The sequence below is a fragment of the Heterodontus francisci genome, unplaced genomic scaffold (genome assembly GCF_036365525.1).
Source record: "Heterodontus francisci isolate sHetFra1 unplaced genomic scaffold, sHetFra1.hap1 HAP1_SCAFFOLD_58, whole genome shotgun sequence".
Classification (NCBI taxonomy): domain Eukaryota; kingdom Metazoa; phylum Chordata; class Chondrichthyes; order Heterodontiformes; family Heterodontidae; genus Heterodontus; species Heterodontus francisci.
In genome coordinates this window covers 4474828-4619006 of record NW_027142006.1, presented here as the reverse complement: position 1 = coordinate 4619006, position 144179 = coordinate 4474828, and the positions used below count along the sequence as shown (strand labels likewise).

General features: G+C 45.9%; 1 protein-coding gene and 5 non-coding genes across 6 annotated transcripts; 4 read left to right on the top strand and 2 right to left on the bottom strand.

The window, feature by feature from the left end:
* Positions 1 to 16219: 16219 nt before the first annotated feature.
* trnat-cgu (transfer RNA threonine (anticodon CGU)) lies at positions 16220 to 16291 on the top strand. Its single transcript has one exon. It is a non-coding gene; the product is annotated as a tRNA-Thr (tRNA).
* An 11978-nt stretch (positions 16292 to 28269) lies between these two features.
* On the top strand, positions 28270 to 89218 carry LOC137365869 (histone H2B 1/2-like). Its single transcript, XM_068028112.1, has 2 exons — positions 28270 to 28383; positions 88850 to 89218. The coding sequence occupies exons 1-2, from the start codon at positions 28270 to 28272 to the stop codon at positions 89216 to 89218; spliced, it is 483 nt and encodes a 160-aa protein (XP_067884213.1).
* Positions 48015 to 48103, top strand: trnar-ucg (transfer RNA arginine (anticodon UCG)). Its single transcript is given in 2 exon segments — positions 48015 to 48051; positions 48068 to 48103. It is a non-coding gene; the product is annotated as a tRNA-Arg (tRNA).
* On the top strand, positions 58636 to 58707 carry trnam-cau (transfer RNA methionine (anticodon CAU)). The gene has a single exon. It is a non-coding gene; the product is annotated as a tRNA-Met (tRNA).
* Positions 73295 to 73368, bottom strand: trnat-agu (transfer RNA threonine (anticodon AGU)). The gene has a single exon. It is a non-coding gene; the product is annotated as a tRNA-Thr (tRNA).
* Positions 89219 to 137732: 48514 nt separating the features above from the next.
* On the bottom strand, positions 137733 to 137815 carry trnal-uag (transfer RNA leucine (anticodon UAG)). The gene has a single exon. It is a non-coding gene; the product is annotated as a tRNA-Leu (tRNA).
* Between the last annotated feature and the right edge of the window lie 6364 nt (positions 137816 to 144179).

Genomic DNA, 144179 nt, shown 5'->3' with positions numbered 1-144179 from the left:
TAGTAAGCTTAATAAAATATACAATAAAATAAACAATTGAATAAAATAATTAAGTAGTTAATTGAAACACGTTAAGGATGACAGGACAGGTGATGTGTCACAGCTGCAGCATGTGGGAGCTCCTGGATGCCAGTGTGATCCAGGGCAAACACATCTGCAGCAAGTGTAGTATCTGTTCTTATCAGTGCTTATTTGATTGAGAAGAGACCATGCTCATTGCCTATTGATCCTGGGGGAACTTTGAGTAAAATGGCTATAACCATTTTCGAGTTTCGGGCCAGGGAGTGCGCAACACTGTTCGGGTGGTCGTGAAGGACAAGGAAGGAGATGCACCGGTCGATCGCACCTTCTTCGTCACGAAATTTCTCTTCGATTGCTGCGGATTTCAAGCGACGGACGTCTTCTGCCTGCAGGATTTCCCCAGCAGTGGATACTTCGACGTGACGTTCCGGAACGTGGCGGGATGCATCAAGTTTCTGAAGGCGTTCAAAGTGAAAGGGGACCGGGCGCCACTGTCGTTCCTCACAGCGGAGCAGCTCTTCACGCTTCCGTCACAACGGTACCGGGTGGTGACGATTCACCTCTGCAACCCCCATGTTCCGGTGGTGGATGTACTCACCTTTCTCGCCAGGTACGTCGAGGTGGCCGGCAGCAGCACTGATGTCAAGGACCCCTTTGGGATCTGGACCAGCAAGCGGCAGGTCAAGGTGACCTTGAAGGTAGATCCCAGTGGAGCCATCATCCACCCTCCCTCCAGCTTCGCTATCGGGGGAAGTCGAGGCTTCTTGGTCTACGCTGGGCAGCCCAGAGTTTGCCGCACCTGTGGCAAATCTGGTCACATGGCAGCCAAATGCAGCACGGTTGTTTGCAAGAACTTCAAGGAGGAAGGCCATCAGACCAAGGACTGTAAGCAGACTAAGTGTTGCAACTTGTGCGGTGCGGCAGGCCATCTCTACAAGACCTGCCCCAAACGTTGCCTCAGCTATGCTCAGGCGGCAAGGTCCAAGGAAAGGCCGGGAGAAGGTTCGACGAAGGCGTCCGCTGTTCGAAAGGAGACCAGAAACCTTCTCCGCAGCGAGGAACTTCAACCTGAGAAGGAAGGGGAGGCAGCTGAAACCAACGACCCAGCACCTATCCAGCGCCCGGAAACCCCTCCTCCACAGACAGAATCAATGGAGGAGGAGGCAGCAGATGGGCAAACAGGTCAGTGGCAAGTGGTCCAGAGGAAAACCACAAAGAAAAAACATCCCAAAGCCACCACCCAAACCAGTGGCAAGAGGAGGCTCTCTGCTGAATCAGACTGCAACAACTCCTCTTCACTGGACGGGGAAATGCTGGAGCGACAGCCCCTTCAAAAGAGGCGGCAGAACTCCGAGATGGATGATAGAGCATCCCAGCCCCCGGGCACTGAAAGCTGTGATGGGCCCGGCGTGCCCCAACCCCAATGCCCCACACGTAACGACGTGGCCAACGCATCTCAGCTCCGGGACACCGGGAGCAAAGACACGTCTGGCGCACCTGAGCTCCTGGAGACCGGGAGCTGTGATGTTTTCGAGGAGGAACAGATGGAAGCAGCTGAGGACAACCCAATCCTCTCTGCCTACAAGACCCCCCCCCCCCCGATGTCACCCGAGCGGCACAAACGCTGCATGAAAAATCAGGAGGGGTTTCTGAGCCCAACCAACGTGAAACTGCTTGCGCATACGATGGGTATGCAGGAACATGCCGAAGGGGAAGGACTGGGACTAGCGAGGACAAATGGTATGGGAAGCAACAACTAATTTTTAGTAAAAAATGGGTATACGAATTGCTTCCATTAATGTGCGTAGCATTAAATCTACTACGCGATGTGTTTCAACCTTGGATTACCTTGCCAAGGTCAAAGCTGACCTACTGTTTCTGCAGGAGTGTGGAATACCACACCTCAGCACCTACAGGCAGTGGTCGCGATGGTGGCCCCATGGGCCATCGATCTGGTCGGGGGGTAATGACTGCCGTTCCTCCGGCCTGGGTATTCTGCTGCGGGGAGGTAACTTCACCATCTCCGAAGTTAAGGAGGTGGTGGGCGGCCGCCTCCTCGTAGCAGACGTGATGTACAACAACGCTCCGCTCCGGTTGATCAACGTGTACGCCCCGGTACAACGCAGCGAGCGGCTGACCGTCTTCCAGCAGCTCCCACTGCTGCTGGCGACGTCCAGGCCTGTCATCCTAGGCGGTGACTTCAACTGCATCATCGATGCGGCTGGACGATCCGGCAGTGACGACAGCAAACTGGACGCTACGTCCAGATTCCTAATCGAAACAGTTAAAGATGCCAAACTGCACGACGTCTTCAGCAAACCTGCAGACGGAGCGCAGCGCAGATACACATGGTCAAGATCGGACGGCTCTGCCCGTTCCAGGATTGACTTCCTGTTTGTGTCCCGTGCTGTCACGGTTCGGATCCACCGACGTCAAGCCGGTGTTCTTCTCCGACCACTGCCTCTTACTGGCCGACGGTCACTTGCAGGACGACCAGCGGGTTGGCAGAGGGACGTGGAAGCTCAATGCGACACTGCTGACCCCAGAGAACGTTGAGGAACTCAAAAGGGATTACAATGGTTGGAGGACCGTGAAACCCCTCTTTGAGTCTCCAGTTCACTGGTGGGAAGCGATTAAGGAGAACATCAAGAGGTTCTTCATCCACAAAGGTGTTCAGAAGGCGAGAGAGAGACAGAGGGAAGTGTCCCGACTCCAGAAAATTATGCAATATCTACTCCGGTTGCAGTCAATGGGGGTCGAGGTCAAGGAGGACCTCCAAGAGGTGAAGAGCCAGCAGGCCTCTATCTTTGCCAAGGAGGCCTCCAAGATCATCTTCCGGTCCAGAGTCCGTTCCATCGAGCAGGATGAGACGTGCTCGCGTTACTTCTTCCAAAAGGTACACAGAGAGAGCTCTGTTATCAGCAGCCTGAAGGAGGAAGATGGCTCGGTAACGTCTTCGCAGTCCGATTTACTAAGGATCAGCAAATCCTTTTATGCTGGGCTGTATGACGCGAAGCCCACAGACAGCAGAGCCTCCCAGTCCTTCCTGTCATCTATCACAGAGGTCTTAGATGACAGCAGGAGGGAGAGACTGGACAAGCCGCTAACTCTGGACGAGCTGACAAAGGCCGTCGAGTCTTTCGAGACGAGTAAAACTCCCGGGAGCGACGGCTTACCGGTCGAGTTGTACTCAGCCCTGTGGGACTGGGTCGGCCCGGGCCTGCTGGAAGTATACGAGAGTATGCTCCTGGCCGGCAGCATGTCAGAATCCATGAGAAAAGGCATCATCACCCTCATTTACAAGCAGAAGGGGGAGAGGGCAGAAATCAGAAATTGGCGGCCCATCTCACTGCTTAATGTTGATTACAAGATTCTGTCCAAAGTCATAGCCAGTCGAGTCAAGTCTGCTCTGGAGTTGGTGATTCACCCCGATCAGACCTGTACTGTACCCGGCAGGAAGATCTCTGATAGTCTCCCGCTCCTCAAGGATACGATCGCCTACGTACGGGACAGGAGGGTGGACACCTGCCTCATCAGCCTGGACCAGGAGAAGGCTTTTGACAGGATATCGCACACCGACATGATGGACGTGCTTTCCAAAAAGGGGTTTGGGGAGAGAATCTGCAATTGGATCCAACTGCTCCACACAAACATCAGTAGCGCAGTCTCAATCAACGGGTGGGAATCTGAAAGTTTCCCGATCAAATCTGGAGTCAGACAGGGCTGCCCTCTGTCCCCGGTCTTGTTTGCTGGCTGTATTGAACCCTTTGCTGAGTATATTAGGAAGGATGCGAGCATAAGAGGGGTGACAATCCCAGGCAGCGGAGGCACTCAGGTCAAAACCTCCCTGTACATGGATGACGTCGCCGTTTTCAGCTCGGATCCGCTGTCCGTGCGCAGACTGATGAGTATCTGCGACCAGTTCGAACTGGCCTCGGGAGCCAAAGTAAACCACGGCAAGAGCGAGGCCATGTTCTTTGGCAACTGGGCTGACCGATCCTTTGTCCCCTTCACCGTCAGGTCAGACTACCTGAAGGTGCTGGGGATATGGTTCGGAAGGGCCGGGGCGTGCACCAAAACATGGGAGGAGCGAGTAGCCAAGGTACGACAAAAGTTGGGCATGTGGGGGCAGCGATCTCTCTCCATTGTGGGTAAGAACCTGGTCATCGGGTGCGAGGCGCTCACGTTGTTGCTCTACGTGGCGCAGGTCTGGCCCATACCCCACTCCTGCGCCGTGGCAGTCACCCGAGCCATTTTCCACTTCATCTGGGGATCTAAAATGGACCGGGTCCGGAGGGACACGATGTTCAAATCTCTGGACAAGGGCGGGAAAAATGTACCGAACGTGGCCCTCATCCTGATGACCACCTTCGTGTGCGGCTGCATCAAGCTGTGTGTAGATCCCCAGTACGCAAACTCCAAGTGTCACTACGTGCTGAGGTTCTATCTGTCCCCGGTGTTGCGAAGGATGGGCCCGGTCACATTGCCGCGGAACGCTCCATGCTGTTGGGCGGTGCCGTACCACCTATCCTTCGTGGAGCAGTTTCTGCGGGAAAACATCTTTGACCACCGGTCCATCAGGCAGTGGTCTGCACGGAATGTCCTCAAGGCCCGACGGGAAAAGGAAACGGTGGATCATGTCGGATGGTTCCCCGAACAGACCGTCAAAGTCATTTGGTGGAATGCCTCATCACCAGAACTTTCAAACAAGCACCAAGACGTAGCTTGGCTGGTGGTGAGAAGGGCCCTCCCCGTCAGATCCTTCACGCACACCCGAAGTCTCGCCCCCTCCGCACAGTGCCCCCGCATTGGCTGTGGTGGGGAAGAGACGGTCGCCCACCTCCTCCTGGAATGTGCCTTTGCAAAGCAGGTGTGGAAAGAGATGCAGTGGTTTTTGTCAAGGTTCATCCCAAGCAGCTCTGTAACACAGGAGTCTGTGCTCGACGGGCTGTTCCCAGGGACGCACACCGAGACAAACATCAACTGCTGCTGGAGGACTATCAATTCGGTGAAAGACGCCCTTTGGTCTGCCCGAAACTTGCTGGTCTTCCAGCGCAAAGAGTTGTCCACCACCGAATGTTGCAGACTGGCACATTCCAAGGTCCAGGACTACGTGCTGAGGGACGCACTAAAGCTTGGGGCAGCCGCAGCAAAGGCTCAATGGGGAAAGACCACAGTGTAAGGTTCCCCCACCAAGCTGGACTGAGGGGCTGGATCCATGGGAAACCCCTCGAACTGTATCGTTAATATTCTCAATTGCTGTAAATGTAAAACTGTAATTGACATGACAATTGTGAAACGGAAGGGTTGGGAAGAAACTCATGACAGTATTGAAGGAAACTGATCTCCCTTGAAATGTTTGTATTTTTGATGCTGTTTTAAACTGTTTGGCAATGTAATTGTTACAGGTTTTTATGAATAAAGTATATTTTGGAAATAAAAAAAAAGTTTGCGGCTCAAAGTGTGAGAAAAAAGGAATGTAGTGGTAGTAGGGGACAGTATAGTAAGGTGGATTGACACTGTTCTCTGCAGCAAAGAGCAAGAGTCCAGACGGCTGTGTTGCCTGCCGGTGCCAGGATTCAGGACGTCTGCTCAGGGCTGGAGAGAAACATACAATGGGAGGGGGAGGATCCAGTCGTCGTGGTCCATGTCGGAACCAATGACATAGGCAGGACAAGGTTAGAGGTTCTGCAAAGTCAGTATGAGGAACTAGGCAGCAAATTAAGTAGCAGAACCTCAAAGTTAATCATCTCTGGATTATTACCTGATCCATGTGCAAATTGGCATAGGACAAATAAGATTAGAGAAATTAATGCGTGGCTCAAAGACTGGTGTGGTAGTAGTGGGTTCTGGTTCGTGGGACATTGGCACCAGTACTGGGGAAAGTGGTGGCTGTCCCGTTGGGATGGTCTACACCTGAACCGTGCTGGTGCCGGTGTTCTAGCGAGCCACATAACGAGGGAAGTAGAGACAGTTTTCAACTGAATAGTGGGGGCAAGGGATCAAATTTGGGAAGATATGGTGAATCAAGGAGGAGAGACAAGGCAAGAGAGAAAGGTATAAATATGGGAAATGATAAACAGACTGTGACAGGAAGGGACAGAGCAGACAAATCTAAGAGTAAATCAACAGATAAGGCTAGAGGTAACAAAAATAATAAAAGGACAAAACAAAATGCTCTGTATCTGAATGCATGGAGCATTCGAAACAAAACAGATGAACTGAGAGCACAAATAGAATAAATAAGTGCGATCTGATCGTCATTACAGAGATCTGGCTGCAGGGCGTCATCGATTGGGATGTGAATATTGGAGGTTCCATGGCATTTAGGAAGGACATTAAGCTTGGAAAAGGTGGTGGGGTAACTCTGTTAATTAATGATGGTATTAGCGCAATAGAGAGGGATGACTTAAGTTCAGGAGATCACGATGTAGAAGCAGTTTGAGTTGAGATGAGAAATAATACAGGCAAGAAGTCACTTGTGGGAGTGGTGTACAGGCCACCTAACATTAACCACACTGCAGGATGGGGTATAAAAAAAGAAACAATGGCAGCTTGTCAGAAAGGTACAGCAATAATTATGGTGGATTTTGATATCCATATAGACAGGAAAATTCTGATGGGCAGAGATAGCCTAGATGAGGAGTCCACAGAATGTTTTTGGGATAATTTCTTGGAAAAATAAGTTCTGGAGCCAACCTGAGAGCAGGCTATACTAGACCTGACATTGTGCAATGAGATAGGATTAATTAATGACCTCATAGTTAAGGTGCCCCTAGGTAGTAGCGATCATAACATGATTGAATTTTACATTCAGTTTGAGGGAGAGAAGAGTGGGTCCCAGACTAGTATTTTAAACTTAAATAAGGGCAATTATAAGGGCATGAAAGCAGAGCTAGCTAAAGTGAACTGGCAAATTAGGTTAAGGGATAGGTCAATCGAGATGCAGTGGCAGACATTTAAGGAAAATTTCAGAATACACAGAATAGATACATTTCAACGAGAAAGAAAAATTCCAAAGGTGGGACTCACCATCCATGTTTAATGAAAACAGTTAAAGATACTATCAAACTTAAAGAAAATGCCTACAATTGTGCAAAGGTGGGAGGCAGGTCAGAAGATTGGACAGAATATAAAAAACAGCAAAGAATGACTAAAAGATTGATAAGGAAGGTAAAATTAGAGTACGAGAGAAAGCTAGCAAGAAATATAAAGACAACTAGTAAGAGTTTGGATAGATATTTTAAAAAGAAAAGAGTTAACAAGGTGAGTGTTGGTCCTATGGAAAGTGTGTCTGGGGAATTAATAATGGATAATTAAGAGATGGCAGATGAATTGAACAGATACTTTGGATTGGTCTTCACTATTGAGGATACAAATAACATCCCAGTATTAGCTGCAAGTCAGGAAATGGAAGGGAGGGAGGAACTCAAGAAAATTACAGTCACCAGGGAAGTGGTACTAAACAAATTGTTGGAGCTGCGGGCTGACAAGTCGCCAGGTCCTGAAGTGGCTAGTGAGATAGTTGATGCGCTGGTTTAATTTTCCAAAATTCCCTCGCTTCGGGAAGGTTCTGTTAGATTGGAAAGTAGCGAATGTAATTCATTTATTCAAAAAGGGAGGGAGACAGAAAGCAGGAAACGACAGGCCGGTTAGCTTAACATCTGTCTTAGGGAAAATGTTAGGAGCGATTACTGAAGATGTTATAGCAGGGCATTTAGAAAACATTAAGGTAACCAGGCAGAGTCAACATGGTTTTGTGAAAGGGAAATCATGTTTAACCAATTTATTGGAGTTCTTTGAGGGAGTTACATGTGCTGTGGATAAAGGGGAACCGGTGGATGTATTGTACTTCGATTTCCAGAAGGATAAGGTGACATATCAAAGGTTATTGCAGAAAATAAAAGCTCATGGTGTCAGGGGTAACATATTGGCATGGATAGAAGATTGGCTAGCGAACAGGAAACAGAGAGTCAGCATAAATGGGTCATTTTCTGGTTGGCAAGAAGTAACGAGTGGTCCACAGGGATCTGTGCTGGGGCCTCAACCTTCTACGATTCTCGAAATGACTTTGATGAAGCGACCAAAAGTATGGTTGCTAAATTTGCTGATGACAAAGATAGGTCCGAAAGTAGGTTGTGAAGAGGACATCAGGGGGCTACAATGGGATATAGATAGGTTAAGTGACTGGGCAAAGACCTGGCAAATGGAGTATAATGTGGGAAAGTGGGAAATTGTCCACTTTGGCAGGAATAATAAAAAAGCATATTATCTAAATGGTGAGAGATTGCAGAGATCTGAGATGCAGAGGGATCTGGGTGTCCTACTGCACGAATCGCAAAAGGTTAGTCTGCAGATACAGCACGTAATTAGGAAAGCTAATAGAATGTTATCATTTATCGCCAGGGGAATTGAATACAATAGTAGGGAGGTTATGCTTCAGCTATATAGGGCATTGGTGAGACCTCTTCTGCAATACTGAGTACAGTACTGGTCTCCTTATTTCTGGAAGGATGTAAATACATTGGAGGTAGTACAGAGAAGGTTTACTAGACTAATACATGGAATGGGTGGGCTGTCTTACGAGGAAAGATTGGACAGGCTAGGTTCGTATCCACTAGAGTTTAGAAGAGAAAGAGGCGACATGATTGAAACATACAAGATCCTGAGGGGTTTTGACAGGGTGGATGTGGAAAGTATGTTTCCCCTTGTGGGAGAATCTGGAGCTAGGGGTCACTGTTTAAAAATAAGGGGTCACCCATTTAAGACAGAGATGAGGAGCAATTTTCCCCCTCAGAGGGTCGTGAGTCCTTGGAATTTTCTTCCTCAAAAAGCGGTGGAAGCAGAGTCTTTGAATATTTTTAAGGGAGAGATGGATGGATTCTTTATCTGCAAGGGGGTGAAAGGTTATCGGAGGTAGATGGAAATGTGGAGTAATCAGTTCAGCCATGAGCTTATTGAATGGTGAAGCAGGCTCGAAGGGACGAGTGGCCCACTCCTGCTCCTAATTCGTATGTTCATATGTAAAGACAATGTAGAGTGGTCTGTACTGTTCACAGTACTTCTCCTGTAACTGCCGAAGTGAGACAATCATGTCGACTGTCGATCTACCAGCTCTGAACCTGCACTGAGACTCAGGATAGATGTGTGATGCCAGGGTCTGCAATCTGGTCAGAGCAATGCGAGCAAAGACCTTCCCCACGATACCGAGCAAGGAGATGCCTCGCTATTTGCTGCAGTCACTGCGATTCCCCCTTATTGTTGTACAAGGTGACAATGTTTGCATCACGCATGTTTTGAGGTGCAGATCTTTCCTTCCAACAGAGACACAGAAGTTCATGGAGATGCTGCAGTGGAGCCGCTTTTCCACTTTTGATGATTCCAGGTGGAATACCGTCATTTCCCGGGGCTTTACCACTGGCAAGATGGTCAATGGCTTTGTTGAGCTCCACTATGGTGGGGTCACTGTCCAGCTCTTCCATGACAGGGAAGTCTGGAATGGCACTGAGAGCCACTTCAATGACAATATTCTCCGTTATGTAGAGTTTAAGGTAATGCTCCACTCACCTTTCCATCTGCTTGTTAACAGATGATTCCACTTTGACACCGCACTGAGACCTTGAGCATTGTTGTCTGAAAGAGCCTGATCGAGGATGTTGAGGAACTCCTGGGTCCTTTCTGGATCAGTGGTTCGTCAAGTGTTGATCTGAGGACGACGTTCTTCTTGGATGGATGAGGCTTCCTTGGCTGAAGCCTGACCTTGTTACACACCAGGGAGTGCTCAGTGTCACAGTCAGCGCTGTGATAGCTGTGAGTGATGAGGACACTGCTGAGGGTGGTATGTCTGGTGATGATAAGGTCTAGCTGGTGCCAGTGGTGTGATCTCAGATGTCTCCAGGACACCCTGTGGCACAGCTTGACCTGGAAGTAGCTGTTCATCACACAGAATCCATGGTGACAGCATAGCTCCAGCAACCTCTGTCCATTTTCATTCATCTTGCCAATCCCCTGGTGCTCTATGCTCGTTGGCCAAGCTGTAGTCAGTACCCAAGCTTGCGTTGAAGTCTCCTAGAATGTACAGTCCCTCAGTGCTGGGAATTCTACTGATGGCAGTATCAAGTGTCACATAGAATTGATCCTTGACATCTGGGGTGGAGGTGAGTGTCGGGACATAGATGCACATGAGATTAACTGGGCCCACGCTTGTTGACAAGTGAAGAGTAAGAAGTCTCTCTGAGCCTACTGTGGGTTGTTCATTCATCTCAAGTGGCGTGTTTTTTACTGTGAAAACCACTCCATGCTCACGAGTTGCCTCTTGGGCTTTCCCCTGCCAGAAGAAGGTGTAGTGTTTCTCTTTGAGGGATCCACTTTGAACGAGTCTAGTTTCTTGCAGCTCAGCAATGTCCACATTGAGCCTTGTGAGTTCCTCGTCGATCACAGCTGTCTTGTGTGTGTCATCAACCTGCAGAAGGGTGTCAGTAAGGCCAGGACACATGGTCCTTACATTCCAGCTTGTGATGCAAAGGACTGGTGTCTTCTTTGTTGAGCTTGTTTTTCTTGGTGCATTGATTATCGATCCGCCTGTTGAGAGATGACTCTCTAAGCTCCAAGCACCCATTTAAGCAAGCAGGTCGTGGCTTCACAGCACCTAACTGACTGGGGGCTGCCCAGCTTGGAGTGGGTGGCAGCTATCCAATGAGATGCGATGATCTCTTCAACTGTCAGAAGTAACCCCTGGTGCTCATACTCTGCACCAATTGAGTGAGAGCTTATAATCGGTAACCGTTTCTTCCCGTGTTGTGCTAATGTTTAAGCACAAATAGTGTCCTCTACACGGCACATTAGTACTGAACACAAAATGGCTCCTTTGGTCATGTGTTAATTATAAAATGGCTTTCTTGACCTTGTTAGTTATTACAATGGATACATTATAAAAATGGTCAAATTAAACTAAGATCGAACTACCCAAGCTTACCTGCATCCTCCAGTCCTCTGGCAACATTCCCATATTTAAGGAGGATTGAAAGATTGTGGTTCGAGTCTCTGATATTTCCACCCTTACTTCCCTCAGCAACCCAGGATGCAGCCCATTCAAACTGGGTGACTTTTCTACTGTGAGTGCTGCCAACCTTGTAATTGTCTCCTCTTTATCTATTTTCATCCTGTCCAATTTCTTCACTTCCTCCTCCTTTACTGTGACATTTGCAGCATCCGCTTATTTTTGATACTTAATTAGTGCCTCAGCCACACCCTCTGCCTCCATAGGATCTCCTAATTGACCCACCCTTTCATTGACTGTCCATATGTTGGTAAAAGACTTCAGTGTTCCCAGTTATGTGACCTGCTAATCTTTTCTCATACATTCTCTTGCTGATCTCATTTCCTTTTTCAGGCTCTCCTCTGTACTTTCTGTATTCTGCTTGTTTCTCTACTGCATATGAATCCTCACATGATTTCGATATGAATGATTTTTGAACTATTTTGTTGAAGGATTGAGTTTTGTAAATTTCTCCCTAGCTCCCCTCATGGTCAGGCAGAAAGTTTAACTGCTGTGTTTTCAAACAGCAACAGCTTTTTTTGAAAAGCCATTGGGACAGGATTCCGGGTTTTAATCCAGTCACAAATCTGGTTCTGATGTCTTGTGGCTCCAGCTGTCACATGACCTGTCAGAGGATGACCTCATCATTGGCCCAGTCATGGAGCTGTGGGTTGATGTTTAAATTGTTGCAAAATAATATTCCAGAAGGACAATCAAAATGAATCGATATATAAAAGGTAGATTTTGTGAATTTGTGCTCCCAGTGGAAATCCCTGCAGAGTCTGCTGGTTTTCTTATCCCCAATTCCCCACAGGAAGCTCTGTGTCGAAATCTGTTATCATTATATCAATATTATACAGAATCATTTCATGGGAGACCCCAGTGTGAATTGTAGACAGGTGGTTCAGTTTTAACTTTCACATTAACACAGAAGCAAAATACTGCAGATGCTGGAAATCTGAAATAAAAACAGAAAATGCTGGAAATACTCAGCAGGTCTGGCAGCATCTGTGGAGAGAGAAACAGAGTTAACGTTTGTGGTCTGTGACCTTTCATCAGAACTGGGCTGAAATTGTCTGAGGGCCAAGTGGCCTCTTTCTGTGCCTTAAACTTTCTATGAGTCTAAGATTCTATGAGATTGTGGAATCAATTTCAGGGTCGATGACATTGCACTCTGTAAGGATAGGAAGATGGAGATTATTAAGTACAGTGCAAGAATATAGATGCGTTTACATTATTTTAATCAAAATTGATTCAAACTTTGTGTTCACGAATCCTATCTTTTGATCACAATGACACTGATAACAATGGAAAATGCAAGACTTGCATTTCACGACCACAGGACATTGCAAAGCCTTTTACAGCCAATGAAGGACTTTCCAAGTGTAGTCACTGTAGTCATGTAGGAAACATGGTGGCCAATGTGCGCACAGCAAGCTCCCAGAAACAACAACGTGATAAAAACGAGATAATCTGTTTTGAAGTGATGTTGATTCAGGGTTAAACAATGACCAGCATCCCAGAAATAATTCCCCTTCTATTCTCTGAAATAGTGCCATGGTACCTTTAACATCCACGTGAGAGGGCAGAGGGATCCTCAGTTTTCTGTCTCACCTGAAAAACAGCATTTCTGATAGTGCAGCACTGCCTCAGTACTGTACTGGAGTGTCAGCCATTTTTAAAGGGCTGTTAGTCCTTTTGGAAAATATTTAAAGGAAGATTAAATTAAATGAAATAAATACATTGCTTTTGCCTCTCTCCCATCCCCCCAATAACAGTTAAATTAATTATTTGCCCTTCCCTCCCAAAACCTACCTTTACCATCTGACCTTCCGCCCAAAACTGCACAAACTGTAAACTATAACCCTTCCCACCATCCCCTACACCCATGACATTAATTTGACTCCGTCCCCCCACCCCCACACTGAGAAACTTACCTTCTCCCCCCTCCCCACCAGTGTTGCACCTCATTTGCCCGGGTGGGGCTCCGAAGGCACGGCAGTGCCGGCCACTGGGCTGAAGATCTCAGCGGAACATCAGGAAGTGATGGGATAATAATTAATGCAGGTTTGTGGTCCCGTTGCCGAGCGGTGGAGGTCCCCCACAAGGCCTCGCCGTCGCCGGCAATATCGAGCCAGGCCCTGCCGGCGTTGAGGTCCGTGGCGGGTCTCATCCGGGGCCATCTTCAGGCGGCCCCCACCCCACCCCACCACAGATCTCGACGTTGAGGGCTCTATAGAATCCAGCCCATTGTTTCTGTCAATCTCAACTCCACAAGGATTTGCCTGTTAATTGTAGAAAAATTAAAGCTCTATAACCTTTTGATAAAAGGGTTCAAATCCATTTCCAAACAAATGATAGTTCTCATTGTATCTAGAACATGTTTTCTTACATACAAACATACCAATTAGGAGCAGGAGTAGACCACTCGGCCCCTCGAGCCTGCTCCACCATTCAATAAGATCATGGCTGATCTGATTGCAACCTCAACTCCACATTCCCACCTGCCCCCGATAACCTTTCACCCCCTTGTTTATCAAGAATCTATCTACCTCTATCTTAAAATATTTCAGAATTTCTGTCGTCCAGCAACTCTCACTTTATTTCCTGGATTTCACCTAAAAAATGTATTTCCACACTTTGGATATCCTGTACTTCATTAATGTTTTTGCTCTCTGGGGATTTCCCTTTAATTCTATTCAGTGCTGGTATTTTACTGCCACACACTGACTGAAAGTGTCCCATCTTTCTGCAGGAAAAACACTCAGCTTCTTTGGCGAGGCAGTTTTCCCACTTGTGTCTCTCTCGGCCACACCTACTGCAATTGGTTGCAGCTACCACTAGATGCTCTTCCCGTCTTTCTTGTCTTTTACCACTAATTTTTCCTTTTGCTTTCTTAACAAATTCAATTGAGTCTGCAACTCTCGAGATCAGACTCTCCCTGTCCCCTCGGACAACGGATTGGTTAAACTTTCTAACCTCTGTTTGTCTGCTCAATTGAAACTCTTTCGTTAATGTGAGATCAGCCCTGGACTGTAGATGATCTGAAAGGGTGTTGTATAATACCCCGAACACAATCCTGTCACGATTCAGCTCTTCTCTTATGTTGCCGTATTCACAAACATCCGTGAGTTTGGACAAGTCATTGATAAATGAATGAATACTCTCCCCTTTCTGTTTTGTACGCTTATTAAATTCAAAGTGATTCCTGACAATGCAGCAGCCAGCCGACGTCATCAGAGCGCTCCAAGCTCGCACATGCACAAACAGTCTCCTGCGCTCTGAGATGCTGCGCATGCTCAGCCTACGTCTTCCAGGACGAAGTGGCGCATGCGCGGGAAAACTCTCTCCCCCCTTTCAGCCACTAACTCCAGGCCGCTCGCTGCCCGCTCCTCGCTACCCTGCTCCCCCGCCCTCCGGCCGCTTGCTACCCCCCCACCCTCGCACTGCCCTCTCTCCGTCCACTCACGCCCCGCTTCCCCCCCACGTCCCTCCGGACACTAGCTCTAAGCCATGCTGCTTCCCTCCTCTCGGCCTCTCGCTCCAACATTCGATCATTCTTCACCGCACCACCGATAAAGCAAGGCGAGCCTCGAGAGGTGATGGGGCAATGTTGGAGCGAGTGGCCGAGAGGAGGGAAGCGGCAGAGCCCATGGCCTGGAGTGTGAGCGGCCAGAGAGCAGGATGGGGGTGGTGGTGGGTGAAGCGGGGAGTGAGCAGTCAGAGAGTGGGATGGGGGGAAGCGGGGAATGATCGTCCGGAGAATGGGATGGCAGTGTTTCGCGGGGATTTGAGGAAAAAATGTTTCAATTCGAGGGTGGTTGGAATCTGGAACACACTGCCTGAAGGAGTGGTGGAGGCAGGAACCCTCACAACATTTAAGAAGTATCTAGATGAGCACTCAAAACGCCACAGAATACAAGGCTACGGCCACGTGCTGGAAAATGGAATTAGAATAGATAGGTACTTGATGGCCGGCACGGACATGATGACCGAAGGGCCTGTTTCTGTGCTGTATAACTCTATGACTCTATGAAACCTCACTGAATTACAGAGGGTGTGCAGCACTGTCAGAGGTGCTGTCCTTCTGATGAGACTTCAAACAGCGCAACGTTCTCCGAGTATCAACCAAAACATGTCCATTGTGTAGATATGTGCCATATTTGCTTATGAAACGACAGTCACTGCTCCGAAAATAATTCACTTTAGGTGAATTAAGATGACTTGGTACCATATAACTGGCGAATGCACAAGAAGGAGCGGGGGACTGTTGGGGGTGGGACGGAGGCGGCGATGGCAACCTTTGAGGGGATTTTTGGGTCGAAGTTGTTTTCTGTGATAAATTGAGTAGCTCCATCCTTAATCCTGGCAGCTGCCTGAATGTCACAGACAGTGACGTTTCAGTGGAAGAGGCTGCATTTGCGCAAATGCAGCGTTTTAACTTTGGCTCCACGATGACATTTTTTTCCTCAATTAAAATAGGTCTTCAGTGCCTTAATAACTTCTTCACATGTTGCCTTCTGTTCTTCATGAGGATGTTGCCTGCACACTCCCTTCATTGCAGACAATAGTGTACTGACCTGCTCCATGTCTGGCTTCTGCACGCGACCCGATGCAGTACGATACCTTGCAAACCTCTGGAACCAACTCGGCCACTCGTCGGCTTGGTTCAGTGCAGTGACCTTTTCAAAGGTACAGGCAAAGATTTCTCCATCTATTTTTTGGTTTACTGTGGCCCCCATATAATATTCTGATATCTGTCAAGGCGTAGTACAGAATTTATAAGAATCTGACGGTTAAAATAACCTGTGTTTACTCTACACATCTTGCATTGAAGGTTTCATCGACAACTCTCCATGAGGTGCCGTGCAGATTATATTACATCACTTCCTGTGATGATGCACATAGTCTATTTATATAATCTGCCCAGTAACAACCCAATGTCCACTCTTATATTATTGTACAGATGTGAGAAAAGCTGAGGATGGGAATGGAACGTCTCAATGAAGATTTCATGATGCTGATGATGTAAATGAGGCTGATCTGTTACCCATTCCACAATCCCTCTTTATTTCTGTGCATGTTTCTCGATGCTGTTTCAACCAAATTGAAAAAGAATCACAAATCCTCCTCTGGAGCCTCAGGTGTTGGTTAACAAAAGGCATGGTGGCCAAGTGGTAAGGTGTCAGTCTCGTAGACTGAAGGTCACGGGTTCAATCCCCGTTTGTGCCTTTTGATTAGTTTCTCACTTTAAATGTGATGTTTCCACAAAAGATGTGCGTTGCATTTGTTTTGGCCATCTGGAAATCAGTGTCATGTTGCACTTTATCCTGGACACGGGGAAGAACGTGAGGAGTAGCCACATGGTTCCTCCAGCCTTCTCTGCCATTGATAGAGTGAAAATATCTGAGGACCAAGCACTGAACCTTATTACTGTGTATATGCCGGATATTGAACAGAGCTATTCTATTAATCCCACATCCCACACTCCTGTCCTTTCCCCCATTGCCCTGTTAGATTTTCCATGTCAGGTATATATCCAATTCCATTCAGAGTTAACATTGAATCTGCTTCCACTGACCTTTCAGGATTGCATTCCAGACCAGAACAACACACTGCTGAAAAAACAATCTCCTCATCACAACTCGAATTCTTTTGTCAATTACTTTAAATGTGTTTCCTCTGGTTACTGACCATTCTGTCACTGGCAACACTTTCTCCTTCTTCACTCTATCAAAACTCTTCAGGATTTGCATTTCCTGCTGCCTTTGCTGATATAACAAGGCTGAGCACACATCACTAAATGGAATATGATTGGCTCTGAATCACATTTATCCTTCCTGTCAATCTGATGTGGACCTTGTATTTTCCCGGAACCAAACAACCTGAGCAACAAGTGTGGGTTCCAGTGATTCCCACCGCTCTGAGAGAGAGAGGATGTGATAATGAGCCAGATAGAAGAAAGGAGTGAGATAGAGAGTAAAATAGCCCTGGTCTTTCTACTAACCCCCGGCCCCCTACTTAAAATGGCATCATTTTCTCCTGCCTCTCCACATTCTAATCCATTGATTAATGCAATCCTTTCATCTGTTACATAGAACATAGAACAGTACAGCACAGTGCAGGCCCGTCGGCCCACGATGTTGTGCCGAACCTTTAACCTACTCTAAGATCAAACTACCTACATACGCTTCATTCAACTATCATCCATGTACCTATCCAAGAGTCGCTTAAATGGCCCTAATGTATCTGCTTCTACTACCACCGCTGGCAGTGCATTCCACGCACCCACCACTCTCTGTGTAAAGAACCTACCTCTGACATCTCCCCGAAACCTTCCTCCATCACCTTAAAATTATGCCCCCTGGTGATAGCCCTTTCCGCCCTGGGAAAAAGTCTCTGGCTATCCACTCTAGTTATGCCTTTCATCATCTTGTATCCCTCTATCAAGTCACCTCTCATCCTTCTTCGTTCCAATGAGAAAAGCCCTAGCACCCTCAACCTTTCTTCGTAAAACATACCCTCCAGTCCAGGCAGCATCCTGGTAAATCTCCTCTGCACCCTCTCTAAAGCTTCCACATCCTTCCTATAATGAGGCGACCAGAACTGAACACAATATTCCAAGTGTGGTCTAACCAGGGCTTTATAGAGCTGCAGCATAACCTCGCGGCTCTTAAACTCAATCCCCCTGTTAATGAAAGCCAACACACCATATGCCTTCTTAACAACCCTATCAACTTGGGTGGCAACTTTGGGCAATCTATGGACATGGACCCCAAGATCCCTCTGTTCCTCCACACTACCAGGCATCCTGTCTTTAAGCCTGTATTCTGCATTCAAATTCGACCTTCCAAAATGAATCACTTCACACTTTTCCAGGTTCGACTCCATCTGTCCCTTTAATTCCTGTTTCCTAATCCATTGATGTTTCACAATGTACTGAACTGTCCCAATCCATTGATATAACTCAGTCTATAGAATTTCCCAATCCACTGATATTTTCCAGTCCATTGACTTTCCCAATCCATTAATGGTTCCTGACCATTGACATTCCCAATCCATTTATATTGCCTGTGATTTCAAAGCAACTGTGGAATACAAATAGTATTAGTATTATCAGATACATCGAGACGAGGTGCAATAGCTAAGTGGACAGATGTCAGGTTTATCAAGAAAAAAGCACTGGCTCGATATTTGTCCAGTCGATCACTGGATCTGAACTCTCAACCTACTGTTTTTCTGTGGGTCTGCTGACTTGTAGATGTGAAGAACCATTGGATGTTTCTCAATCCTCTGACTTTTCTCATTCTTGTGCCATATTTGTTCCTTTGGGTTCACCAGTGAAGAAAATTATTCCCTATTACATTTGGTGAAGACTTTAATAACCTCACATCCTTGTGTCTCACCATCTCAGGTCAAACTCCCTACAGAAACTTTAAACATTTAACTATTCTGCTGGAAACATTTTCAAGGGCGCAGCCATTCCTTCATTACGCTTCCTTCTTTGACATGTGATTGACAAATATGTGTGTAATGGAGAGAGAGAGAGTGAAAAAAAAGAGAGAGAGAGAGTGCAACAGAAAGTTAGAGGACCAGCTAAAGACAGATAGAGAGAGAGAGGCAGAGAGAGGTAAAGCGATAGACAGAGAGAGAGAGAGAGAGAGAGAGAAGGAGAGAGAGTCATTGAGTCCTGGAGTCACTACAGTACAGTAAGTCATTTTGCCCATCAAGCCCATGTAAATCAATCCATTCAGTCCCATTCCCCCGCTCTATCCCCATCGCCCTGGAAGTTATCTAAACCTGTCATATTTATTATAGTCTTGTACATGTCTATCAAATCTCCCCTCAATCTCCTTTGCTCCAAGGAGAACAACCCCAGCTTCTCCAAGCTAACCTTACAGCTAAAATCCCTCATGTCTGGAACCATTCTGATAAATCTTCTCCACCCTCTCAAGGACACTCACATCCCTCCAAACGTGTGTTGACTAGAACTGGATGCAATTCTCTGGTTGTGGCCCAACTAGAGATTTATACAGGTTCAGCATAACTTCCCTACTTTTGTACTCAGTACCTCTATTTATGAAGCCCAAGATCCCATATGCTTTGCTAACTACTTTCTCAATGTGTCCTGCCACCGTCAAAGAACTATGCATATGAATCCCCAGGATTTTATTCCTAAAAATATGCTTTCTTCATATAAATCTGTAAAAAATGCATTATACAACAGTTCAAAACAGCACCAAGTTGACATTCCAAAAAGTGCAAAGGAAATCAGTTTTCTTCAATACAGGAGTGAATTGCCTCACAACCCTTCCACTCCATTTTACCTGACATGGACATTTTACAGCAAACCCATATCTGGTGCATACAACACGAGGGGTTTCCAATGGGTCCAACTGCCCAGTTCACTATGGCGGGGGGACCTTACACAGTGGTCTTTCCCCATTGAGCCTTTGCAGTGGCTACCCCAAGCTTTAGTGCGTCCCTCAGCACGTAGTCCTGGACCTTGGAATGTGCCTGTCTGCAAAACTCGGTCGTGAACAACTCTTTGCGCTGGAAGACCAGCAAGTTTAGGGCAGACCAAAGAGTGTCTATCACCGAATTGATGGTCCTCCAGCAGCAGTTAATGTTTATCTCGGTGTGCATCCCTGGGAACAGCCCGGAGAGCACAGACTCCTGTGTTACAGAGCTGCTTGGGATGAACCTCGCCAAAAACCACTGCATCTCTTTCCACACCTGCTTTGCAAAGACACACTCCAGAAGGAGGTGGGCAACTGACTCTTCCCCACCACAGCCACCTCGAGGGACGCGTGTGGAGGGGGCGAGACTTCGGGCATGCAGGAAGGATCTGACAGGAAGGGCTCTTCTTACCACCAGCCAAGCTACATCTTGGTGCTTGTTTGAAAGTTCTGGTGATGAGGCATTCTGCCAAATGACTTTGGCAGTCTGCTCGGGGAACCATCCGACCCGATCCACCATCTCCTTTTCCCGTAGGGCCTTGAGGACATTCCGTGCAGACCACTGCCTGATGGATTGGTGGTCAAAGGTGTTTTCCCGCAGAAACATTCCCACGAAGGATAGCTGGTACGGTATGGTCCAACTGGATGAAGCGATCCGCGGCAATGTGACCAGACCCATCCTTCGCAACACCTCAGCACATAGTGACACTTGGTGTTTGTGTACTGGGGCTCCACACACAGCTTGGTGCAGCTGCACACGAAGGTGGTCATCATGATGAGGGCGACGTTGGGTACATTTTTCCCGCCCTTGTCCAGAGGTTTAAACATCGTGTCCCTCCCGCCCTGGTCCATTTTAGATCACCAGATGATGCAGTTGAAGTCACCGCCTAGGATGACCAGCCTGGACGTCGCCAGCAGCAGTGGGAGCTGCTGGAAGACGGTCAGCCGCTCGCTGCGTTGTCCCGGGGCGTACACGTTGATCAACCTGAGCGGAGCGTTGTTGTACATCACGTCTGCTACGAGGAGGCGGCCGCCCACCACCTCCTTAACTTCGGAGATGGTGAAGTTACCGCCCCGCAGCAGAATACCCAGGCCGGAGGAACGGCAGTCATTACCCCCCGACCAGATCGATGGCCCGTGGGACCACCATCGCGACCACTGCCTGTAGCTGCTGAGGTGTGGTATTCCACACTTCTGCAGAAACAGTAGGTCAGCTTTGACCTTGGCAAGGTAATCCAAGGTTGAAACACATCGCGTAGTAGATTTAATGCTACGCACATTAATGGAAGCAATTCTTACACCCATTTTTTACTAAAAATTAGTTGTTGCTTCCCATACCATTTGTCCTCGCCTCCTTGATGAAGGGTCACTGACCCGAAACGTTAACTCTGCTTCTCTTTCCACAGATGCTGCCAGACCTGCTGAGTGGTTCCAGCATTTCTTGTTTTTATTTCAGATTTCCAGCATCCGCAGTATTTTGCTTTTATCTCGCTGTCTCTTGCTGGTTTGCTCAGTACCTTTCTCTGTCTGTTCATTTCTGAGTCATGATAATATCTTCCTGGTTTTCTGTGTGTCTTTCTCTGCCTGCCTCATTGTCGGTGCTGTTACTCAGTGTCCTTGTGTCATTGTGCAGTGAGGGCGAGTCCGTCAGCACGTGTGTTGCTGAGTCCGGGATTCTTGAGAAATCCGACTCCAATCCTATTTTTATAAAAACATTGGGGAATGAACATATTTCACTAACGGGCAGCTGAAATTGAAAACAGCAGTTAGCAGAGTGGTGCAGTGGAAGCGTGCTGGGCCCATAACCCAGAGATCAATGGATCGAAACCATTCTCTGCTATTTATGTTTGGTAATAATACAAACAGTTCACTTTCAAAACATCAGGTATTTACCTAAAATAACAAGATGCTTCCAAAGGCACTCGATTGCAATCAGCTTCTTCTTTCCAGTGAACACATCAATCAGTAACAAATCACTTTTGCTCACACGAACACAAGCTGCAAACACGGACCAGCCGAGTCTCTCCCACTTTGTCAACCCCTTCCTGCAGAGCCTCCTCTCCACCACCAGATGGTGATGTTGGCCACAATAAAAGCAGGACAAATGGTCACAGTGAGGAGACGGTCAGTAACAGAAAACAAAACAATAACAGGGAAAACCTTTACACAAACAACAGGGTACATCATTACACAACAGAAAACATAATTACACAACAGGAAATACCTTTAGATAACAGGGAGAACACAATCATACAAATGCCTTGTTTCTCCATCTCAGTCTCGTTGCCTCTCTCTCTGTCCCTCACTTTTGCTTCCTCACAGTCTATTCTTGGTTTTCTGTGTGTCTTTCTCTCTGTCCCGTTGTCGATGGTGTTACTCAGCGTCCTTGTAACATTGTGTAGCCAGGCTGAGCCTCCCAACACCTGTGTTGCTGTAATACAAACAGAAAATGCTGGAAATGCTCAGCAGGTCTGGCAGCATCTGTGCAGAGAGAAACAGTTAACAGTTCAGGTCTGTTTCCTTAGCTCACATTAACTTTGTTCTCTCTCCACAGATGCTGCCAGACCTGCTGATTATTTCAAACATTTCCTGTTTATGTTTCAGATTTCCAGCATCTGCAGTATTTTGCTTTTGTACGTGTGTTGCTATGTCTGGGACTGTTTGAGTGCAATGCTTTTGCTTTGTAAACAGCGTTGAAACAAACATTTATCTCGTTAACACACAGCACTAATACACAGCTGGATATAAACAGCAGCCTGCAGCAGAGGGTGCAGTGGAAGTTTATTAACACAAATAATTCACCAGCACGACATTTACTGCTGCCCACAATCACACCACGCTTCATCTGAACACGTTTTACTCTTTATTTACATCAACTTCTTCGTTCCAGTAAACACTTCAATTTGGAACACAGCTTCCAAATCACCTTTATTCACAAACCCGAACACACACCAGCCCAGACTTTCCCCTTTCTGTCAACCCATTCCAGCATCACTGCCTCTCCACTAACAGTTGCTGCTAGAATCATACAATCATAGAATGGCTACAGCACAGAAGGAGGCCATTCAGCCTGTCGAACCCGTGCTGGCTCTCTGTTAGAGCAACTCACCTCATTTCACTCCCTAGTCAGTTCAATTTTGGAGGTGGGAAAATTTCTCGAAAGAATAATTCGGGACAAAATTAATAATCCCATGGACAAATGTGGGTTAATTCAAGAAAGCCAGCATGGATATCTTAAGGGAAAATCATGTTTAACTGTCCTGCTGTAGTTTTTTGATGAGGTAACAGAGAGGGATGATGAGGGCAATGCTGTTGATGTGGTGTACATGGACTTTCAAAAGGTCTGGCAGCATCTGAAAGGTCACTGACCTGAAACGTTAACTTTGCTTCTCTCTGTACAGATGCTGCCTGACCTGCTGAGTATTTCCAGCATTTCTTGTTTTCATTATGGCACAGAGTTCCCTTTTCAAACTTACAGAATTAACCACAATAATGTACTCTGAGATTCAAGTTAAATATCAGCCCAATATTTACACACATTATGAGTTTATAAGTTTCAGTATTAATTCCCATAGTGCATCCTGACATATACATTAGATATAACATAACATAAGAACAGAAGAAATAGGAGCAGGAGTAGGCCATTCGGCCCCTCAAGCCTGCCCTGCCATTCAGTAAGATCATGGCTGATCTGCCCCAGACCTCAACTCCTCTTTCATGCCAGCTCTTCATGGACCTCAACTCTCCAATATTTCAAAAATCTATTTACATCCTCTTTAAATACTTTCAGTGATTTAGCCTCCAATACTGTCTGGGGTAGAGAATTCCAGACATTCACTACCCTCTGAGAGAAGAAATTCCTTTGCATCTCAGTTTTAAATGAGTGTCCCCTTATTCTGTAACTATGTCGCCTAGTTTGAGATTCCCCCACTAGTGGAAACATTTTCTCAACATCTACCCTGTTAATAAAAACAAGAAATGTTGGAAATACTCAGCAGGTCTGGCAGCATCTGTGAAGAGAGAAGCAGAGTTAATGTTTCAGGTCAGAGACCCTTCTTCACCCTGTTAAGCCCCCTCAGAATCTTGAACGTTTCAAAAAGATCACCCCTCATTCTTCTAAACACGAATGAATAACCTGTTTCGCCGTTCTTCATAAGTCAACCCCTTCATCTCAGGAATCAGCTGAGTGAATCGCTTTTGAACTCCTCCAATGCCAGTACATCCTTTCTTAAGTCGAAATCTCAAGTGTGATATCAGATTGAGAGAATCTGAAAGATAGCATAACCTGAGATACAAACTGAGATTTCAGTTTAAAACTCCCCCGGATTGTGAAACTAAAAGATACAATAGCAATTTAATTTGTATAGACTGTGCTTTGGATCACATTCCAGCCCTCATACAGTATCAGACTGGAAGATACTGTAGCAATTCCATTAGTGCAGACTCAGCTCTACATTACAGAGCAGGGAACATATTTAAACAACCCGGAACACTTTTACACAAGACGGATCATATTTACACAACTGAGAAGATCTTTACCCAACAGGGAACCATTTTACACAATAACAGAGAACATCTTCACACAACAGCGAATACAGTAACACAACAGAGAACATATTACACAGCAGGAAACATCTTTACACAACAGAGAACACAATTACATAAATCATCAGTCTTTCGTTGTCTCTTGCTGGTTTGCTCAGTACCTTTCTCTGTCTGTTCCCTTCTGGGTCCTGATAATCTCTTTCTGGTTTTCTGTGTGTCTTTCTCTGTCTGTTCCCTTCTGGGTCCTGATAATCTCTTCCTGGTTTTCTGTGTGTCTTTCTCTGTCTGTTCCTTTCTGGGTCCTGATAATATCTTCCTGGTTTTCTGTGTGTCTTTCTCTGCCTGCCTCATTGTCGGTGCTGTTACTCAGTGTCCTTGTGTCATTGTGCAGTGAGGGTGAGTCCGTCAGCACGTGTGTTGCTGAGTCCGGGATTCTTGAGAAATCCGACTCCAATCCTATTTTTATAAAAACATTGGAGAAATGAACATATTTCACTAACAGGCAGCTAAAATTTGACCCAACAGTTAGCAGAGTGGCGCAGCGGAAGCGTGCTGGGCCCGTAACACAGAGGTCGATGGATCGAAACCATTTTCTGCCATTTATGTTTGGTAGGAACACAAACCATTCACATTCAAAATATCAAGTGTTTCCCCATAATAACAAGATGTGCTCGATTGCAATCAGCTTTTTCCTTTGAGTGAACACATCAATCAGTAACAAATCACTTTTGCTCACACGAACACAAACTGCAAACACGGACCAGCCGAGTCTTTCCCACTTTGTCAACCCTTTCTGGCAGAGTCTCCTCTCCACCACCAGATGGTGATTTTGGCCACAATAAAACCAAGACAAATGGTCACAGTGAGGAGACGGTCAGCAACAGAAAATAAAACAATAACAGGGAAAACCTTTACACAACAACAGGGTACATCTTTACACAACAGAAAACATATTTACACAACAAGAAATACCTTTAGACAACAGGGAGAGCACAATCATACAAATGCCTTGTTTCTCCATCTCAGTTTCGTTGTCTGTCTCTCTCTCTCCGTTCCTCACTTTTGCTTCCTCACAGTCTATTCGTTTTCTGTGTGTTTTCCTCTCTGTCTCGTTGTCGATGGTGTCACTCAGCGTCCTTGTAACATTGCGTAGCCAGGCTGAGCCTCCCAACACCTGTGTTATAGAACATAGAACAGTACAGCACAGTACAGGCCCTTCGGCCCACGATGATGTGACGAAACTTTAACCTACTCTAAGATCCAGGGACCCGGGTTTGATTCCGGGTACTGCCTGTGTGGAGTTTGCAAGTTCTCCCTGTGTCTGCGTGGGTTTTCTCCGGGTGCTCCGGTTTCCTCCCACAAGCCAAAAGACTTGCAGGTTGATAGGTAAATTGGCCATTATAAATTGTCACTAGTATAGGTAGGTGGTAGGGAAATATAGGGACAGGTGGGGATGTTTGGTAGGAATATGGGATTAGTGTAGGATTAGTATAAATGGGTGGTTGATGTTCGGCACAGACTCGGTGGGCCGAAGGGCCTGTTTCAGTGCTGTATCTCTAATCTAAGATCAAAACTACCTACATACCCTTAATTCTACTATCATCCATGTACCTATCCAAGAGACGCTTAAATGTCCCTAATGTATCTGCTTCTACTACCACCGCTGGCAGTGCATTCCGTGCACCCACCACTCTCTTGTGTGAAGAACCTACCTCTGACATCTCCCCGAAACCTTCCTCCATCACCTTAAAATTATGCCCCCTGGTGATAGCCCTTTCCACCCTGGGAAAATGTCTCTGGCTATCCACTCTATCTATGCCTCTCATCATCTTGTACCCCTCTATCAAGTTACCTCTCATCCTTCTTCGTTCCAATGAGAAAAGTCCCAGCTCCCTCAATATTTTTTCATAAGACATGCCCTCCAGTCCAGGCAGCATCCTGATAAATCTCCTCTGCACCCTCTCTAAAGCTTCCACATCCTTCCTATAATGAGACGACCAGAACTGAACACAATACTCCAAGTGTGGTCTAACCAGGGCTTGATAGAGCTGCAGCATAACCTCGCGGCTCTTAAACTCAATCCCCCTGTTAATGAAAGCCAACACACCATACGCCTTCTTAACAACCCTATCAACTTGGGTGGCAACTTTGAGCGATCTATGGACATGGGCCCCAAGATCCCTCTGTTCCTCCACACGACCAAGAATCCTGTCTTTTCGCCTGTATTCTGCATTCAAATTCAACCCTCCAAAATGAATCACTTCACACTTTTCCAGGTTGAACTCCATCTGCCACTTCTCAGCCCAGCTCTGCATCCTGCCAATGTCCTGTTGCAACAGACAACAGCCTTCCACACTATCCACAACTCCAGCAACCTTCGTGTCATCGGCAAACTTGCTAACCCAGACTTCCACTTCCTCATCCAAGTCATTTCTAAAAATCACAAAGAGCAGAGGTCCCAGAACAGATCCCTGTGGAACACCACTGGTCACCGAGCTCCAGGCTGAATACTTTCCATCTACTACCACCCTCTGTCTTCTATGGGCCAGCCAATTCTGTATCCAGACAGTCAACTTTCCCTGCATCCCATGCCTCCTTACTTTCTGAATGAGCCTACCATGGGGAACCTTATCAAACGCCTTGCTGAAATCCATATACACCACATCCACTGCTCTTCCTTCATCAATGTGTTTTGTCACATCTTCAAAGAATGTAATAAGGCTTGTGAGGCATGACCTGCCCCTCACAAAGCCATGCTGACTGTCTCTAATCAAACTATGCTTTTCTAACTAATCATAAATCCTGTCTCTCAGAATCCTCTCCAATAATTTGCCCACTACCTACGTAAGACTGACTGGTCTATAATTCCCAGGGTTATCCCTATTCCCTTTCTTGAACAAGGGAATAACATTTGCCACCCTCCAATCATGTGGTACTACTCCAGTGGACAGTGAGGACGCAAAGATCATCGCCAAAGGCGCGGCAATCTCTTCCCTCGCTTCCCTTAATATCCTTGGGTATATCCCGTCTGGCCCCAGGGACTTATCTGTCCTCATGTCTTTCAAAATTTCCAGCACATCCTCCCTCTTAACATCAACCTGTTCGAGCATATCAGCCTGTTACACGCTGTCCTCACAAACGACCAGGTCCCTCTCACTAGTGAATACTGAAGCAAAGTATTCATTTAGGACCTCCCCTACCTCCTCCGACTCCAGGCACAAGTTCCCTCCACTATCCTTGATCGGCCCTACCCTCACTCTGGCCATCCTCTGGTTCCTCACAGAAGTGTAGAACGCATTGGGATTTTCCTTAATCCTACCCGCCAAGACTTTTTCATGTCCCCTTCTACCTCTCCTAAGTCCATTCTTCAGTTCCTTCCTGGCTACCTTGTAACCCTCTAGAGCCCTGTCTGATCCTTGCTTCCTCAACCTTAAGTAAGCTTCCTTCTTCCTCTTGACTAGCTGTTCCACATTTCTTGTCATCCAATGTTCCTTCACCCTACCATCCCTTCCTTGCCTCATCGGGACAAACCTATCCAGCAGTCGCAGCAAGTGCTCCCTAAACAACCTCCACATTTCTGTCGTGCATTTCCCTGAGAACATCTGTTCCCAATTTATGCACCCCAGTTCCTGCCTAATAGCATTATAATTCCCCCTCCCCCAATTAAATATTTTCCCATCCCGTCTGCTCCTGTCCCTCTCCATGACGATAGTAAAGGTCAGGGAGTTGTGATCACTATCACCGAAATGCTCTCCCACCGAGAGATCTGCCACCTGGCCTTGTTCGTTGCCAAGCACCAAATCCAACATAGCTTCCCCTCCAGTCAGCCTATCTACACAAACAGGTCAGTGGCAAGTGGTCCAGAGGAAAACCACAAAGAAAAAACATCCCAAAGCCACCACCCAAACCAGTGGCAAGAGGAGGCTCTCTTCTGAATCAGACTGCAACAACTCCTCTTCACTGGACGGGGAAATGCTGGAACGACAGCCCCTTCAAAAGAGGCGGCAGAACTCCGAGATGGATGGTAAAGCATCCCAGCCCCCAGGCACTGGAAGCTGTGATGGGCCCGGCGTGGCCCAACCCCAATGCCCCACACGTAACGACGTGGCCAACGCATCTCAGCTCCGGGACATCGGGAGCAAAGACACGTCTGGCGCACCTGAGCTCCGGGAGACCGGGAGCTGTGATGTTTTCGAGGAGGAACAGATGGAAGCAGCTGAGGACAACCCAATGCTCTCTGGCTACAAGAGACCCCCGATGTCACCCGAGCGGAACAAACCCTGCATGAAAAATCAGGAGCGGTTTCTGAGCCCAATCAACGTGAAACTGCTTGAGCACACGATGGGTATGCAGGAACATCCCGAAGGACTGGGACTAGCGAGGACAAATGGTATGGGAAGCAACAACTAATTTTTAGTAAAAAATGGGTGTAATTGCTTCCATTAATGTGCGTAGCATTAAATCTACTACGCGATGTATTTCAACCTTGGATTACCTTGCCAAGGTCAAAGCTGACCTACTGTTTCTGCAGGAGTGTGGAATACCACATATCAGCACCTACAGGCAGTGGTCGCGATGGTGGTCCCACGGGCCATCGATCTGGTCGGGGGGTAATGACTGCCGTTCCTCCGGCCTGGGTATTCTGCTGCGGGGAGGTAACTTCACCATCTCCGAAGTTAAGGAGGTGGTGGGCGGCCGCCTCCTCGTAGCAGACGTGATCTACAACAACGCTCCGCTCCGGTTGATCAAAGTGTACGCCCCGGTACAACGCAGCGAGCGGCTGACCGTCTTCCAGCAGCTCCCACTGCTGCTGGCGACGTCCAGGCCGGTCATCCTGGGCGGTGACTTCAACTGCATCATCGATGCGGCTGGACGATCCGGCAGTGACGACAGCAAACTGGACGCTACGTCCAGATTCCTAATAGAAACAGTTAAAGATGCCAAACTGCACGACGTCCTCAGCAAACCTGCAGACAGAGCGCAGCGCAGATACACATGGTCAAGATCGGACGGGTCTGCCCGTTCCAGGATTGACTTCCTGTTTGTGTCTCGTGCTGTCACGGTCGGATCCACCGACGTCAAGCCGGTGTTCTTCTCCGACCACTGCCTCTTACTGGCTGACTGTCACTTACAGGACGTCCAGCGGGTTGGCAGAGGGACGTGGAAACTCAATGCTACACTGCTGACCCCAGAGAACGTTGAGGAACTCAAAAGGGATTACAAAGGTTGGAGGACCCCTCTTTGAGTCTCCAGTTCACTGGTGGGAAGCGATTAAGGTGAACATCAAGAGGTTCTTCATCCACAAAGGTGTTCAGAAGGCGAGAGAGAGACAGAGGGAAATGTCCCGACTCCAGAAAATTATGCAAAATCTACTCCGGTTGCAGTCAATGGGGGTCGAGGTCAAGGAGGACCTCCAAGAGGTGAAGAGCCAGCAGGCCTCGCTCTTTGCCAAGGAGGCCTCCAAGATCATCTTCCGGTCCAGAGTCCGCTCCTCGAGCAGAATGAGACGTGCTCGCGTTACTTCTTCCAAAAGGTACACACAGAGAGCTCTGTTATCAGCAGCCTGAAGGCAGAAGATGGCTCGGTAACGTCTTCGCAGTCTGACATACTAAGGATCAGCAAATCCTTTTGTGCTGGGCTGCATGACGTGAAGCCCACAGACAGCAGAGCCTCCCAGTCCTTCCTGTCATCTATCACAGAGGTCCTAGATGACAGCAGGAGGGAGAGACTGGACAAGCCGCTAACTCTGGACGAGCTGACAAAGGCCGTCGAGCCTTTCGAGACGAGTAAAACTCCCGGGAGCGACGGCTTACCGGTCGAGTTGTACTCGGCGCTGTGGGACTGGGTTGGCCCGGACCTGCTGGAAGTATACGAGAGTATGCTCCTGGCCGGCAGCATGTCAGAATCCATGAGAAAAGGCATCATCACGCTCATTTACAAGCAGAAGGGGGAGAGGGCAGAAATCAGAAATTGGCGGCCCATCTCACTGCTTAATGTTGATTACAAGATTCTGTCCAAAGTCATAGCCAGTCGAGTCAAGTCTGCTCTGGAGTTGGTGATTCACCCCGATCAGACCTGTACTGTACCCGGCAGGAAGATCTCTGACAGTCTCGCGCACCTCAGGGATACGATCGCCTACGTACGGGACAGGAGGGTGGACACCTGCCTCATCAGCCTGGACCAGGAGAAGGCTTTTGACAGGATATCGCACACCTACATGATGGACGTGCTTTCCAAAATGGGGTTTGGGGAGGGAATCTGCAATTGGATCCAACTGCTCCACACAAACATCAGTAGCGCAGTCTCAATCAACGGGTGGGAATCTGAAAGTTTCCCGATCAAATCTGGAGTCAGACAGGGCTGTCCTCTGTCCCTGGTCTTGTTTGTTTGCTGTATTGAACCCTTTGCTGAGTCTATTAGGAAGGATGCGAGCATAAGAGGGGTGACAATCCCAGGCAGCGGAGGCACTCAGGTCAAAACCTCCCTGTACATGGATGACGTCGCCGTTTTCTGCTCGGATCCGCTGTCCATGCGCAGACTGATGAGCATCTGCGACCAGTTCGAACTGGCCTCGGGAGCCAAAGTTAACCATGGCAAGAGCGAGGCCATGTTCTTTGGGAACTGGGCTGACCGATCCTTTGTCCCCTTCACCGTCAGGTCAGATTACCTGAAGGTGCTGGGGATATGGTTCGGAAGGGCCGGGGCGTGCACCAAAACATGGGAGGAGCGAGTAGCCAAGGTACGACAAAAGTTGGGCATGTGGGGGCAGCGATCTCTCACCATTGTGGGTAAGAACCTGGTCATCAGGTGCGAGGCGCTCACGTTGTTGCTCTACGTGGTGCAGGTCTGGCCCATTCCCCACTCCTGCGCCGTGGCAGTCACCCGAGCCATTTTCCGCTTCGTCTGGGGATCCAAAATGGACCGGGTCCGGAGGGACACGATGTTCAAATCTCTGGACAAGGGCGGGAAAAATGTACCCAACGTGGCCCTCATCCTGATGACCACCTTCGTGTGCGGCTGCATCAAGCTGTGTGTAGATCCCCAGTACGCAAACTCCAAGTGTCACTACGTGCTGAGGTTCTATCTGTCCCCGGTGTTGCGAAGGATGGGCCTGGTCACATTGCCGCGGAACGCTCCGTGGAGTTGGGACGTGCCGTACCATCTATCCTTCGTGGAGCAGTTTCTGCGGGAAAACACCTTTGACCACCGGTCCATCAGGCAGTGGTCTGCACGGAATGTCCTCAAGGCCCTACGGGAAAAGGAAACGGTGGATCCTGTCGGATGGTTCCCCGAGCAGACCGTCAAAGTCATTTGGCGGAATGCCTCATCACCAGAACTTTCAAACAAGCACCAAGACGTAGCTTGGCTGGTGGTGAGAAGGGCACTCCCCGTTAGATCCTTCACGCACACCCGAAGTCTCGCCCCCTCCACACAGTGCCCCCATGTTGGCTGTGGTGGGGAAGAGACGGCCGCCCACCTCCTCCTGGAATGTGCCTTTGCAAAGCAGGTGTGGAAAGAGATGCAGTGGTTTTTGTCAAGGTTCATCCCAAGCAGTTCTGTAACACAGGATTCTGTGCTCTACGGGCTGTTCCCAGGGACGCACACCGAGACAAACATCAACTGCTGCTGGAGGACTATCAATTCGTTTAATGACGCCCTTTGGTCTGCCCGAAACCTGCTGGTCTTCCAGCGCAAAGAGTTGTCCTCCACCGAATGTTGCAGACTGGCACATTCCAAAGTCCAGGACGACGTGCTGAGGGACGCACTAAAGCTTGGGGCAGCTGCAGCAAAGGCTCAATGGGGAAAGACCACAGTGTAAGGTTCCCCCACCAAGCTGGACTGAGGGGCTGGATCAATGGGAAACCCCTCGAACTGTATCGTTAATATTCTCAATTGCTGTAAATGTAAAAGTGTAATTGACATGACAATTGTGAAACGGAAGTGTTGTGAAGAAACTCATGACAGTATTGAAGGAAACTGATCTCCCTTGCAATGTTTGTATTTTTTGGTGCTGTTTGGAAACTGTTTGGCAATGTAAATTTTACAGATTTTTATGAATAAAGTATATTTTGGAAATTTAAAATAAAAGTAAGGTCCCCCCATCAAGCTGAACTGAGGGGCTGGATCCATGGGAAACCCCTCGAACTGTTTTGTTGATATTTACTTTTGCTGTAAATGTGAAACTATAATTGGCATGACAATCGTGAAATGGAAGAGTTGTGAGGCAACTCATGATTGTATGGAAGGAAACTGATCTCCCTTGCAATGTTTGTATTTTTTGGTGCTGTTTGGAAACTGTTTGGCAATGTAATTTTTACAGATTTTTATGAATAAAGTATATTTTGGAAATAAAGAAAAATGTTCTCCCAGAATGAGGCAAACCTATTGTACTGTGGATTTGCTGATGCCTGCGATGTCTTCAAATGTGGGATACTCAACTGCAGAATTTGTGATAGTTGGGGGTCTGCTTTTGCGCTCACCCCTGATTATATGAATCAAAAATAGAATTTACTAGCTGTTGCTGGGCAGTGTTTCAGCTCCCAAATATTTTTTGCAATAAACACTCGTGCTCGTTTCTTCGCAGCTCCAAGTACGCACTTCTCCACCTCAATGCTTGGACTTAGCTGGCAGGGGATAGACCGTGATCAGTGGCGTTTGATAATGCAGGTGCTGTTTTTGTGTTTTTTTGGGGGGGTGGGAGGTGGTTTCAGCACCGTATTTAGGGCATTCCGCCGTTTGGAATTGGAGATCTACCGTGGTGGTGGTTTCCCTGTCAGTTGAGGATTTAGTACTTGTCCCAGGAAAGCGTCAAGTAAAAATGGCTGCAACCAACACCAGAGCTCCAGCCCAGGGGGTGTGTAACACCGTTAGGGTGGCGGTGAAAGATAGTGAAGGAGGTGCACCCATCGACTGCGCCTACTTCATTAAGAATTTTGTTTTTCCAAAATATACTTTATTCATAAAAATCTGGAAAAAAAACACTGCAGCCTCACAGCTCCAGCGACCCGGGTTCGGTTCTGGGTACTGCCTGTGTGGAGTTTGCAAGTTCTCCCTGTGACCGCGTGGGTTTCCGACAGGTGCTCTGGTTTCCTCCCACAGGCAAAGACTTGCCGGTTGATAGGTAAATTGGCCATTGTAAATTGCCCGAGTGTAGGTATGTGGTAGGAGAATTGAGGGAAGGTGGGGATGTGGCAGGGAATATGGGATTAATGTAGGATTACTGTCAATGGGTGGTTGGTGGTCAGCACAGACTCGGTGGGCTGAAGGGCCTGTTTTAGTGCTGTATCTCTCCATGACTCTATGACATTCCAAAAAGTGTGAAAGAAATCAGTTTTCTTCAACACAGGAGTGAGTTGCCTCACAACCCTTCCATTCCACTTTACCTGCCATGTACATTTTGCAGCAAAACCATATTTGGTGTATACAGCCCGATGGGTTTCCCATGGGTCCAGTTCCTTAGTTCACTATGGCGGGGGGACCTAACACAATGGTCTTTCCACATTGAGCCTTTGCAGCGGCTACCCCAAGCTTTAGTGTGTCCCTCAGCACGTAGTCCTGGACCTTGGAATGTGCCAGTCTGCAACACTCGGTCGTGGACAACGTTTTGCGCTGGAAGACCAGCAAGTTTCGGGCAGACCAAAGAGTGTCTATCACCGAATTGATGGTCCTCCAGCAGCAGTTGATGTTTGTCTCGGTGTGCGTCCCTGGGAACAGCCCGTAGAGCACAGACTCCTGTGTGACAGAGCTGCTTGGGATGAACCTCAACAAAAACCGCTGCATCTCTTTCCACACCTGCTTTGCAAAGACACATTCCAGAAGGAGGTGGGCAACTGTCTCTTCCCCACCTACTCAGCAGAGATGACATCTGTTTTTGAAGCAAAAAGCAGAACCGACTTGATGCACAACATGAAACCAGCAGCCAGAACATTATATGACTTGAAATTAGCCAAGGCAGTTGTGCAAAAGACAGTGAGACACTGCGCAAATAAACACTGGACAAAATCACAAATGTAACAATGCTTTCAAAAGCAAATCTCCCGAGTATGCTCACACTCGTCAAGCAGAGGTGACTTTGCTGGCACAGGCACGTTTGCAGGATTGAAGGTGACACATTCCCAAGGGTATTCTGTATGGGGGGGTAGCCGGAGACAGAAGACCAGTTGGATGCCCAAAGCCCCACTTCAAGGATGCCTGCAAGCAGGACATGAAGGCTCGAAACATCGATTTTCACACATGGGAGACACTGGCCAACAACAGAGGGAAATGGTGATATTACCCCTGGACTGGTGTGTGCATCACCATGACGATCAGTGACTACAGCAGTTCGACAGCAGGTGCCGACATGGAAAACAGCGACACCTGATAATCCCACCGCATATGTGTCACTTGTGGAAGAACCTGCCTCTCACAGATTGACCTCTTCAGCTATCAAACAAAGTGCACCGTGGGAAACTATCCCATCACCAATGGATTTTCTGCAAGTCCATCATCTCACATAGAAGGAAGGATGACGACGACGACATCTACAACCAGGGCGGCCCATCGTGCCTGTGGCAGCTCTTTCATTTCCTTTCAACTATTTATCAAAATTCCCTTTTCAACCTTACGATTGAGTCTCCTTCCACCATTCTCTCAGGCAATACATTCCAGACCAAAAACAACAACATCTTGTGTGTAAATTTATAGAGCACCTTTAACGTAATACAGCGTCCCATGGCACTTCACAGGAGTGTCGGAAAGCAAATTTGGACCCCAAGCCACACAAGACCGTATTAGAGCAGATGGCCAAAAGCTTGGTCACAGAAGTAGCTTCCATGAGTGTTTTCAAGGAGGGAAGAGAGGTCGAGAGGCAGAGAGTTCAGGGAGGGAAATCTCAGGCTTCGGGCCTGGACAGCTGATGTCACAGCTGCCAGCGGTGGAGCGATAAAAATCAGCGATGCTCAAAAGACCAGAATTGGAGCAGGGCCGGAATCTCGGGGGGAGTGAACCAAATAAAATCCGGCCCTTTGTATCCCCCTCACAGCTGACATTCCCACCTTGCTTTTTATTATCAATCAATTTCCCTCTTGCAGTTCTATTTCACACCAAGAGATGTCAGTCTCATGCCATTTCACAGCAAGCTGCAAACAAGCTTACTTTACTACCAGTCCAATACTGTGTTGAGTGGACAAGGATGTGTGTGGTGTGCAGCGTGTGGTTTGCAGCAAGGTTAGACTCAAACCAAAGAAGGTGCATCACTCCAAGCGGAAGGGCCGCCTGCGCATCAACACGAGCAGAATTTCTTATCCACAGCTGTGACGTAAGTTTCTAAATTCACTTGATAAAGTCCTTCAAAATACTCCTACAGGGGATGCAGAGACCAAGTGGGCCCACATCAGAGATGCCATCTATGACTCAGCTATGATCACCTATGGCAAACGTGTGAAGCAGAATGCAGACTGGTTTAAATCACACTTTGAAGAGCTGGAACCTCTCATAGCCGCTAAGCGCATTGCACTATTGAACTACAAGAAAGCCCCCAGCGAGTTAACATCCGTAGCTCTTAAAGCAGCCAGAAGCGCTGCACAAAGAACAGCCAGGCACTGTGCAAATGACTACTGGCAACACCTATGCAGTCATATTCAGCTGGCCTCTGACACTGGAAACATCAGAGGAATGTATGATGGCATTAAGAGAGCTTTTGGGCCAAATATCAAGAAGATCGCACCCCTCAAATCTAAATCAGGGGACATAATCACTGACCAATGGAAGTAAATGGACTGCTGGGTGGAGCACTACCTAGAACTGTACTCCAGGGAAAATGTTGTCACTGAGACCGCCCTCAATGCAGCCCAGTCTCTGCCAGTCATGGATGAGCTGAACGCACAGCCAACAAAATCGGAACTCAGTGATGCCATTCATTCTCTAGCCAGCAGAAAAGCACCTGGGAAGCACAGCATTACCCTGAAATAATCAAGAGTACCAAGCCTGCTATACTTCCAGCACTCTACGGACTGCTTTGCCTGTGCTGGGACGAGGGAGCAGTACCACAGGACATGCGAGATGGCAATATCATCACCCTCTATAAGAACAAGGGTGACCACGGTGACTGCAACAATTACCGTGGAATCTCCCTGTTCAGGATAGTGGGGAAAGTCTTCACTCGAGTCACTTTAAACAGGCTCCAGAAGCTGGCTGAGCGTGTCTACCCTGAGGCACAGTGTAGCTTTCGAGCAGAGAGATCCAACATTGACATGCTGTTCTCCCTTTACCAGCTACAGGAGAAATGCCGTGAACAACAGATGCCCCTCTACGTTGCTTTCATAGATCTCACCAAAGCCTTTGACCTCGTCAGCAGACGTGATCTCTTCGGACGACTAGAAAAGATTGGATGTCCACCAAAGCTGCTAAGTATCATCACCTCATTCCATGACAATATGAAAGGCACAATTTAGCAGAACGGCACCTCATCAGACCCCTTTCCTATCCTGAGTGGCATGAAACAGGGCTGTGTTCTCGCACCTACATTGTTTGGGGTCTTCTTCTCCCTGCTGCTCTCACATACGCTCAACCCTTCAGAAGAAGGAAATTTCCTCCACACAAGATCAGGTGGCAGGTTGCCCGTCTAAAAGCGAAGACCAAAGTACGGAAAGTCCTCATCAGGGAACTCCTCTTTGCTGACGATGCTGCATTAATATCTCACACTGAAGAGTGGCTGCAGAGTCTCATCGACAGGTTTGCGGCTGCCTGCAACGAATGTGGCCTAACCATCAGCCTCAAGAAAAAGAACATCATGGGACAGGACGTCAGAAATGCTCCATCCATCAATATCGGTGACCACGTTCTGGAAGTGGTTCAAGAGTTCACCTACCTAGGCTCAACTATCACCAGTAACCTGTCTCTCGATGCAGAAATCAACAAGTGCATGGGAAAGGCTTCCACTGCTATGTCCAGACTGGCCAAGAGAGTGTGGGAAAATGGCGCACTGACACGGAACACAAAAGTCCAAGTGTATCAAGCCTGTGACTAAGTACCTTGCTCCACGGCAGCGAGGCCTGGACAACGTATGTCAGCCAAGAGCGACGTCTCAATTCATTCCATCTTCGCAGCCTCCGGAGAATCCTTGGCATCAAGTGGCAGGACCGTATCGCCAACACATCCCCAGCATATACACCCCAGTGAGCCAGTGGCACTTGAGATGGCTTGGCCATGTGTGCACATGGAAGATGGCAGGATCCCCAAGGACACATTGTACAGCGAGCTCATCACTGGTATCAGACCCACCGGCCGTCCATGTCTCCGCTTAAAAGACGTCTGCAAACGCGATATGAAGTCCTGTGACATTGATCACAAGTCGTGGGAGTCAGTTGCCAGTGATCACCAGAGCTGGCGGGCAGCCATAAAGGTGGGGCTAAAGTGTGGCGAGTCGAAGAGACTTCGCAGTTGGCAGGAAAAAAGACAGAAGCGCAAGGGGAGAGCCAACTGTGTAACAGCCCTGACAACCAATTTTATCTGCAGCACCTGTGGAAGAGTCTATCACTCTAGAATGGGCCTTTATAGCCACTCCAGGCGCTGCTTCACAAACCACTGACCACCTCCAGCTGCTTACCCATTGTCTCTCGAGACAAGGAGGCCAAAGAAGAAGATTCTTCCACCTCTCTGAGATTTGGCTACATATTTTCTCCTCTATCTCTTCCTGTCTGTTTAGAGGCCTGTAGTACACTCCCAGCCAAGTGATTGTCCCCTTTTTGTTTTTATGTTCTCCCCATATGGCCTCATTTGAGGAATTTCTAAGATATCATCCTTCCTTACTGCAGTAATTGACTCCTTGATCAACAGTGCAATGCCACCTCCTCTTTTACCCCTTCACCTGTCTTGCCTGTAGATTCTGTACCCTGGAATACTGAGCTGCCAGTCCAGCCCCTCCCTCAACCATGTCTCTGTGATAGGAATAAGATCATAATCCCATGTGCTAATCATCGCCCTCAATTAATCTGCCTTATTAGTACGACTCCTTGCATTAAAATAGATGCAATCCAGCCTTGCATTTTTCACTTGTGCCATAGCAGGTCTATATTTGCTCTGCCTTCCAGACTGACTCAGTTTCTCTTTTAAATTTGACTGTGTTTAACCCCCTACTGTACCTCCACTCTGTATCCGACCCCCCTGCCAAATTAATTTAAACCCCCGCTACCCCCCAAAACAGCACTGGCAAACCTCTCAGCAAGTATGTTGGTCCCGTTCCAGTTCAGGTGCAACCCGTCCAACTTGGACAGGTAGGTCCCACCTTTGCCAGAAACAGACCCAGTGGTCGAGGAAACTAAGGCCCTCCCTCCTGCACCATATCCTCAGCCAAGCATTCATCTGCTCTACCCTCTTACTCCTATACTCATTAGCAATTGGCATTGGAAGTAATCCGGAGATTACAACCTTTGAGGTCCTGCTCTTTAATTTGCTATCTAGCTCCCTAAATTCTGGTTGCAGGACCTCATCCCTCTTTCTACCTATGTCATTGGTGCCAATGTGTACCATGACCTCTGACTGTTCACCCTCCCCCTTGTCCTGCAGGCACTCTGTGACATCCTTGACCCTAGCACCAGGGAGGCAACATACCATCCTGGAGTCACGTTTTCAGCCACAGAAATGCCCATCTGTACCTCTTACGATAGAATCCCCTATCACTATAGCTCTTCTACTCCTTTTCCTCCCCTCTTGTGCAGCTGATCCACCTGTGGTGCCAAGGACTTGGTTCTTGCTGCATTCCCCTGAGAAACTATTTCCCCCAACAGTATTCAAAGTAGAAAATCTGTTAGAAAGCGAGATGGATCCAGGGGACTCCTTCACTACCTGTCTCGTTCTTCTATTCTGCATGGTGGTCACCCATTCACTTTCTGCCTGAGCAGTCTTTACCTGCGATGTGACCACCTCCCTATACGTGCTATCCACAATGATCTCAGCCTCGCGGATGCTCCACAGTATCTCCAGCCACCGCTCCAGATCCGAAACGTGGATTTCGAGTAGCTGCAGTTGGAGACACTTCCTGCACACGTGTTCGCCCTGGACACTGGAAGTGTCCCTGACATCCCACATTGCACAGGAGGATCACTCCACATTGCTGAGCTGCCCTGCCATGACTTACCCTTAATTTATCCCCTTAAATTACCCAAAAATTAAATTATTTACACTAGGGACCTTGATTCTCCCCCAAAAAACACGACCTCCTTTATTGAAAAAACTGCAGACCTTTCCCTTTACTTTTCGTTACTTACCCAGCTATTTAGAGTAACTCCCTAACAGCAGATACTCACCAACCAATCACCTTGCAGCCTTCCTGTGACATCACTGCTCACTTTGTTTTCAAACTCCGGCGTGCCTGGACTGCTCTCCGCTTCGCACCCGGAAGGTGAGTGACTGGGCCACGATCCTCAGGCTCAATGTATCGGCTCCACTGTCGGTGTTCTCCCCACAGGTCCAGACCTCTCCCGGAAGGTGAGTGACTGGGCCGCGATCCTTGGGCTCAATTTATTGGTTCTGCTCTCGGCGTTCTCCCCACAGGTCCACTCCTCTCTGCTCCGCTCCCGGAAGGAAAGTAAGTCTGGTATCTGTGACGGACAATGAGGAGAAACACAATATAAGGAGATGGTGAAATACATTTTACTCTTTAGACGATATTATTTATTATATTTCAGCTGTTCCTTGTTTTACAAATATTTTTGCGGGCTTTTCAAATTTGTGAATGGGTTTCAGCTCTGACAATTTGCCGCTGCCAATCTCCGCCCCATTTTCTCATTGCCCTTTGATGATCGGCAAAATAGCAGCTACCTGATTGGTGACATGAACCAGCCAATGAGACTCAGCAGACAGTAACCAATCAGAAGTAGCCGGACTGCATTCTTCCAGAAGGTAAAGCAGGGAAGTGCAGGAGGAATTCCTCACTCTTTGTGAAAGTATTTGTGAGATTGTGGAAATGTCTGGAAGAGGAGCAGGGGAGAGACCATGATCCTGTCTCAGGTAAGTTTTTGAGTAAAATGGCTGTAACCAATTCTGTAACTTCAGGCCAGGGAGTGTGTAAAATCGTTCGGGTGGTAGTGAAGGATAATGATGGAGATGCACCGGTTGATCGTACCTTCTTCATTAAGAAAATCCTTATTGATTGCTGTGGATTCCAAGCTGTAAACATCTTCTGATTGCAGGACTTCCCCAGCTGTGGATATTTTGACGTGACGTTCAAGTACGTGGCGGATGCATCAAGTTCCTGAAGGTGTTCAAGGAGAAGGGAAACCAGGCGCCGCTGTCTATCCTCACAGTGGAGCCGCTCTTCACACTGCCATCGCAACGTGACCGGGTGGTGAGAAGCCACCTATACAACCCCCATGTTCCTGTCATGGATGTACTCACCTTCCTCAACAGGTACGTCGAGGTGGCCGGCGGCAGCACAGATGTCAAGGACCCATTTGGATTTGGACCAGCTAGCAGCAGGTCAAGGTGAACTTGAAGGTCAATGCCAACGGAGCCATCATCCATCCTCCCTCCAGCTTCACTTTCGGGGGAAGTCGAGGCTTCATGGTCTACGCGGAGCAGCCCAGAGTTTGTCGTACCTGCGGCAAATCTGGTCACGTGGCAGCTAACTGCAGCACAGTCGTCTGCAAGAATTGCAAGAAGGAAGGCCATCACACCAAGGACTGTAAACATTGTAAGTACTGCAACCTGTGAGGTGGGGCAGGCCACCTCTACAAAACCTGCCCCAAACGCTGCCTCAGTTCTGCTCAGGCAGCAAGGACCAAGGAAAGACCGGGTTAAGGAACGGTGAACATGTCTGGTGCTGGGAGGGAAACAAGCAATCCTCCCCACAGCGATGAAAGTCTATCTGAGAAAGAGAAGAAAGGGGAGGCAGCTGCAACCAGAGACCCAACACCTACTCCGTGCCTGGAAACTCCTCCTCTCCAGACAGAATTAATGGAGGAGGAGGCAGCAGATGGACAAACAGGTCAGTGGCAGGTGGTACAAAGGAAGACCACAAAGAAAAAAACCTCCAAAAAAAGAACAGGTCACCACCCAACCAGTGGCAAGAGGAGACTACCGTCTGAGACAGACTACAGCAGCTCCTCCTCACTGGACGAGGAAGGGCCGGAACGATGGCACCTCCAAAAGAAGCAGCAGAACTCAAAGGAGCTGGAAGATAAAGCCCCCCAGCTCTGGGACACTGGAAGCTGTGACACGCCCAGCGCACCCCAAACCAAAAGCATAGAACCCAAGGAGATGCTCAGTGCACCCCAGCTCCGGGAGACCGAGAGCAGCGAAGTGTCCTGCGCACTCCAGCTCCAGCTCCGGAAGTCAGGAACAGTGATGTCTTTGAGGAGGGACCGAGGGGAAAGACACCAACAGCAGAGGACAACCCAAGCCTTGCTGCCTACAAGACCCGCCCCCCACCCGCCGATGTCACCCCAGTGGAACAAAACCCTCATGAATAACCATGAGGGGTTTCTGGGCTCAACGAATGTGAAACAGCTTGCGTACACTATGGGTATGCAGGAACATACTCAAGGACTGGGACTAGCAAGGACACCTGGTGTGGTAAGCAACACCCAACTTTATAGTGGATATAAAGATTGCTTCGATTAAAATGCATTGTGTTAAATCCACCACGTGATGTGTTTCAACCTTGGATGACTTCGCAAAGGTCAAAGCCGGCGTACTGTTTCGTCAGGAGTGTGGAATCCTGCACCGCAGCACTTACAGGCAATGGTCACGATGGTGATCCCATGGGACATCGATCTGGTCCAGGGGAAATGATTCCTGTTCCTCCGGCCTGGGGATTCTGCGGCGGGGAGGCAATTTAACCATCTCTGAAGTTAAGATGCTGGTGGGCGGTCGCCTTCTCGTAGCAGATGTAATGTACAACAATGCTCCGCTCCATTTAAGCAACGGATATGCCCCGGTCGAATACAGTGAGCGGCTGACCATCCTCCAGCAACTCACACTGCTGCTGGCGACATCCAGGCCGATCATTCTTGGAGGTGACTTCAACTGCATCATTGATGCAGCTGGACAATCTGGCAGTGACGACAGAAAACTGGACGCTACGCCCAGATTCTTAAAAAATGCCAAACTGCACAATGTCTTCAGCAAACCTGCAGACAGAGAGCAGCGTAGATACACCTGGTCAAGATCGGACGGGTCTGCCCGTTCCAGGATTGACTTCCTGTATGTGTCCCCTGCTTTCACGGTCAGATCCACCGACGTCAAGCCGGTGTTCTTCTCCAGCCACTGCCTCTTACTGGCTGACTGTCACTTACAGGATGACCAGCGGGTTGGCAGGGGGACATGGAAGCTCAATGCTACACTACTAACCTCAGAGAACATTGAGCAACTCAAAAGAGATTGAAAAAGTTGGAGAACAGTGAGACCCTCCTTGAGTATCCGGTGCACTGGTGGGAAGTGATCAAGGTGAATATCAAGAGGTTCTTTATCTCCAAAGGTGTTCAGAGGGCGAGAGAGAGACAAAGGGAAATGTCCCAACTCCCGAAAAGTATGCAAAATCTGCTCCGGCTGCAGTCGATGGGGGTCGAGGTCAAGGAGGATCTCCAAGAGGTGTAGAGCCAGCAGGCCTCGCTCTTTGCCACGGAGGCCTCCAAGATCATCTTCCGGTCCAGAGTCCGCTCCATTGAGCAGGATGAGACGTGCTCGCGTTTCTTCTTCCAAAAGGTACACAGAGAGAGCTCTGTGATCAGCAGCCTGAAGGAAGAGGATGGCTCAGTCACAACTTCACACTCCGACATACTAAGGATTAGCAAATCCTTGAATGCTGGGCTGTAAGACGTGAAGTCTATGGACAGCACGTCCTCCCAGTCCTTCCTGTCATCTATCACAGAGGTCTGAGATGACAGCATGCAGGAGAATCTGGACAAACCGCTAACTCTGGACAAGCTGACAAAGGCCATCAAGTCTTTTGAGACGAAGAAAACTCCCGGAAGCGACGGCTTACCAGTTGAGTTGTATTCGGCCCTGTGGTACTGGGTCAGCCCAGACCTGCTGGAAGTGTACGAGAGTATGCTCCTGGCCGGCAGCATGTCAGAATCCATGAGGAAAGGCATCATCACCCTCATCTACAAGCAGAAGGGGGAGAGGGCAGAAATCAGAAATTGGCGGCCCATCTCACTGCTTAATGTAGACTACAAGGTTCTGTCCAAAGTCATCGCCAGTCGAGTCAAGTCTGCTCTGGAGTTGGTGATTCACCCTGACCAGACCTGTACTGTACCCAGCAGGAAGATCTCTGATAGTGTCGTGCTACTTAGGGATACGATCGCCTATGTATGGGTCAGGAGGGTGGACACCTGCCTCATCAGCCTGGACCAGGAGAAGGCTTTTGACAGGATATCGCACACATACATGATGGATATGCTCTCCAAAATGGGGTTTGAGGAGGGAATCTGCAATTGGATCAAACTGCTCTCCACAAACATCAGTAGTACAGTCCAAAAAATTGGGTGGGAATCAGAAAGTTTCCAGTCAAATCTGGAGTCAGACAGGGCTGTCCTCTTTCCCCTGCCTTGTGTGTTTGCTGTATCGAACCCTTTGCTGAGTCTATTTGGAAGGATGCGGGCATAAGAGGGGTGGCAATCCCAGGCAGCGGAGTCACTCAGGTCAAAGCCTCCCTGTCCATGGATGATGTTGCTGTAGTCTGATCGGATCCGCTGTCCATTCACAGACTGATGAGCATCTGCGACCAGTTCGAACTGGATTCGGGAGCCACTGCTAACCATGGCAAGAGCGAGGCCATGTTCCTTGGAAACTGGGCTGACCGATCCTTTGTCCCCTTCACCGTCAGGTCAGACTACCTGAAGGTGCTGGGAATATGGTTTGTCAGGGCCGGGACGCGCACCAAAACCTGGGAGGAGCGAGTAGCCAGGGTACAACATAAACTGAGCAAGTGGGAGCAGCGATCTCTCTCTATTATGGGTAAGAACCTGGTCATCGGGTGCAAGGTGCTCACGTTGTTGCTGTAAGTGGCACAGGTCTGGCCCATACCCCACTCCTACGCTGTGGCGATCACCCGAGCCAATTCCCGCTTTATCTGAAGACGCAAAATGGACAGGGTCCAGAGGGACACGATGTTCAAACCTCTGGATAAAGGCGAAAAAATGTACTCAACATCGCCCTCAACCTGATGGCCGCCTTAGTATGTGGCTGCATCAAGCAGTGCGGAGAGACCCAGTATGCAAACACCAACTGTCACTATGTGCTGAGGTTCTATCTGACCCCGGTGTTGCGAAGGATGGATCTAGTCACATTGCCACGGAACGCTCCATCCAGTTGGACTGTGCGTTCGTGGAAATGTTTGTGTGGAAAAACACCTTTGACCACCAATCCATCAGGCAGTGGTCTGCACGGAATGTCCTCAAGTATATTTTTGGAAAAGAAAAGTCTGGAAGAGGAAAGATCGGCGGGAAAGCTCGGTCCAAGGCCAAGTCTCGCTCCTCCTGGGCTGGACTGCAGTTCCCGGTGGGCCGTGTTCACAGGCTCCTGAGAAGGGGCAACTATGCTGAGCATGTGGGTGTCGGAGCCCCGGTCTATCTGGCTGCTGTGCTCGAGTATCTGACCGCTGAAATCCTCGAGTTGGCCTGTAACGCGGCCCAGGACAACAGGAATACCCGCAACATCCTCAGACACCTACAGCTGGCTGTCCAGAATGACGAGGAGCTCACCAAGCTGCTGGGAGGGGTGACCATCACTCAGGGCTGGGTGCTGCCTAATATCTAGGCCATGCTGCTGCCCAAGAAAACCAGCGCTCCGGGCACCAAAACCAAGGCAATCTGCCAGGATTTTATCAAATACCCAAAGGTTCTTTTCTGAGCCACCCACAGTATCATTCTTGTAAATCTCCGCTGTACTCTCTACACAGCAATTATGTCCTTTCTGTCATGTGATGACCAGAACTGTACGCAATACTCCAGCTGTGGCCAAACCACCGTTTTAAACAGTTCTCGCATTACATCCCTGCTTTTGTCGACCAAGAAAGGAAAGCATTCCATATGCCTTCTTCACCACTCTATCGACCTATCCTGTCACTTTCAGGGACCTGTGGACATGCGCTCCAAAGTCTCTCACTTCTTCTACCCATCTCAGTATCTTCCCGTTTATTGTGTATTCCCTTGCTTTGTTTGCCCTCCCCAAATGCATTACCTCACACTTCTCCAGATTGAATTCCATTTGCCACTTTTCCGCCCACTCAATTAATCCATTCATATCATTCTGAAGTCCACGGCCATCCTCCTCACTATCAATTACACGGCCAATTTTTGTGTCATCAGCAAATTTCCCAATCATCGCTCCCACATTTAATTCCAAATAATTAATTTTTTTTGAAGCGATACAGCACTGAAAGAGGCCCTTCTGCCCACCGAGTCTGTGCCGACCACAAACCATCCATGTTATCCTAATCCTACACTAATTCCATATTCCTACCACATCCCCACCTGCCCCTATATTTCCCTACCACCTTCGTAGGGACAATTTATAATGGCCAATTAACCTATCAACCAGCAAGTCTTTGGCATGTGGGAGGAAACTGGAGCACCCGGAGGAAACACACGCAGACACAGGGAGAACTTGCATACTCCACACAGGCAGTACCCAGAATTGAACCCGGGTCGCTGGAGCTATGAGGCTGCGGTGCTAACCGCTGCGCCACTGTGCTGCCCGTGTGGTAATATACACCACAAACAGCAAGGGACCCAACACTGAGCCCTGTGGAACGCCACGAAAAACCGCTTTCCATTTGCAAAAACATCCGTTGACTACTATCCTTTGTTTGCTGTCACTGAGTCAATTTTGGATCCAACCTGCCACATTCCCCTGTATCCCATGGGCTTTCATTTTATTGACCAGACTGCCATGTGGGACCTTATCAAATGCCTTACTAAAATCCATGTAAACCACATCCACCGCACTATCCTCATCAATGTTCCTTGTTACTTCCTCAAAAAACTCAATAAAGTTAGTGAGACATGACCTTCCCTTAACAAATCCATGCTGACTATCCCTGATTAATCCGTGCCTTTCTAAGTGGTAGTTTATCCTGTCCCTCAGAATTGATTCGAATAATTTACCCACCACTGAGGTCAGACTTACCACATCCTTTTAAAATAATAGTACAACGTTCGCAGAGCTCCAATCCTCCGGCACCTCCCCAATATCCAGTGAGGATTTGAAGATGATCCGCAGCGCATCCACTATTTACTCCCTGGCTTCGTTTAACAACGTCAGATGCAAACCATCCGGCCCTGGTGATTGATTCATTTTGAAGGATGTCAGACTCTCCAGTACTTCCACTCTCATTATGCTTATCGTATCTAATATTTCACACTCCTCTTCTTTTACTACAATGTCTGCATCATCCCTCTCCTTTGTGAAGGCAGAGACAAAAAACTCATTAAGAACCCCGCCCACATCTTCTGGATCCACACAGAAGTTCCCTTGTACATCTCTGATAGGCCATACCCTTTCCTTAGTTATCCTCTTGCTCTTAATGGACTGATAAAACATCTTTGGGTTTCCTTCAAGTAGTTGTATCCAGTCCACATCCACCAAATCACCTCTCAGTTTTGTAAAATTTGCCTTCCCCCAATTTAGAACTTTTACTTTTCGAGCTGCCCTGCCATTACTTAGCTTTACAAACTCATTATTGCTCTTGTAATAAGTGTAATAAGTAGAATAATTTACCAGTTACTCACCGATCAGCTTCTTCCCCTATACCATGGAGGCTGAAAAGGCAGAAGAGACCAAAGAGCACCTCCTTCCCCCAGTCAGTGAAGTCCCTCACACATCAACTCACAGCTTTACACTCTGTCCAAACAGCACTTTCTAATTAGTAATTATTCATAAATTACACTAACTAAAACATTAGTAACCTGACCAATTACAAGGTAGCTATTTGAGGGTTTTTAAACAAAGAGCTTTTCTCCCTATCCCAAAGGCTCTTTTCAGATCCACCCACAGTATCTGAAAGGGCTGATTACTGTCTGACGTCTGCTGTACCCACACCTCGGTCTATCCCTCTTCATCTAGAACAACCAGCATCATCTTCCATTCCTTTCACCATCATGTGTTTAACTCGCTTCTCCTTATAGACAGTCAGATATCAATGTAATAATGAAATGATCTGTGTCAGTGCTGTCCATTTCCCTGTCCTGATTTCAGACCCTACTCTGGACACTTGTTTCCCATTCCAGGACCTTCTTGTATTAATATTCAGCACCACCTGTCAGTCAGAAACTTGTCTCAATGAACCGATCCTTTTACTGAACTTCCAACTGCTGCTGTCTATTTCTCGAGGGAAAGAGCTGCTCACTGCATAAGGATGTGAGGGGAATGTAACCCGGCTGCTGGTGAGACGGTCCCGTCTTCTCAATCAAAATGTTACTACAGTGATTCCCAGATTCCCAGCTGGTCTGTTGAGGATTTTGTTTTCACAGAAATATCTTGTTAAATACAAATCTGATTCCAACATGTCAGTAACAGGACAGAATGGGAACCTTTTAAAAGGATGAAGCAACTATTTCAGTGGCTTCTCACTGTCCCCCTGAAGCCTGTGTGAAGGGGAATTACCAATAGTCTGTAATTTATTACTTCCACACCGAGTTTGAGTTATTTGTCGCGTGAAAGATTGCTGAACGGAGTCTTTTACTGTCAGTTACGGATGAGAAGTTGACAAAAATTGGCAACATAAAGCTGTTCATAAAATAGCACCAGCAATTTGAGTCGGTAAAAGCAAAATTGTGTTTTAAAAGTTTATTTAAACCGCTACGGGAAAATAGATTTTTATGTACTTTTCCAGTCGATCACTTCTTTTCCACAGTGAAATTGGCGGCTTTCACAAATTCAAATATTCTGCCAGGTTGACAGGTTCAACCAATGATTTTTTGTATTTTGTGCTTCGAAATTCTCTGATTGAATCAGTCATGTAAGCTAATGGCTGTGTGGCCTAATGGATAAGGCGTCTGACTTCGGTATATTCTAGGATGTTATCAAAAGATTGCAGGTTCGAGTCCTGCCACGGTCATTTTGACCCAAAGGGATTTGGGGATTGAACATATAGAACATAGAACATAGAACATACAGCACAGAACAGGCCCTTCGGCCCACAATGTTGTGCCGATCCTTTGTCCTCTGTCAAGGACAATTTAATCTATACCCCATCATTCTCCTTTATCCATATACCTATCCAAAAGCCTTTTGAAAGTCCCTAAAGTTTCTGACTCAACAACTTCCCCGGGCAAGGCATTCCATGCCTCGACCACTCTCTGGGTAAAGAACCTTCCCCTGACATCCCCCTTATATCTCCCACCCTTCACCTTAAATTTATGACCCCTTGTAACGCTTTGCTCCACCCGGGGAAAAAGTTTCTGACTGTCTACCCTATCTATTCCCCTGATCATCTTATAAACCTCTATCATGTCACCCCTCATCCTTCTCCTTTCTAATGAGAAGAGGCCTAGAATGTTCAGCCTTTCCTCGTAAGACTTATTCTCCATTCCAGGCAACATCCTGGTAAATCTCCTCTGCACCCTCTCCAAGGCTTCCACATCCTTCCTAAAATGAGGCGACCAGAACTGCACACAGTACTCCAAATGAGGCCTTACCAAGGTCCTGTACAGCTGCATCATCACCTCACGGCTCTTAAATTCAATCCCTCTGCTAATGAACGCTAACACCCCATATGCCTTCTTCACAGCCCTATCCACTTGAGTTGCAACTTTCAATGATCTATGCACATAGACCCCAAGGTCTCTCTGCTCCTCCACATGCCCAAGAACCCTACCGTTAACCCAGTATTTTGCATTCATGTTTGTCCTTCCAAAATGGACGACCTCACACTTTTCAGGGTTAAACTCCATCTGCCACTTTTCAGCCCAGCACTGCAACCTATCCAAGTCCCTTTGCAGACGACAATAGCCCTCCTCGGTATCCACAACTCCACCAACCTTTGTATCATCTGCAAATTTACTGACCCACCCTTCGACTTCCTCATCCAAGTCGTTAATAAAAATCACAAACAGGAGAGGACCCAGAACTGATCCCTGCGGCACGCCACTGGTAACTGGGCTCCAGGCTGAGTATTTACCATCTAAGACCACTCTCTGCCTTCTATCAGTTAGCCAATTCTTAATCTAACTGGCCACATTCCCCACTATCCCATGCCTCCTGACTTTCTCCATAAGTCTACCATGGGGGACCTTATCAAATGCCTTACTAAAATCCATGTACACCACATCCACTGGTTTACCCTCATCCACTTGCTTGGTCACCTGCTCAAAGAATTCAATCAGGCTTGTGAGGCAAGACCTACCCCTCACAAAACCGTGCTGACTGTCCCGAATCAAGCAGTGTCTTTCCAGATGCTCAGAAATCCTATCCCTCAGCACCTTTTCCATCAACTTGCCTACCACCGAAGTAAGACTAACTGGCCTGTAATTCCCAGGGTTGTTCCTATTCCCTTTCTTGAACAGGGGCACAACATTTGCCACCCTCCAATCACCTGGTACCACCCCCGTCAGCAGAGAAGATGAAAAGATCATTGCCAGCGGCTCTGCAATTTCATCCCTTGCTTCCCATAACATCCTTGGATATACCCCGTCAGGCCCGGGAGACTTGTCTATCTTCAAGTTATTCAAAAACCCCAACACATCTTCCCTCCTAACGAGCACTTCCTCGAGCTTACCAGTCTGCTTCCCACCGTCCTCTTCAGTAATACACCCCTTCTCATTCGTAAATACCGAAGAGAAGTACTCATTCAAAACCTCACTTATCTCTTCCGGCTCAACACACAGTCTCCCGCTATTGTCCTTGACCGGACCTATGGTCCCCCTAGTCATCCTCATATTTCTGACATACGCGTAAAAGGCCTTGGGGTTTTCTTTTATCCTACCCGCCAAGCATTTTTCATGCCCTCTCTTAGCTCTCCTAATCCCTTTCTTCAGATCCTTCCTGGCCATCTTGTATCCCTCCAGAGCTATGCCTGTGCCCTTTTTCCTCAACTTTATATACGCATCCTTCTTCTTCCTAACAAGACTCTCAACCTCTCTTGTCAACCACGGTTCCCTCACATGACCATCCCTTCCCTGTCTGACAGGGACATGCTTATCAATGGCCCCTACTATCTGCTCCTTGAAAAAGTTCCACATTTCGACCGTGCCCTTCCCTGCCAGCATATGCTCCCAACTTATGCTCCTCAGTTCCTGCCTGACAGCATCATATCTACCCTTCCCCCAATTGTAAACCTTGCCCTGTTGCACATACCTATCCCTCTCCATTACCACAGTGAATGCTACAGAATTGTGATCACTATCTCCAAAGTGCTCGCCCACCAACAGCTCTATCACTTGCCCTGGTTCATTACCTAGTACCAAATCCAATATTGCCTCCCCTCTGGTCGGGCAGTCTACATACTGAGTCAGAAAAGCTTCCTGGACATACTGCACAAACACTACCCCATCCAAACTATTCGATCTAAAGAGTTGCCAATCAATATTTGGGAAGTTGAAATCCCCCATAATTACTACCCTGTGACTTCTGCTCCTTTCCAAAATCTGTTTCCCAATCTGCTCTTCCACCTCCCTGCTGCTATTGGGGGGCCTATAGAAAACTCCCATCAAGGTGACTGCTCCTTTCCTGTTCCTGACCTCAACCCACAGTGCCTCAGTCGGCAGATCCTCCTCGAAAATTCTTTCAGCAGTTGTTACACTATTTCTAACTAACAATGCCACCCCCCCACCTCTTTTACCACCATTCCTAATCTTATGAAAACATCTATAACCAGGTACCTCCAAAAACCATTCCTCCCCCTCACCTATCCACGTTTCAGTGATGGCTACAACATCGTAGTCCCAAGTGCCCATCCACGCCTTCAATTCACTCACCTTATTCCTGATGCTTCTTGCGTTGAAGTATACGCACTTTAACCCTTCTCCGTGCCCATCTGTCCTCTGTGACAGTGCTACCTTCCCCAATACCTCACTACACTCTTTGTCTTTCTGAGTGGACCCACTGGTCCCTGGATTACAAGTCCGGTTCCCATCCCCCTCCCAAACTAGTTTAAACCCTCCCGAACAGTACTAGCAAACCTCCCTCCCAGGATATTGGTGCCCCTCTGGTTCAGATGCAGCCCGTCCTGTTTGAACAGGTCCCATCTTCCCCAGAATGCAGTCCAATTATCCAAGAACTGGAAGCCCTCCCTCCTACACCATTCCTGCAGCCACGTGTTCAGCTGTGCTCTCTCCCTATTCCTAGCCTCACTATCACGTGGCGCCGGCAACAAACCAGAGATAACAACTCTGTCCGTCCGAGCTTTCAGCTTCCAGCCTAACTCCCTAAACTCACTTCTAACATCTGTGCCACCCTTCCTTCCTACGTCGTTGGTGCCAATGTGCACCACGACCTCTGGCTGCTCCCCCTCCCCTTTAAGGATCCTGAAGACGCGATCACAAACATCACGGACCCTGGCACCAGGGAGGCAACAAACCATCCGTGCGTCTCGCCTGCGCCCACAGAACCGCCTGTCGGTACTCCTCACCATCGAGTCCCCGATGACTAGTGCTCTCCCATTCTCCCTCCTTCCCTTCTGAGCCACAGTGCAGGACCCCGTGCCAGAGGCCCGTTCACTGCAGCCTGCCCCCGATTGAGTCGGGGACTGAAGAGATTGGAAACCCGACATGGACTCAACGGGGCGAATGGCCTCCTCATGTGCTGTCACTGACTTTATGAGAAGAGGGTGACCAATCAGAAGTGGGCTGGGGTGACAGCGGGCTCAAACTGCAGGAATTCCAGGTCCCTGAATGACTGAGCTGAAACTGATCAGTTTCACTGCAGGAAACACCGTCTCGGGGGAAATAACATCACAAATAATTCCATTTGACTAATTATTCAATTATAAAACAATGTGAAGGTGTGATGTTACTTTTCACTGTGAGGGGAGAATCCGCCATCTGGGTAAATCAGCAACTTTATAACATCGTCTGTACGTTTAGAAAAGAAACGATGAAAACTCTCCCCATAACCCTGGTGTGGTGGAAAGGCTCAATTCAGAGATTGGAATATAACGAGAGCACAACATAAATCATTAACTGATATTTCCGGCATAAAACACACCCCAGCTCCCGTTCCCATGTCACTGCTGTCCCTATGAGGCGGTGGGTGACTCTGAAATGAGACTTTGTTTTGTGTTTCAGCAGGAAAACCACAAAGATCCTCCCAGGCAGTGAAACTCATCTTCCCAGAATCTCCATACCAGATTGAAACAGAAAACACAAAGACAGTGAGAAAGTTCCAGAGAGTTACTGAGCATGAAAACCAATGAAATAAACCAATTCTAGAGAGATGTTGGTGCAGTTTTTTCAGAGCGATTGTGGGTGGCTCTTAAAAGAGCCGTTGTGTTTCGAGTGTTTTCACTACATGGTGGAGTTTTACTTGGAGTTGATGTACTTGGTCACTCACTTTGTCCCTTCTCACATTCCGAGCGCTTTGTTGGGTGGAAATATTTATTCAGGCAGTTTCAACAGCTCAGAGCCGACATTGAGTCAGAAACCAGAAATGGGAGTACGGGACACAGACAAGGAATTTATGCTGGACCTTTAGAAATCTCACTGGTTATAGGCCTCAGTTAGAGCGTTGTGTCTAATTCCATGCTCCACACTTTAGCAGGAATGTCAAGGCCTTAGAGAGGGTGCAGAGGAGATTTACTGGAATGGTATCAGAAATGCAGGAATTCAGCTAATGTGGAAAGAATAGGGGTCTGGGGTGTGTGAAGCTGGGGTCCTTCTTCTTAGAGCAGAATGGCAGTTAATAGTTGTGTTCAACATTGTGAAGAGTTTTTATAAGAATAAAGACGTTTGACTGCATTTAGACAGAGCCTTGGTGAGATCACACATTATGGGCGGCACAGTGGCGCAGTGGTTCGCACCGCAGCCTCACAGCTCCAGCAACCCGGGTTCAATTCTGGATACTGCTTGTGTGGAGTTTGCAAGTTCTCCCTGTGTCTGTGTGGGTTTTCTCCAGGTGCTCCGGTTTCTTCCCACAAGCCAAAAGACTTGTTGGTAGGTAAATTGGCCATGATAAATTGTCCCTGGTTTAGGTAGGTGGGAGGGAAATATAGGGTCGGTGGGGATGTGGTAGGAATATGGGATTAGTGTAGGATTAGTATAAATGGGTGGTTGTTGGTCGGCACTGACTCGGTGGGCCGAAGGGCCTTTTTCAGTGCTGTATCTCTCTGTGACTCTAGAGATGTGGATGCTCGTTGGGTATATCCAAGAGAGAGATCGATAGGTTTTTGGATACTAAGGGAATCAAGGGATCTGTGCTAGTGTGGTAAGATGGAGTTGATGTAGGAAATCAGCTGTGATCTTATTGAATGGCAGAGCTATTTCGATGGGCCGAATGGCCCACTCCTATTTCTTATGTAACGTTCCATTCCTCTCAGGGAATATTTTATTTTCAAAAAGAGAAATACTGCACACACTGGAAATCTGAATAATAACAGAAGATTCTGGAAACACTCAGCAGTTCCAGCAGTATCCGTGGAGAGAGGAAGGTCGGAGCAATGTTTCAGGTCTATAGAAGGGTCTCAGAACTGGACCACTAACCCGAGCTTCTCTTCTCCACAGTTGTTTCCGGACTGCCTGAGTGTTTTCAGTATTTTAGGCTTTTTCTTTCTGTATTTCATCCTTTTCCCACTTGACTATTTGCTGTGAAACTTTCAGCGTTGTGCTCAATTCTTTGTGTCGTTGTGTTTCCTTTATTTGAAGGAATGTAAATAGTTTCCTGAAATGAATTTGCCAAATGGTTGGGCAAATTGTTCCAACCAGTTTTTGAGCAAGTTCTCCACATGCACAGTGAAGGATTCCTTCACATTTGCGAAGACCATACAGGACTTGCATATCGATAGCAATGCCGTGTCCATGTGTCATTTGACATTGCTAGCCCATTCACCAATGTACCACTTCAGGAAGCCATAGATATTTGCACTGCAGTACTATATCATGGTGATCTATACCAGTCACCATTGTGTGAATCTGTATTCATTGAACTTATGAACTCGGCAACTTGCACAGTTGAGTTCAGTTTTATTGACACCATGCATTGCTGGTGTTGCCATGGGATCCCCTCTAGGCCCAGCTCTCACAAACATCTTTGTTGGATTCCATGACAAAACTGTTTTTAAGGGAATGACACCTAACCTCCGACCGCTTGCATATTTCCAATATGTAGATGATACGTTTGCTAAATTTGAATCCGCAGCTGCATGAAATAATTTCCTTGCACGTCTTCATGGGCTCCATCCAACACTCAAATTCACCTTTGGAATGGAGCTGTCAAATGAGCTCCCTTTCCTTGATGTACTAGTTGAGAAATCTGCGAAGGGGTTTTCTACCACGGTCTACCGCAAATCTACCTTCACTGGTCAATACACGCGTTGGGATTATTACAGTTCCACGCTATAAGATTGGTCTTATCGACAACGTCATAAATAGGGCTGAGCCATTTGCTCACCATGCAAGCTTGATGCTGAAATAGGGCGAATCAAAGACATCCTGCATTACAATGGCTACACTGATCAGATCATTTCTCACTGTATATCACACAAACTTATAAACGGGCTGAAGGACGTCATTTTGAGCCCTGAAAAGTGCCCAGTCTCCCTCAAATTACCCTGGAAGGGTAATATATCCCCAGTATTTGAGTAACAGGTGAAGCGAGCTGTTTCCTGCTGTTACTATGCAGGAGCAACAAGTGTGGTGTTCGCCACTAACAGGATGCTGCTGTCAAGCAAAAGAGACATCCTGCCTATCACACAAATAAGTAACGTGATATATGAATTTCAATACCAGTGTGATGCTAGGTTTCTAGACCGTACATCCCAAAACTGGCGGATTGTATCAAATAACATGTCCCTTCCGCTGTTCGCAATGGGCCCAACCCAACCAACCCGTGCTTGCAAAACTCAAAACACAGTATCCAACATGAGATGTGATTCCACAATAGGACAACATTTGCTAAATAATTCTCAGTGTGCTAAGAATTACACTGACAACCGATTTAAGACTGTCAGTAGGGCTCGCAGTGTGGTGCACTGGTGTGTACTGTAAGCTACATATATTAATACACAGGGCCCTGTTCTTTGCAGACAGAAAGAACATGCACACATGTTGTGCCAGTTTCAGCTAAACAAAATAAGTGACAGCCATTCACTGGCTCATTCCACAGGGCAATGCCGTGACCAATCAGAGTCAAGCTGCCTGGTTTAAATTTCAGACAAAGCTGGGCAGTTATCTGTCAGTTACCATAAACTGATGCATTCTGAATGGCAATGCCTCGACCAATCAGAGTTCACTTGCCAACCAATCAGCACTCTCTTCTCATACAGAAGAAAGTTGTTGTTTTCCCTTAAATTGGTATTCTTGTGGATTGCCCTGCTGAGTGCAAGACGAAAACAACTGGCTACCAAAGTTTGGACAACATGTCACCATTTTCACGAAATGATTACTTTTATTTTCAATATAAAAATATAAAGCAATATGAGTGTAACATTTACAGACAAATTCTATTACCTCACATTGCCTGATTCTTTCACACTGACAGACTATGTGAACTACTGTCCCGATTTTGCAGTTCTCACTTCCAGTTAGCAAATGTCAGCAATCTGTGAAACAGTGCAGTTTACAGACCAGACCGTCAATCACAACATGCAATAATTGTTCAGCTTATGTTGGACTGGTGGGATTTAGAAATACTAGGAATTGAGATGAGCTGTTATTGTATTTAATTATTTGTTTCATGGGATGTGGACGTCGCCAGCCAGGCCAGCATTTATTGTCCATCCCTAATTGCCCATGAGAAGGTGGTGATGAGCTTCCTTCTTGAACCACTGCAGTCCATGTGGGGTAGGTACACCCACAGTGCTATTAGGAAGGGAGTTCCAGGATTTTTACCCAGCGACAGTGAAGGAAGGAATGGCGATATAGTTCCAAGTCAGGATGATGTGTAGCTTGGAGGACAACTTTCAGGTGGTGGTATTCCCATGCATCTGCTGCCCTTGTCCTTCTAGGCAGTAGAGGATGCAGGTTTGGAAGGTGCTGCCTGACTAGCCTTGGTGCATTGTTGCAGTGCATCTTGTAGATGGTACACACTGCTGCCACTGTACGTCAGTGGTGAAGGGAGTGAATGTTGTGGACGGGGTGCCAATCAAGCGTGTTGCTTTGTCCTGGATGGTGTCGAGCTTCTTGAATGTTGTTGGAGCTGCACCCATCCGGGCAAGTGGATAGTATTCCATCACACTCCAGACTTGTGCTTGTAAATGGTGGACAGGCTTGGGGAGTCAGGAGGTGAGTTACTCACCGCATGATTCCTACCCTCTGACCAGCTCATGTAGTCACACTATTTATAAGGCTACTCCAGTTCAGTTTCTGGTCAATGGGAACCCCCAGGAAGTTGATAGTGGGGGATTCAGCGATCGTAATGCCGTTGAATGTCAATGGGAGATCGTTCGATTCTCTCTTGTTCGAGATGGTCATTGCCTGGCACTTGTGTGACGCGAATGTTACTTGCCACTTATCAGCCCAAGCCTGGATATTGTCCAGGTCTTGCTGCATTTCTACATGGACTGCTTCACTATCTGAGGAGTCGCGAATGGTGCTAAATTTTGCAATCATCAGTGAACATCCCCACTTCAGACCTTATGATTGAAGGAAGGTCACTGATGAAGTAGTGAAGAAGGTTGGGCCGAGGATACTACCCTGAGGAACTCCAGCAGTAATGTCCTGGAGCTGAGATGATTGACCTCCAACAATCACAACCATTTTCCTTTGTGCTCGGTACGATTCCAACCAGTGCAGAGTTTTCCTCTTGATTCCCATTGACTCCAGTTTTGCTCTGGCTCTTTGATGCCATACTCAGTCAAATGCTACCTTGATGTCAAGGGCAGACACTCTCACCTCACCTCTTGAGTTCAGCTCTTTTGTCCTTGTTTGAACCAAGGCTGTAATGAGGTCAGGAGCTGAATGGCCCTGGCGGAACCCAACTGAGCGTCACTGAACAGGTTATTGCAAAGCAAGTGCCCCGTCGATGACATCTTCCATCACGATACTGATGATTGAGAGTAGACTGATTTGGCAGCAATTGGCTGGGTTGGAATTGTCCTGCTATTTGTGTACAGGACATACCTGGGCAATTTTCCACATTGCCGGGTAGATGCCAGGATTGTACCTGTACTGGAACAGCTTGGCTAGGGGCGCAGCACGTTCTGGAGCACAGGTCTTCAGTACTATTGCTGGAATATTGTCAGGGCACGTAGCCTTTGCTGTATCCAGTGCCTTCAGTCGTTTCTTGATATCACATTGAGTGAATCGAATTGGCTGAAGACTGGCATCTGTGATGCTGGGGACTTCAGAAGGAGGCCGAGATGGATCATCAACCCAGCACTTCTGGCTGCAGATTGTTTCAAATTCTTCATCCTTATCTTTTGCACTGATGTGCTGGGCTCCCCCATCATTGAGGTTGGGGATATTTGTGGAGCCACCTCCTCCTGTTGGTTGTTTAATTGTCCACCACCATTCATCATTGGATGTGGCAGGGTGTAGATCTGATCCATTGGTTGTGGGATCACTTAGCCCTGTCTATTACATGCTGCTTCTGCTGTTTGGCATGAAAGTAGTCCTGGGTTGTAGCTTCATCAGGCTGATGCCTCATTTCAAGGTATGCCTGGTGCTGCTCCTGGCATGCCCTCCTGCACTCTTCATTGAATTAGGGTTGATCCCCCAGCTTGTTGGTAATGTTAGAGTGGGGGAATATGCCGGGCCATGAGGTTATAGAATGTGGTTGACTACAATTCTGCTGCTGCTAATGGTCCACAGCACCTCATGGATGCCCAGTTATACATTGCTGGTTCTGTTCAAAATCTATCCCATTTAGCACAGTGGTAGTGGCACACAACACGATAGAGGGTATCCTCAATGTGAAGACGGGACTTCATCTCCACAAGGACTGTGCAGTGGTCACTCCTACCAATACTGTCATGGACTGATGCATCTGCGGCAGGCAGATTGGTGAGGATGAGTTCAAGTATGTTTTTCCCTCTTGTTCGTTCCCTCACCACCTACCGCAGACCCAATCGAGCAGCTATGTCCGTTAGGACTCGGCCAGCATGGTCAGTAGTGGTGCTACCGAGCCACTCATGGTGATAGACATTGAAATCCCCCAGCCAGACTACATTCTGGACCCTTGCCACCCTGAGTGCTCCCTCCAAGTGGTGTTCATCAGTCTTTCGCTGTCTCTTGCTGGTTTGCTCAGTACCGTTCTCTGTCTGTTCCTTTCTGAGTCCTGATAATATCTTCCTGGTTTTCTGTGTGTCTTTCTCTGCCTGCCTCATTGTCGGTGCTGTTACTCCGTGTCCTTGTGTCATTGCGCAGTGAGGGTGAGTCCGTCAGCATGTGTGTTGCTGAGTCCGGGATTCTTGAGAAATCCGACTACAATCCTATTTTTATAAAAACATTGGGGAAATGAACATATTTCACTAACGGGCAGCCAAAATTTAAAACAGCAGTTAGCAGAGTGGCGCAGTGGAAGCGTGCTGGGCCCATAACCCAGAGGTCAATGGATCGAAACCATTTTCTGCTATTTATGCTTCGTAATAATGCAAACTGTTCACTTTCAAAACATCAAGTATTTCCCCATAATAACAAGATGCTTCCAAAGGCACTCTATTGCAATCAGCTTCTTCCTTCCAGTGAACACATCAGTCAGTAACAAATCACATTTGCTCACACGAACACAAGCTGCAAACACGGACCAGCCGAGTCTCTCCCACTTTGTCAACCCCTTCCTGCAGAGCCTCCTCTCCACCACCAGATGGTGATGTTGGCCACAATAAAACCAGGACAAATGGTCACAGTGAGGAGACGGTCAGTCACAGAAAATAAAACAATAACAGGGAAAACCTTTACACAACAACAGGGGACATCTTTACACAACAGAAAACATATTTACACACCAGGAAATACCTTTAGACAACAGGGAGAACACAATCATACAAATGCCTTGTTTCTCCGTCTCAGTCTCGTTGTCTCTCTCTCTGTCCCTCAGTTTTGCTTCCTCACTGTCTATTGGTTTTCTGTGTGTTTTTCTCTCTGTCCCGTTGTCGATGGTGTTACTCAGCGTCCTTGTAACATTGTGTAGCCAGGCTGAGCCTCCCAACACCTGTATTGCTGTAATAAAAACAGAAAATGCTGGAAATGCTCAGTAGGTCTGGCAGCATCTGTGGAGAAAGAAACAGTTAACAGTTCAGATCTGTTTCCTTAGCTCACATTAACTTTGTTCTCTCTCCACAGATGCCGCCAGACCTGCTGACTATTTCAAGCATTTTCTGTTTATGTTTCAGATTTCCAGCATCCGCAGTATTTTGCTTTTGTACGTGTGTTGCTATGTCTGGGACTGTTTGAGTGCAATGCTATTGCTTTATAAACAGCGTTGAAACAAACATTTATCTCGCTAACACACAGCACTAATACACAGCTGGATATAAACAGCAGCCTGCAGCAGAGGGCGCAGTGGAAGTTTATTAACACAAATAATTCACCAACACTATATTTACTGCTATCCCCAATCACACCACGCTTCGTCTTAACACGTTTTACTCTTTATTTGCATCAACATCTTCCTTCCAGTAAACACTTCAATTTGGAACACAGCTTCCAAATCACCTTTATTCACAAACCCGAACACACACCAGCCCAGACTTTCCCGTTCCTGTCAACCCATTCCTGCATCACTGCCTCTCCACCAACAGTTGTTGCTAGAATCATACAATCATAGAATGGCGACAGCACAGAAGGAGGCCATTCAGCCTGACGAACCCGTGCTGGCTCTCTGTTAGAGCACTAAAATAAAAGCAAAATACTGCGGATGCTGGAAATCTGAAACAAAAACAAGAAATGCTGGATTCACTCAGCAGGTCTGGCAGCATCTGTGGAAGGGTCACTGACCCGAAACGTTAACTCTGCTTCTCTTTCCACAGATGCTGCCAGACCTGCTGAGTGAATCCAGCATTTCTTGTTTTTGTCTCTGTTAGAGCAACTCACCTCATTTCACTCCCCAGTCAGTTAAATTTTGGAGGTGGGAAAACTTCTCGAAAGAATAATTCGGGACAAAATTAATAGTCCCATGGACAAATGTGGGTTACTTCAAGAAAGCCAGCATGGATTTCTTAAGGGAAAATCATGTTTAACTGTCCTGCTGGAGTTTTTTGATGAGGTAACAGAGAGGGTTGATGAGGGCAATGCTGTTGATGTGGTCCACATGGACTTTCAAAAGGTCTGGCAGCATCTGAAAGGTCACTGACCTGAAACGTTAACTTTGCTTCTCTCTGTACAGATGCTGCCTGACCTGCTGAGTATTTCCAGCATTTCTTGTTTTCATTATGGCACAGAGTTCCCTTTTCAAACTTACAGAATTAACCACAATAGTGTACTCTGAGATTCAAGTTAAATATCAGCTCAATATTTACACACATTATGAGTTTATAAGTTTCAGTATTAATTCACATAGTGCATCCTGACATATACATTAGATATAACATAACATAAGAACAGAAGAAATAGGAGCAGGAGTAGGCCATTCGGCCCCTCAAGCCTGCCCTGCCATTCAGTAAGATCATGGCTGATCTGCCCCAGACCTCAACTCCTCTTTCATGCCAGCTCTTCATAGACCTCAACTCTCCAATATTTCAAAAATCTATTCACATCCTCTTTAAATACTTTCAGTGATTTAGCCTCCAATACTGACTGGGGTAGAGAATTCCAGACATTCACTACCCTCTGAGAGAAGAAATTCCTTTGCATCTCAGTTTAAATGAGTGTCCCCTTATTCTGTAACTATGTCGCCTAGTTTGAGATTCCCCCACTAGTGGAAACATCTTCTCAACATCGACCCTGTTAATAAAAACAAGAAATGCTGGAAATACTCAGCAGGTCTGGCAGCATCTGTGAAGAGAGAAGCAGAGTTAATGTTTCAGGTCAGAGACCCTTCTTCACCCTGTTAAGCACCCTCAGAATCTTGTACGTTTCAAAAAGATCACCCCTCATTCTTCTAAACACGAATGAATAACCTGTTTAGCCGTTCTTCATAAGTCAACCCCTTCATCCCAGGAATCAGCTGAGTGAATCGCTTTTGAACTCCTCCAATGCCAGTACATCCTTTCTTAAGTCTAAATCTCAAGTGCGATATCAGATTGAGAGAATCTGAAAGATAGCATAACCTGAGATACAAACTGAGATTTCAGTTTAAAACTCCCCTGGATTGTGAAACAAAAAGATACAATAGCAATTCAATTTGTATAGACTGTGCTTTGGATCATATTCCAGCCCTCATACAGTATCAGACTGGAAGATACTGTAGCAATTCCATTAGTGCAGACTCAGCTCTACATTACAGAGCAGGGAACATATTTAAACAACCAGGAACACTTTTACACAAGACAGATCATATTTACACAACTGAGAAGATCTTTACCCAACAGGGAACCATTTTACACAATAACAGAGAACATCTTTACACAACAGCGAATATAGTTACACAACAGAGAACATATTACACAGCAGGAAATATCTTTAAAAGAACACAGGGAACATCTTTACACAACAGAGAACACAATTACATAAGTCATCAGTCTTTCGCTGTCTCTTGCTGGTTTGCTCAGTACCTTTCTCTGTCTGTTCCTTTCTGAGTCCTGATAATATCTTCCTGGTTTTCTGTGTGTCTTTCTCTGTCTGTTCCTTTCTGCGTCCTGATAATCTCTTCCTGGTTTTCTGTGTGTCTTTCTCTGTCTGTTCCCTTCTGGGTCCGAATGATCTCTACCCGGTTTTCTGTGTGTCTTTCTCTGCCTGCCTCATTGTCGGTGCTGTTACTCTGTGTCCTTGTGTCATTGGGCAGTGAGGGTGAGTCCGTCAGCACGTGTGTTGCTGAGTCCGGGATTCTTGAGAAACCCGACTCCAATCCTATTTTTATAAAAACATTGGGGAAATGAACATATTTCACGAACAGGCAGCTAAAATTTAAACCAGCAGTTAGCAGAGTGGCGCAGCGGAAGCGTGCTGGGTCGATGGATCGAAACCATTCTCTGCTATTTATGTTTGGTCGGAAGACAAACAGTTCACTTTCAAAACATCAAGTGTTTCCCCATAATAATAAGATGCGCTCGATTGCGATCAGCTTTTTCCTTCTCGTGAACACATCAATCAGTAACAACTCACTTTTGCTCACACGAACACAAGCTGCAAACACGGACCAGCCGAGTCTCTCCCACTTTGCCAACCCCCTTCCTGCAGAGCCTCCTCTCCACCACCAGATGGTGATGTTGGCCACAATAAAACCAGGACAAATGGTCACAGTGAGGAGACGGTCAGCAACAGAAAATAAAACAATAACAGGGAAAACCTTTGCACAACAACAGGGGACATCTTTACACAACAGAAAACATATTTGCACAACAGGAAATACCGTTACACAACAGGGAGAACACAATCATACAAATGCCTTGTTTCTCCGTCTCAGTCTCGTTGTCTCTCTCTCTGTCCCTCAGTTTTGCTTCCTCACTGTCTATTGGTTTTCTGTGTGTTTTTCTCTCTGTCCCGTTGTCGATGGTGTCACTCAGCGTCCTTGTAACATTGCATAGCCAGGCTGAGCCTCCCAACACCTGTGTTAGAGAACATAGAACATAGAACAGTACAGCACAGCACATGCCCTTCGGCCCACGATGTTGTGCCGAACCTTTAACCTGCTCTAAGATCAAAACTACCTACATACCTTTCATTCTACTATCATCCATGTACCTATCCAAGAGACGCTTAAATGTCCCTAATGTATCTGCTTCTACTACCACCGCTGGCAGTGCATTCCACGCACCCACCACTCTCTGTGTAAAGAACCTACCTCTGACATCTCCCCGAAACCTTCCTCCATCACCTTAAAATTATGCCCCCTGGTGATAGCCCTTTCCACCCTGGGAAAAAGTCTCTGGCTATCCACTCTATCTATGCCTATCATCATCTTGTACCCCTCTATCAAGTCACCTCTCATCCTTCTTCGTTCCAACGGGAAAAGCCCCAGCACCCTCAACCTTTCTTCGTAAGACATGCCCTCCAGTCCAGACAGCATCCTGATAAATCTCCTCTGCACCCTCTCTAAAGCTTCCACATCCTTCCTATAATGAGACGACCAGAACTGAACACAATATTCCAAGTGTGGTCTAACCAGGGCTTCATAGAGCTGCAGCATAACCTCGCTGCTCTTAAACTCAATCCCCCTGTTAATGAAAGCCAACACACCATACGCCTTCTTAACAACCCTATCAAACTTGGGTGGCAACTTTGAGCGATCTATGGACATGGGCCCCAAGATCCCTCTGTTCCTCCACACTACCAAGAATCCTGTCTTTTAGCCTGTATTCTGCATGCAAATTCGACCTTCCAAAATGAATCACTTCACACTTTTCCAGGTTGAACTCCATCTGCCACTGCTCAGCCCAGCTCTGCACCCTGTCCATGTCCCGTTGCAACCTACAACAGCCTTCCACACTATCCACAACTCCAGCAACCTTCGTGTCATCGGCAAACTTGCTAACCCAGACTTCCACTTCCTCATCCAAGTCATTTATAAAAATCACAAAGCGCAGAGGTCCCAGAACAGATCCCTGCGGAACACCACTGGTCACCGAGCTCCAGGCTGAATACTTTCCATCTACTACCACCCTCTGTCTTCTATGGGCCAGCCAATTCTGTATCCAGACAGCCAACTTTCCCTGCATCCCATGCCTCCTTACTTTCTGAATGAGCCTACCATGGGGAACCTTATCAAACTCCTTGCTAAAATCCATATACACCACATCCACTGCTCTTCCTTCATCGATGTGTTTTGTCACATCTTCAAAGAATTCAATAAGGCTTGTGAGGCATGACCTGCCCCTCACAAAGCCATGCTGACTGTCTCTAATCAAACTATGCTTTTCCAACTAATCATAAATCCTGTCTCTCAGAATCCTCTCCAATAATTTGCCCACTACCGACATAAGACTGACTGATCTATAATTCCCAGGGTTATCCCTATTCCCTTTCTTGAACAAGGGAATAACATTTGCCACCCTCCAATCATGTGGTACTACTCCAGTGGACAGTGAGGACGCAAAGATCATCGGCAAAGGCGCGGCAATCTCTTCCCTCGCTTCCCGTAATATCCTTGGGTATATCCCGGCTGGCCCCAGGGACTTATCTGTCCTCATGTCTTTCAAAATTTCCAGCACATCCTCCCTCTTAACATCAACCTGTTCGAGCATATCAGCCTGTTCCACGCTGTCCTCACAAACGTCCAGGTCCCTCTCACTAGTGAATACTGAAGCAAAGTATTCATTTAGGACCTCCCCTACCTCCTCCGACTCCAGGCACAAGTTCCCTCCACTATCCCTGATAAGCCCTACCCTCACTCTGGCCATCCTCTTGTTCCTCACATAAGTGCAGAACGCATTGGGATTTTCCTTAATCCTACCCGCCAAGACTTTTTAATGTCCCCTTCTTGCTCTCCTAAGCCCATTCTTCAGTTCCTTCCTGGCTACCTTGTAACCCTCTGGAGCCCTGTCTGATCCTTGCTTCCTCAACCTTAAGTAAGCTTCCTTCTTCCTCTTGACTAGCTGTTCCACATTTCTTGTCATCCAGGGGAAAGCCACAGCGGCCAGGTCTCTGGCACTGAGCCTGGCTCTGCGGCTCAGAAGGGAAGGGTGGAGAATAGGAGAGCGATAGAGATAGGAGATTCAATGGTTAGAGGAACAGACAGGAGATTCTGTGGTCACGAACGAGACTCCCGGATGGTATGTTGCCTCCTGGGTGCCAGGGTCAGGGATGTCTCAGATCGAGTCTTTCGGATTCTTAAGGGGGAGGGGGAGCAGCCAGAAGTCGTGGTACATATGACATAGCTAGGAAAAGGGATGAGGACCTGAAAAGCGAATATAGGAGTTAGGTTGGAAGCTAAAAGGCAAGACGAGCAGAGTAGTAATCTCAGGATTGATACCGGTGCCACGTGCTAGTGAGGCTAGAAACAGAGAGCGAGTGCAGCTGAACACGTGGCTACAGAGCTGGTGTAGCAGGGAGGGCTTCAGTTATGTGGATCATTGGGATACCTTCTGGGGAAGGTGGGACCTGGACAAGAAGGTCGGGTTGCATCTGAACTGGAGGGACACCAATATCCTGGGCGGGAGGTTTGCTAGAGCTCTTCGGGAGGGTTGAAACTAGTTTGGCAAAGGTATGGGAACCGGAGCTACGGATCAGTGGATGGGGTAGCTGTTGAACAGGCAGATACAGAGTGCAGAGAGTCTGTGAGGAAGGTTAGACAGTTGACAGGGCAAAGTTTCAGCCAGTATGATGGGTTGACGTGTGTCTATTTTAATGCAAGAAGTGTCAGGAATAAGGGTGATGAACTTAGAGCATGGATCAGTGCTTCGAGCTACGATGTTGTGGCCATTACGGACACTTGGAGATCACAGGGGCAGGAATGGATGTTGGATGTTCCCGGGTTTGGATGTTTCAAAAGGAATAGGGAGGGAGGTAAAAGAAGTGGGGGAGTTGCATTGTTAATCAGGGATAGTATCACAGCTGCAGAAAGGGAGGTCATCGAGGAGGGTTTGTCTACTGAGTCATTATGGGTGGAAGTCAGAAACAGGAAAGGAGCAGTCACTTTATTGGGAGTTTTCTATAGACCCCCCAATAGCAACAGAGACACGGAGGAACAGATTGGGAGGCAGATTTTGGAAAGGTGCAGAAGTAACAGGGTTGTTGTCATGGGTGACTTCAACTTCCCTAATATTGATTGGAACCTCCTTCGTGCAAATAGTTTGGATGGAGCAGTTTTTGTCAGGTGTGTCCAGGAAGGTTTCCTGACTCAATATGTAGATAAGCCGACTAGAGGGGAGGCTATGTTGGATTTGGTGCTTGGCAACGAACCAGGCCAGGTGGCAGATCTCTCGGTAGGAGAACATTTCGGTGATCGTGTCACAACTCCCGGACCTTTACTGTAGTCATGGAGAGGGACAGGAGCGGACGGGATGGGAAAATATTTAATTGGGGGAGGGGGAATTACAATGCTATTAGGCAGGAACTGGGGTGCATAAATTGGGAACAGATGTTCTCAGGGAAATGCACGACAGAAATGTGGAGGTTGTTTAGGGAGCACTTGCTGCGACTGCTGGATAGGTGTTTCCCGATGAGGCAAGGAAGGGATGGTAGGGTGAAGGAATGATGAGGGCAATGCTGTTGATGTGGTCTACATGGACTTTCAAAAGGTCTGGCAGCATCTGAATGGTCACTGACCTGAAACATTAACTCTGTTTCTCTCTCCACAGATGCTGCCAGACCTGCTGAGTATTTCCAGCACTTTTTGTTGACATTTCAGATTTCTAGCATCTGCAGTATTTTGCTTTTATTGACTTTCAAAAGGAGTTTGATACAATGCAACACAACAGACTTGTGAACAAAGTTATAACTCATGGAATAAAAGGGACAGTAGTAACATGGACATGGAATTGGCTGAGTGACAGGAAACAAAGAGTAGTGATCAATGGATGTTTTTCGGGCGAGAGGAAGGTTTGTTGTGGAGTTCCCCAGGAGTCAGTGTTGGGACCCTTGCCTTTCCTGATATATATTAATGACCTAGACCTTGGTGTACAGGGCAGAATTTCAAAGTTTATGGATGATACGAAAATTGGAAGCATTGTGAATTTGTAGTAACAATTCTGTGATTCTGTGATTCCAATATTCATGTCATTTATATATATGGTGGTCCTGACACTGACCCTTGTGGACATCACTGTCCACCATCTTCCATTCTGAAAAACAACTAAATACCACAACTCGCTTTTCTTGATATTTCATACATTTTTTAATCTAAGCAGATACTGACCCTCCTATTCCAGGAGCCTGAGTTTTGTTACCCAGCCTTTTATGTGGTAGTTTGTCAAACGCTTTCTTAAAATCCATATAGACAACATCCATTGCTTTCCCTTCATCAACCATTCTGTTACTTCATCAAAAAAATCAGTTATTTATTAATAGATGCAGTACTGAAACAGGCCCTTCGGCCCATCAAGTCTGTGCCCACCAACAAACACCCATTTATCCTAATCTGACATTAATCCCATATTCCCTGTCACAGCCCCACCATTCTTCTCCCACCGACCTGCACTGGGGGCAATTTACAATGGCCAATTTACCTATCAATCTGCAAGTCTTTGGCTGTGCGAAGAAACCCACGCAGTCACAGGGAGAACTCAAACTGCGCACAGGTACTGAACACGGGTCGCTGGAGCTGTGAGGCTGCGGTGCTAAACTCTGATCGCCCAAAATGACCGTGGTAGGACTCGAACCGACAATCTTCTGATAATCTTGTTAAATACAGCGAAGTTAGACGCCTTATCCATTAGGCCACACAGCCAATAGTGCAGAAGTAGAAAGGTGCTGAACCTCTCAGTTTTCGGTCTACCCAAACCAAGTTCAAGGCCTGAATAATGAACCGATTGCCTCATTCGTTCTGTGAATAATACAATGATTTAATAGACAAAGTTTTGAAACATTCCTGCCCATAAATCTTGATAACAGAGAGTGTGTGGATCTCCTGACTCAGAATGTTTCATGGATACAGTCCTCAGATCCGACAAGGAACCCCTGAACATCCACAGTAAAGACAGTGTGGATGAGGAAATGTAAGAGCTGGGAGCTGAAACTCAGGGACGGCCGAGCTCTCCTGTCATTGAGCTTGTGTGTCTGCTCTGCTCGCCGCACTTCCGGCTCTACTTTGTTTCCAATGAAAAGATGAAAAAGGCCGTTCGGTTTTCCTCTCACTGACAGCGTGTTTCACTCGGGTTAATATAACCCGGGACTTTTGCTGCTGAAATGAATTCTGCAAGGTCCCAGCAAACACACCGGCTCCCTCCTTTCTCCCCTCTTTCTATCGGATTGTTTTACCAGGAGGGGCTCAATAATAACAAATCCCCTGCAGGGAATGACCGCAAATTGAGCATCCAAATGGGGCAAGTGGGCAGCTTTCTGGGTTCTAGGTTCCCCCTACCCCGCCCCTCCCTCCCTCCAGTCCAAGCCCCTCTTCACTTTCTTTGGGACTTTGATGAGGGTGAAATGGGGAAAGTTCCCATTGATGTTTGAATGCTGAATTGCTGCAAAGATCTGCGCACGCGCGACATAACCCCGCCCCCCCAGTGGGACGTCACAATGAGGAGTGAAGCGCATGCGCATCCTTCCCAACCCAGTCTGTGAGGCCATTCACTCAATCAGGGGAAGATGCTTTAAATCAGCTGCTAATGGAGACTTCCCGGACCCGGGGGAAGGGAACAAACAGCATCTGCTTCCAGCAGCCACTGCTTTGGGAGCGTGTCCGCAGATGTGCTCAGAGATTAGCATTGAGTGGTGGGAAGTTGAGGGGGAGTCGGGGAGTGTTTGTAACAGACACTGTGGAGCAGGAGCTGCTCCCGGAACATGGAGTGAGCCGGGGAAACGGGGAAGGGAGAGTTCATTCTCGGACAGTGTCTGTACAGGCTCAGGGAGACACAATGGGAAGAAATCACTATTGAAAATCACTGACAATTTCACCACCCAAAGGAGAGGGAATTTTCCTGCTTTAGTTCCAGTCTCTCACTGTTTGTTGGATTGTGAACAGTGGGGGGAAAATAGCTGCAAAATAACGATGTGGACAGTTAGACAAAGAACATATATTGCAGATAACAGGTGAGAAGTGTGAAAGGCACATTTTAAATAGTGGATGCTTGTTTTTTCGTTGAAATAGAAATGTGACTGTGTGAAGGTCACTGCTCTATCGGACAGTCCCAGTCATTGAGCAGTGCAGGGCTTGTGTTGTTTCTGAATGTCACAAACTTCTTGTAAAACCACTGCAAACACCTGGTGAACAGAAGCTGAATACTGCAGTACTGCAGTGGAGTCAGACACTGACACTGTTTGTGTTCCTGGTTTTCATTTCGCGATTGTTCATAATGATTATTATTGGGACGATTACATTGATCGTTTTTGTATCTTCTACCTCCCCCAATTCTTTCATTCCTGCAGGAAAATACATGAAGGAACCTGACTGGATGTGGTGATTCTTGGACACAAAGAAAAGTGCAGCGAGCTCGTTCCAACACACAGTCGGTACAGGATCACTCCCAAAGCACAGAGATACTGCCAGCTCATCAGTTCCACTGGAACAAATAAAAGTAGTCAGACAGACACTGATCCCAAAATCGAGAGACACATTTTCAATCCAAGAGTCAAACAACAGCAGGACAGACAGAAGTTGTTTCCATTTCACTCCAATTCAGTACAGCTGACAGGTTGATACATCAATCACAGTATAAAAACAAACTCACTATCAGATCTAAATAAAGTCTGTCACCATGGTTACATTTTAAATATAAAACTTGAAACAGAACAGACACAACTTACCTCATTGAAAGGTACCGAATGAATGCAAGGAGGCTTCAAGGGGATTTGGACAGGGTAAGTGAATGGGCAAGAACATGGCAGATGGAATATAATGTAAATAAGTGTAAAGTTCTCCACTTTGGTAGAAGAAAAAGAAAGACAGAGTATTTCTTAAATGGTGAGAGGTTGAGAAGTGTCGATGTCCAAAGGGACCTGGGTGTCCTTGTTCATGAGACACTAAAAGCTGGTGTGCAGGTGCAGCAAGCAATTAGGAAGGCAAATGGTATGTTGGCTTCATTGAAAGGGGATTTGAGTACATGGTTAAACATGTATTGCTTCAATTGTATAAAGTCTAGCTGAGACTGCACCTGGAGTATTCTGTACTATTTTGGTTTCCTTATTGAAGGAAGGATAGACTTGTCACAGAGGGAGTGCAACAGAGATTCACCAGACTAATCCCCTGGGATGGTGGGATTGTCTTATGATGAGAGACTGCAGAAACTGGGCCGAAATTCTCTGGAGTTTCGAAGAATGAAAGGTGATCTCATTGAAACTTACAAAATTCTTATGGGGTGTGACAGGGTAGATATGGATAGGATGTTTCCTCTGTCTAGTGAGTGTAGAACAAGGGGACACAGTCTCAGAATAAGGGCAGGCCATTTGAGACTGAGATGAGCAGGAATTTCTTTACTCAGAGGGTGAGAAATCTGTGGAATTCTTTATCCCAGTGGGCTGTGGAAGATCAATCATTGAACATATTCAAGACAGAAATCGATAGATTTCTAAATACTAACGGGATCAAGGGAAATGGAGATAGCAGGGAAAAATGGCGTAGAGATAGATGATCAGTCACGATCTGTTTGAATATTGGAGCAGGCTTGATGGGCTGAATGGTCTAATGCCCCAATTTCCTATCATCCTTTGAATCCCAATAATGTACATCAGAACGTTAGACCAAGTTATGCATTACATACCAGTTCAAAAATCCCACAGAGATTAAGACTGAAAGATACAGTATCAATTCCATTACTACAAAATGAAGGACTTGGAGCTTGCAGACCAGCCCATGTATAAGATTGAAAGTTATATTTTCATTCACAATCGTTTTCACAGAGCTAAATATTGAATACCAATCCACAACTTGTACAGGACTACCAAATAAAACCTACAACTGTAAAATACAGTTAATCCATATTTTGAATTAAACACAAGGCAAATAAATATTGATACATTAAGAGAGCTGGAAACAGTGAGAGCAGAGTGGAGCATAAAGAGCCCAGGAGAGGGAGCATGAGTTCACTCGGAGAGCAGGGAACAGTGAGAGCAGGCGTCAAAAAAGGCAAAGGAATCCACAATTAATGGGAGAACACTGAATGGTGCAGAGGAAGTGAGGGACGTTGGAGTGAATGTCCACAGATCCCTGAAGTAGCAGTACAGGTCAATAAGGTGGTTCAGCAGGTATATGGAATCCTTTCCTTTATTAACTGAGGTATAGAATATAAGGGTGACCTGGGTGTCCATGTCAATAAGTCACTGACAGCTAACATGCAGGTGCAGCAATCAATTAGGAAGGCTAATAGTATGTTAGCCTTTATCACAAGAGGATTTGAGTACAGGAGTAGTGAATTCTTGCTTCAATTGTATAGAACCTTGGTTAGCCTGCACTTGGAGTACTGCGTGCAGTTTTGGTCTCCTTACCTTCCGCAGGATATTATTGCCATAGAGGGAGTTCAATGAAGGTTCATCAAACTTGTTCCTGGGATGGTGGGATTGTCCTATGAAGAGAGATTGGGGAAACTGGGGCTGTATTCTCTAGAGTTTTGAAGAATGAGAGGTGATCCCATTGAAACCCACAAAATATTGAAAGGACAGTGAGGGTAGATGCAGCTAAGATGTTTCCCCTGGTTGGGGAGTCGAGAACCAGGGGACGCAATTTCAAAATAAGGGGGAAGCTCCTTAGGACAGAGATGAGGAGAAATTTCTTTACTCGGAGGGTTGTGAATCTTTGGAATTCTGTCCCCCAGATGGCTGTGGAAGCTCAGTCATTGAGTATGTTTAAAGCAGAGATTGATAGATTTCTAAATACAAATGACATAAGGGAATATGAGGAAAGTGTGGGGAAAAGGGCATTGAAGTGGATGATCAGCCATGATCATATTGAATGGTGGGGTAGGCTCGATGGGCTGAATGGCCGACTCCTGCTCCTATGTTTCGATGTTCCTAATTCCACATGATCGGCGAGACACAGCCTCAGGCCGACTTGTCGGGTGTTGCAAACAGATAACACTGCTTCTGATCTTCACCAGAACAGAGAGTGAGATGTAACATTGATCATCAAACAAACTGTGAGAGAATACAACAGAATAAAACACATGGAGAGACACTGTGGAATAACAAATTGATTTGATTGGAATGTTGAATTTTGATTGGAATGGATAAAACACCAGAAACAGCAGATTAAATTGGGATTCTCATCCTTATATTGATCTGAGACAGAAAAGAGAAACTGATGGGAAGAAGGAAGAATGGAACTGTTCAGTTTCTTTGAGTTTTTCACTCACCCATGAAAGCTGATTAAAAAAAGATGCAAATAACAAAGAATTTCACCAAAAAGGGAGATTAAATGCTGCCGAAACCTTGGATCGAAGGATGCCCCAACAGATCACCTGTTTAACTGTCTCCTCACTGGGGGATTTCAATCAGTGAGCAATATTATTCTCTACCTTTTTTTTGTTAAATGAACCCAGAACTGTCACTTAGAGTTAATATCTGCATTCCGACTCCTGAATATTTTCTGGACACATTTCCTGCTGAAAGAACGAAGAACTCTTTTCTAATTTACACAATACTATATACACATTCATCAAACCTCTTAAGCTAGCATCCTTGGTGCTGCTCTCTCCTCTCCCAAACCTCATCTCATGTGACTGTTACATCACCACTCTGACAGTGGGAGGGGTTGATCCCACTGTCTTCAGCATTAACCCTTTACATCCTTATACTACACTGTCTGTCCAAACAAATGGGTGGAGGGAACTTCCTTCATTTATTCAAACACTTGAAAATCAACTCAAAGCCATCAGAGAGAGAGAGAGAGAGAGAGAGAGAGAGTGTCAGTGCACTTCCTGCATCCAGTCCTGACCCTGTCACACTCAGCAGCTGCTCACCCAGACCCCACTCTCATCAACACTGAACATTGTTACAGAGACCCTTCAAATAATGTTTATAAAAGGCGGAAACATTCAAAGTTCATCGCAGCCGGAATGAATGGAACAAAGTTTAATATCTTCTCACCGTCTCTCAATACCCACGAGACATAGGTTTTCTTATTTGGTTCCTTTGATTTTTCTTGTTCCTGATTGACAAATATTCCAAACCTCGGATCAACCCTCCCACTTGCGTCATGTCCCCAGTCTCGGTTAAAAGCAACACATAACGACACAAACACTCTGAAACATATAACGCTGTCACACTTTCCTTCAGTGAGATTAATGTCGAGCTGTTTTCCAGATTGAATGTAACCGTGAACAAATTTGTATCAAAGAAGTTGCCTTTGGCGTATCAGCACTGCATTTCTGGACAAGGAGGAACAGCCATTCCCAACTCACATCCTTCACAAAGGCTGTTTTCTCCTGTGACTGAAATTCATCATGTAATTTGAATTCCAAGTTCAAGTTCACAAAACAGAGATATAAATGATTGATAAGGAAACTTCTAAAGCATATCACAAATGTGAAATAAGGCTCTGCTGGGAGTTGAACCCAGTCTCTTCTGTTTACTAGACAGGTGCTTTAACCAACTAAGCTGCAGAGCCAGATCACAAATACTTGGGTAGTTGAAATCAGAGGAGGATCTGTTTATTCTCATCACACTTCTCCACTGGTCACAACATATTTTAACTTTTCCTACTTACTGATACAGTCATATACTCTATTTTTCCCAAAACTGAGAATGGAGGTGGAGGGGCGACATGATAGAGGTTGACAAAGTTATGAGTGGCAGAGACAGAGTGGATAGTCAGAAGCTTTTTCACAGGGTGGCAGAGTCAGTTACGAGGGGACATAGGTTTAAGGCGAGAGTGGCAAAGTTTAGAGGGGATGTGCGAGGCAAGTTCTTTACACAGAGGGTGGTGAGTGCCTGGAACTTGCTGCCGGGGAAGGTGGTGGAAGCAGGGAAGATAGCGATGTTTAAGAGGCATCTTGACAAATACATGAATAGGATGGGAAGAGAGGGATACGGTCCCCTGAAGTGCAGAAGGTTTTAGTTTAGACAGGCATCAAGATCGGCGCGGGCTTGGAGGGCCGAATGGCCTGTTCCTGTGCTGTACTGTTCTTTGTTTTTAGATGTGGTCACCCCACAGCTTAAGTGTATGCAGGGAGAGAGGGAATGGGTGACCACCAGGCAGTCAAAAAGAATCAGGCAGGTAGGGCAGGACACCCCGAGTGCGTCTCACTCTCCAGCAGGTATTCAGTTCTGAATACAGAGGACAATGATGCTTCACCTGGGGAGTGCAGCCGGAGCCAAGTCCATGACACCATGGGTGACTCAGCTGCAAAGGGGAGTACAGGGAAGACTGGAAAAGCCATAGTGATAGGTGATTCAATCGTCAAGGGAACAATCAGGTGTTTCTATGGCCACAGACGTGAATCCAGGAATGGAGTGCTGGCTCCCTGGTGCCAGGGTAAAGGATGTCATTGAGCAGTTACAGAGCATTCTGAAGGGGGAGGGTGAACAGCCAGCAGTGGTAGTCCACATCAGAACCAACAACATAGGTAGATATAAGGATGTTGTGCTGCAGTCAGAATTTAGGGAGTGAGGTAAGAAATTAGCAAGCAGGACATCAAAAGTAATAATCTCTGGATTACTCCCAGTGCCACGTGCAAGTGAGTACAGGAATAGATGGATAAGACAGATGAATGTACAGGAATAGATGGATAAGACAGATGAACGTGTGGCTGGAAAAATGGTGCAGGAGGGAGGACTTTAGATTTTTGGGACAGGTTGGACGGGTTGCACCTGAACCGAGCCAGGACGGAGTTCCTTGCAGGATGTTTTGCTAGTGCTGTTGGGAAGGGTTTAAGCTAGTTTGGCAGGGAGATGGGGACTGGAAGGTAGAGTCAGATGGGACAAAATCAGAAATAAAAATGGAAGGCAGAAAATTAATGGAGTCTGGAAGAGAGAGGAAACACTGACTAGAAAATTCAAAACAAAAAATGTTGGCAGTGCTCAAGGATATCTAAATCAATGCAAGGAGTATAGCAAATGAAGCAGATGTGCTCAGGGCACAGTTAGACACATGGCAGTATGATATCATAGCTATTACACAAACATGGCTAAAGGAGGGACAGGCATGGCAGCTCAATTTTCCTGGTTACAGGGTTTTCAGACGTGAGAGGGAAGGGGATAAAAATGGAAGGGGAGTGGCAATTTTGGTCAAAGAAACTATTACAGCTGTGAGGAGGGATGATATGTTGGAAGGTTTATCAAATGAGACCGTATAGATTGAGCTGAGGAACAAAAAAGAGGCAATCACACTGCTGGGAGTGTACTATAGACACCTAAACAGTCAGAGGGAGATGGAAGAGCAGATATGTAGGCAAATCTCTGAGAAGTGCAAGAACAATAGGGCAGTAACAGTGGGGGATTTGTACCACCCAAACATTAACTGGGATACTTTTTGTGTAGAGGGAATTGAGGGAGCAGAATTCTTGAGGTGCATTCAGGAGTACTTTTTTAGCCAATATGTAGCAAGTCCAACAAGAGAGGGTGAAGTTTTAGACTTAGTTTTAGGAAATGAAGAGGGGCAGGTGGAAGGAGTGGCAGTGGGACAGCATTTTGGTGGTAGTGATCATAATTCAATCAGTTTTAATATAATTATGGAAAGGACAAGGACAGAACAGGAGTTAGAGTTCTCAGTTGGGGCAAGACCAACTTTACTAAGCTGAAGAGTGATTTACCAAAAGTGGACTGGAAACAGGTACTTGACGGTAAATCAGTGTCAGAGCAGTGGGAAGAATTCAAAGGGGAGATTCAAGGGGTTCGGAGTCAACATGTTCCCACAAAGAAAAAGGGTGGGAAGGCCAAATCTAGAGCCCCATGGATGTCAAGGAGTATACGGGTATAATAAGGCAGTAAAGGAAAGTTTATGCCCAACACAGAGAACTGAATACTACAGAAAGCCGAGAGGAGTATAGAATGTGGAGGGGGGAAATCAACATTGAAATTAGGAAAGTTAAGCGAGAGCATTAAAGAATATTGGCAATCAAAATCATGGTGAACCCAAAGATGTTTTCTCAATACATTGAGAGTAAAAGGATAAATAAGGAAAGAGTAGGGCACAGAAAAGATCAAAAAGGTAACCTATGTGCAGAGCAGAAGATGCTGACATTGTTCTGAATAAATGCTTTGCATCTGTCTTCACAAAAGAGGGGGAAGATGCATATATTGTAGATAAGGAAGAGGGGTGTGAAGTATGGATGTGATTCATACAGAGGGAGAGAGGACATATTAATCGGATTAGTGTATATGAAAGTTGATAAATCACGAGCGCCGGATGGAATGCACCTCAGGCTGTTAAAAAGAAGCAAGAGAGGAAATAGCAGAAGAGCTGATCATCATTTTCCAGACCACACTGGATACAGGTGTGGTGATGGAGGATTGGAGGACTGCTAACGTTGTACCTTTGTTTAAAAAGGGAGTGAGGGAGACCAAATAATTACAGGCCAGTCAGTCTAACATCAGTATTGGGCAAATTATTGGAATCTATTCTGAGAGACAGAATAAAACGTTACTTCGAAAGGCACAGATTAATCAAGGATAGTCAGCATGGATTTGTTAAGGGAAGATCTTGTCTGCCCAACTTGATCGAAATTTTGAAGAATTAAGAAGGAAGATAGATGAGGGTAGTGCAGTTGATGTAGTCTACATGGATGTAAATGTAGGGGGTATGAGTTTGCAGATGGCACAAATATTGGCTGTGTGGTAAATAGCAAGGAGGATAGCTGTAGGCTGCAGGAAGATCTTCATGGTCTGGTCAGATGGGCAGAAAAATGGCAAATAGAATTCAATTCAGAAGTGTGAGTTGATGCATTTGGGGAGGTCAAACAAGGCAAAGGAATACACAATTAATGGGAGAGTACTGAGAGGTGTAGAGGAAGTGAGGGACCTTGGAGTAAATGCCCACAGATCCCTGAAGGTAGCAGGACAGGTCGATAAGGTGGTAAGAAGGCATATGGAATCCTTTCCTTTATTAGCCGAGGTATAGATTTAAGAGCAGGGAGGTTATGCTGGAACTGTATAAATCATTAGTCAGGCCACAATGAATACTGTATGCAGTTCTGATCACCTTATTACAGAAAGGATGTAATTGCACTAGAGAGGGTACAGAGGAGATTCACGAGAATGTTGCCGGGATTGGAAAAATGCAGCTATGATGAAAGACTGGATAGGCTGAGGCTGTTCTCCTTGGCACAGAGAAGGCTGAGGAGAAATCTCATTGAAACATACAAAATTTTGAGGTGCCTGGATAGAGTTGAAGTGAAGGGCCTATTTACCTGAGCAGAGAGGTCAGTGACTAGGGGAAATAGATTTAAAGTGATTGGTAGAAAGATTACGGGGGAGATGAGGAAAAGTTTTTTTCAGCCAGAGGGTGGTGGGGGTCTGGAACTCACTGCCTCAATTCATTCAAAAGAAGTTTGGATATACATTCAAGTGCTGTAATCTGCAGGGCTACAGACCAAATGCTAGAAGGTGGAATTAGAATGGGTGGAAAGTTTTTCATCTGGCACAGACACGATGGTCCAAGTGGCCTCTTTCTGTGCCTTAAACTTTCTTTGATTCTATGATACTATAATTACCCAGCTGTTGTAATGGAAATTGAACTTGTTTCTCTGGACCATTAGTGGAGGCTTCAGGATTACTCGTCCTGTAATGTCACCACAAAACCACCATACCGCTGTACGAGATTTTTTACTGGTTTGATCTGTGGATTTCAGTCTACACAAATGGAATTGATAATCTATTTCACTCTGATAATGTTTGAGATGTTTTTGGCTGGTAAATAATGTGTATCTCAGTCGACTGTATTTTTAAATTCCGCAGTCTGGGTGAGTTCAGGCATCTAATTTACATCACAGTTTGCACTTTCTATCAGCATTACTTCATCTAATACTGTTTTATTTTTGGACTGGCAATGTTTAGATCAATCTACACTCATGGAATTGAAACAGTATTTCAGTTTGATATTGTAAGAGTTTTTAGAATGGTATATAATATTTAGATCAATCTACACTAATGGAATTGATTCTGTATCTTTCCATTTCACAGTGTGGGTGAGTTCTGAACTGGTATCGAATTTGTGTCTCAGCTTACAATATCTTTCAGCACCTTAGAAACTTTCACTGTAATGAATGTTGGACTTGTATGTAACTTGTATCTCAGGGGACACTATGGGGATGTTTAAACATCATTTATCATGAATGGTTGTGAGCTTTGAGTATGGTATTTAATTTAAATCTCAGGGTACAGCATTACAAGAGATTCTGTGCCATTCAATCAATAACGTGTGCCAATTCTATCTGATATTTAATTGATAGCGAAGTCTGCATTATATTTAGATTGACACATTGTATTTCAATCTGTTAATGAGGGTGACTTTGACCTGGGATTGATGTATCTGACTGTCAATGGGACTGAATTGGGGTGAAATGGAAACAACTTATTTTTCTCCTGCTTTGTTTGATTGTCTCTGGAACTCGGGATCAATTTGGGCCTGACTACTTCTGCAGTCTGAGACTAGGGAACTGATGAACTGTCTATCCCTCTGTACTGTGAGTGATAATGTACCTACTGTGTGTGAGAGGAGCTGGCTGCACTGTTCCTTGTGCCTCGAGTGCAGCAACCATCACATTCATCACGATTCCTTCAAGTATTTGCCTGCATGAAGAAAAAATATGTCTTAACTCAAGAACAGGGGAGGTGCAAAATATCAAAGAGGTGAATTTAATTTCGCAATTAATAATCATTAAAAACACCCACAAATGAAAACCAGTGTCAGTATCTGTCTCCACTGAAGTACTGAAGCTCCCAGCTCCTGCATCACAAGTATTCTGGGCAGATCCATCGAGACAAAACACTGCACTGGGGTCGTCCCAACTTCTCTATGCTCTACACATATTTCCAGCCACCCTGCTTCATCTGCACAAATAAACAAAAATAAATCCCATTCTGTATATCCCTCAATTCCTTTCTTCCCATACAGTTGTTCCACCTCCCCTTAAATGCATCAATACTATTTGCCTCGACCTCTCCCTGTGGTTGCAAATTCCAGATTCTAACCACTCACTACGTAAATACATTTTTCATGAATTCCTCATTGGTTTTATGAATGTCGATTTTATATTTTTGGCTCGTTTCAGACACCACAAGTGGAAACGTGTCTCTGTGTATTCTATAAAAGCCCTTCACTATTTCCTCACTTTTTTCATTTGTTAGTGTGATGTAGGCATCACTGGCTATGCCAGCATTTATTGCCCATTCCAAATTGCCCTTGACAAAGTGGTGGTGAGCTGCCTTCTTAAGCCGCTGCAGTCCTTGAGCTGCAGGAATTCCAGCAGTGCTGTTTGGAAGGGAGTTCCAGGATTTTTACCCAGCGACAGTGAAGGAATGGTGATATAGTTCCAAGTCAGGATGGTGTGTGGCTTGGAGGGGAACTTGCAGGTGGTAGTGTTCCCATGCATCTGCTGCCCTTGTCCTTGTTGGTGGTGGAGGTTCTGGGTTTGGAAGGTACTGTCGAAGAAGCCTTGGTGTGATGCTGCAGTGCATCTTTTAGCTGGTACGCACTGCTGCCACTGTGCATCAGTGGTGAATGGAGTGAATATTGAAGGTGGTGGATGTGGGCAATCAAACAGGCTACTTGAGTGTTGTTGGAGCTGCCTTTATCCAGGCAAGTGGACAGTATTCCATCACAATCCTGACTTGTGTCTTGTGAATGGTGGACGGATGTGGGGAAACAGGAGGTCAGTTACTCGCCGCAGAATTCGTAGCCTCTGACCTGCTCTTGCAGTCACAGCATTTATATGGCTGGTCCAGTTCAGTTTCTGGTCAATGGTAACCAATGGTCAATGTTAATGGTGGGGGATTCAGTGATGGTAATGCCATTGAACATCAAGGGGAGATGATTAGATTCTCTCTTGTTTGAGATGGTCATTGCCTGGCACTTATCTGATGCCAATGTTACTTGCCACTTATCAACCCAAGCCTGGACGTTGTCCAGGTCTTGCTGCATCTGGACACGGGCTGCTTCAGTATCTGAGGAGTCATGAATGGTGCTGAACATTGTGCAATCATCAGAAAACATCCACACTTCTGGCCTTGTGATGGAGGGAAGGTCATTCATGAAGCTGCTGAAGATGGTTGGGCCTAGAACACCTCTCTGAGGAATTCCAGCTGTAATGGCCGGAGACTGAGATGATTAACCTGAACAACCACAGCCATCTTCCTTAGTGCCAGGTATGACTGCAAACAGCAGAGCATTTTGCCCTGATTTCTATTTACACTGGTTTTGCTAGGGCTGCCTTGTTGCCATACACGTCAAAGGCTGCCTTGATGTCAAGGGCAGTCACTCTCACCTCACAGAGCCCCATCTCTGGGCAAAAAGTCTCACTTCTCAAGGGGTGTCTCGAGAAGACACAGTGGCGCAGTGGTTAGCACCGCAGCCTCACAGCTCCAGAGACCCGGATTCGATTCTGGGTACTGCCTGTGTGGAGTTTGCAAGTTCTCCCTGTGTCTGTGTGGGTTTTCCCCGGGTGCTCCGGTTTCCTCCCACAGCCAAAGACTTGCAGGTGATAAGTAAATTGGCCATTGTAAATTGCCCCAAGTGCAGGTAGGTGATAGGGAATAAGGGATTACTGTCGGGTTAGTATAAATGGGTGGTTGTTGGTCGGCACAGACACGGTGGGCCGAAGAGCCTGTTTCAGTGCTGTACCTCTAAATAAATAAAAAAATGCAATGTTTCTTTAACTCTAAAATAAAAGCAAAAGTCTGTAGATGCTGGAAATCTGAAATAAACAAAAATGCTGGAAATACTCAGCAGTTCAGGCAGCATTTGTGGAGGGAGAAACACAATTAACATTTCAGGTCTGTGTCCTTTCATTTTACAATATGTTTTATGTCCTGGTAGATAACAGTGCATTCAGTTTGCAGTAATGGAATTAATACTGTGTCTTCCAGCCTGACTATTTGTGAGATTTGTGGAGTGGTGTGTAACATGTAGCTCAGTCTGCAGTCTGGTTACATTATTGAGATTAATTCTGTACTTTACAATCGGGTACTGTTTGTCTGTTCTATCTGACATTTAATTTGTAGTTCAGGCTGCTGTCTTGTGAGAGTAACACAGTGCCTTGCAATCTGACAGTGGATGTGATTTTGGACTGGGATTGATGTATCTACCTGTCAGTGGGACAGAGTTGGGGTGAAATGGAAACAACTTCAGTCTGTCATGCTCTGTGTGACTGTTGGATTGACTGTTAGTCTCTGGAAATTGGGATCAGTGCCAGTCTGACTAGTACTACTGGCAGTGATTGTGGAACTGATGTCTCTTTTTTCTCTGAATGATACTGTACTTACTGTGTGTGAGAAGCCGGCTGCACTTCCCCTTGTGCTGAGGCATCATTATATTTATTCTGCTTCCTTCAAGTATTTGCCTGTAGAAAGAAAAAGTATTTATTATAATTCAGGAAGAGGTGTGGTGGAAGTTACAAGAGAGACCAAAATAATTATTCAATGAATAATCATTGTGAACAATCACAAAGGAAACCCAGCAATACAAACAAGGGCGGCACAGTGGCGCAGTGGTTAGCACTGCAGCCTCACAGCTCCAGGGCCCCGGGTTCGATTCTGGGTACTGCCTGTGTGGAGTTTGCATGTTCTCCCTGTGTCTGCGTGTGTTTCCTCCGGGTGCTCCGGTTTCCTCCCACATGCCAAAGACTTGCAGGTTGATAGGTTAATTGGCCATCATAAATTGCCCCTAGTATAGGTAGGTGGTACGGAAATAGAGGGACAGGTGGGGATGTGATAGGGATACGGCATTAGTGTAGGATTAGTATAAATGGGTGGTTGATGGTCGGCACAGACTCGGTGGGCCGAAGGGCCTGTTAAAGTGCTGTATCACTAAACTAAACAGTCAGTGTCTGGTTCCACTGCAGTCCTTCAGCCACCAGCTACTGCATACCAGGGCCTTTGGCCATTTTACAACAATTAAATAACATCCAGAAACAATCCACTGGGCCATGAATGGGACTGACCGACGGAACAGGGACTTTTACACAGGTCAGATTTCCTGTTCCCGCTCCCATGGTCTAACCGTTCAAATGAAACCAAACAGCCGCTGTTTAAAATGTGTCCTTCACACTTCTCACCTGGTGCCTATAATAGATTCTCTTTGTGTAACTCCCCACATTCTGACTGTCCGCTTCTATTTCCACACTTCACTGTCCAATAACAACAAACTGCGGGACCAGGCTGGATCGCTCTCTTTGATCTGGCGCGGACACGATGGGCCGAATGGCCTCATTCTGCGCCGGAAATTTTCCATGTTTCTGTTTGCGGAATTGTTGCAGAAATCGGCGCCTGCGCTCCCCTCCCCCAGCGCTGCCTGTGAGCGGAAGAAGATGGTTTAAAACAGCCGCGAGTGGAGAGATCCCGGTCCCTGGGAAAGGGAGCAAACAGCAGCCTCCTTCCAGCAGCACATCGCTTTGGGAGCGTGTCCGCAGATTGACTCAGAGATCAGCATCGAGTCCGGGGCCAGTTCAGGGGGAGGCGGGGGCTGTTTGTAAGAGGCGGATTGGAGCTGGAACTGCTCCCGGAACATGGAGTGAGTGGGGGAAGGGAGAGGCCATTCTCGGGTTGTGTGTCGATGGGGGATGGAGACAGAATGGGATGAACCTGTTACTGCAATGCAGTCAAACAATGATAATATTTGTATGACTGGGCTTCCTTTGTGGGGGCTCATTATTATTTGAGAGATTACATTCATTAAAACTCTGTATCTTTGATCTCACCTGTATTTTAGTTACACACATACTTTTGTTCAAACAGGGAAATAATTGAATGAACCAGAATAAATGTGATGTTTCCTCCACCAAGTTACAAGGAAGAGAGTCACCAGCTCCTTCTCACACACAGTCCGTACATTATCACTCACAGAGCGCAGAGACACAGACAGGTCATCAGTTCCACAGTCTCAGACGGCAGAAATAGTTCCAGAGACACATTTTCAATCCATCAATCAAATAGAGCAGGAGAGACAGACGTTGTTTCCATGTCACCCCAACTCAGTACCACTGACAGGTAGATACACAAATCCCAGTCCAAATTCTCACCCACTATCAAATTATCAGTGTGTCAATCCCACAATAGTGCAACCTCAGCTACAAATTAAACACACATTGAACTGACACATTGTTCCTGTTTCAAAGTTACAGAATTAACCTCAATAACATTCAAGGAGCAGCTACTGCGTGTCCTTGATAAGTATGTACCTGTGAGGCAGGGAGGAAGTTGTCGAGCGAGGGAGCCGTGGTTTACTAAAGAAGTTGAAGCGCTTGTCAAGAGGAAGAAGAAGGCTTATGTTAGGATGAGACGTGAAGGCTCAGTTAGGGCGCTTGAGAGCTACAAGCTAGCCAGGAAGGATCTAAAGGGAGAGCTAAGATCAGCAAGGAGTGGACACGAGAAGTCATTGGCGCATTGGATCAGGGAAAACCCTAAGGCTTTCTATAGGTATATTAGGAATAAAAGAATGATGAGAGTTAGATTAGGGCCAATCAAGGATAGTAATGGGAAGTTGTGTGTGGAATCAGAGGAGATAGGGAAGTGCTAAATGAATATTTTGTGTCAGTATTTACAGTAGAGAAAGAAAATGTTGTTGAGGAGAATACTGAGATTCAGGCTACTAGGCTAGATGGGATTGAGGTTCACAAGGAGGAGGTGTTAGCAATTTTGGAAAGTGTGAAAATAGATAAGTCCCCTGGGCCAGATGGGATTTACCCTAGGATTCTCTGGGAAGCTAGGGAGGAGATTGCAGAGCCTTTGTCCTTGATCTTTATGTCGTCATTGTCGACAGGAATAGTGCCGGAAGACTGGAGGATAGCAAATGTTGTCCCCTTGTTCAAGAAGGGGAGTAGAGACAGCCCTGGTAATTATAGACCTGTGAGCCTTACTTCGGTTGTGGGTAAAATGTTGGAAAGGGTTATAAGAGACAGGATTTATAATCATCTTGAAAAGAATAAGTTCATTAGAGATAGTCAGCACGGTTTTGTGACGGGTCGGTCGTGCCTCACAAACCTTATTGAGTTTTTTGAGAAGGTGACCAAACAGGTGGATGAGGGTAAAGCAGTGGATGTTGTGTATATGGATTTCAGTAAGGCGTTTGATAAGGTTCCCCACGGTAGGCTATTGCAGAAAATACGGAAGTATGGGGTTGAAGGTGATTTAGAGCTTTGGATCAGAAATTGGCTAGCTGAAAGAAGACAGAGGGTGGTGGTTGATGGCAAATGTTCATCCTGGAGTTTAATTACTAGTGGTGTACTGCAAGGATCTGTTTTGGGGCCACTGCTGTTTGTCATTTTTATAAATGACCTGGAAGAGGGTGTAGAAGGGTGGGTTAGTAAATTTGCAGATGACACTAAGGTCGGTGGAGTTGTGGATAGTGCCAAAGGATGTTGTAGGGTACAGAGGGACATAGATAGGCTGCAGAGCTGGGCTGAGAGATGGCAAATGGAGTTTAATGCGGAAAAGTGCGAGGTGATTCACTTTGGAAGGAGTAACAGGAATGCAGAGTACTGGGCTAATGGGAAGATTCTTGGCAGTGTAGATGAACAGAGAGATCTTGGTGTCCAGGTGCATAAATCCCTGAAGGTTGCTACCCAGGTTAATAGGGCTGTTAAGAAGGCATATGGTGTGTTAGCTTTTATTAGTAGGGGGATCGAGTTTCGGAGCCACGAGGTCATGCTGCAGCTGTACAAAACTCTGGTGAGACCGCACCTGGAGTATTGCGTGCAGTTCTGGTCACCACATTATAGGAAGGATGTGGAAGCTATGGAAAGGGTGCAGAGGAGATTTACTAGGATGTTGCCTGGTATGGAGGGAAGGTCTTACGAGGAAAGGCTGAGGGACTTGAGATTGTTTTCGTTGGAGAGAAGGAGGAGGAGAGGTGACTTAATAGAGACATATAAGATAATCAGAGGGTTAGATAGGGTGGAAAGTGAGCGTCTTTTTCCTCGGATGGTGATGGCAAACACGAGGGGACATAGCTTCAAGTTGAGGGGTGATAGATATAGGACAGATGTGAGAGGTAGTTTCTTTACTCAGAGAGTAGTAAGGGCATGGAACGCCCTGCCTGCAGCAGTAGTAGATTCACCAACTTTAAGGGCATTTAAGTGGTCATTGGATAGACATATGGATGAAAATGGAATAGTGTAGGTCAGATGGTTTCACAGGTCGGCGCAACATCGAGGGCCGAAGGGCCTGTACTGCGCTGTAATGTTCTAATTCTAATTCTAATTCTAAAAAAAAAACATCTTCTGAGATCCAATATTTACACAGGTCATTATGAGTTTATTATCAGTATTAATTCCCATAATGTGTCCAGACATATACATTAGATACAAGTCAAAATCTCAAGTGCATAATCAGATTGAGAGATTCTGAAATATAGTATAACCTGAGATACAAACTCAGATTCCAGTTTAAAACTCATCCGGATTGTGAAACTAAAAGATACATTATAAATTTGATGAGTTTAGTCTGAGCTATAAATTACATACCAGTCCTAAAACCTCATCGTGTCAGATGGAAGATACTGTGCAATTCCAGACTGAGCTCATTTTACACACAAGTCCAAGATTCTCCCTCATACTGAATGGCACTGATCAAATTGATCAGTACACCCTGAGTTACATTTGCACATCAATCCTGTATCAGATTGAAAGACACATTATCTTTCACTATTATGTTCACAGTGACAGATATTTAATACTTGGCAAAACTTCAAACATATTGTCTGCTTAAAACCAACCACATCAGTGGCCTGTTGCTCATAGAATGAATCCAGACTTGCAAACAGTCCCAGGGATGGAAGGTTATATAATGATATATAGATATTGACCAGATATTGACAGATAAAGTGATGCTGAAACACATGCTCAGTGCCAGATGCTGAAAACTATAGGTTGATTATTGCACTCACTCACAGTACCTCAGCCTGAGTCATCTAAAGCAACCTAACACACAAATAGTAGCACTGAGAGATTGAGAAAGTGTCCAAAACTCACATAGAGTACCAGGCACTGACAGATACAAACTGAAAACTATCCACACATGGATATGGGATTGGCTAACTCACAGAAAACAGAGAGTGGGGATAAATGGAGCATATTCAGATTGGCAAACTGTAACTAATGGAGTGCCAGAGGTACAGTGCTGGTGCCTCAACTATTTATGGTCTATATTAATAACTTGAGTGAAGGGACCAAGTATATTGTTGCCAAATTTGTAGATGGTACAAAGATAGGTAGGAAAGAAAGTTGTGAGGAGGACAAAATGTGTCTGCAAAGAGATATAGATAGGTTAAGTCAGTGGGAAAACATTTGGCAGATGGAGCATAATATGGGGAAATGTGAGATTGTCTACTTTGGCAGGTAGAATAGAAAAACAGAATAGTATTTATATAGAGAGAGACTGCAGAATGCTGCTGTACCAAGGAATCTGGGTGTCCAGGTACATGAATTACAAAAATGTTAGCATGAAGGTATAGCAAGTAATTGGCATTTTTAGCAAGGGGAATGGAGTATAAAAGTAAGGAAGTTTTGCCATAACTTTACAGGGCAATAGTGACATCCCATCCCCATACAGTTTTGGTCTCCTTAAATAAGGAGGAATATACTTGCATTGGAATCACTTCAAAGAAGGTTCACTCGGCTGATTGCTGGGATGTTTGATTGTCTTATGAGAAAAAGTTGAGCAGGCTGGGCCAAAACTCACTGGAGTTTAGAAGATTGAGAGGTGATGTTATTGAAACCTGTAAGATTCTCAGTGGGCTGGACAGGTAGATGCTGAGAGGATGTTTCTCCTTGTGGGGGATTGTAGAATTAGGGGCCAGAGATAAAGATGAGCAGTCGCTCTTTCAAGAAGGAGATGAGGAGGAATTTCTTCTCTGAGAGGGTTGTTAATCTTTGGAATTCTGCTCTCCAGAGGACTGTGGAGGCTGTGTCATTGAATATATTCAACGCAGCAATAGACAGATTTTTGATCTACAACACAGTCAATGGTTATGGGGGAAGGCAGGAAAGTGAAGTTAAGGCCACAATCAGAACTGCCATGATCTTATTGAGTGGCAGAACAGGCTTGATGGGCCAAATGGTCTACTCCTGTCCTATTTCGTATCTTCTTATGTTCTTACACACACACACACACACACACAACCAATGTGTGGTGGATCTAGAATTAATCCCACTTTCATACACAATACCAGTGACTGAAAGGTACAGAATTAATCCCACAGATAGATACAGTACCACCGACAGGTACAGAATGAATCCCATGCTCACAGTCAGCACCCAGGATCGAAAGATACACGTGATTTCTACCCTCACATAACAATATCAGGCTGAGTTACAGAATGATTTCCACATTCATACTGGGCACCAATGACTGCGAATTAATTCATCACACAATCACACACACTACCAAAGGCTGACAGATACAGAATTAATCCCACACTCCTATGTAGTAGCAAAGACTGACACATACAAAATCATTCTCAAATACTCCTGCAGTACCTGGCAGATTCAGTGACTGCCAAACTCACATAAATCACCACAGACTGACAGATAAAGAATGAACTCACACACACACTGAGATACTGACAGATATACCTTGAATTCCACACATACAGAACCACTGACAGATTAAGACTAAGTCCAAAATCACATAACATTCCAGAGACTGACAGAATGAAACAAATACTCATACACAGTGCCACTGACAGAATGTATTCCACACTCACATACAATACCGAAGACTGACAGATACAGAATGTATCTCACACTTTCACAAAGTACCAGTGAGTGACAGGTACAGAATGAATCCCACATTCACACATGATACTAGAGATGGACAGCTAAAAAACAATAAGACTGCCAGAATAGATAGAATTCACATCAAAATTCTAAAATATGGCAGAGAAACACTCGACACAAATACATGTCTCATTTCCCTCATCTAGAAGGAGGAGAGCATGTCAGGGGATCGCCGTGATGCGGTAATTGTGATCATCTTTAAAAAACGTTGACACGACCGACTGTGTTAACTATAGAGGGGTATCCCTGCTGTCCACCACAGGGAAGGTCATCACAAGAGTCCTTCTCAACTGCCTCCTCCCCGTGGCTGAAGAACTCCTACTGGAATCACAATGTGGATTCTGTCCATCAACAGGCACAGTGAACATAATCTTCACAGCAAGACAACTTCAAGAAAATGTAAGGAGAAGCAGCAACCTTTATACATAGCCTTCTCTGACCTGACCAATGCCTTCGACTCCACCAACCGAGAGGGATTATGGAATGTCCTCCTCAAACATACTGCACTGCGACATGCAAGCTGTAATCCTTGCCAACGGATCTATCACTGACCCAATCCGAGTGCAAACTGGGGTCAAGTAAGGCTGTGTCATCGGCACCAATGCTCTTTTCCATCTTCCTTGCTGCAACACTCCACCTCATTTCCTCACACTCAAACACAATACCTGACAGAGACAGAATGAATCCATACAGCACCAGAGACTGAGTTACCAAATTACATAAAACACTCAAACACAGTAGTCTAGACTAAAAATGAAATTAATTGCACACACACATGCAATAGCAGAGACACAACGAAACAGAATCAGTCAATAAGTGTCCTCCCAACAACAGCCAGGACATTTCCAGGAAGCTCCACACAGGGAGCGGCTCTTTCAACAGAAACTGGGGCTGGAGAGAGTCTTTGTGAAATATACTTCCTGATTGCAGTATGGGTGTTTGTGATTGGTTGCAAATATTTAATCTGATTGGATAGCGAAAGAGACCAATTGTAGCATTACAATAAAAAACCATTGTGACATCACTCCCAATCACGCAATCACAATCTTTACTTTCCCCCATCCCTCATTAGCATAGAGCTGTGGGATTGTCTATTTAATCCGCACTCGGAAGGGGTTTGGTTTATTTCTGAGACTGTAATTGAAACTGAAGATGGTTGAGGAGAAGAAGAAAGCAGCTGCTAAGAAGGGCGCCAAGAAAACTGTGAGTAAACCGTCAGCAAAGGGCGGCAAAAGGCGGAGAAAGTCGAGGAAGGAGAGTTACTCCATCTACATCTACAAAGTGATGAAGCAGGTTCACCCCGACACCGGCATCTCCTCCAAGGCCATGAGCATCATGAACTCGTTTGTGAACGATATTTTCGAGCGCATCGCGGGTGAGGCTTCCCGCCTGGCCCATTACAACAAGCGCAGCACCATCGGCTCCCGGGAGATCCAGACCGCCGTGCGCCTGCTGCTGCCCGGGGAGCTGGCCAAGCACGCCGTGTCGGAAGGGACAAAGGCGGTGACCAAGTACACCAGCTCCAAGTAAAACTGCACAATGGACTGAAAAAACATCCCAAACACAACGGCTCTTTTCAGAGCCACCCACAATCTCTCTGAAAAAGCTGCATCCGAACATCTCTATGAAATCATTTTAAGACAATGTGTAACATAATAAATGTCCCACTGCTGTGTTTTTGTCTGCTGTCCCATAAACCGAACTCAAACCCATAATCCGCTCATCCACCTTTACTTTTTTGCTTAAAGCTGTTATTGTGGTTTTGCACAGCCCCTGAATGACCGCATTAACAGCTGCTTTCAGCGGTAAGGGTCAGACCTCAGTCCCTTCACCCTATTCCTGAAATGTGAACCGATTCATCATTTTATGAACAGCAACTCTCCGCAGTGTTACAGCCCGGAATGGGATTATTACACAGCAGACTAAGGGCTGTTTGAGGACTCGATCCGGCTCCCTCTTTTCAGAGAAGGACACTGGGCTCTGATTGAAGATAAACTGAATGTTTCCCTTCAGGGAAATGCTGTGAACAGGGATTTAGTACCGCCCGGGACAGTTTGAAAGCAAATGAAGAAAGATCCACAATTTAAACAACATTTTAAACCCGCGTCTGTAATTGGTGACGGAAAGAGTTGAATAGAACAAAATAAAGAGAAGGGATTTTAAATATTTGACTAAGGATGACATTTATTTTAATCCACTCCTTTCCGACAATGAAATTGGCGGGCTTTTTGAAATTGACAAATTTTCTGCTTCTGATGTTGTGGCGGTAAATCCCGCCCACTTCTGCTTGTCAGTGACCTGATTGGTGAAGAATATAGGCAAATGAAGTGAATTTAGTAGCGACCAATGGGGAGAGTTTTCAGTCTCTAAGTAAAGTAAATGCTGCGGAAATTATTCATTCTTTGTGAAAGTATTTGTGAGATTGTGGAAATGTCTGGAAGAGGAAAGACCAGCGGCAAAGCTCGGGCCAAGGCCAAGTCTCGCTCCTCCCGGGCTGGACTGCAGTTCCCGGTGGGCCGTGTTCACAGGCACCTAAGAAAGGGCAACTATGCTGAGCGTGTGGGTGCCGGAGCCCCGGTCTATCTGGCTGCTGTGCTCCAGTATCTGACCGCTGAAATCCTCGAGCTGGCTGGCAACGCGGCCCGGGACAACAAGAAGACCCGCATCATTCCCAGACACCTGCAGCTGGCCGTGCGCAACGACGAGGAGCTCAACAAGCTGCTGGGAGGGGTGACTATCGCTCAGGGTGGGGTGCTGCCTAATATCCAGGCCGTGCTGCTGCCCAAGAAAACCAGCGCTCAGAGCTCCCAGAAAAAGTAAAGCGGCCGAAATGTCATCGAATAAACCAAAGGCTCTTTTCAGAGCCACCCACAGTCTCTGTGAAAGGGCTGGTTCCTGTCTGATTCCAAAATGTCAGTAACAGGACCGAATGAGAACTATTTCAAATGTTTAAGCATCTGTTTCAGTGATTTCTCACTGTCCCCTCAAACCTGTCTAATTTATTACTTCAACACCAATTTTGAGTTATTTGTCCCGTGACAGATTGCTGAATAGAGTCTTTTACCGCCAGTTACAGATAAGTAGACAAAAAATCACAGATTAAAACTACGTAATATATCTAACCCATCACAAACTTTTTTTATTCCGCTTTTATCAGCACAAAGTCGTGGCGCGATTTTACGAACAGCTTTAAACTAACGCCAGATTTTCCATCAATTCGCTTCTTTCCGACACTGAAATTGGTGGCTTTTTCGAATTCAAACTGTCTGCCAATTTAAGCCAGTGATTTGTTGTATTTCCTAATTCGAAGCTCTGCGATTGGTTAAGACATGTGAATGAGAAGAGGGTGACCAATCAGAAGTGAGCTTGGGAGAGCACGGGCTCAAACTGTGGGAATTCCAGGTCCCTGAATGACTGAGCTGAAACTGATCAGTTTCACAAACCCTGTCAGTTTCAGTGCAGGAAACACCGTCTCGGGGGAAATAACATCACAAGTGGGTCTGGTTCCAGTGACCGATTCAACGGCTGCTGCAAAACTCCCGGATTCCCTCATTGCAGCGAAATCATTTTGAAATTCTATGAAAACAATGAGTGATTCTGGAGGAGTGATGAGGCTTTTCACTGAGGGCATGTGTCGACTGGGGAAATAACTAACTGTCGAACCTCGGGCACTGTTCACACAGCCCGTTTAGAAAATCAAATCCACTGCACATCCTTGCTGCAACTGAAATGTCAAATTCGGGGATTCCATTTTTTTTCATCCCGAACACAGCAGATTGATTGAACAAAGAATTAAAAGTAAAATGCTGCGAATGCTGGAAATCTGAAATATTTCAGATTGATTGAACTGTTCTAAACAGCCTATCCCAGCTCCCGTTTCTCGGTCACTGCTCGCTCTGTGAGGCGGTGGGTGGCTCTTAGAAGAGCCTTTGTTGTGTGTTTGCTGAAAAGGGTCGAATTGTTCAGCCGCCGAATCCGCAGAGAGTGCGGCCGTGCCGTTTCAGAGCGTACACCACATCCATGGCAGTGACCGTCTTGCGCTTGGCGTGCTCAGTGTCGGTGATTACATTGAGTGTGAGACAAATTCCATCCATCTTTTGTACTTTATGAGATTAATTTTGACACTTTCTGGTACATTATGTGACAGTGAGTTTAATTCTACATCTATCTGTCTGTGGTACTGTGTCTGAGTGTGAGATTATTTGAGTATCAGTCTATGAAATTAAATGTGATTGTGTGATTCATTCTGTATGTCAATCATGAGTATTGTATGCGTGGCAGCTTCTGTATCTATCTGCTACTGTGGCTGAATGTGGATATCATTCTGTATCTGTCAGTGTCTGGAACTAAATGTGAGTGTGAGATTCATTCTGTATGCACCACTCTTTACAGTCAGAATGTGACTGTGTGATTCATTCTCTGTGTGTCAGTCTAAAGTACTATATATGCCATGGTTTTAATTATGTGTCTGTCATTTTATGTGAGCTTGGGTATCAATGTATATATGTCAATCTCTGGTTCTTTCTGTGAGAGTGAGATTAATTCTCTATCTGCTGGTCTCTGAAATTAATTGATTTCGTGATTCACTCTGTGTCTGTCAGTCTATGATACTGTGAATAAGTGGGGGTATATATGGTGTCTGTCTGAACTTGGTATTGAACATGATTGTAGGATTCATTGTGTATCTATCAGTATCCAGACTGAATGTGAAATAAGGTTCATTCTGCACATGAAAATCTCTGTTATTCTATGGAAGTGAACTCAAATATGCCTATCAGTCTTTGACACTGTATCTGATTGTGGGATTGACTCAATACCTTTCAGACTTTGCTACTATGCATATGTGTGGTTCAAGTTCTGCATGTCAGTCTCTGTTACTCTATGTGAGTGTGGATATCTTTTATGCATCTCAGTCTCTCGCAATGAATGCAAGTGTGGAATTAACTCTCTTTTCAACAGTATCTGGTAATGATTGTGAGCATGTGACTCCTACAGTATCTGTCAGTGTTTTCTATTGTATGTGACTGTGCAATTCTTCCTATGTCTTTCAGTGCCTAGTACAGTGTGTATGGGATTCATTCTGTACCTGTCAGTATCTGGTACTGAATGAGATTGTGGGATTCATTCTGTTGTCTGTCAATCTCTGCTCGTGTATGTGAGTGATATCTGTTATGCATATATTATTTTCTGGTACTGGAAGTGAATATTGTATTTATTCTTTACCTGTTAGCCTCTGGTACTACGTATGAGTGTGGGTCTCATTCTGTATCAGTCAGTTTCTGGTACAGTCTGCGTGTGCATATCCAGGGCTCATTTTGCATTTGGCAGTCCCTGGTACTGAATGTGTGTTACAATTTATTTTTTATGTGTCTGTCTCTAGGACAGTCCATTACAGTGGGATGAATTTTGTATCTCCCAGCTACTGGTATTGTCTGCAAACGTGATACATTCTGTATCTATGTGACGCTGGTGCTGTATGAGTGTGGAATTCTTCTGTACCTGTACTTAATATGTATCTACGGGATGCTATTGAGAACTATTTGTTGGACACCATAATGTATCACTATTTTCTTGTCTCACTGGTATTTTAAAATATAAACCACTGCACATTTTAACTGTGTGTTTTACTCAGTTGTGGTCTGAGCTTTTTGGACTAGTATTTAGTCTGCAACTGTATGAACACATTTGTGAATGACAACATATATTTCAAACTCACACATGGCATGCTCAGTATAATCAGAATCATTCAATTGATACGATATCATTCAGTACAGCTCTTGCAGAGATTATTGGATTGGTATGTAATGTGTAGTGCAGTGTGCACTCTTTCTTTTGGGCCTCCTTATCTCGAGAGACAATGGATACGCGCCTGGAGGTGGTCAGTGGTTTGTGAAGCAGCGCCTGGAGTGGCTATAAAGGCCAATTCTGGAGTGACAGGCTCTTCCACAGGTGCTGCAGAGAAATTTGTTTGTTGGGGCTGTTGCACAGTTGGCTCTCCTCTTGCGCCTCTGTCTTTTTTCCTGCCAACTACTAAGTCTCTTCGACTCGCCACAATTTAGCCCTGTCTTTATGGCTGCCCGCCAGCTCTGGCGAATGCTGGCAACTGACTCCCACGACTTGTGATCAATGTCACACGATTTCATGTCGCGTTTGCAGACGTCTTTATAACGGAGACATGGACGGCCGGTGGGTCTGATACCAGTGGCGAGCTCGCTGTACAATGTGTCTTTGGGGATCCTGCCATCTTCCATGCGGCTCACATGGCCAAGCCATCTCAAGCGCCGCTGACTCAGTAGTGTGTATAAGCTGGGGATGTTGGTACTAATTGACATAATACTGTAACTTTCCTTTTGATACTGTATCAGATGTTTGTACTACATTGTAATCTGTCACTCAGTCTGCAGTCTAGGCTACATTATTAGGATACATTCTGTACGTTTCCATCAGCTGCTCTACCTCATATTTAATTTGTAGCTTAGGGTGCTCTCCTGTGGGATTGATCCGGTGCCTTTCAATCTGATAGTGGGTGTGATTTTGAACTGAGATTGATGGATCTACCTTTCAGCAGTAATGAGTTGGGGTGAATTGGAAACAACTTCTGCCTCTCCTGCTTTGTTTGATTGTCTGCTGGATTGAAAATGTGTCTCTGGAACTTGGGATCAGTGTGAGTCTGACTGCTTCTGCTCTCTGTGACTGTGGAACTCATGGCCTGTCTGTGTCTCTGAGCTCTGGGAGTGATAATGTACCTACTCTGTGTTAGAAGGAGTGGACTGTACATATCCTTGTGCTGGGGAATCATCACAATCGTTCTGGTTCCTTCAAGTATTTCCTGACAGAAAGAAAGAAAAATATCTCTTGTAACTCAAGATCAATTGAGGTGGAAGCTCGAAAAGACATGAATATACTATTTCAATTAATAATCATTATGACCAACCACAAAGGATGATCAGTAATACAAAGAGTGTCAGTGTCTGATTCCACTGCAGCACTCAGCTTCTGCTGATCAGGTTTTCTTTGGTAGTTTTATAACAATTTAGTGACATCCAGGAACAACCCAACATCTGCACTGCTCCATGAATGGGAATACCTGCTGGAGCAGGGATATTTGCACAAGTCAAGTTTTTAATTCCACCTGGCATTATAATGCAAGAACCTAATAACTAGGAGCAGGATTAGGACATTCCGCCACTCAGTCTGTTCCACCATTCAATAAGATCATGGCAGATCTGATCAAAGTCTCAACTCCACTGTCCTGCATGTCCCAATAACACTTCACTCCCTTGTAAATCAAAAGTCAGTCTAACCCAGCCTTGAATATATTCAATGACCAGCCTCCACCATCCTCTTGGGTAGAGAATTCTAAAGAACAACAACCCATTGAGAGAAGAAATTCCTCTTCAATTCCATCGAAAATGGGAGCCCCCTTATGTTGAAACTGTTCCCCCTAGTTCTTGATTCCCTCATGAGGGGAAACATCATCTCAGTAAATACCCTGTCAAGCCCCTTCAGTATCTTATATGTTTCATAAGATCACCTCTCATTCTTCTAAACTCCAATGAGTGCAGCACAACCAGGTCAAACGTTCCTCATAAGACAACATCTTCATCCCTGGAATCAACCTAGTGATGTTTGCCTGAACTACCTCCAATGCAAGTGTTTTCCTCCTTAAATAAGGAGACCAAAACTGTATACACACTCAAGGTGTGGTCTCACCAACACGCTGTACAGTGGTAGCAAGACTTCCCTACTTTTCTACTCCAACCCCATTGCAATAAAGGCCAAAATTCCAATAGCCTTCCTAATTACTTGCTGTACTTCCATGCTAACTTTTTGTGATTCATATAAGAGGACACTCAGATCCCTCGAAACCACAGCATTCTGCAGTCTCTCCCTATTTAATATTCTTCTTTTCTCTACATCATACCAAAGTGGATAACCTCACATTTTCCCACATTATACTTAATATGCCAAATTTTCCCCACACACTTAACCTGTCTTTATCTCTTTGCAGACTCATTGTGTCCTCCGCACAACTTGCTTTCACACCTTTCTTTGTATCAACAGCAAATTTAGTTACAATACTCTCGATCCCTTCATCCAAATCATTAATCTAGGCTGTAAGTAGTTGAGGCCCCAGCACTGATCCCTGTGGCACTCCACGAGTTCCAGTTTGCAAACCTGAAAATGACACATTTATCCTAATTCTCTGGTTCTTGTTAGTTAGCATGTACCAGCGACCTGGGTTCGATTCTTGGTACTACCTGTGCAGAGTTTGCAAGTTCTCCCTGTGACCGCGTGGGTTTTCGCCGGGTGCTCCGGTTTCCTCCCACAGCCAAAGACTTGCAGGTTGACAGGTAAATTGGCCATTATAAATTGCCCCTAGTATAGGTAGGTGGTAGAGGAATTGAGGGAAGTTGGGGATGTGAGAGGGTAATGGGATTAATGTAGGATTAGTATAAATGGGTGGTTGTTGGTCAGCACAGACTCGGTGGCTGGAGGGCCTGTTTCAGTACTGTATCTCTAAATAAATAAAATAAATAATATCGTACCCGTTAACACCACAAGCGCTCAGCTTGTGTAAGAACATTTTGCATGGCACTTTAGCGAATGCCTTTTCAAAATACAAATACATTACATCTACTGGTTCCCCTTCAGTTACCGTGCTTCTTACATCCTCAAAGAACGCTAATAATGTTGGCAAACTTGATTTCCTTTTCATAAATCCATGTTGACTCTGCATGATTGTATGATAATTTTCTAAATGTTCCACAGATTGGAGGGTGGCAAATGTAACCTCACTATTTAAAAAAGGAGAGAGAGAAAAAACAGGGAATTACGGACCAGTTAGCCTGACATCAGTAGTGGGGAAAGTGCGAGAGTCTATTGGAAAGGATGTGGTAGCAGAACACCTGGAAAGCAGAAACGGGTTTGGACAAAGACAGCATGGGTTAACGAAAGGGAAATCTTGCTTAACAAATCTACTGGCGTTTTTGAGGATGGAACTAGTAGAATAGATAAAGGAGAACCAGGGGATGTGTTGTTGCTGGATTTTAAGAAGGCTTTTGATAAGGTCCCACATAAGAGGTTCGTGTGCAAAATTAAAGCAGATGGAATTGGGGGTAATATACTGGCATTGATTGATAATTGGTTGACAAACATTAAACAGAGAGGAGGAATAAACGGGCCTTTTGCCAGGTGGCAGGCAGTGACAAGTGGCGTACTACAGGGATCAATGCCTGGGCCCAGCTATTCACAATATATATTAATGACTTGGGTGAGGGAACATTTCCAGGTTTGCAGACGACACAAAGCTGGGGAGGAAACTGAGTTGTGAGGAGTATGCAAAGAGGCTCCAATGTGATTTGGACAAGTTGGGTGAGTGGGCAAATGCATGGCAGATGCAGTATAACGTGGATAAATGTGAGGTTATTCACTTCGGTTGTAAAAACAGAAAGGCAGATTATTATCTGAATGGTGACAGATTGGGAAAGGGGGAGGTACAAAGAGACCTGGGTGTCCTTGTACACCAGTCGCTGAAAGCAAATATTCAGGTGCAGCAAGCAGTTAGGAAGGCAAATGGTATGTTGGCCTTCATTGCAAGCGGATTTGAGTACAGGAGCAAGGAAGTCTTACTACAGTTATACAGGGCTTTGGTGAGAGCACATCTGGAGTATTGTGTGCAGTTTTGGTCTCCTTATCTGAGGAAGGATGTTCTTGCCATGGAGGGAGTGCAAAGAAGATTTACCAGGCTGATTCCTGGTATGGCAGGATTGACATTGAGGAGAGATTGGGTTGACTAGGCCTATATTCACTAAAGTTTAGAATAATGAGAGGGAATCTCATAGAAACCTATAAAATTCTGACAGGACTAGGCAGGCTAGATGCAGGGAGGATGTTCCTGATGGCTGGGGAGTCCAGAATCAGGGGTCACGGTCTCAGGATACGGGTATGCCATTTAGAACCGAGATGAGGAGAAATTTCTTCACTCAGAGGGTGATGAACCTGTGGAATTCTCTGCAAAGAAAATTACAGCACAGGAACAGGCCCTTCGGCCCTCCAAGCCTGCGCCGATCCAGATCCTCTATCTAAACATGTCGCCTATTTTCTAAGGGTCTGTATTTCTTTGCTTCCTGCCCATTCATGTATCTGTCTAGATACATCTTAAAAGACGCTATCGTGTCCACGTCTACCACCTCCGCTGGCAACGTGTTCCAGGCACCCACCACCCTCTGCGTAAAGAACTTTCCACGCATATCCCCCCTAAACTTTTCCCCTCTCACTTTGAACTCATGACCCCTAATAATTGAATCCCCCACTCTGGGAAAAAGCTTCTTGCTATCCACCCTGTCTATACCTCTCATGATTTAGTACTGCAGAAGGCAGTGGAGGCCAAGTCATTAAATATATTCAAGAAGGAGATAGATATATTTCTTAATACAAAAGGGATCAAGGGATATGGGGAGAAAGCGGGAAGAGGGTACTGAATTATACGATCAGACTTGATCATTTTTGAATGGCAGAGCAGGGCCGAATGGCCTACTCCTGCTCCAATTTTTCTATGTTTTCTGCTATGACTGACTTAATCATTGGTTCCAGCATCTTCTCAATGGCAGACATTAGGCTAACAGGCCTATCGTTGCCTGCTTTCTCTTTACTGCTTTCTTGAACAGGGACATTACATTTGCAGTTTAATATCCACTGGAACTGTTGCAGGATCTAGGGAATTTAAGAAGATTACAACCAATGCATCCACTATCTATGCAGACACTTCTTTTAAACCTTAGAATGTAGGCCATCAGATCCAGTGGACTTGTCAACCTTTAGTCCCATTAGTTTTCCAAAAACATGTTTTTCTCGCGATGGTGATGTTTTAAGGTCCCCCCTCCTTACTCCCCTTGATTTTCTACGATTCTTGGGATGTTTTTTGTGTCTACTTCTGTGAAGACAGATGAAAAATTCTTGTTCAGAGTATCTGCCATTTCCTTGTTTCTCTTGGATCAATCGTTCAACGGAAACCGACAGCTGCTGTTTAAAATGTTTCCTTGACACTACTCACCTGGCGCCAGCAATAGGTGTTGTTTGCATAACTGTCCCCATCCCTACTGTCTGGCTCTGTTCCCTGTATTCACTGCTCAGTAACAACACAGTGTGAAACTGGAGCTAAACCATGAACATGCATTACAGGTTTGAGGAGAGAAAACAACAATGATTTTCAACAGCAGCTTCTTCCTGCTCTGTCTCCGTTACCTTGTCCACAAACAGCCTGAGAAAGGCTTCTCCTTCCGCGCTCACTCCATGTTCCTGCTCCACTCCGCCTCTTACAAACAGCCCCCAACTCCCCCTGAACTTGCTCCGTAGTCAATGCTGATCTCTGAGCCCCTCTGCGGACAGGCTCTCAAAGCAATGTGCTGGTGGAAGGAGACTGCTGTTTACTCACTTATCCCGGGGCTCTCAGTCTCCATTCCCGTCTGTTTCAAACAAACTTCTTCCGCTCACTAATTAAATGACGCAGAATGACACGGCTGGAGGAGGCGCATCGCGCATGCGCTTCTTTCCCCACTCATTGACAAAAAAAAATAAATTGGAAGAAAAGCAAAATACTGCGGATGCTGGAAATCTGAAATAAAAACAAGAAATGCTGGAACCACTCAGCAGGTCTGGCAGTATCTGTGAAAAGTGAAGCAGAGTTAACATTTCGGGTCAGTGACCCTTCATTGGAACTGACAAAAATAAACTGGAACTTTCCCCAGTTCAGTTTTCTCCGAGTTTGAGCAAAGGAACTGGGGCTGTGGGGAAAGGTCAGAGAACGTTTCAAGCTGGGGGATTCCCCCTTTCTGAAGCTCAGTTTGACATCATTCCCTGCAGCGTGTTTGCTCTTCATTCACCCGTCTTCTCAACGCAATCCTCCGAGGGAGTCGCTGTGTTTGCTGCGATCGTGCAGGAGTTAATATCTGACAGTAACAGTCCCAGATTAAAGTCATCACATTGAAACTGTCCCTCACTGGCAGTCATATCGAACGGTATGAGCTGAGAGATTACAGAGATCAACAGGGCCAAGAGCGTTAAATTTGGAACATTGTTCACCTCACTCTCTAACTGTTACCCAGAGTCTAGGAATAATAATGTGTCTGTTTCTGAGACAATATCAGTTAGAGATGAGACTGCACCGTCTGTCTCCCACGGATCTTTCAAGATAAAATGAGGCTTCCAGGTCAGCCTGTAACTGCTGATGGGGATCTCTCTCTCTCTCTCTCACTTATTCACTTTCAGCTCTGTCTCTAGTGCTCTATAAAAACGTGGGACCCAGTTATTGGGTGTGATATGGACACACGAATAGAAAATGCACTATTGACACTCCCTCTCTAATGCTGTACATATGTTTGGGATACCATTATTTAGGATGATATGTATGCACTTTATTGTGTCTGATGATACATAAGAATGTGTAATACAGTGTGATATGGACACACTGTTACGAATGGTCGGACTGATTCTCTCTCTGTGGTGCTGTAGATGAAAAGGAGATAATGTTAGTGAGCATCATAGAATCATAGAAGGTTTAAGGCAGAGAAAGAGACCACTTGGCCCATCATCGTATGCGGCAGCCGAAAAACAGTGAACGTAAAGGAATGGCAGGGGGGCTTCAACCTGGAGAACCATTTGGCGGTCATCACCTCGTAGCAGATGTAATGTACAACAATACTCCGCTCTCGTTGATTGACGTCTACGCCCCGGATCAATGCAGCGAGCAGCTGACCGTCTTCCAGCATCTCCCACTGCTGCTGGTGACGTCCTGAACGGTCATCCTAGGCAGTGACTTCAACGGCATCATCGATGCACCTGGATGATCCGGCAGAGACGACAGCAAACTGGATGCTATGTCCATATTCTTAATAGAAACAGAAAAAGATGCCAAACTGCACGACGTCTTCAGCAAACCTGCAGACAGAGCGCAGCATAGATACACATGGTCAAGAACGGACGGGTCTGCCCATTCCAGGATTGACTTCCTATTTGTGTCCCGTGTTTTCACGGTCAGATTCACCGACGTCAAGCCGGTGTTCTTCTCCAAGCATTGCCTTTTACTGGCTGACTTTCACTTACAGGATGACCAGCGGGTTGGCAGGGGGACATGGAAGCTCAATGCTACACTGCTAACTCCAGAGAATGTTGAGGAACTCAAAAGAGATTACAAAGGTTGGAGGACTGTGAAACCCCACCTTTGAGTCTCCAGTTCACTGGTGGGAAGCGATCAAGGAGAACATCAAGAGGTTCTTTATCTTCAAAGGGGTTCAGAGGGTGAGAGAGAGAGACAGAAGGAAATGTCATGACTCCAGAAAAGTATGCAAAATCTGCTCTGGCTTCACTCGATGGGGGTCAAGGTCAAGGAGGACCTTCATGAGGTGAAGAGCCAGCAGGCCTCGCTCTTTGCCACGGAGGCCTACAAGATCATCTTCCAGTCCAGAGTCTGCTCCATTGAGCAGGATGAGATGTGCTCGTGTTACTTCTTCTAAAAGGTACACAGAGAGAGCTCTGTTATCAGCAGCCTGAAGGAAGAGGATGGCTCGGTAACGTCTTCGCAGTCCGACATACTAAGGACCAGCAAATGCTTTTATGTTGGGCTGTATGACGCGAAGCCCACAGACAGCAGAGCCTCCCAGTCCTTCCTGTCATCTATCACAGAGGTCTTAGATGACAGCAGGAGGGAGAGACTGGACAAACCGCTAATTCTGGATGAGCTGACTAAGGCCATCAAATCCTTCGAGATAAATAAAACTCCCGGAAGCGACGGCTTACCGGTTGAGTTGTATTTGGTCCTGTGGGACAGGGTCGGCCCGGACCTGCTGGAAGTATACGACAGTATGCTCCTAGCCGGCAGCATGTCAGAATCCATGAGGAAAGGCATCATCAACTTCATCAACAAGGGGAAGGGGGAGAGGGCAGAAATCAGAAATTGGCGGCCCATCTCACTGCTTAATGTCGACTACAAGATACTGTCAAAAGTCATAGCCAGCGAGTCAAGTCTGCTCTGGAGTTGGTGATCCACCCTGATCAGACCTGTACTTCACCCACTCAGGGACACGATCACCCACATACGGGACAGGAGGGTGGACACCTGCCTCATCAGCCTGGACCAGGAGAAGGCTTTTGACAGGATACCGCACACCTGCATGATGGACGTACTTTCCAAAATGGGGATTGGGGAGGGAATCTGCAATTGGATCAAACTGCTCTGCACAAACATCAGTAGCACAGTCTCAATCAATGGGTGGGTATCGGAAAGTTTCCCGATCCAATCCGGAGTCAGACAGGGTTGTCCTCTCTCCCCTGTCTTGTTTATTTGCTGTATTGAACCCTTTGCTGAGTCTATCAGGAAGGATGCGAGCATAAGAGGGGTGACAATCCCAGACAGTGGAGGCACTCAGGTTAAAACCTCCGTGGACATGGATGACGTCGCGGCGTTCTGCTCGAACCCGCTGTCTGTGCGCAGAGATGAGCATCTGCGACCAGTTCGCACTGGCCTTGGGAGCCAACGTTAACCACGGCAAGAGAGAGGCCATGTTCTTTGGGAACTGGGCTGACCGATCCTTTGTCCCCTTCACCGTCAGGTCAGACTACCTGAAGGTGCTGGGGATATGGTTCTGAAGGGCCGTGGCATGCACCAAAACCTGGAAGGAGCGAGTAGCCAGGGTTCAACACAAGCTGAGCATGTGGGAGCAGCAACTCTCTCCATTATGTGTAAGAACCTGGTCATCAGGTGCGAGGTGCTCACGTTGTTGCTGTAAGTGGCACAGGTCTGGCCCATACCCCATTCCTGCGCTGTGGCGATCACCCGAGTCATTTTCAGCTGCATCTCTGGATCCAAAATGGAGCGGGTCCAAAGGGACACGATGTTCAAACCTCTGGATAAGGGCGGGCATAATGTACCCAATATCACCCTCATCCTGATGACTACCTTCGTGTGCAGCTGCATCAAGCTGTGTGCAGATCCCCAATACGCCAACACCAAGTGTCACTACGTGCTGAGATTCTCTCTGTCCCCAGTGTGGTGAAGGAAGGGCCTGGTCGCATTGCCGTGGAACGCTCCATCTAGTTGGACTGTGCCGTACCACCAATCCTTCGTGGAACAGTTTCTGTGGAAAACACCTTTGACCACCAATCCATCAGGCAGTGGTCTGCACGGAATGTCCTCAAGGCCCTACGGGAAAAGGAGATGGTGGATCCTGTCGGATGGTTACCAGAGCAGACCGCCAAATCATTTGGCGGAATGCCTCATCACCAGAACTTTCAAACAAGCACCAAGGTGTAGCTTGGCTGGTGGTGAGAAGAGCCCTCCCCGTCAGATCCTTCCTGCACGCCCGAAGTCTCACCGCCTCCGCACAATGCCCTCGAAGTGGCTGTGGTGGGGATGACATGGTTGCCCAGCTTCTTCTGGAATGTGTCTTTGCAAAGCAGGTGTGGAAAGAGATGCATTGGTTTTTGTCGAGGTTCATCCCAAGCAGCTCTGTAACACAGGAGTCTGTGCTCTGGGGGCTGTTCCCAGGGACACACACCGAGATAACCACAACTGCTGCTGGAGGACTATCAATTCGGTGAAAGACACTCTTTGGTCTGCCCAAAACTTGCTGGTCTTCCAGCACAAAGAGTTGTCCAATGTTGCAGACTGGCACACTCCAAGGTCCAGGACTACGTGTTGAGGGACGCACTAAAGCTTGGGGTAGCCACAGCAAAGGCTCAATGGGGAAAGACCACCATGTAAGCTCCCCCCACCAAGCTGAACTGAGGGGCTGGATCCATGGAAAACCCCTCAAACTGCAGCGGGAAAATTTTCGTTTGCCATAAAATGTATATGGCATGAAAAATGAAATGGAAGGGTTGTGAGGCAACTCACTCCTGTATTGAATGAAACTGACCTCCTTTGCACTGTTTGTATTTTTTGACTTGGTGCTGTTTGAAACTGTTTTGTAATGTATTTTTTACAGATCTTTATGAATAAAGTATATTTTGGAAATAAAAAAAACATTTGTGCAAGTAAGTGTTGTCAATTGCGGCTGCTTGAGCTCTGGGTTTGGAACTTGAGCAGCAGCTGGAGACACTGCTGTGCATTCATGAGGAGAGTTACATGGAAAGCATGTTCTTAGATGTGGTCACCCCACAGCTTAAGAGTACGCAGGGAGAGAGGGAATGGGTGACCAGAAGGCAGTCAAAAAGAATCAGGCAGGAAGTGCAGGACATCCCGAGTGCATCTCACTCTCCAACAGGTATTCACTTCTGAATACGGAGGACAGTGATGCTTCACCAGGGGAGTGCAGCCAGATCCAAGTCCATGGCACCATGGGTGACTCAGCTGCAAAGGTGGATACAGGGAAGATTGGAAAAGCCATAGTGATAGATGATTCAATAGTGAAGGGAACAATCAGCTGTTTCTGTGGCCACAGACGTGAATCCAGGAATGGTGTGTTGCCTCCCTGGTGCCAGGGTCAAGGATGTCATTGAGCAGTTACAGAGCATCCTGAAGGGTAAGGGTGAACAGCCATCCTTTGTGGTCCACATCGGAACCAACAACATAGGTAGAAATAAGGATGTTGTCCTGCAGTCAGAATTTATGAAGCTAGGTAAGAAATTAGCAAGCAGGGCATCAAAAGTAGTAATCTCCGGATTATTCCCAGTGCCACGCGCAAGTGAGTACAGGAATAAAAGGATAAGACAGATGAGCGTGTGTCTGGAAAGATGGTGCAGGAGGGAGGGCTTTAGATTCTTGGGACAGGTCCCACGGATTGCAGTTGAACAGAGCCTGGACAGAGTTCCTTGCGGGACATTTTGCTGGTGCTGTTGGCGAGGGTTTAAGCTCATTTAGCAGGGGGATGGGAAACGGAAGTTAGAGTCAGATGGGACAAAATCAGAAATGAAAATGGAAGTCACAAAATTAATTGATGAGTCTGGAAGAAAGAGGAAACAAAGGTTAGAAAATTTAAAAAGAGTTTGGCAGTGCTCAAGCATATCTATTTCAATGCAAGGAGTATAGAAAATAAAGCAGATGAGCTGAGGGCACAAATATTCATGTGGCAGTATGATATCACAGCTATTACAGAAACATGGCTTAAGGAGGGACAGGAATAGCAGCTCAACATTCCTGGTTACAGGGTTTTCAGATTTGATAGGGAGGTGGATAAGAAAGGAGGGGTGGTGGCAGTTTTGCTCAAAGTAACTATTACAGCTGTGAAGACGGATGACATGTTGGAAGGTTTATCAAATGAGGCCGTATAGATTGAGCTGAGGAACAAAAAAGGGGCAATCACACTGCTGAGAGTGTGCTATAGACCCCCAAACAGGAGATAGAAGAGCAGATATGTAGGCAAATCTCTGAGAAGTGCAAGAACAATAGGGCAGTAATAGTTGGGGATTTTAACCACCCCAACATGAACTGGGATACTTTTAGTGTGAAAGAAATTGAGGGAGCAGAAGTCTTGAGGTGCATTCAGGAGAACTTATTTAGCCAATATGCAGCAAGTCCAACAAGAGAGGGTGCAGTTTTAGATGTAGTTTTAGGAAATGAAGATAGGCAGGTGGAAGGAGTGGCAGTGGGAGAGCATTGTGGTGGTAGTGATCATAATTCAGTCAGTTTTAACATAATTATGGAAAGGACAAGGATAGAACAGGAGTTAAAGTTCTCAGATGGGGCAAGGACAACTTTACTCAGCTGAGGAGTGAATTAGCAAAAGTGGACTGGAAACAATTACTTGAAGGTAAATCAATGTCAGAGCAGTGGGAAGCACTCAAAGGGGAGATTCCAGGGGTTCAGAGTCAATATGTTCCCACAAAGAAAAAGGGTGGGATGGCCAAATCTAGAGCCCCATGGATTTTATAAGGTAGTATTATAAGACAGTAACGGAAAGCTTATGCCCGACTCAGAGAACTCAATACTGCTGAAAGCCGAGAGGTGTATAGAATGTGGAGGGGGGATATCAACATTGAAATTAGGAAAGCAAAGAGAGGGCATGAAAGAATATTGGCAATCAAACTCAAGGTTCGCACAAAGATGTTTTATCAATACATTAACAGAAAAAGGATAACTATGGAAAGAGTAGGGCCCATAAAAGATCATGAAGGTAACCTATGTGTAGGGGCAGAAGATGTTGGCACTGTTCTTAATAAATACTTTGCATCTGTCTTCACAAAAGAGGGTGATGATGCAGATATTGGAGTTAAGGAAGAAGGGTATGAAGTTTTGGATGTGATCAATAGAGGAAGAGAGGACGTATTAGTGACAGGACATACAAATAGCATATTTGTAAGTTGATAAATCACTAGGGATGGATGAAATGTACCCCACGCTGATAAAAGAAGCAAGAGAGGAAACAGCGGAAGGTTTGACCATCGTTTTCCAGACCTCACTGGATACAGGTGTGATGCTGGAGGATTGGAAGACTGCAAACATTGTACCTCTGTTTAAAAAGGGAGTGAGGGATAGACCGAATAATTACAGGACAGTCAGTCTCACCTCAGTAGTGGGCAAATTATTGGAATCTATTCTGAGTGACAGGATAAAATGTCACTTAGAAATGCACAGATTAATCAAGGAGAGTCAGCATGGATCTGTTAAGGTAAGATCTTGTCTGACCAACTTGATTGAAATTTTGATTGGCTGTGTGGTAAATAGCAAGGAGGATAGCTGTTGGCTGCAGGAAGATCTTCATGGTCTGGTCAGATGCACAGAAAAATGACAAATGGAACTCAATCCAGAGAAGTGTGAGGTGATGCATTTGGGGAGGTCAAACAAGGCAAAGGAATACACGATTAAGAGGAAAATGTTGAGAGGTGTAGAGAAAGTGAGGTACCTTGGAGTAAATGTCCACAGATCCCTGAAGGTAGCAGGACAGGTCGATAAGGTGGTAAGAAGACAATATGGAATCCATTCCTTTATTAGCTGAGGTATAGAATATAAGAGCAGGGAGGTTATGCTGGAACTGTATAAATCATTAGTCAGGCCACAACTTGAGTACTGTGTGCAGTTCTGATCACCTCATTACAGAAAGGATGTAATTGCACTACAGAGGGTACAGAGGAGATTTACGAGGATGTTGCCGGGACTGGAAAAATGCAGCTTTGAGGAAAGATTGGATAGGCTGGGGCTATTCTCCTTGGCACAGAGAAGGCTGAGGGGAGATCTGACTGGCATGTACAAAATTTGTGGAGTCTGGATAGAATTGAAGTGAAGGGCCTGCTTACCTTAGCAAAGAGATCAGTGACTAGGGGAATAGATTCAAAGTGATTGGCAGAAAGATCACAGGGGAGATGAGGAAAAGACTTTTTAGCCAGAGGGTGGTGGGGGTCTGGTGGAATTGATACTGTATTTTAGTTTGATATTGCATCACTTTTTAGAATGGTATGTAATGTTTATATCTATCTACACTGATGGAATTGATTCTGTCTCTTTCAATTTCACAGTGTGGGCGAGGTCTGAACTGGTATTTAATTTGTGTCTCAGCTGACAATATCTTTCAGCACCTTTGAAACATTCACTGCAATGAATGTTGGACTTGTATGTAACTTGTACCTCAGGGTACACCATGGGGATGTTTAAACATCCTTTATAATGAATGGGTGTGAGCTTTGGGTATGATATTTAATTTAAATCTCAGGGTACATCACTAGGTTAGATTCTGTGCCATTCAATCAGTAGCGTGTGCCAATTCTATCTGATATTTAATTGCTAGCTCAGTCTGCATTATATTAGACAGGCAGAGAGACTTGGGCGTACAGGTCCACAGGTCACTAAAAGTGGCAACGCAGGTGGATAAGGTAGTCAAGAACGCATATGGCATGCTTTCCTTCATCGGTCGGGGCACAGAGTATAAAAATAGGCAAGTCATGCTGCAGCTTTACAGAATTTTAGTTCGGCCACACTTAGAATATTGCATGCAATTCTGGTCGCGACACAACCAGAAGGACGTGGAGGCTTTGGAGAGGGCACAGAAGAGGTTTACCAGGATGTTGCCTGGTCTGGAGGGCATTAGCTATGAGGAGAGGTTGGATAACTCGGATTGTTTTCACTGGAACGACGGAGGTGGAGGGGCGACATGATAGAGGTTGACAAAGTTATGAGCGGCATGGACAGAGTGGATAGTCAGAATCTTTCTCCCTGGGTGGAAGAATCAGTTACTGGGGGACATAGGTTTAAAGTGCGAGGGGCAAAGTTTAGAGGGATGTGCGAGGCAAGTTCTTTACACAGAGGGTGGTGAGTGCCTGGAACTTGCAGCCGGGGGAAGTGGTGGAAGCAGGTACGATAGCGACGTTTAAGAGGCATCTTGACAAATACATGAATAGGATGGGAATAGAGGGATACGGACCCCGGACGTGCAGAAAGTTTTAGTTTAGGCAGGCATCAAGATCGGCGCAGGCTTGGAGGGCCGAATGGCCTGTTCCCGTGCTGTACTGTTCTTTGTTCTTTGTTAGATTGACACATTGCATTTCAATCTGCTAGTGGGTGTGATTTTGACCTGGGATTGAAGTATCTGACTGTCAGTGGGACTCAATCGGGGTGAAATGGAAAAAACTTCTTTCTCTCCTGCTTTGTTTGGTTGTTGGATTGAAAATGTGTCTCTGGAACTTGGGATCAATGTGAGCCTGACTATTTCTGCAGTCTGAGACCAGGGAACTGATGAACTATCTGTACCTCTGCACTCTGAGTGATAATGTACCTACTGTGTGTGAGTGGAGCTGGCTGCACTGTTCCTTGTGCCTCGAGTGCAGCAACCATCACATTCATCACAATATCTTCAAGTATTTGCCTGTATGAAGAAAAAAATATATCTGATAACTCAAGAACAGATGCGGTGCATAATATCAAAGAGGTCAATTTAATTTCTCAATCAATAATCATTAAGAACATGCACAAATGAAAACCGGTGTCATTATCTGCCTCCACTGAAGTACTGAAGCTCCCAGCTCCTGCATCGCAAGTGTTCTGGGCAGATCCATCCAGACAAAACACTGCACTGGGATCGTCCCAACCGCTCTATGCTCCACATATATTTCCAGCCATCCTGCTTCACATGCAAATTTTTTTTTTAAATGAAGCTCGATATGTATATCCCTCGATTCCTTTCTCCACATACAATTGTTCATTTGTTCCACCTCCCCTTCAGTGCATTGATACTATTCACCCCAACATCTCCCTGTGATAACAAATTCCAGATTCGAACCATTCACTGCGTAAATACATTTTTCATGAATTCCTCATTGGTTTTATGAATGACGATTTTATATTTTGGCTCTTGTTTCAGACGCCACCACAAGTGGAAGCATGTCTCCATGTATTCTAAAAAAGCCCTTCACTATTTCCTCACTTTTTTCATTTGTTTGTGGAATGGAGGCATTAGTGGCTATGCTAGCATTTATTGCCCAATCCAAATTGCCCTTGACAAAGTGGTGGTGAGCTGCCTTCTTGAGCCGCTGCAGTTCCTGAGATGTAGGAACACCAACAGTGCTGTTTGGAAGGGAGTTCCAGGATTTTTACCCAGCGACAATGAAGGAATGGCGATATAGTTCCAAGTCAGGATGTTGTGTGGCTTGGAGGGGAATTTGCAAGTGGTAGTGTTCCCTTGCAACTGCTGCCCTTGTCCTCCTCAGTAGTAGAAGTTCCAGGTTTGGAAGGTACTGTCAAAGGAGCTATTGTGTGTTGCTGCTGTGCACCTTGTAGATGGTACGCACTGCTGCCACTGTGCATCAGTGGTGAATGGGGTGATTGTTGAAGGTGGTGCTTGGGGGCAATCAAGCAAGCTACTTGAGTGTTGTTGGAGCTGCACTCATCCAGGCAAGTGGAGAGTATTCCATCATACTCCTGACTTGTGTCTTGTGAATGGTGGATAGGTTTGGGGAGACAGGAGGTAAGTTACTCACCACAGAGTTCCTAGCCTCTGACCTGCTCTTGTAGCCACGGCATTTATGTGGCTGGTCCAATTCAGTTTATGGTCAATGGTAACCCCCCCCCCCCCCCCTCCACCCCAATGTTGATGGTGGGGGATTCAGTGATGGTAATGCCATTGAACATCAAGAGGAGATGATTAGATTCTCTCTTGTTTGAGATGGTCATTGCCTGGCACTTATCTGACGCGAATGTTACTTGCCACTTATCAGCCCAAGCCTGGATGTTGTCCAGGTCTTGCTGCATCTGGGCACGGGCTGCTTCAGTAGCTGAAGAGTCATGAATGGTGCTGAACATTGCGCAATCATCAGTGAACATCCCCACTTTCGGCCTTGTGATGGAGGGAAGGTCATTGATGAAGCAGCTGAAGATGGTTGGGCCTAGAACACGAGCCTAAGGAATTCCAGCTGTAATGTCCTGAGACTGAGATGATTGACCTGAACAACCACAGCCATCTTCCTGAGTGCGAGGTATGACTCCAACCAGCAGAGAGTTTTGCCATGATTCCCATTTACACTAGTTTTGCTAGGGCTCCTTGGTGCCATTAATGGTCAAAGGTTGCCTTGATGTCAAGGGCAGTCACTCTCACCTCACAATGCAATGTTTCTTTAACTCTAAAATAAAAGCAAAATTCTGCAGATTCTGGAAATATGAAATTAAAAAAAACAAAAATGCTCAAAATACTCAACAGTTCAGGCAGCGTATGTGGAGAGAGAAACAGAATTAACATTTCAGGTCTGTGTCCTTTCATCTTACAATATGTTTTATGTCCTGGTATGTAATGGTCAGGTTCATTCAGTTTGCAGTAATGGAATGAATAATGTGTCTTCCACTCTGACTATTAGTGAGATTTGTGGAGTGGTGTGTAACATGGAGCTCAGTCTGCAGTCTGGGTACGTTATTGAGATTAATTCTGTATTTTACAATCAGGTACTGTTTGTCTGTTCCATCTGACATTGAATTTGTAGTTCAGGCTGCTGTCTTGTGAGAGTGACACAGTGCCTTGCAATCTGATAGTGGGTGTGATTTTGGACTGGGATTGATGTATCTACCTGTCAGTGGGACTGAGTTGTGGTGAAATGGAAACAAGTTCAATCTTTCCTGCTCTGTCTGACTGTTGCATTGACTGTTGGTCTCTGGAACTTGGGATCAGTGCCAGTCTGACTACTTCTGCTGGCGGTGATTGTGGAATGATGTCTCTGCTCTCTGTGAGTGATACTGTACTTACTGTGTGTGAGGAGCTGGCTGCACTTCCTCTTGTGTCGAGGAATCACGACATTTATTCTGCTTCCATCAAGTATTTGCCTGTAGAAAGGAAATGTATTTATTATCATTCAGGAAGAGATGTGGTCGAAGATACAAAAGTGACCAAAACAATTTTTCAATTAATAATCATTATGAACAATCACAAAGGAAACCCAGCAATGCAAACAGAGTCAGTGTCTGATTCCACTGCAGTCCTGCAGCCCCCAGCTACTGCATACCAGGGGCTTTGGCCATTTTACAACAACTTAATGACATCCAGAAACAATCCACTGGGCCATGAATGGGACTGACCGACGGAACAGGGACTTTTACACAGGTCAGATTTCCAGTTCCCGCTCCCATGGTCTAACCGTTCAAGCGAAACCAAACAGCCACTGTTTAAAATGTGTCCTTCACATTTCTCACCTGGTGCCTATAATAGATTCTCTTTGTGTAAATCCCCACATCCTGACTGTCCGCTTCTGTTTCCACACTTCACTGTCCAATAACAAGAAACTGTGGGATGAGGCTGAATCGCTCTCTTTGCGCTGGCACGGACATGATGGGCCGAATGGCCTCATTATGTGTCGGAAATTTTCCATGTTTCTGTTCGCGGAATTGTTGCAGAAATCTGCGCCTGCGCTCCCCTCCCCCAGCACTGCCTGTGAGCGCAAGGAGATGGTTTAAAACAGCCGCGAATGGAGAGATCCCAGTCCCAGTGGAAGGGAGCAAACAGCAGCCTCCTTCCAGCAGCACATCGCTTTGGGAGCATGTCCGCAGATGGACTCAGAGATCAGCATCGAGTCCGGGGCAAGTTCAGCGGCAGGCAGGGGCTGTTTGTGAGAGGCGGAGTGGAGCGGGAGCTGGTCCCGGAACATGGAGTGAGTGGGGGAAGGGAGAGGCCATTCTCGGGTTGTGTGTGGACAATGGGATGGAGACAGAATGGGAAGAACCTGTTACTGCAGTGCAGTCAAACAATGATAATATTTGTATGGCTGGGCTTCCTTTGTGGGCGTTTATAATTATTATGAGAGATTAAACTCATTAAAATCCTGTATCTTCTACCTCACCAGTATTTGAATTATAAACATTCTTTTGTTCAAACAGGCAAATAATTGAATGAACCAAAATAAATATGATGTTTCCTCCACCAAGTTACATGGAAGAGTGTCACCAGCTCCTTCTCACACACAGTCCGTACATTATCACTCACAGAGCGCAGAGACACAGACAGGTCATCAGTTCCACAGTCTCAGACAGCAGAAACAGATCCAGAGACACATTTTCAATCCATCAATCAAATGGAGCAGGAGAGACGCACGTTGTTTTCATGTCACCCCAACTCAGTACCACTGACAGGTATATACACAAATCCCAGTCCAAATTCTCACCCACTATCAAATTATCAGTGTGTCAATCTCACAATAGAGCAACCTCAGCTACAAATTAAATACACATAGAACTGACACATGGTTGCTGTTTCAAAGTTACAGAAATAATCTCAATGAAGTGCTCCGAGATTCAAGTTAAATACCAGCCTAATATTTACACGGGTTTTGACTTTATTATCAGTATTAATTCCCATCATGTGTCCAGACATATACATTAGATACAAATCTCAAGTGCATCATCAGATTGCAGAGGTACAAACTCAGATTCCACTTTAAAACTCATCCGGATTGTGAAACTAAAAGATACAATATAAATTTGATTAGTATAGTTTGAGCTATAAATTACGTACCAGTCCTAAAACCTCATATAGTGTCAGATGGAAGATACTGTACAATTCCAGAATGAGCTCATTTTACATGCAAGTCCAAGATTCTCACTCAGAGTTGGACTGAATGGCACTGATCAAATTGATGAGTACAGACTGACTTACACTTGCACATCGATCCTGTATCAGATTGTAGGATACATTATATTTCACTATTGTGTTCACAGTGACAGATACTATTTAATACCAGGCAAAATCTCAAACAGGATTTATGTATCTACCTATCTGCTTAAAACCTACCACATCAGTGGCCTGTTGCGGTGCTGAATTTTGATGTAGAATAAATCCAGACTTGCACCAGTCCCAGTGACAGAAGGTTATGTAATGAATCTCACACTCTCACAGAGTACCAGACACTGACAGTTAGAGAGTGATTTTGAAACCCATGCTAGGTGCCAGATGCTGAAAGGTATAGGTTGATTACTGCACTCACTGACAGTACCTCAGCCTGAGTCATCTAAAGCAACCTAACACACAAATAGTAGCACGGAGAGATTGAGAAAGAGTCCAATACTCAGAGTAACAGACACTGATAGACACAATCTGAAAACTGCATGCACATGGATACAGTATTGGCTAACTCACAAGAAACAGAGTGGGGATAATTGGGGAATTTTCAAATTGGCAAACTGTAACTAATGGAGTGCCACAGAGATCAGTGCTGGTGCCTCAATCTTTATGGTCTTTATTAATAACTTGCATGAAGGGACCGAGTGTAAATCCAAATTTATGGATGGTACAACGATAGGGAGGAAAGCAAGTTGTGAGAAGGACACAAAGTGTCTGCAAAGAGATATAGCTAGGTTAAATCAGTGGGAAAAAGTTTGGCAGATGGAGTATAATATGGGAAAATGTAAGATTGTCTACTTTGGCAGGAAGAATAGAAAAACAGAATATTACTTACATAGAGAGACTGCAGAATGCTGCTGTACCAAGGAATCTGTGTGTCCAGGTACGTGAATTACAAAAATGCTAGCATGCAGCTATAGCAAGTAATTAGGAAGGCAACTGGAATGTTGGCATTTTTAGAGAGGGGAATGGAGTTTAAAAGTAGGGAAGATTTGCTGTAACTGTACAGGGCATTAGTGACATCCCAACTAAAGTACTCCACACAGTTGTGGTCTCCTTACTTAAGGAGGGCTATACTTGCATTGGAATCAGTTCAGAGAAGGTTCACTCGGCTGATACTTGGGAAGTTGGATTGTCTGAGGAGAAGCAGTTGAGCAGGTTGGGCCCATACTCACTGGAGTTTAGAAGATTGAGAGGTGATCTTATTGAAACCTATAAGATTCTCAGTGGGCTGGACAGGTAGATGCTGAGAGGATGTTTCTCCTTGTGGGGGAATGTAGAATTAGGGACCACAGTTTCAAGATAAGTGGCCTCCCATTCAAGAAGGAGATGAGGAGGAATTTCTTCGCTCAGAGGGTTGTTCATCTTTGGAATTCTGTTCTCCAGAGGACTGTGGAGGCTGGGTCATTGAATATATTCAAGGCTGTGATAGACAAATTTTTGATCTACAAGGGAGTCAATGGTCATGGGCGCAGGCAGGAAAGTGGAGTTAAGGCCACAATCTGAACAACCCCGATCTTATTGAATGGCAGAGCAGGCTCGATGGGCCAAATGGCCATCTCCTGCTCCTATTTTGTATCTTTTTATCTTCTTACACACACACACACACACACTCAACCAGTGTGTGGCAGTGGATCCAGAATTAATCCCACTTTCGTACAAAATACCAGAGACTGAAAGGTACAGAATAAATCCCACAGATACATACAGTATGACTGACAGGTACAGAATGAATCCCATGCTCACACACAGCACCAGGGATTGAAAGATACATGTGATTCCCACCCTCACAGAACAATATCAGACTGAGTTACAGAATGATTTCCACATTCACATCGAGCACCACTGACTGCTAATTAATTCATCCCACAATCACACACACTACCAGAGGCCGACAGATACAGAATGTATTGCACACTTTCACAAAGTTCCAGTGAGTGACAGATACATCATCTCTATGGTATCAATTTGTTTTTTTCATGAAGAGTCTGGAACTTTCCAATTGCCTTTGTGATCTCTGTTTTAACCCCATGGATTCTGGGTGATTCACTTTCACTGTTGGGATCTTTGTGTCTCTACTTAATGCCCTGTAAATTAATTACTGATCACTGACCCCATGTGCGCGTTCATTTTCGCTATTGTACTATTTCGTCAATAAGCTGACAGATCAGTTCTCAGTCACTTGTTTCCCTTGTTCAAGCTCGGCCTCAATAATAAGTACATTTACTAGAAACCCAGCTGTTGTAGGAAACCTCAGTCTCTCATTTCAACTCCTGACAGTAAAAATCTTCTCTCTGCTTTTGTCTCCCACAAATAGGTTCAATCTAGAATCAGTGATGCGGTATCTTCACAAAGATTGACCTGAAATGTGTCCGCTTCCCGAATGCTGTGAGAGACTTTCTGCCGCCGCTTACAGACTGTTTCAAAAAGGACGGAGAATAGTTCGAGATCAAAGCACACATGGGCTCAGTGATCAGTAATTAATTTACGCCGCATTATTAAGTAGAGACACAAAGATCTCACAGACAGTGAAACTGAATCACCCAGAATCCATGGGGTTAAAAGAGATCAGAAAGGCAATTAGAAAGTTCCAGACTCTCCGTATAAAAAAACAAAACAAATTAAAACCAGAGATGATGATGTAGCTTTTTCAGAGAGATTGTGGGTGGCTCTTAAAAGTGCCGTTGTATTTGGGATGTTTTTCAGGCCATTGTGCAGTTTTACTTGGAGCTGGTGTACTTGGTCACCGCCTTTGTCCCTTCCGACACGGCGTCTTTGGCCAGCTCCCCGGGCAGCAGCAGGCGCACGGCGGTCTGGATCTCCCGGGAGCTGATGGTTCTGCGCTTGTTGTAAAGGGAAGCCTCACCCGCGATGCGCCCGAAAATATCGTTCACAAACGAGTTCATGATGCTCACGGCCTTGGAGGCGATGCCGGTGTCGGGGTGAACCTGCTTCATCACTTTGTAGATGTAGATGGAGTAACTCTCCTTCCTCCGCCTCTTCCCGCCCTTTGCTGATGGTTTACTCACAGTTTTCTTGGCGCCCTTCTCAGCAGCTGCTTTCTTCTTCTCCTCAACCATCTTCAGATTCAATTTCAGACACAGAAATAAACCAAACCCCTTCCGAGTGCGGATCAAATGGACAATCCCACAGCTCTATGCTAATGAGGGATGGGGGAAAGTAAAGATTGTGATTGGGTGATTGGGAGTGATGTCACAATGATTTTATATTGTCATACTATAATTGGTGTCCTTCACCATCCAATCACATTCAAACTTTGCAGCCAATCACAAACATTCGTACTGCAATCAGGAAGTCTGTTTCACAAAGACTCTCTCCAGCTGCAGTTTGCATTGAAAGAGCCGCTCCCTGTGACAAGCTCTCTGGAAATATTCTGCATGTTGTTGAGAGGACGCTTATTGATGATTCTGTGCCGTTGCTATTGCATGTGAGTGTGCAATTAATTCCATTTCTTTTATTCTCTGCTCCTGTGTTTGAGTGTGTTCTGTCATTCAGCAGTTCTCAGTCTCTGGTGCTGTGTGGATTTATTCCGTATTTATTTATTTCGAGAATATAGCACTGAAACAGGCCCTTCGGGCCACCGAGTCTGTGCCGACCAACAATCACCCATTTATACTAGCCCTGCAGTAATCCCAATCTACACTAGGGGCAATTTACAATGACCAATTTACTTATCAACCTGCAAGTCTTTGGCGGTGGGAGGAAACCGGAGCACCCGGCGAAAACCCACGGGGTCACAGGGAGAACTTGCAAACTCCGCACAGGCAGTACCCAGAATCGAACCCGGGTCCCTGGAGCTGTGAGGCTGCAGTGCTAACCACTGCACCACTGTATCTGTCAGTCTCTGTTGCTGTGTTTGAGTGTGAGGAGTTGAGGCAGAGTGTTGCGGCGAGGAAGATGGAAAAGAGCGTTGGTGCGATGACACAGACTTAGTTGACCCCAGTTTGCATTGGGATTGGGTCAGTGGTAGGTCCGTTGGGAAGGATTACAGCTTGCATGTCATCATGCAGTCGTTGGAGGTTGGTGACGAATTTTTCCGGCAGCCAAATTTGAGGAAGACGTTCCATAATCCCTCCTGGTTGGTAGAGTCGAAGGCCTTTGTCAGGTCAGAGAAGACCAGGTAGAAAGGTTGCTGCTGCTCCCTACATTTTCTTGGAGTTGTCTTGCTGTGAAGATCATGTCCACTGTGTCTCTTGATGGACAGAATCCACATTGTGATTCCAGTAGGAGATCTTCAGCCACGGGGAAGAGACAGTTGAGAAGGACTCTTGTGATGACCTTCCCTGTAGTGAACAGCTGGGATACCCCTCTGTCATTACCACAGTCGGTCTTGTCACCATTTTTGGTGATGATCACAATGACAGCATCTCAGAGGTCCCTGGCATGCTCTTGTCCTTCCAGCTGAGGGAAATGAGACCATGTATTTGTGTTAAGTGTTCTTCTCTGTCGTATTTTAGATTTTCAGAGGGAATTCCATCTATGCCGGTGGCCTTCATTTTTTTTTTTACCTGTTAGATTGCCTTTTCAATTTCTGTTGGGCTGGGATTGTGCTGACGTCATGGTGGGTAACATGCTGTGGAATGTGGCACTTGCATCAAGGACTGAGTTGCGATTGAGAAGATCTTCAAAGTGCTACTTCCAACGAGTGCTGACTGCCTCTCTGACCTTGATCAGTGTCACCCCATTCTTTACTCTCAGTAGGGTAGGTCCTTGGTAATTTGGGCCATAAATGGTCTTGACGGTGCTGAAGAATCCACACATGTCGTGGCTGTCAGCAAGTTGCTGTATTTCCTGCACTCTTTCAGCCCATCAGCTGTTCTTTAGTTCGTGTAAGCAGATCTACTCTCCCGGACGAGTGGGAAACTATTGAAACTACATTTCCTGAAGCAAGGCCACTCCAACATCTGTCATCGAGCTGCAGTATGCTGACAAAGCTTGCATATGCGCACACTCAGAGGCCAAGCTTCAAACCCTCATCGATGCATTCATGGAGGTGTATGAAAGAATTGGCTTGAAGCAAATCATCCGGAAAGCTAAGGTCCTCTGCCAGCCTGCTCCCCGACACTGCCCCCGACTATTAAGATCCACGGCGAATCACTGGACAATGTGGATCACTGCTCATACCTTGGGAACCTCCTGTCACCAAGGGCAGATATCGACAATGACACTCAGGATCGCTTCCAGAAGGCCATGTGGCCCATAAATCCTGCTCTGCCATTCAATAAGATCATGCCTGTTCTGATTGAGGCCTTAATTCCACTTTCCTGCCTGTGCCCATTGACCAATGACTCCCTTGTACATCAAAAAATCTGTCTATCACAGCCTTGAATATATTCAATGACCCAGCCTCCACAGTCCTCTGGAGAACAGAATTCCAAAGATGAGCAACCCTCTGACAGAAGAAATTCCTCCTCATCTCTTTCTTGAATGGGAGACCACTTATCTTGAAACTGTGGCCCATAATTCTACATTCCCCCACAAGGAGAAACATCTTCCCAGCATCTACCTGTCCAGCCCACTGAGAATCTTATAGGTTTCAATAAGATCACCTCTCAATCTTCTAAACTCCAGCGGGTAGAGGCCCAATCTGCTCAACTTATTCTCACAAGTCAACCCTTCATCCCAGTAATCAGCCCAGTGAACATTCTTTGAACTGATTCCAATACAAGTATATCCCTCCTTAAGTAAGGAGACCAAAGCTGTATGGAGTACTTTAGTTGGGATGCCACTAATGCCCTGTACAGTTACAGCAAAACTTCCCTACTTTTATACTCCATTCCCCTTGCTAAAAAATTCCAACATTCCATTTGCATTCCTAATTACTTGCTATACCTTCATGCTAACTTTTCTGTAATTCATGTACCTGGCACCCAGATCCCTCAGTACAGCAGCATTCTGCAGTCTGTCTCGATGTAAGTAATATTCTGTTTTTCTATTCTTCCTGCCAAAGTAGACAATCTCACATTTTCCTATACCACCCATAAATTTGGCAACAGTACACTCAGTGCCTTCATGCAATTATTAATATAGACCATAAATAGTTGAGGCACCAGCACTGATCCCTGTGACATTCCATTAGTTACAGTTTTCCAATCTGAAAATGCCCCATTTGTCCCCACTCTCTGTTTCCTGTGAGTTAGCCAATCTTATATCCATGTGTGTGTAGTTTTCAGTTTGTATTTATCAGTGTCTGGTACTCTATGTGAGTTTTGGACTCTTTCTTACTCTCTCACTGCTATTTTTTTGTGTTAGGTTGCTTTATATGACTCAGGCTGAAGTACTGTGAGTGAGTGCAGTAATCAGCCTATATCTTTCAGCATCTGGCACTCAGCATGTGTTTCAGCATCACTATCTATCTGTCAGTATCTGGTACTCTGTGTGAGTGTGGGATTCATTATATAATCTTCCGTCCCTGGGACTGATGGCAAGTCTGGATTTATTCTCCATAAAATGTCAGCACAGCAACAGGCCACTGATGTGGTAGGTTTTAAGCAGACAATATATTTGAGGTTTTGCTTAGTATTAAATATCTGTCACTGTGAACACAATAGTGAAAGATAATGTATCCTGCAATCTGATACAGGATTGGTGTGCAAGTGTAACTCAGGGTGTACTAATCAATTTGATCAGTGCCATTCAGTCTGAGTGAGTATCTTGGACTTGCATGTAAAATGAGCTCAGTCTGGAATTGTACAGTATCTTCCATCTGACACTATGAGGTTTCAGGACTGCTATGTAATTTAGAGCTCAGACTATACTGATCAAATTTATAATGTATCTTTTAGTTTCACAATCCGGATGAGTTTTAAACTGGAATCTGAGTTTGGATCTCAGGTTATACGATATTTCAGAATCTCTCAATCTGATTATGGACTTGAGTCTAATGTTTATGTCTGGAAACATGATGGGAATTAATACTGATAATAAACTCATAACCTGTGTAAATATTGGGCTGGTATTTAACTTAAATCTCAGAGTACATTATTGAGGTTAATTCTGCAACTTTGAAACAGGAACCACGTGTCAGTTCTCTGTGTGTTTAATTTGTCGCTGAGGTTGCACTATTGTGGGATTGACACACTGATAATTTGATTGTGGGTGAGATGTTGGACTGGGATTTATGTATCTACCTGTCAGTGGTAATGAGTTGGGGTGAGATAGAAACAACGTCTGTCTTTCCTGCTCTATTTGATTGATGGATTGAAAATGTGTCTCTGGAACTATTTCTGCTGTCTGAGACTGTGGAACTGATGACCTGTCTGTGTCTCTGCGCTCTGTGAGTGATAATGTACGTATTGTGTGTGAGAAGGATCTGGTGGCACTCTTCCTTGTAACTTGGGTGGAGGAAATAGCCCATGTATTCTGGTTCATTCAATCATTTGCCTGTTTGAACAAAAGTATGTTTGTAACTAAAATACAGGTGAGATCAAAGATATAGAGTTTTAATGAATTTAATCTCTCAAATAATCATCATTATGGATACCCGCAAAAGAACCACCGCAACACAAATATTGTCACTGTTTCTCTCCACGACAATAAGTTTCTTCCCATTCTGTCTCCATCCCCTTGTCCACACACAACCGGAGAATGGCCTCTCCACTCACTCCATGTTCCGAGACCAGTTTCAGATCCACTCCGCCTCCTACAAACAGCCCCCGCCTGCCCCTGAACTTGCCCCGGACTCGATGCTGATCTCTGAGTCTATCTGCGGACATGCTCCCAAAGCGATGTCCTGCTGGAAGGAGGCTGCTGTTTGCTCCCTTCCCCCGGGACCGGGATCTCTCCATTCGCGGCTGTTTTAAACCATCTTCTTCCGCTCACAGGCAGTGCTGGGGGAGGGGAGCGCAGGCCCAGATTTCTGCAGCACTTCAGCCAGAAACTTGGAAAACTTCCGGCACAGAATGAGTCCATTCGGCCCATCATGTCCGCGCTAGCGGAATGAGAGGGATATAGCCTGTTCCCACAGTTTGTTGTTATTGGACAGTGAAGTGTGGAAACAGAAGCGGACAGTCAGGATGTGGGGAGTTACACAAAGAGGTACACTATTATAGGCACCAGGTGAGAAGTGTGAAGGACACATTTTAAACAGCGGCTGTTTGGTTTCATTTGAACGGTTAGACCATGGGAGCGGGAACAGGAAATATGACCTGTGTAAAAGTCCCTGTTCCGTCGGTCAGTCCCATTCATGGCCCAGTGGATTGTTTCTGGATGTTATTTAATTGTTGTAAAATGGCCAAAGCCCCTGGTATGCAGTAGCTGGGGGCTGCAGGACTGCAGTGGAATCAGACACTGATTCTGTTTGTATTGCTGGGTTTCCTTTGTGATTGTTCACAATGATTATTCATTGAAAAATTGTTTTGGTCTCTCTTGTAACTTCCATCACATCTCTTCCTGAATTATAATTAATACTTTTTCTTTCTACAGGCAATACTTGAGGAAGCTGAAAAAATGTAGTGATTCCTCGACACAAGGGGAAGTGCAGCCAGCTCCTCACACACAGTAAGTACAGTATCATTCACAGAGAGCAGAGACATCAGTTCCACAATCACCGACAGCAGAAGCAGTCAGAACACAAAAACACACAAAATAGGAGCAGGAGTAGATCATGTGGCCCGTGGAGCCTGCTCCGCCATTCAGTACCATCGTGGATGATCTTAGGCTTCAATTCCACTTTCCCGCCTGCTCGCCTTATCCCCTGATTCTCTGAGAGATCAAAAATCTGTCAATCGGAGCTTTACATGTATTCAATGATGGAGCATCCACAATACTCTGGAGTAGAAAATTCCAAAGATTCACAACCCTTTGAGTGAAGTAATTTCTCCTCATCTCAGTCCTAAATGATCAGCCCCTTATCGTGGGACTGTGTCCCCATGTTTTAGATTGTCTGACCAGCAGAAACAATCTCTCAGTGTCTCCCCTATCCAGCCCCTTTGGAATTTTGTATGTTTCAATGAGATCACCTCTCATTCTTCTAAACTCCAGAGTATAGGCCCAATTTACTCAGCCTCCCATCATAGGACAATCCCCTCATCCCAGGGACTAATTTAGTGAACATTTGCTGCACCGCCTCCAATGCACATATATCCTTTCTTAAGTGTGCAGACCAAAACTTCACACTGTATTCCAGATGTGGTCTCACCGAAATCCTGTACAATTGTAGCAAACTTCTTTATTCCTGTATTCTAATCCCCTCGCAATAAAGGCCAACACGCCATTTGTCTTCCTAATTGCTTGTTGTACCTGCATGCTCACTTTCTGTATTCCTTGTGCAAGAACACTCAAGTCTCTTTGAACACCAACAGTTACAACCTTTTATCAAATATTCTACTTTTCTATTCTTATGCCCAAAGTGAAGAACTTCACACTTCCCTACATTATACTCCATCTACCATCTTCTTGCCCACTCACTGAACTTGTCTATATCTCTTTGCAGCCTCTCTATGTCCTCCCACAGCTTCCCTTTCCACCTACCTTTGTATCATCAGCAAACTTAGATACATTACTCTCTGTCTCTTCATCTAAGTCATTAATTTAGATTGTAAATAGCTGAGACCCCAGCACTTATCCTTGCAACACTCCATTATTCACTGCCTGCCAATCTGTTTATACCCACTCTTTGCTTCCTGTCCATTAACCAATCCTCTATCCATGCTAATATATTATCCACAATTCCATGATTCCCTTATCTTCTCTATTAACCTTTTATGTAGCACCTTACTGAATGCCTTTTGGAAATCCAGGAATACGACTAGTTTCCCTTTACCCTGCTAGTTACATCCTCAAAAAACTCTCATAAATTTGTCAAACAAGATTTCCCTTCAGGAAAATCATGTTGACTTTTTTGAATGCTTTTCTCAATGCATTGTTCAGACTTCCTGCATTTTCCCAAGGACTGATATTAGGCTAACTGGCCTGTAGTTCACAGTTTTCTCTCTCCCTCCTTTCCTGAAAGGCAGTGTAACATTTGCCAACTTCCAATCTGATGGAAATTTTCTGACCCCCTCCCACACCCACTGCAATATTACAGGGAACGGGGGTGGGGAGAAACAGCCTGTCTGCCCCAGGCCAATCAAGGCCCTTAATTGGCCAATTAACAGCCACTTATGGGCCTCCTCTCTCTGCTGCAGGTATTTTATCCTCGGTTGGGTTGGGGGCGGGGAGGCAGTGTGGCAAAGGCACCAAGAACCCTGCCTGATAAAACCAGGCATCTTTCTTGCGGGCTGCGGGGGGGTCCTCCTGATTAGGCACCCTGTTTCCCATGGAGGGCCACCCTCAAAGCTCCCACCGCCCCATTGGGCACCCCCGGACCCTGTACCTGACCCCCCATTGCCTCAGACGTAAAGGTAACATTATATATTCTATCAGAACAGACTGAATGACAAATAACATAGCACTCCACAAAACTATAGTGTTAGAGTGAAAGATATTGTCTCAGTTATTTATTGCAGCCTGAGCTACACATTATATGCCAATCTAAAATCACATACAGTTTCAGACTGAGATACAGTATTTATTCCAAAAATGCAAAATGAGCTATATGTTCCACAGGAGTTCATACTATTGAACAAGCCTGGGCTCTTATCTCTAAGTGGTCACCTAATAGAAGCATTGAATAATATGAAGGGTTTCGTTAGGGTAGAGGTAGAGATGTTTCCCACTTGTGGTGGAGTCCAAAGCTGTCGATATGAAATAGTCAGTAATAAATTAAATAAATAACTCAGGGGAATCTTCTTTACCCTGCTTTGACAGCACTTGAGCTGCTGAACATTGTTACATTTAACATCAAGCTAAATGATTAAATGAGGCAGAAACAATTTGAGAGATTTGCTGATAGGATTAGATGAAGTAGGGTTGGAGTAACCTCATTGGAACTACCAGCGCTTGGGCAGAAAAGCCTGTCTCTGTGCTGTAAATACTATGTAATTTTGTGTAGAGTGAATCCAGAATGACAAACTAACCCAGAGATTAATTGCTACTGAATGCATCCCACACACAGGCAGTACCAGAGACTGACAGATACTGAACAAAACCCACACTCACAGGCAGTACCAGAGACTGACAGATGCTGCACAAAACTCACACTCACAGGAAGTACCAGAGACTGACAGATACTGAACAAAACCCACACTCACAGGCAGTACCAGAGACTGACAGATACTGAACATAACCTCCACTCACAGGCAGTACCAGAGACTGACAGATACTGAACAAAACCCACACTCACAGGCAGTACCAGAGACTGACAGATGCTGAACAAAACTCACACTCACAGGAAGTACCAGAGACTGACAGATACTGAACAAAACCCACACTCACAGGCAGTACCAGAGACTGACAGATACTGAACATAACCTCCACTCACAGGCAGTACCAGAGACTGACAGATACTGAACAAAACCCACACTCACAGGAAGTACCAGAGACTGACAGATACTGAACAAAACCCACACTCACAGGAAGTACCAGAGACTGACATATTCTGAACAAAACCCACACTCACAGGCAGTACCAGAGACTGACAGATACTGAACATAACCTACACTCACAGGCAGTGCCAGAGACTGACAGACATTGAACATAACCTACACTCACAGGCAGTACTAGAGACTGACAGATACTGAACAAAACCCACACTCACAGGAAGTACCAGAGACTGACAGATACTGAACAAAACCCACACTCACAGGCAGTACCAGAGACTGACAGATACTGAACATAACCTCCACTCACAGGCAGTACCAGAGACTGACAGATACTGAACAAAACCCACACTCACAGGAAGTACCAGAGACTGACAGATACTGAACAAAACACACACTCACAGGAAGTACCAGAGACTGACATATTCTGAACAAAACCCACACTCACAGGCAGTACCAGAGACTGACAGATACTGAACATAACCTACACTCACAGGCAGTGCCAGAGACTGACAGACATTGAACATAACCTACACTCACAGGCAGTACTAGAGACTGACAGATACTGAACAAAACCCACACTCACAGGAAGTACCAGAGACTGACAGATACTGAACAAAACCCACACTCACAGGCAGTACCAGAGACTGACAGATACTGAACATAACCTCCACTCACAGGCAGTACCAGAGACTGACAGATACTGAACAAAACCCACACTCACAGGCAGTACCAGAGACTGACAGATACTGAACAAAACACACACTCACAGGAAGTACCAGAGACTGACAGATACTGAACAAAACCCACACTCACAGGCAGTACCAGAGACTGACAGATACTGAACATAACCTACACTCACAGGCAGTGCCAGAGACTGACAGACATTGAACATAACCTACACTCACAGGCAGTACCAGAGACTGACAGATACTGAACAAAACCCACACTCACAGGAAGTACCAGAGACTGACAGATACTGAACAAAACCCACACTCACAGGCAGTACCAGAGACTGACAGATACTGAACATAACCTACACTCACAGGCAGTGCCAGTGACTGACAGACATTGAACATAACCTGCACTCACAGGCAGTACCAGAAACTGAAAATATTGAACAAAAAGTACACACGCGGACAGTACCTGAGACTGACAGATACTGAACAAAACACACACTCACAGGCAGCACCAGAGACTGACAGATGTTATGTCCATCCCAAATTCACAACAGAAAAAATAACTGAGAGATCCATCAGAAATCCAACACTTACATATAATACCAGTGACTTCAAGGTACAGAATTAATCGCACTCTCAAATATAGTGCATGTGACTGGGATACAGAATGAGTCTATACTGACACATAGTACCAGGGAATGACAGATACAGAATGAATCACACAGTCACATACAGCAACAGGGACATTTTGGCACAGTATGAATCTGACAGTCGTGTACAGAAACAGAGGCTGACAGATATCAAATGAAACCCACACACACATACAGTGACACTGAGAGCTATAACATATATGCCACATTCATATATAGTACCAGAGATTGACAGATACAGAATGAATTCCACACACACAAACAGTTCCAGAGCCTTATACATTCAGAGTGAATATGACACTTTGTACCAGAGACTGACCAATGCAGCATGAATCCCACACTCCCACTCAGTAATAGAGACTGACAGATAGCCACAAATAAAGAATGATTCTCATTCTCATGTACAGGACAACAGACTGATTTGCCACAATGGTGTCTCTAATCTTTGGGCAAACTCAATGTAATAACAACTCATCTCCATTCCCAGTATTTCTAAATCCCACCTGTCCTACATAATCTGAACAATTATTGCATGTTGTGACTGACTGTCTGATCTGTAAACTGCACTGTATCACAGATTGCTGACATTTGCTAGCTGAAAATGAGAACTGCAAAATAGAAGCAGAAATTGGCACAGCCTGTCAGGGTTAATAAACAGGTAATGTGAGGTAATAAACTTTGTAATAAACTCATATTGCTTCACATTTTTATACTGAAAATAAAAGTAATCAATTCTTAATAAAAATGTTTACTATATTGATCTGATATTTGTAAATGTGCCCTATTATATATTACACTACATTGAGCAGTATTTCTGTCTGATTTTTCAGGATACTATTTGCATTACTTCAAATAAAGAAAACATAACTACACAAAGAACTGAGCACAATGCTGAAAGTTTCACAGCAAACAGTCAAAAGGGAAAGAGATAACATATAGAAAGAAAAAAAGCTAAAATACTGAAAACACTCAGCCAGCCCGGAAACAACTGTGGAGAAGAGAAGCTCGGGTTAATGGTCCAGTTCTGTGACCCTTCTATAGACCTGAAACATTGCTCCTCCCTTCCTCTCTCCACAGATACTGCTGGAACTGCTGAGTGTTTCCAGAATCTTCTGTTATTCAGATTTCTGGCGGCTGCAGTATTTCTCTTTTTGAAGAATAAAACAATCCCTGGGAGGGAATGAAAAGTTTACATAAGAAATAAGAGCAGGAGTGGCCACTCTGCCCATCGAAATAGTTCCACCATTCAATAATATAACAGCTGTTCTCTTACCTCAACTCCATCTTACCACGCTGGCACAGCCCCCTTGATTCCCTTAATATCCAAAAACCTATTGATTTCTCTTGAATATACACAATGATTGAGCATCCAGAGCTCTCTGGGATAGAGAATTCCAAAGATTCATAACCCTTTGACTGAAAAGAAAATCTCCTCTTCTCAGTCAAATATGACCAAGCCCTTTATACTGAGACTGTAACCCTTCATTCTAGATTGCCCAGCTAGAGGAAACATCCTCCCAGAATTTACCATGTCAAGCCACTGAGCATTTTATCTGCCAGTGAGATTACCTCTCACTCTACTGAGTTCTGGGGAATAGAGGCCTAGTCTATTCAATCTCTTCTCATCGGACAATCCCCTCATCATAGGAAGCAGCCTAGTGGCACGTCTCTGTGCTCCCTCTAAGGAAAGTATATCCTTCCTTAGATAAGGGGACCAAAAATGCACAGCACTCCAAGCCTGATCTCACGCTGCATAATTGCAATAAATACTCATACTCTAATCTCTTTGCAATAAAGACAAACATATCATTTGCTTTCCTAATTGGTTGAGTACCTGCACGTTAACTTTCTGTGATTCCTGGACAAGGACACTCGGGTCCCTCTGAATGTAAACATTTCCCATTCTCTCATTAATTTCAAAAATGTTCTGTATTGCTGTTTTAGATTAGAGATACAGCACTGAAACAGGCCCTTCGGCCCACGGAGTCTGTGCCGAACATCAACCACCCATTTATACGAATCCTACACTAATCCCATATTCCGACCAAACATCCCCACCTGTCCCTATATTTCCCGACCACCGACCGATACTAGTGACAATTTATAATGGCCAATTTACCAATCAACCTGCAAGTCTTTTGGCTTGTGGGAGGAAACCGGAGCACCCGGAGAAAACCCACACAGACACAGGGAGAACTTGCAAACTCCACACAGGCAGTACCCGGAATCGAACCCGGGTCCTTGGAGCTGTGAGGCTGCGGTGCTAACCACTGCGCCGCCCTGCCAAAGTGTGTAACTGTACACTTCTCCCCATTATGTTCCATCTCTCACATTCTTGCCCACATACTTAGTCTGTCTGAATCCCTTTTTTCCCCCTTTGCATCCTCCTCACAGTTTACTTTGCCACCTCACTTTATATCATCGGCAAACATGGATAACATGACATTCGGTCACCTCATCTAAATCATTGATACAGAATGGAAATAACTGAGTCCCGAGCACCAATCCTTGCAGTATCCAACTACTTACAGCTTTCCTGCCGAAAATGACTCGGTTATTCCTACTCTCTGTTTTTTGTCTGTGAACTACTACTCAATCTATACTAATATATTATCCCCAAATTGCATGGGACCTACATTGGTGTAATAACCACTTGTTTGATAACTTATTGAATGCTTTTTGAAAATCCAAACAGACGACATCCACTGGTTCCCCTTATCTACCCTGGCAGTTACAACATCAACATATTCTAATAATTTATCATTGACAATTTCCTTTTAATAAATCCATGTTGACTCTGCCCAACCATATTCTGATATTCCACATCACCATTTACCATGTCTGTAATAATAGATTGTAGCATATTCCCCATTGCTGATGTCAGGCAAACTGGCCTCTAGTTCTTTGCTTTCTCTCTCCTTCCTTTCTTGAATAGTGTGGATATGTTTGTTACCCTCCAATTCACAGCTTCCAGAATCCAGGAATTGTTTCTTATAAGGAACGGGAATAGCTGTGGGAAAATGAATCTGCGTAATTCTATTGAGTCCACTGTATGATTCAGGTCAAATAATAATTATCAATAAAAAGGAGTAAAATTAGAGTTCAATTGAACTTTAATTTGAAGGAAATCAGCGTTGGAAATATGTTTATTCAAATTATACACTTCTTGCTTTGGGAAACAAAATTCCTTCGAGACAGCACCCAACTCAGTTCCTATCTTTCAGTTTCTCATCTGAGGAATTTAAGGAATGCCAAACTGTAATGGCTGGGAATCAAACCCGGGCACAGCTGCTTGGAAGGTCATTGACCTGAAACATTAACTCTGTTCTCTCTCCACAGATGCTGCCTGTGTGGAGTTTGCAATTTCTCCCTGTGTCTGCGTGGGTTTTCTCCGGGTGCTCCGGTTTCCTCCCACAAGCCAAAAGACTTGCAGGTTGATCGGTAAATTGGCCATTATAAATTGTCACTAGTATAGGTAGGTGGTAGGGAAATATAGAGACAGGTGGGGATGTTTGGTAGGAATATGGGATAAGTGTAGGGTTAGTATAAATGGGTGGTTGATGGTCGGCACAGACTCGGTGGGCCGAAGGGCCTGTTTCAGTGCTGTATCTCTAATCTAATCTCATAATAACGATCCCACTGCTGTGTTTGTATCTCCTGTTATTAACCGAACACGAAGCCATAATCTGATCACCCGCCTTCACTTTTTTTGCTTAAAGCTGCTCTTATTCTGGTTTTTCACAGCCCCTGAATGACCGCATTAACAGCTGATTTCAGCGGTAAGGATTAGACCTTAATCCCTTCACTGATTAATCCTTTTATTAACAGCAACTCTCCGCAGTGTAACAGCCTGGGATGGGATTATTACAGAGCAAGTTAAGGGCCGTTTGAGGACTTGATCCGGCTTCCTCTTTTCAGAGAAGGACACTGGGCTCTGATTGAAAACTAAACTGAGTATTTCACTTCAGGCCAATGCAGGCCCCACCCGGGACAGTTTGAAAGCGATTGTCGAATGAGTCACAATTTAAATAACATTTTACAAGTTGAATAAAACAAAATCAAGAGATGGGACTTTAAATCTTTGACTAAGGATGACATTTATTTTAATCCGCTCCTTTCCGACAATGAAATTGGCGGGCTTTTTGAAATTGACAAATTCTCTGCTTCTGATGTCGTGGCGGGTAAATCCCGCCCTCTTGTGTTGGTCAGTGACCTGATTGGTGAAGAATATAGGCAAATAGAATTAAGTACCGACCATTGAGGAGAGTTCTCAGTCTTTAAGTAAAGTAAATGCTGCGTAAATTATCCATTTGTGAAAGTATTTGTGAGATTGTGGAAATGTCTGGAGGAAAGACCGGCGGGAAAGCTCGGGCCAAAGCCAAGTCTCGCTCCTCCTGGGCTGGACTGCAGTTCCCGGTGGGCCGTGTTCACAGGCTCCTGAGAAAGGGCAACTATGCTGAGCATGTGGGTGCTGGAGCCCCGGTCGATCTGGCTGCTGTGCTCGAGTATCTGACCGCTGAAATCCTCGAGCTGGCCGGTAACGCGGCCCGGGACAACAAGAAGACCCGCATCAACCCCAGACACCTGCAGCTGGCAGTCCGCAACGAGGAGGAGCTCAACAAGCTGCTGGGAGGGGTGACCATCGCTCAGGTCGGGGTGCGACCCAAGAAAACCAGCGCTCAGAGCTCCCAGAAAAAGCAAAGCAGACAAAATGTCATCTAATAAACCAAAGACTCTTTTCAGAGCCACCCACAGTCTCTGAAAGGGCTGATTACTGTCTGATTCAAGCATGTCAGTAACAGAACAGAATAGGAACTATTTAAAATGTTTATGAGCAACTATTTCAGTGGCTTCTCACTGTCCCCCTGATCCCTGTGTGAAGGGTAATTACCAATAGTCTAATTTATTCCTTTCCACACCGAACTTGAGTTATTGGTCCCTTAAGGATTGCTGAATGGAGTCTTCCACCGCCGGTTACAGATAAGAAGGGGGGGTAAAAATGACAGGTTAAAGCTGTGCGTAAAATAGCGCCAGGAATTTGTGGCAATAATAGCGGAATAAAGAAAGGTTTTTAAAGGTTGGTGGAAAATATTTCACGAACAACTTTAAATAGATTTTCCAGAAATTCGCTTTTTGCCGACACTGAAATTCGCCATTTTCGAATTCAAACGTTCTGCCAATTTCGACAATTTAAGCCAATGATTTGCTGCATTTTCCCCAATTCGAGGCTCTGCGATTGGTGAAGAAATGCGAATGGGAAGAGGGTGACCAATCAGAAGTGAGCGCGGGCTCAAGCTGTGGGAATTCCAGGTCCCTGAATGATTGAGCTGAAACTGATCAGTTTCACAAACCCTGTCAGTTTCAGTGCAGGAAACACCGTCTCGGGGGAAATAACATCACAAGTGGGTCTGGTTCCAGTGACCGATTCAACGGCTGCTGCAAAATTCCCGGATTCCCTCATTGCAGCGAAATCATTTTGAAATTCTATGAAAACAATGAGTGATTCTGGAGGAGTGATGTGGCTTTTCACTGAGGGCATGTGTCGACTGGAGAAATAACTAACTGTAGAGCCTCGGGCACTGTTTACACAGCCCGTTTAGAAAATCAAATCCACTGCACATCCTTGCTGCAACTGAAATGTCAATTTCGGGGATTCCAGTTTTTAACCCGAACACAGCACAGATTTATTCCAGTCTGTTCTGAACAGCCTATCCCATCGGGATTTTCGTTTGTCTCTTTTACCTTGTTCACCTTCATTGCTTTCTGTTTCCCTCCTGGTGTTTGATAAGGTATCTACCAAAACTCGTTTTCACAGCCACATCTCCTTCCTCAGTGATTGCCTTTGCTCCGTGACATTTTGGTCAGCTATGTGGCCTGGTCCAATCTGCACCTTCTCCTTTGTTATCTCTTGCCCAACCCCCACCTCACTTGTTTATAATCTGTGACTTTTCTAATATTTGTCAGTTCCGAAGAAGGGACACTGACCCGAAACGTAAACTCTGCTTCTCTTTCCACAGATGCTGCCAGACCTGCTGAGTGAATCCAGCATTTCTTGTTTTTGTTTCAGATTTCCAGCATCCGCAGTATTTTGCTTTTATATTAGCCTATCCCATCTCCCGTTTCCAGCTCACTGCTCTCTCTGTGAGACGGTGGGTGGCTCTTCGAAGAGTGTGTGTTTGCTGGAAAGGGTCGAGTTGTGCGGCCCTGCCGTTTCAGAGCGTACACCACATCCATGGCAGTGACCGTCTTGCAGTTGGCGTGCTCAGTGTAGGTGACCGCATCCCTGATCACATTCTCCAGGAAAACCTTCAACACCCCGCGAGTCTCCTCATAGATCAAACCCGAGATCCGCTTGACCCCGCCACGGCGAGCCAGGCGGCGGATTGCTGGTTTGGTGATGCCCTGGATATTTTCAGGAAGCACTTTGCGGTGCCGCTTTGCTCCGCCTTTGCCTAGTCCTTTCCCTCCTTTACCTCTGCCATACTTTCTTTTATTAACTTCCAAAATATACTTTATTCATAAAAATCTGTAAAAAAAATACATTACAAAACAGTTCCAAAAAGCACCAACTCAAACAATACAAAGAGTGGAAAGGAGATCAGTTTCCTTCAATACAGGAGTGAGTTGCCTCACAACCCTTCCATTTCATTTCTCATGCCATGTACATTTGACAGCAAACAAATAATTTCTGGCTACAGTTCGAGGGGTTTCCCATGGATCCAGCTCCTCAGTTCACTATGGTGGGGGGACCTTACACTGTGGTCTTTCCCCATTGAGCCTTTGCTGCAGCTGCCCCAAGCTTTCGTGCGTCCCTCAGCACGTAGTCCTGGACCTTGGAATGTGCCAGTCTGCAACATTCGGTGGTGGACAACTCTTTGCGCTGGAAGACCAGCAAGTTTCGGGCAGAGCAAAGAGCATCTTTCAACGAATTGATAGTCTTCCAGCAGCAGTTGATGTTTATCTCGGTGTGCGTCCCTGGGAACAGCCCGTAGAGCACGGACTCCTGTGCTACAGAGCTGCTTGGGATGAACCTCGACAAAAACCATTGCATCTCTTTCCACACCTGCTTTGCAAAGACACATTCCAGAAAGAGGTGGGCAACCGTCTCTTCCCCACCACAGCCACCTCGAGGGCATTGTGCAGAGGGGGTGAGACTTCGGGCATGCAGGAAGGATCTGACGAAGAGGACTCTTCTCACCATCAGCCAAGCTACATCTTGGTGCTTGTTTGAAAGTTCTGGTGATGGGGCATTCCGCCAAATTACTTTGGAAGTCTGCTCGGGGAACCATCCGACAGGATCCACCATCTTCTTTTCCCGTAGGGTCTTGAGAACATTCTGTGCAGACCAGTGCCTGATGGATTGGTGGTCAAAGGTGTTTTTCCACAGAAACTTTTCCATGAAGGATAGGTGTTGCAGCACAGTCCAACTGGATGGAGCGTTCCACGGCAATATGACCAGGCCCATCCTTCGCAACACCGGGGACAGATAGAACCTCAGCATGGAGTGACACTTGGAGTTTGCGTACTGGAGGTCTACACACAGCTTGATACAGCAACACACAAAGGTAGCCATCAGGATGAGGGCGATGTTGGGTACATTTTTCCCGCCTTTCTCCAGAGGTTTGAACATCGTGTCCCTCGGAACCTGGTCCATTTTGGATCCCCAGATGAAGCGGAAAATGGCTCAGGTGATCACCACAGTGCAGGAGTGCAGTATGGGCCAGACCTGCACCACGTACAGTAACCTGAAACAATGGAGAGAGATCGCTGCTCCCACATGTTCAGCTTATGTTGTACCCTGGCTACTCGTTCCTCCCAGGATTTGGTGCACGCCCCGGCCCTTCCGAACCATACCCCAGCACCTTCAGGTCGGCTGACCTAATGGTGAAGGGGACAAAGGATCGGTCAGCTGAGTTCCCACAGAACATGGCCTCGCTATTGTCGTGTTTAACATTGGCTCCCGATGCCAGTTCGAGCTGGTCACAGATGCTCATCAGTCTGCGCACAGGCAGCGGGTTCAAGCAGAAAACGGCGATGTCATCCATGTACAGGGAAGTTTTAACCTGAGTGCCTCCACTGCCTGGGATTGTTACCCTTCTGATTATCGCATTCTTCCTAATAGACTCAGAAAAGGGTCCAATACAGCAAACAAACAAGACAGGGGAGAAAGGACAGCCCTGCCTGACTCCAGATGGGATTGAGAAACTTTCTGATTCCCACCCATTGATTGAGACTGCGCTACTGATGTTTGTGTAGACCAGTTTAATCCAATTGCAGATTCCCTCCCCAAACCCCATTTTGGAAAGTACGTCCATCATGTCGGTGTGCGATATCCTGTCAAAAGCCTTCTCCTGGTCCAGGCTGATGAGGCAGGTGTCCACCCTCCTGTCCCGTAAATAGGTGATCGTATCCCTGAGTAGCGCGAGGCTATCAGAGATCTTCCTGCCTGGTATAGTACAGGTCTGATCAGGGTCAATCACCAACTCCAGAGCAGACTTGACTCGACTGGCGATGACTTTTGACAGAATCTTGGAGTCGATGTTAAGCAGTGAGATGAGCCGCCAATTTCTGATTTCTGCCCCCTCCCCCTTCCGCTTGTAGATGAGGGTGATGATGCCTTTCCTCATGGATTCTAATATGCTGCCGGCCAGGACCATACTCTGGTATACTGCCAGACTTTTTTTTTAAATTTCCAAAATATACTTTATTCATAAAAATCTGTACAAATTACATTCCCAAACAGTTTAAAACAGCATCAAGTCAAAAAATACAAACAGTGCAAAGGTGATCAGTTTCCTTCTATACAATCACGAGTTGCCTCACAACTCTTCCATTTCATTGTCATGCCATATACATTTCTACATTTACAGCACACAAAATTTTCCCTATACGGTTCGAAGGGTTTCCCATGGATCCAGCCCCTCCGCTCCGCTTGTTGGGGGGACCTTACATAATGGTCTTTCCCCATTGAGCCTTTGCTGCGGCTGCCCCAAGCTTTAGTGCGTCCCTGCCCACGTTGTCCTGGTCCTTGGAATGTGCCAGTCTGCGACATTCGGTGGTGGACAACTCTTTGCGCTGGAAGACCAGCAAGTTTCAGGCAGACTAAAGGGCGTCTTTCACCGAATTGATAGTCCTCCAGCAGCAGTTGATGTTTGTCTCGGTGTGCGTCCCTGGGAACAGCCCGTAGAGCACAGACTCCTGTGTTATCGAGCTGCTTGGGATGAACCTCGACAAAAACCACTGCATCCCTTTCCACACCTGCTTTGCAAAGACACATTCCAGGAGGAGGTGGGCGACCGTCTCTTCCCCACCACAGCCACCATGATAATTCTTGCCTCAAATCAGTGCACAATAAAAGAGACTGATTCCGTCAGCTTCCTTTTTTTTACAGGCCGCCCGGACCTGGCTGAGAAAGGCAGAGTGAGAGCAGGGAGGGGAGGAGACAAGAGTGAAGATTAAACAGAGAGCGAGAATGAAGGAGACACCCAGAGTGACAGACAGAGAGAGAACGGCACCTTATCTTTCATCTCCACCTCCAGTTTCATCCGGGCTGCCAATTTCAAACCCTTTATTAACAGTAGAACCGAAACCCAGCTCTCCACGCAAACCCTTCCAGACTCGACCTTCACAGTCAAGGCTTTCCAGAAAGCCGGAGCTTTTAAGTATGATCCTGCTACAATTAACACTCAGTAATATTCCCACCAAAACACAATCCATTCTATAACAAGGAACCTCCTCAGTAACATCACCATTTCCACACACATCCGCTTCCAACAGTTTACAAACACCCTATTGCAGCTGTTTGGGGAATCTCCTGTGTTAAGATTGGAGTTGGAAAGCGGCCTTTACCCGGCAGTGTTATCGTCTCACACTGAATCTGCCAGACATCCTGTTCTCTTTATTGCGAGAGAGAAAGCACGGATTTAGGAAATGTTCATTTGAAATGATCTCTATTGAGAACGAGCCCGGCCGTGGGACAGGTATTCCAGTGCAAAGAGCTGTCTATGACCGAGTGTTGCAGACTGGCACATTCCAACATTCAAGACTATGTGCTGTGGGACGGCATTAAAGCTTGGGGAAGCCACCATGGAGTCTCAATAGAAAGGCGACAGACGAAGGCCCTCGTGCAGCGAGAGGCTGGAACCTGTGTAAAACCGCTCGGGCTGTTTGCACCAGAGAATGTTTGATGTGTAATGTAAATACTGTAAATATAACCTGTGCAGGCAGGGATAGTGAGATACCTCATGTACATTATTGAAGGAAACTGATCTGTATTGTACCTTATGTAATATTAAATTTGAACTGCTTTGCAATGTAATTGCACAAATTATATGAATAAAATACATATTGTGCAAAAGAAAGCAGCTTTCCTGTCAACACACACCTTGTCTCAGGGCACATCTTTCCTGTGATCTTGTCACACCCAACTTCGCTCTATATCTTCTGACACACACACTTTACAGTCTGTCATTTCCAAAAACAAGCATTCTAAAATCAAAAGACATTTTGTTTATTTCTCCTTTCTTTTCATTTCTCCTCTATTCTTCTCAATCACTCCCTTCAACAGTCCTATTCAGATCAAGGTGGAATGTGAATAGTGTCACAACTCACCTCTGACACTATTATTACCCTTCCCTTCTCTTGTCTTATTCAATGGGAAAGTTATATTCACCAGTCTGTTGCTGTTTTACACTCTTGCCATACCATCTGGTATTGCATCCATCTGAATTCTGTGCTTTCATGGCCTTATATTTCTTTTCCACTTCTGGATGATTTGTTTGCTTCAGTTCCATTCAACCAGGCTGGACCACAGGGAAGCTTAGAACAAAGAACAAAGAACAGTCCAGCACAGGAACAGGCCATTCGGCCCTCCAAGCCTGCGCCGATCTTGATGCCTGCCTAAACTAACACCTTCTGCACTTCCGTGGCCCATATCCCTCTATTCCCTTCCTATTCATGTATTTGTCAAGATGTCTCTTAAACGTCGCTATCGTATCTGCTTCCACCACCTCCCCTGGCAGCAAGTTCCAGGCACTCACCACCCTCTGTGTAAAAAACTTGCCTCGCACATCCCCTCTAAACTTTGCCCCACGCACCTTAAACCCATGTCCCCTAGTAACTGACTCTTCCACCCTGGGAAAAAGCTTCTGACTATCCACTCTGTCCATGCCGCTCATAACTTTGTAAACCTCTATCATGTCGCCCCTCCACCTCCGTCGTTCCAGTGAAAACAATCTGAGTTTTTCCAACCTCTCCTCATAGCTAATGCCCTCCAGACCAGGCAACATCCTGGTAAACCTCCTCTGTCCCCTCTCCAAAGCCTCCACGTCCTTCTGGTAGTGTGGCGACCAGAATTGCACGCAATATTCGAAGTGTGGCCTAACTGAGATTCTGTACAGCTGCAACATGACTTGCCAATTTTTATACTCTATACCCCGACTGATGAAGGCAAGCATGCCGTATGCCTTCTTGACTACCTTATCCACCTGCGTTGCCACTTTCAGTGACCTTTGCCTTGGGTGGGTCCACGTTGATCCATTACATTCAGAATCACCTCCTTGAAATAACTCCATAGTACAACTACAGTAACCACACAGAATCTGCTTCAAACACTCCTCCACATTTTATCTGTTCTGACTGTCAACACCTCCAGCTCTTTGGTTTAAGTGGAACCCATCAGGTTTGTATAGGCTCCTTCTATTCTGAAAGCTGTAGAACTGGTTCAGGGAATTCAGCCCTGTTTCTCTACTCTAAAGGCTCAGCCATGCTTGATCTGCGTGGTATTTTGCTTTTATTGCAACGTTACAAGACCTCCAATCCTCTGGAAAACGATGGTCAGACCTTCCACTATTTCTTCCCTGGCTTCATTCAACAGCCTGGGGTACATTTCATCTGGTCCTGGTGATTTATCCACATTCAAGGATGCTCATCCCATTAAGACTTCCTCTCTTCTTAACTTATCACGTCCAATACTTCACACTCCTACTCCTTCATAACAATATCTGCATCACCCCCTCATTTGAGAAGACAGTAATGTATTCATTAAGGATATTGGCAACATCTTCTACCCCGATACAAAGGTTACATTTTTGATGTTTTCTGTGCCCTGCTGTTTGCTCAGTTGCCTCTTGCTCCAATGTTTTGATGCAACATCTTTGGGTCCATTATTATTTTGCTTGTCCATGTTCTTTCCTGTTCTCTCTTTGCTCTTCACCTCTGCTCCCAAACGCCTCCAGAGCAGTCAAAACACAAGGTGTCAGAAGTGGGATTTGAACCCACGCCTCCAATGGAGATTGCGACCTAAACGCAGCGCCTCAGACCGCTCGGCCATCCGGACCGCCTACTGGTTAGCATTAATGCTAAGGAAATTATTCATTCTTTGTGAAAGTATTTGTGAGATTGTGGAAATGTCTGGAAGAGGAAAGACCAGCGGGAAAGCTCGGGCCAAGGCCAAGTCTCGCTCCTCCCGGACCGGACTGCAGTTCCCGGTGGGCCGTGTTCACAGGCTCCTGAGAAAGGGTAACTATGCTGAGCGTGTGGGTGCTGGAGCCCCGGTCTATCTGGCTGCTGTGCTCGAGTATCTGACCGCTGAAATCCTCGAGCTGGCCGGTAACGCGGCCCGGGACAACAAGAAGACCCGCATCATCCCCAGACACCTGCAGCTGGCCGTCCGCAACGACGAGGAGCTCAACAAGCTGCTGGGAGGGGTGACTATCGCTCAGGGCGGGGTGCTGCCGAATATCCAGGCCGTGCTGCTGCCCAAGAAAACCAGCGCTCAGAGCTCCCAGAAAAAGTAAAGCGGCCAAAATGTCATCTAATAAACCAAAGGCTCTTTTCAGAGCCACCCACAGTCTCTGTGAAAGGGCTGGTTACTGTCAGGAGGGAGTCAGTGATGGAGTTATTGTAACAGTGGATTGACCTGTTTCACATCTGTCCAGGTGTGTTTTCAGTTCCCTCTCTGGATTTCGCTCTGTTTCTCTGCTCACACATCTCCCCCTCTCGTTAAGTGAAGAAGTGAACTGCAGGGTGTCAGAATCAACAATTTAATAAATCACGCTGCCTTCGATTTGATAAATCCCGAGATTATCCCGGTACATTAACGGGAACTGGTTCGGTGCTGATGAATTAATTTAATAATGGAAGTGTCCGGGTTAATTCTCTGTTTTTCATTTGGACAGTTTGAATTGTGTTTTTTTTTCTCTCCGGTGATCTGAGCGCCGCTTCTCAATGAGAATCTGCTCCCAGAACAGAGTAAATGCAGGAAGAAAGAAGCCATTCTCGGGCTGTGTGTTTCTCTCCTAACCTGATCTGTTTAGACCGCACTGTTCCCAGAGGACGGAATCAGTGAGAGTTGTGCACACACAGGAGCTGAGTCCACTGCAGCGCTTTAATATGTGCCTTCTCCCCGGCCCGCCCTATTCTCCGGGCACAACGTTGTTTGTTCCCCCGGCGGCATGGTAGAGTCGGGGATTCTCTCCCCGCAGTGTCAGTGGCTGCAGCCCCGGAGAACTGGCGGTTTCAGTCAGAGTGACCGAGCTACCTTACAGGACTCACCCCCTGAATTTGTGAACTGAGACTACACCGAACTCATCCCCAGTTAGAGTGAGGGCCGGACATCCTTCTGTTTTATTACAGAGAGTGGGGAAAGGGCTGGGTGGAGGGGAGTCACCAGGGATCCTGGATTTGCTCCAAATCATTTCCATGTGGAATCTGCAGGCGGGGCCGGGACAGGGATCATTTGATCAGGGGATCAGCTCTTTCCTGAGAGATGTGGGTGGCTCTGAGAAGAGCCTTTGTGTTCAGATGTTTACAAGTTTCCCGCACTCTTTCACTTCTTTCCAGACCCTGCTTTCTGAGCCTTCGCTGCTTTCAGCTTGACCTTGCTCTTCCATGTCTGCACTTTCTTCAGCGCCTTTCCGCCCGCCGCACTCTTGCCTTTTTTGACCTTCTTCGCAGGAGACTTTTTCTGAAGCACTGCTTTCTTCACCGCCTTATTTGGCGTTGCCGCCGCCTTGCTGCTCGTTTTCTTGGCTGTTACTTTCTTTGTTGTCACTTTCTTGGCTGCTGGTTTCTTCAGCAATGATTTCTTGTCTGCTGGTTTCTAACGAAGGAGTTATTGTCTGCTGGTTTCTTCACTAAAGATTTCTTGGCTGCTGATTTCTTCACTAAAGATTTCTTGTCTACTGGTGTCTTCACTAAAGATTTCTTAGCTGCTGGTTTCTTCACTAAAGATTTCTTGTCTGCTGGTTTCTTCACTAAAGATTTCTTGGCTGCTGGTTTCTTCATGAAAGATTTCTTGTCTGCTGGTTTCTTCACTAAAGATTTCTTATCTGCTGGTTTCTTCACTAAAGATTTCTTGGCTGCTGGTGTCTTCGCTAAAGATTTCTTATCTGCTGGTTTCTTCACTAAAGATTTCTTGTCTGCTGGTTTCTTCACTAAAGATTTCGTATCTGCTGGTTTCTTCACTAAAGATTTCTTATCTGCTGGTGTCTTCGCTAAAGATTTCTTGGTTGCTGGTTTCTTCACTAAAGATTTCTTGTCTGCTGGTTTCTTCACTAAAGATTTCTTGTCTGCTAGTTTCTTCACCTTCTTTCCCTCTTTTCCCTGGGTTTTCCTTCTTGCTGATTTTGAAGGAGCCGGAGGCTCCCTGTCCCTTGCTCTGCACCAGGGAGCCTTTGTTCACATTCCTCTTGATACTTTGCTTGATCTGGGTCCTGAGCTTCTCCACATCGACACCGCTGCTACCCAGAGCCTTCTTTATGGCGGCCAGGGACATCCCCTTGCGATCGCTGAAAGCCGGCACAATCTTGAGGATCTGTTCGCCCAACGGGAGACCGGCTGGCTTGTTCCGGGGAGCCGCCTTCTTATTCTTGGGAGTCTTGACTTGGGCGGCGGCGGCGGCTGGAGGAGCCGTTTGGGCTGCTCGACTATCGGACATGTCCGGGACTCTGCACAAATTCTCACTGTCAGTGTGAACTGGGTCAGAAATGAAGCCGGTGATGGTGGCACAGAGCAACTTCAAGGCAGAGAGAGGACGGGGTGGAGACAAGCTGCTGTCAGCTCTCGGCTCCTGCTGTCTCTCTGTGTTTCTCTCTCCTCACAAACTCTCCAATTCCATTGAAATTCAGAGACTCCAGACTTCCAGACTAGATCTTTCCTGTCTCTCACTCCAGTATGTTTGCTGTTGAAAAGCTTTCACTAGGATTGAGGACTCCATTTTCCATTTAACCTGGTTTTATTGCTGCACTGACCGCCCTCTCTCACCCCTCGCTGACATGTTCTCTACTTTTCAACTGAAATCTTGAAATTAAAAAAAATGATCCCGAATTCCCACTTTGGGGCTGAGCAGGGAGCAGGGCGGTTCTTTGACTGGAAAATCATTTGATTTTACACAAGAATGACTCTGAAATCCGGCGATGAGAGCGGACCCACAAACACAGTGGCTTCAGACTAACCCGCCCTCCCCTTTAATACAATCTCTCTTCCACAATATTCACATCTGCATATTCACAGGACAAACTGTTCCCTGAATGTAGAGTTCCCAGGACAGGTTTTCCCCTCCGCTCGGTCTGTGCTGCGGATTCTTGGGGGTGAGTTGTATTTTCTCAGCTCAGTCAGTGTTAAGCAGTCTGGGGCCGGCGCTCCGAATATTGTCTGTTAACCAGAGTCCGCTACAAGAGCCAATCACAGTTGTGACTTTTTTTATTCGTTCATCGGATTTGGGTGTGAGTCCAGAACCAGGGGTCATAATCTAAGGATACGGGGTAAACCTTTCAGGTTGTCCTTTCTCTCTCTGCCGACACCCACCCCCGGTCTCCTCTCTCCCTCTTACTCTCCTCTCTCTCTCTCCCTCTCTCTGACAGTTGCAGAGAGCGAGAACTCTCAGCTTTATGGTTAGTCTTTTTTTTAAAATCGCAGCCGTCAGTTTCACAGCTGACAGGTGCTTTGAGCAGAGACAGCACTTCCGAAACTCGGACAAGCTCGGGTTTTTCTGGAGGGCTTTGAAATGAAATCAGAACTGCCGGAAAGCTCCGAACTTGTCCGAGGTTCTGAAACGTTGTCTCTGCTCTCAGGACCTGTCAGCTGTGAAACTGACGGCTGCGATTTGATTGAAAGTCAGACTGGTCTGGAAGAAGAAGCCAATGGGAAATTTCTCATCCCTGAAATTATCAGTCACGGACCGAAATGTTTTAACGTGGACACTGGTGTCCATGTACAGACATGTTGCCAACCCCTGTTCTTCACACAGACTTACCAATCACACACTGATCAACGCCAACAAATAATTTGACTTTTTTATTGAAGACTGACAATACTATATACAATTTCCAGGAGAGTATTACAGGCACATCTTACCGGGGATCATCCCATCTCCCACTCTGTGTCACATACTGTATGACATCAATTCCTGAAGTGATGATGCACACACGAGTTACCAATTCCTTGAAACAAAGAGTAGGCATAAATGGGCCATTTTCTCATTGGCAGGATGTGACTGGTGGAGTGCCACAAGGATCAGTGCTTGGGGTTCAATTATTTACTATCTATATTAATGACATGGAGGAGGGGGCAGAGTGTAATATATCCAAATTTGCTGATGATACAACAATAGGTAGGGCATGTCGTCATGAAGACATAAGGAATCTCCAAGGGGATATAGATAGGTTGAGTGAGTGGGCAAAAACTTGGCAGATGGAGTTTAATGTAGGAAAGTGTGAGGTCATACACTTTGGTAGGAAGAATCAAAATGCAGACTATTATATAAATAGACAGAGACTCCAAAAAAGAGGGATCTGGGTGTTCTTGTGATTGAAACACAAAAAGTTAGCATGCAGGTGCAGCAAGTAATTAAGAGGGCAAATGGAATTTTGGCCTTTATTGCTAGGGGGCTGGAGTTTAAAAATAGGGAAGTCTTGTTAAAGCTGTACAGGGTGTTGGTGAGGCCACACCTGGAGTGCTGTGTACAGTTTTGGTCCCCGTATTTAAGAAAGGATATATTGGCATTGGATACAGTCAAAAGAGATTCACTCGGCTGATTCCTGGGAGAAAGGGGTTGACTTATCAAGAATGGCTAACAAGTTAGGCCTTTATACATGAAAGTTTAGAAGAATAAGGGTGATCTTATTGAAATGTATAAGATTCTGAGGGGGCTTGACAGGGTAGATGTTTCCACTAGTGGGGGAATCTCAAACTAGGTGACATAGTTACAGAATAAGGGGACAGTCATTTAAAACTGAGATGCAAAGGAATTTCTTCTCTCAGAGGGTAGTGAATGTCTGGAATTCTCTACCCAGAGAGTTGTGGAGGCTAAATCACTGAAAGCATTTAAAGAGGAGGTAGATAGATTTTTGAAATATTGGGGAGTTGAGGGCTATGAGGAGCTGGCACGAAAGAGGAGTTGAGGTCTGGGGCAAATCATCCCTGATCTTATTAAATGGTGGGGCAGGCTTTGGGGACTGAATGGCCTACTCCTGCTCCTATTTCTTATGTTCTTATAAGGGGGCTACAAAGAGATGTGGATCGGTTAAGTGAGTGGGCAACAACCTGGCAAATGGAGTAAAATGTGGGAAAGTGGGAAATTGTCCACTTTGGCGGGAAGAATAAAAAAGAAGCATATTATCTAAATGGTGAGAGATTGCAGAGCCCTGAGATGCGGAGGGATCTGGGTGTCCTCGTGTATGAATCGCACAAGGTTAGTATGCAGGTACAGCACGTAATTAGGAAAGCTAATAGAATGCTCGTGTTTATCGCGAGGGGAATTGAATACAAAAGTAGGGAGGTTATGCTTCAGCTATACAGGGCATTGGTAAGACCACATCTGGAATACTGTCTACAGAACTGGTCTCCTTATTTAAGGAAGGATGTGAATGCATTGGAGGCAGTTCAGAGAAGGTTTACTGGACAAATACCTGGAATGGTGGGCTGTCCTACAAGGAAACATTGGACAGGCTTGGCTTGTATCCACCAGATTTTAGAAGAGTAAGAGGCAACTTGATTGAAACACATAAGATCCTGAGGGTCTTGACAGGGTGGATGTACAAAGGATGTTTCGTCTTGTGGGAGAATCTAAAATTAGGGGTCACTGTTTAAAAATATGGGGTCGCCCATTTAAGACAGAGATGAGGAGAATTTCTTTCTCTTAGAGGGTTGTGAGTCTTTGCAGTTCTCTTCCTCAAAACGCAGTGGAAGCAGAGTCTTTGAATATTTTTAAGGCAGATGTAGATAGATTCTTGATAAGCAAGGGGGTGGTCAGGGGTAGCTGGAAATGTGGGTCATCAGTTCAGCTATGAAATTATTGAATGGCGGAGCAGGCTGGAAGGGCCGAGTGGCCTACTCCTGCTCCTAATTCATATGTTCGTATGCTTGTATGTTTGTATAAAGCCCAAGATGCCATATATTTTACTACTACTCTCTCAATATGCCCTGCTACCTGCAAAGATCGATGCACATGCATCCCCAGGTCCCTCTGTCCCTGAACACTCTTTAGAACTGTGCCATTAAGGATACATTGCCTCTCCCTATTCCTTCTGTCAAAATGCATCACCTCACACTTAACAGTATTAAATTCCATCCGTCACCTCTCTGCTCATTCTGCTAGCCTATCTATGTCCTATTGCAGGCGGTTCATATCATCCTCACTGTTTGCCTCACCTCCAAGTTTTGTATTGTCAGCAAATTTTGAGATTCTGTTCCGTATTCCA

Coding starts and splice junctions, on each gene's coding strand:
- LOC137365869 (XM_068028112.1), top strand. CDS start 28,270: ATGGAAGCAGCTGAGGACAACCCAATGCTCTCTGGCTACAAGAGACCC. Junction 28,384..88,849: donor GGTTTCTGAGCCCAATCAAC/GTGAAACTGCTT, acceptor AAGATGGTTGAG/GAGAAGAAGAAAGCAGCTGC.